The 121,896-nt window shown below is 38.7% G+C and overlaps 9 protein-coding genes and 1 long non-coding RNA gene across 17 annotated transcripts in view; 3 read left to right on the top strand and 7 right to left on the bottom strand.

Moving 5' to 3' along the window:
- Positions 1–5,499: 5,499 nt before the first annotated feature.
- LOC122653844 lies at positions 5,500–6,476 on the top strand. Its single transcript, XM_043847793.1, has one exon. The coding sequence runs from the start codon at positions 5,590–5,592 to the stop codon at positions 6,229–6,231; it is 642 nt and encodes a 213-aa protein (XP_043703728.1). The 5' UTR covers positions 5,500–5,589; the 3' UTR covers positions 6,232–6,476.
- Positions 6,477–17,015: 10,539 nt separating this feature from the next.
- On the top strand, positions 17,016–42,527 carry LOC122656971 (golgin-84). 3 transcript variants are annotated; one of them, XM_043851692.1, is made up of 21 exons: positions 17,016–17,335; positions 21,784–21,864; positions 21,993–22,042; positions 22,159–22,797; positions 22,916–22,978; positions 26,702–26,779; positions 26,894–27,097; positions 31,326–31,382; positions 31,690–31,764; positions 31,841–31,912; positions 33,815–33,877; positions 33,985–34,083; positions 34,632–34,703; positions 39,004–39,072; positions 39,667–39,714; positions 39,809–39,904; positions 40,021–40,097; positions 40,521–40,566; positions 40,674–40,772; positions 40,869–40,913; positions 42,140–42,527. In XM_043851692.1, exons 1-21 carry the CDS (start codon positions 17,308–17,310, stop codon positions 42,209–42,211), a joined length of 2,133 nt encoding a protein of 710 aa, XP_043707627.1. In that variant the 5' UTR covers positions 17,016–17,307; the 3' UTR covers positions 42,212–42,527. The 3 variants fall into 3 exon arrangements, 2 of the variants coding, with proteins under 2 accessions (XP_043707627.1, XP_043707626.1); XM_043851691.1 differs by having other exon boundaries at positions 34,626–34,703; XR_006332197.1 differs by lacking the exons at positions 40,674–40,772; positions 40,869–40,913; positions 42,140–42,527 and having other exon boundaries at positions 34,626–34,703; positions 40,008–40,097.
- LOC122656973 lies at positions 40,937–49,353 on the bottom strand. The gene is made up of 3 exons (XR_006332198.1): positions 49,343–49,353; positions 41,907–41,912; positions 40,937–41,088 (listed from the first exon to the last, which is right to left on the bottom strand). It is a non-coding gene; the product is annotated as an uncharacterized LOC122656973 (long non-coding RNA).
- LOC122656972 (casein kinase 1-like protein HD16) lies at positions 47,049–53,557 on the top strand. 3 transcript variants are annotated; one of them, XM_043851694.1, is made up of 17 exons: positions 47,050–47,246; positions 47,379–47,791; positions 49,417–49,542; positions 49,633–49,706; positions 50,272–50,341; positions 50,433–50,488; positions 50,595–50,666; positions 50,834–50,928; positions 51,025–51,088; positions 51,203–51,332; positions 51,414–51,632; positions 51,750–51,892; positions 51,985–52,159; positions 52,364–52,454; positions 52,540–52,697; positions 52,804–52,992; positions 53,089–53,557. In XM_043851694.1, the coding sequence occupies exons 2-17, from the start codon at positions 47,432–47,434 to the stop codon at positions 53,146–53,148; spliced, it is 2,082 nt and encodes a 693-aa protein (XP_043707629.1). In that variant the 5' UTR covers positions 47,050–47,246; positions 47,379–47,431; the 3' UTR covers positions 53,149–53,557. The 3 variants fall into 3 exon arrangements, with proteins under 3 accessions (XP_043707630.1, XP_043707629.1, XP_043707628.1); XM_043851695.1 differs by having other exon boundaries at positions 47,049–47,791; positions 51,762–51,892; XM_043851693.1 differs by having other exon boundaries at positions 47,050–47,791.
- Positions 53,558–65,459: 11,902 nt separating this feature from the next.
- On the bottom strand, positions 65,460–66,047 carry LOC122654898 (Werner Syndrome-like exonuclease). Its single transcript, XM_043849161.1, has one exon. It carries the CDS (start codon positions 66,045–66,047, stop codon positions 65,460–65,462), a length of 588 nt encoding a protein of 195 aa, XP_043705096.1.
- Positions 66,048–78,659: 12,612 nt separating this feature from the next.
- On the bottom strand, positions 78,660–83,660 carry LOC122657136 (probable glycosyltransferase At5g03795). Of its 2 annotated transcripts, XM_043851920.1 has the most exons (6): positions 83,497–83,659; positions 82,785–83,211; positions 81,975–82,616; positions 81,737–81,867; positions 79,606–79,954; positions 78,660–79,463 (listed from the first exon to the last, which is right to left on the bottom strand). In XM_043851920.1, the coding sequence occupies exons 2-6, from the start codon at positions 83,124–83,126 to the stop codon at positions 78,795–78,797; spliced, it is 2,133 nt and encodes a 710-aa protein (XP_043707855.1). In that variant the 5' UTR covers positions 83,127–83,211; positions 83,497–83,659; the 3' UTR covers positions 78,660–78,794. The 2 variants fall into 2 exon arrangements, with proteins under 2 accessions (XP_043707855.1, XP_043707854.1); XM_043851919.1 differs by having other exon boundaries at positions 81,975–83,211; positions 83,497–83,660.
- Positions 83,661–85,502: 1,842 nt separating this feature from the next.
- LOC122657137 (probable glycosyltransferase At5g03795) lies at positions 85,503–90,802 on the bottom strand. Its single transcript, XM_043851921.1, has 6 exons — positions 90,711–90,802; positions 88,987–89,586; positions 88,542–88,944; positions 88,318–88,448; positions 86,523–86,871; positions 85,503–86,415 (listed from the first exon to the last, which is right to left on the bottom strand). Exons 2-6 carry the CDS (start codon positions 89,496–89,498, stop codon positions 85,750–85,752), a joined length of 2,061 nt encoding a protein of 686 aa, XP_043707856.1. The 5' UTR covers positions 89,499–89,586; positions 90,711–90,802; the 3' UTR covers positions 85,503–85,749.
- Positions 90,803–94,613: 3,811 nt separating this feature from the next.
- Positions 94,614–97,060, bottom strand: LOC122657138 (sugar transport protein 14-like). The gene is made up of 3 exons (XM_043851922.1): positions 96,870–97,060; positions 95,233–96,185; positions 94,614–95,095 (listed from the first exon to the last, which is right to left on the bottom strand). Exons 1-3 carry the CDS (start codon positions 97,009–97,011, stop codon positions 94,652–94,654), a joined length of 1,539 nt encoding a protein of 512 aa, XP_043707857.1. The 5' UTR covers positions 97,012–97,060; the 3' UTR covers positions 94,614–94,651.
- Positions 97,061–102,644: 5,584 nt separating this feature from the next.
- On the bottom strand, positions 102,645–109,917 carry LOC122657139. Its single transcript, XM_043851923.1, has 2 exons — positions 109,802–109,917; positions 102,645–103,846 (listed from the first exon to the last, which is right to left on the bottom strand). Exon 2 carries the CDS (start codon positions 103,829–103,831, stop codon positions 103,034–103,036), a length of 798 nt encoding a protein of 265 aa, XP_043707858.1. The 5' UTR covers positions 103,832–103,846; positions 109,802–109,917; the 3' UTR covers positions 102,645–103,033.
- Positions 109,918–115,212: 5,295 nt separating this feature from the next.
- LOC122654260 (protein MODIFIED TRANSPORT TO THE VACUOLE 1-like) overlaps positions 115,213–121,896 on the bottom strand; it is a 15,418-nt gene continuing 8,734 nt past the window's right edge. The window contains exons 4-6 of one of the 3 annotated variants that reach the window (XR_006331887.1): positions 118,624–119,616; positions 116,457–116,561; positions 115,213–115,765 (exon numbers count right to left, since the gene is read on the bottom strand). Coding sequence is in view for 2 of the 3 variants with exons in the window: in XM_043848263.1 (XP_043704198.1) it covers positions 116,520–116,561; positions 118,624–119,616 (1,035 nt within the window). In the remaining variant the exon portion in view is untranslated. Of the gene's footprint in view, positions 115,766–116,266; positions 116,562–118,623; positions 119,617–121,896 lie in introns of those variants that run through there. The other 2 variants (XM_043848263.1, XM_043848262.1) reach the window with 2 other exon arrangements.

Below are 121,896 nucleotides of genomic sequence, written 5' to 3'. Positions count from 1 at the left end.
AATAGCAATTCCAAATTTCCAACAAAAAAGCTAGAAAATAATCAACCAAAATCAAGGGATCGAAAAAGAACAAAGTTAACCCTGATTCCTGTGTATGGAAAGAGACCAACAATGGTTAACACTGAATACTTCTCATTGATTTTCATTCACTTTGCAACTGATATAAATATACATGAGAAGCCCTAGTCGGCTGAGACTTGAATGGAAGATTTACAAGATTATATTGTGCAATTAAAATCCTACTAAGAAAGGTAATTGAATATTGAGTTCTCATGCAAATGGGGAAACTCAATATTTGGTCAATGTATCCCTCAAGTGAAAGGTACTAGAAAATGGATCTTCAACTTATCATGCATGAATTGAAATCGAGCAATGGGAAGAGTATTTGGCTCTCCCCCCGCCATGGCAGGAGCTGGATGATCCGGTCTAATAAAAATAGGGGTGTTCGGGTCCCATAGGCAAGGCCTCCTTTCAAACGTATCTTTTATCAATTGATTCAAGTATGTACGATTAATCTAAAGATTATTGATGTGCTAGTTCTTAAGCCAAATATCAAGAATGACATGGTTTATCAAATAATTGTGAAATGACTTCTTGAGCTAGTTTTACTGATTTAGATGGATTTTGCACTTCTTTCAAGAGCTAATTCCTCTTTTAATTTGTCATACCAAACTAAATCCCTTTCTAGGATAATCCACATACAAATAATGTCATAATTCATACACGGGTATAAAATTTTCGTTGTTATCTTTCAAGTGCCTTCTTTTAGGCTAATTAATCACCACTTAATTACGTGGGTGATTCGTACTGCCTTGTTCAAGTCATCAGGGTTGAATATATTGCATCCATAATGCCACATCACTTATTTTAGAAAATGTCCTTTCCAAAAAAAATATATACTTCACCCAATACCCCTGAAACGGTTCGAATAAAATTTTGGATTTAGTTGGTCGTGAAGTGAGGGAAAATTATCTCTTGCGATTCTCTGTCTGGTACAGTTCCCTAGTGACTCTAATAAGAAGGGGGTGGGCCCCACCCAAGCAGGGGGTAAGGTGATCATTTCTGCCCTTTATAAGAAGAATTGCAAGAACTGTACCGGACAGGAAACCACCACAAGGGATAAAGACCCGTGAAGTAAGGCATCTTTGAGAATGGATCATCTGCACGTACCAACACAAACAGGTGAACGTACATGTGAGAGCCAACCACCTGTCTTATTTTTGCCATTTACAAGGGGAAAAGGAGTTTTTATGGAAACAAAAGTAAAATGTGATTGACTCTCACATGTACGTTCACCTGTTGGTACATGTAGAGGAATTGAACTCGGCATCTTTCAGCTTCCACTGTCAGCTAGCAATGTAGGGTACGTTCTTTCACATGCCTTTTTTTTTTCCAAAAAATTTAATAGTGAAAAGGTTCTTGAGTCGGAAGGGGTAAGGTACGCCAGCACCTCTATGTCTATCTCTCTCCTCCTCATAAGGAATGACCTCGCTGCCCTTCAATGCAAGATATAATTTTGCTGTACCTCATAGCTAGGTGCCCTTGTCACACCCCCATCCCAGACAAGGAATATAATACAACACAAGGGGTGACTAGGACGATGCGTGTTATCCCATTAAACTGTCAGAATCACTGACACATTGTCCCAACGCATAGTCATAATCAATATTAAAACAATATAATATCAAAGTGCGAAAATGAAATATTACATTCCAAAAGATCAGTAATTTTACAGAAGCGTATAAAGTCAAATAGTTACAAAATGTTCAAAGGCTAAATGATAAATACTGTAATTAATACATTTTTCAAGACCATCTAATAACTATCAACAAGGGTATAACAGTAAATGTTTATACATGGGTTTCAGAGGCAGGGTGGTTTTATGGGTGGTCTCATGTCCAATTCCTAAATCTACATGTAAATCCTAACTAACCAGGGGCTTAGGAAGGTTTTTGCCAAGTGTGATTTTATAGGTGGTTTGTCTCAGAGCATGAAATCGCACCTAAAATCGACTTTAACAGGGACTTATTCAAGGGGTGGTTGCAAGGGTGGTTTCTTGTAGGTCTTGAAACCGCATGTAAAACCTCATACCTGTATGTCTGAGATTCAAAGGGTTTCTCACCAAGGATTCCATTTTCAAGTGGTTTGAAGGCAAGGGAATACCAAGGGAGCTTCCTCCTAGGTCCATTAGGGTTCTAAGACCTCATTAGGTCCATGTAATCCTAAGGATTCAAGAAGGGAAAGCAAGGAAAACCTAATCTAAGGCATAATAGGATAGAAACCCTAAGTCTTTCAATTGGAATGGGATTGTGAGTTTTAGGGCTAGCCATGGAGTGAAATAACTCCACAATAGCCTAGCATAGAGATTCCAATATGTCCTTGGGTTCTAAGTGGAACCCTAGGTCAAGTCTTTCTCATTTTTCAAACCCAAAATAGAAGAAGAGAGAAGGCTTTAATGGCTTACCTAACCCAAGGAAGTGGTGCTCCACGTTGAAGGCTTCAAGAAGTGAAATCTTCAAGCCTCCAATCAAGCCTTTCCACTCTCCTTCTTTCTTTTCCTCTCCTTTCTTCTTTCTTTCTCTTCTTTTCCTTCTTCCCACATTTTTTGTTGGAGGAGAAGTAATGAGAAATGAATACTCCCTCCCCCCTTTAGTCCTACTTATAGTAAGTGAGACTTGGGTCCCTTAAGTTAAATGGGTCACCCAAGTCAAATGGATCACCATAAGTTAAATAGGTTGCTCTAATTAAATGGGTCACTCTAAGTTAAATGGGTCAACTCATTAATTCTAAATAGGAAAGAAGTCTATCAAAGGGTGGGATCCACATAATATGGGGTCATAAGTCCATCACAAGTTTCACTAAGTAAGTGGGACCCATAAATAAAATATTTCCTACACAAATAAAAATAATCCGGATGGTCAAAACCTTGACCCGCACTTCGAGGACATCAAGGAAAAGATAAATAAATAAAATTAAAGGCTAGAACTTACTTCTCCATTGTCATGGTTTGTCCCCCATGACCCCGAATAGTTTCCTCCACAGGCAAATCCGTATTATGGTCAAAAATTTTGTAGCTGGATTTAACCACCAGTGAGAGTACAGCTCACCAGCATACATGGCAGTGGTAACTACACATCACGAAAAAAAATAATAATTAATTATAATCCCGGGTGCGGGTGTAACAACCTTCCTCTATGCAACTTGCTTAGAGAACCCTCTCCCAAAATAATAATAAGGGGAAAAAAATGCTGCCTAGTCCTATGCAACATGCAGCTCTTGCACCTGCATATAGGGTCGTGCGAAATGATGATCCACCGCATTAATAGGCAGAAATCCCTGAAGATGTGGCAATCATTTCGCATGGCCCTCTGTTTAGGCGGAGGAGTTGCATGTCGCACACAACCAAGTAGCGCTCTCTTTACCAATAATAATATGAGAAGAAAAACGTTGGCCGATTGCATGGTCCCTGCACTAGCACGGGCCAATGAAAGGATGTGCAAAGGCATCAAACAGGGGTAGGTGGTATGTCGTATTTTATATCTGTTTCATTTCTTGCCTACTCCATTTCCCCAAGTTCCTCTAATAAAGGGGAGGTGGATCCCACCCAGGCAATGTGTTCGGGTAGGGGTAGGGTGGTCATTTCCACTCTCCTCTATTAGAGGAAATTGAAGAAATGGAGCTGCCCAGGAAATGAAACAGATAAAGGTCTATGGTATATCTAGGCGTAAGCTGCACCCGAACAGGCATCATTCTTTTTCTCCAAAAATATACTTAAGGGCAAGAGATCACAACCTGATCGTGCAGACCTTGTACCAACATGGGGCCAATGAGAGGTTGCACAAGGGCATCTATTTGGACGAGATTTTTTAATTTCACTAAGGACTGAACGGTATCTTCATATACTCCGGTGTCTAGGTGCAGGAACCATGTGAGCAAGCAATTTTTTTTTCAAGTATATTAAACTATGAGAGGACGTAACCTACGCCACAAACTCATAGTCATAGATCATTTGTCCTTCAATAAAATGAATACTTGAAAGCCGGAGTGAACCTCATTTTCGGTTTTGGCGTTTTGGGCAGAGGTTTCCTACAACATCAAAATGCGGTTTCCCATTACTAGGCATCTTGGGAACATGGTTATAGGGATCGGTCGTGGATTGGATTGGTGAAATCGTCCTATCCAGATCGTATCGCCAATCTCCGATTCCAATTCTTCGTTGATCTCTTATTATTGGATCAGTACGGAACTTCAAATGAAAAATTAAAAAAAAAATCGCTATTTAAATGATAGATAAAGGGTAAATCTTCTCGATTAGAACGATATGGAACACTCCGGGTTGATATCGGTTGAAACTGATTTCCATATCTGATACCGATTCTTAAAATCCTGCTCGAAGCAATTTGTAAGCCAAAAAACATTTAATGTAGAGAGAATGTGGGATCCATGACAGAGAATGTAAGAGAGGGTGTGAGAAGAAATCTGCACTGGCATCATTGGAATCCCTTTGGTTTTACACCCGGTTTAGTTTTGAAAACTATAGATGGGAATATGGGACCGAATGGTAAATTGCATGCATAAAAGGCATCTACTTGCATTTTAGCTTTAGATTCGAACGGCGGATCGAATGAAAAAATTTATCCATCGATACAAGATCAGCTAGTAATCGATATTGATCTCTTGATCTCTATTGATATCGATATGAATTGGTCGTTTTGACCGATTTGATACTAATTCCTCAAACCAGTGGCATTTTCAACCGTACTGTGTAGGTGGGGATTAATTAACATCTTGGGACCGTGGATATAAATGGATAATCAAAATCCGAATCTGCATCCATATCCATTTAAGGACATCTGTATTCGTTTAGAGATATCTAAAAAAAAAAATTTGAATACTACAATAAAATCCATGTTCAAAAAAATAATCTGAATACTTAATAATAAAAAATTAAATAAATAATGATTTTGAGGGTTTTTGAAGATTCAACAGGTTCTAGAATTATGATCTAAGAAATATGGATTGAGAGTGAATTGAATCTACTAGAAGGAGGAAGGTACAGGTTATATAAGATCGAGATGTAAATAGATGATCGAAAATCCAAATCCGATCTGCATCTGAATCCATTTAGAGATATCCGTATTTGGCCAGAAAATATCCGAATCCGATTACATCCAATCTGAATCCGATCCGTTTACATCCCCATCGGTGGGTGAACCCTCCTCCACGGGTGGCCGAGAACTTTCCCTTTGGAATCAACACGATGTAAGCTTTTTTGCCACACTCGACAATCAAATCCCTTGCCGTTTCACAAAATATAAGGGCAATTTTGATATTTCTTACACTAAATATCTCTAATCATTCAAGCTTAAACAGTAGTAAATTTACAAAACCCAAAGGTGTTTCCAGTAACACAATAATTGCCTCTCTCTCTCTCTCTCTCTCGATCTCGATCTCGATCTATCTAGGCCTTTATATAGATACCCCTCACCCCTCTCCATTCAAGCAACCAAAACCTGCTTTGCAGATCTCTCTCTCTCTCTCTCTCACAGTCGCGATCGAGCCTGAACTGACAGTGGAAAAGAAGAAGACATGGAACCGAGTCCACCGGCGGCAATAGCGAAGAAACTCTGGAATATTGTACGGATAGTGTTCATCATGATGAGGAAAGGCGTCTCGAAGCGCAAGCTAATGATGGAGCTCCAATTGATGATGAAACGTGGCAAGATCGCAGGGAAGGCGATAGGGAACCTCATGTCTCACCATCACTCTAACTTCAGCTGTCGATCGATCGATGCGAATCTCTCCTTCGTCTCACCTCGTGAGTACGAGTTCAGCTGCAGCAATAGCCCCGCCTACCCTTACGCTTCTTCTTCTTCATCTTACTTCCCGTTCCCCGTCACCAAACGGAAGCACCACCACCACCACCGTTACTTCTCTTCATTGTACCCGACGGCCACCACCGACGACGACTTAACAACCGTCAATGCGGTCCAGAGAATGCTGGAGATGTTAAACGTCCACGACATAACGGAGGCGTCTCCTATACCGTCATCGTTCCCCGGTTTCGGAAAGAGTCCAATGGGGAGGCAGTTGAGGATAACGGACTCACCGTTTCCGTTAAGAAATGCTGACGAGGATAGCCACGTGGATAAGGCGGCCGAGGAATTCATTCAGAAGTTCTATAAAGACCTGAGGCGACAAAATAGAATGGCCGCCGCCATGGAAGCATAAGATATCATTAAGACTTGAAAGATCCGGCAACGGTAGTCTCTCGTCTGCCGCCGGAGCTTCAAGTTGGTGGCTAAGGTTTTCCGGCGAGATTGTTTTCGCCTCAGTCTCTCTTTCTTGTCTCTGATGTCATCGTTGTAAACAATAAAAATCCCGTTTTTCTCTCTTTGTTTTTTTTTTTTTTTGGTATGTAAGAATGGAGTCAGAAATGAGTGTATAGAGACTGGAGATTTGACCTTTGACAGAGATTTCAAGAAAGTGGTTAACTGTTATATTATGTTTTGGATCTAAAAATCGTTTATTTCTGTTCGAGAATCGGTCAAGTAAATAGAAGAGTAAAGTAGGTGAGCCATAGCTGGAGCTTTCCTTGGATTTATTCGCTCTTTTCTGAGGTACTGGAGAGGGTAACGTTTCAGTTGGTGGGTTTCATGGCTGGATTTCCAGTTCCGTAGGGGCAAGGTCACATGCCATGAACACATTATAGATTTTGGGTCGGTTTCAAGCATTGAAGAAGAAGAAAATGAGAATCGTGATTGGGTTGGGATACATGGGTGATCAGAGTTCATTCTTAGGTTCATAGTTAGTATCAAAGGGCATGGACTGAGTAGAAAGTCGCTTTAGCCAACCCCATTACTGTCTGGGTAAATGGAAGAAGCGATTTAAAGAAAGATTAGACAGGAAAAGCTGCTTCAATAAGTTTTTTGAGTGTTACCACCCGTAAACAGCTCTTTCGATCGTGAATGTCCTCCGCTATCTGTTGAGTCTTGACACCAAATTAATTAAATCCCCAAAAAGAATTCATGAATTAAATTGAAGAAGTTTAGGGTAAGATTTCCCATAACATGAGAGTGGAAAATCGCAACAATGAGAAGGCAGGGAGACAAATTTATTTCGTAGGGATTCATATATAAATTGAAAAAAGATCATTATGTGCAAAAGCGTGTGCATTCTTTTTCACTTCTGCTTATTGAATGGAGTATTGAAAAACGGGATTCACGTAGTTGATCCAATTAGTTTTGATGAATCTTTGTTGTTGAAGAAAAAAAATTAGTTCTAATCAGAAGGGTTGTTGATATTTGTCGATCACTAATGTAGGTGTAGCATATTAATTTTTCAAATTATTAGATTAAAGTTGGGTTTTCTATATATTGTCTTTTTTCTCTTTTTTTTAGGAGAAGGAAAATTAATTTATTCATAATCAATGTGTGAAACTCATGGCAAGAATAGAACACATCTCTTGAATCCATGGATCAAAATTGTTAATGACAGTCCTCCTTACCAAGGAATCGACTAAGCTATTAATCTCCCTTGGTACAAAACTGAAAGCACAAGAAACTAATCTAAAAGATAAATACAAGATGTTTTCTACAATGAAACGAATTATCAAATGCAAACTTGTAGCATTCCTCTAGAAATATGTCATCACATCCTTAGTATCCGATTCGATGATAATGTAATCACATCCTTTAGATGTCGACTCCAATAGTGCCATCTGAATGACCATAGCTTCACCTATCATAGAAGTATTGAAAGAGGTAAGGGGAAGAAATAGCAAATAAACATTGACCAAGATGATCACATCCAATATATCCAAGCCTTCCTTTGTCGGTGTTTGAAATGAAACTAACATCACAATTTATTTTACAGATATGATGTGATGGAGGAGACCGAATCCAAATCCTCTACTGCCGAGCTGCCCGGCAGGACCGTGTAGTTCCAGACACAGTGAGGCGTGTAGTGACCACCTTGCCCCTGCCCAAATGCCTTGCCCTAGTGGGGGTAAGGCAGTCATTGCGTGCCTCACTGTGTCTGGATTGCACGGTCCTGCCGGGCAACTCGGCAGTAGAGGATCCTTATCTGGAGGAGACCAACCATCAACATTAGAGTAACTATCTTGAATAGATATCAATGAAGAGTGGTTGTTATATGAAGTTGTAACTTGTAGCCTTTTGGAACTCCTGGTAAACATTTGTAGCAGCACCAATGACTTCTTCTGGCTGCCATGACCTTCGTCTAAAGACCACATCATTCCCAGATAACCACAAATACCAATAGATAAAACTTCACTTAGTGATGAACAATAGAAACTATTAGATAATTCACGTATTGGACTTAATCGTCAATTGCTTACCACATTGTCTCATCGTGGTTTTTAATGTTAGGAAAAAAAAGTTTTCTAAACTTACTGAGGAGAATATTTTCCTAAACAAACTGCGAATAACACACTATGGACTATGGAGAATACACTAGCACCCTCTCTCTCTCTCTCTCTCTCATATCTACCTCTCCTTTAATTTTATTCCACATTAACTTGGATACAAGGCTATTAGAGTCACGCATGGGTTGTAATAATTCACCACGTAGCTTAGGCTTAGGACCTACAGCTTGATCAATTTGATTATTTTTAGTCATCTGAACCAATTTTTTTCTCTTTCAAGTTTGTAAAGCTGTAATGGATTCCCCCCCCCCCCCTCCCTTGTAGTCATGAAAAGAAAAATAAAAAAAGTCATTTGTTTGAGCTGAGCTTGATTAACGGATTTGGGTACTTTATAATGCGACATGGTATGTAACGCACCATCCAACAGCCCTGCATGTTTGAGCACGCAACCCAACACACAGATGTTGTGCTACAGAGGAGTCCTATCCCTTGATTAACCCTAGCTTCTAAGGGGACCCATCTGAATTAATAAAGTGGAGCATAATTATTTTCAGACAAGACATGGGACAATTTATAAGATAGGTTTCTTGCTGCATCACGCATCAGATCCATGATTTATGTAGTGAGGATCTATTTTATTTGGTAACATTTTAAACATCTTGTCATGGACGAGAATGGCTAAATGAATCCAAAAGTTAAGGAGAAAATGAGGGTTTGGCGTTCAATATCAATTTCTAACAAATCTTTAAACTACTTTCCCGTTAGAACCTATGAGAAAAAGGAGGGTTTGGTTAACTCTTGTCAAGATCTTGAGGAGCTGCAGGTTAACAACAAGAGAAAGATGCTTTAGAGAAAGTAGCAATTATTTTGTTCATTGTCAACTTTCTCCCACTATGGAATCAAAAGCACCCTTTAAATGTCAAATCCATAATGCTATCTTTACATGCACTTGCCTGTATGCATAAGGCCATGGTTCTAAGTTTCGGTACCAGGTATCGTATCATTGTATTGGAATTCTATATTGATACAAATCAGGTGGTTCAGCCAGCCAAATCGTCCTGATACGATCGATTCTACTAGATCCATATAGATATCGATCGAGATCGGGCACCGATATTGATACTCATAACTATGATGGTCATGCATACTTCCTATCTCGACCTTGAACTACTTGTGTGCAGATATATATCCATCACTTTGTAAATCAGTTTTCACTGACCCTCCCCAGACCTCGCAGTGGTAGGAGCCTCGTACATTGGATATATACCGTTTACTGTGTAAATCAGTTTTCAAACGTAATTACTTGATGTTTAAGGAGTAAACTAATACATTTTGGGTGTTTAAATCTTAGAAGAGAAGAAAAGCTAGCAAATGAAGAAAGCGACCATAATAAAAGAGTAGGTGGTGGTAGATTGGTAGTGCCCCAATTATGCAAAGGTCTCTCTCATGCACTAAAGAAACCGAAGAACCAAAGAAGAAGTAAAACTCTCTCTTTCTCTCTCTCTTAATGATATATGAACCTAATTTTTTCCTCATGGTAAAGAGAGTATCTCTCAACCCTCGGAATCTAACTCTTTAATTAATTGAACTGAGAAAGGGTATATCAGACCTTCAATAAGAAACTATAGAGTTAATGATGACATTTACTATTCTAGGAGTTTAATCAAAATGCCAAATCACCATGGTTGAAGATAGATTCTCTCCTTACCTTAGGTGAAAGAAAACTTTTGCTAATAATTTATAGGGGGATCAGTGCAAGGGTCATGCAAGTGTGACAGCCAATGAGAACGCATACTGTGGCATCTCAGGGGTGGGGTGGTCATTTTGCCCCCATTGTGTCTAGGCATAGCCCACGTGTCCCCCACAGAGATCTTTTCTCCTAATTTATATAATTTATCTCAGCTAGGAATAGGCTTATGTGATTGATAAGGTTTTTTTTTTCTTTGTTTTTTTTTAATTTTTTCTTAGTTGGAATGTTGAGTTGTCTGAATATTAAAGAGGACAAGTGTCATGCATGATTGGTTTAATGGATAACATTCCAGTAGTGCCACAAGGATAATGGAACCTGCAGGCCTGAAAATAAGGAGCAAAAAATAAAAAAATAAAAATTAGTGGCTTTTGTGAGTTGCCTTCAGCTTTAAGTTCATTCATTTGTGCTTTATATGCTCTAGAAGAAGATTAAAGCCACTCAACAACTCTACAAGTGGCATTCTATAATTCAAGGATTTAATTAAGGATGGTCCCACATGTGGTCCAATTATATATGGACCATTGGATTCAAATCTAGTTAGTTATCTCATGTATAGAAACTCATGTTGGTTCAAATCCAACTGATAAGGTTGAAGAGGATATAATGGGAATCTTCATAAATATCCAATTAGAATACTTAGAAGGAATCCATGGTATCTTACTTTTAAGTACAATTTGATCATAAAGCTAGCTTTTGTTTAAGGGAGAAAATTAAATAAAATAAAAGGACCTTGCAGAGGAATAAAATCTAAAATCTTCACCTTCTTTTGCTTCAACTTTATATTGCACGCTAATGGGTAACTTTAGGATTGAGTGGGTTTTAATATTTAGAGCATTACCGGCAAAAGGACTTGTTCAAAACTTGAAATGTTGGATTAAAGTGAAAAAGGAAAAGGCACATGTTTTTTTTAATTTATTTTTTTCAACTAAGTCATGGTTAGTGGACAAAGGAAGAAAAGGGATTAGCTAACTTTAGATAAGAATCATCCATTTGGTGGTTAAGAGGGACTATAGGCTGCATCATGGTTGTGGAAAAGTGACACGTTAGTATCTCTTATGAAAGTCGTCTTCTTTCCTTCATTAACGGTGAAGAGAGAATCTCTTAATCTATGGATTTTAGTGATTGGATGAGATCCTGGAATAGTATCAAAAGTACTTCGAATTTTGTACAATAAAGGATGGAGGGAATAATAACACACTCTAATGGTTAGATTTTTTTAAGAGAGAGAGAGAGAGAGAGGGGTAGGTTTTTGTTACGGTGAGATCCGATCTTGTGTTCCTTTGTGCTGGTCTGAACCAGTTGGGACGATGCTTAAGTTAGACCTCTTGCAACAACTAATACTCAAATCCAGAAATAGAAAATGAGAGAGCCCCCATACATGGACTAGGTGCTGCTATTTATAGAGTTAAGATGGTAGATCGGTATGTAATTCTTTCGACAATGGATGTAATAGAAAGTCTTAAATCTGAATAAGTGGAGCTTTTCGAGCTAGACACCTGTCGGCTAGGAAGTCATGAAGAAAGCATGCTCCCAACTAGGTTAGGCTCTGGTCAGGTTGGTTTACCATAAGGATTTAGTTGCTTGTTGATTAAGCTAAGTGTTCGTCTGAGGTGTCTGTCGAGTGAGAGTGACGTGGGATTGTGTGTTGATTGGCAAACGAGTTTGAGTTGGACGGTTGATCCAGGTCGACTTAAATGGTCAGCCTCATGACCAATTAGAGGATGATATCTCAGGTGTTCGTTTTCTAAGGCGGTTTACTTAGGCACAATGTCTGATGTTTGACCCATAAGGTAAAGTCAATTTCCAGTTCATAGTAATGCATTTGTATGGTCTAATTCGATCGGGTGTCCGATCTGAACGCCCTCCTTACCCTACCATGCCTCGCCATCTTATTGATTAGTGATAATTTGGTTCATCAGTTTTTATATTTGATATGCAATAAAAAACAGCCTATCTATGGATGATTGACATGTTGCACAAGGTCTAGTCAAAGTGCAAGATTGAGGTGGAACTGTTGTCATCCATCGAGAGCTTGAACTCTCTCATCCCATAACCGTCGATGTGACAAGGGACCTTCAATGGGGGAACTTACCTTTCTTCTTCAACAAGATATTCAATTCTACCGCCATATATCCCACAACTAGGTGGGTATTGTGTAAGATAATGGGACCCCTTAATCACATTTATTACTCTCACCCAACTAGTCGTGCAGTCCACCTCTAAGTCCGCTCCAACCCTCTTTCTTGTTCAACTCTTAGTTTGTGGTGTGTAGATCTCCCCCATACGTGACTGTACAAGTTCATATTCTAGCAACAACAATATTAGAAGCAAACCTTCAATATTTAATATTGTTTTGTTGTGTTTTAAAGGGTATGGTGAAGGTGGCAGCAGGTTTTGTTGATGAAGTCTGAGGGCTACTGTTGCCCAGACATGGGATGAAGTCCACCTTTACTTGGCCATAGAGTCGCGATGTGGTTCTCATAGCTAGCCTAACTACCCCTTAAAAAGAAGTAAAATTTTGGGGTTTGGGGAGCTGAGGAAATGAGTTCTTTAGGCCTAGTTTGGTAGAGAGTTGGTGAGATAGGAATGAAGAATGATCAAAAGTTTGTCATAGAATTTGGCTTCATTGAGAAAGGCTCGATTAGTTAACAATAAAATCTCAATCTCTCCTTTGTTCCTGTCAACTTTTCTTTTAAAATTCAATCAAAATGGGTCTTATTTTGAATGAAAAATAGTAAGGAGAAGTTATAATGCAATGGTAAAAAAAAACACATAAGAAAGAAAAAATAAAAAAAGACAAAACGAAGAAAATGAGGAAATGGCCTACCGACCATCTGCAAGACTTGTCAAAACCAAAACCTCCGTAAACAAAGACGAAGAGAGTGAGAGACCCACAAAAATGCCCCAAGGAGTTCGATGTCTCTACTCTCTCCTGAGTAGGTATTTTGTCTCCACCACTTTTCTTCATTTCACCATCTTTGCTCTAAAACCCAACAACTTGTGGGGTACTCATTCTCCCAATTTTTTACTACCCGCCATCCCCACCAACCAAATTGGATCCCAACAATTTGTAGTCATTCTCCCAATTTTTCACTCCCTGCCTACCCCCACCAATCAAATTGGGCCTTAAGGTTGTGTTTGGATGGATGTTTGGGAACAATGAAGGGTATTTTAGATCTCCAACGTATAAAGGGAGTGACAAAATCAAGAAGGAAAAAATAAGGAATGATCATATTAGAGCTGATTTGGAAATAGCCCCGATTCAAGATAAGCTATGAGAAATTCATCTGAGGTGGCATGACCATGTTCAATAGAGACCTTCGAAAGCCCCAGTTCGGAAGAGTGACCCAATTCAAATTGAATGTACTAAAAGAGTTAGGGGCAACCCTAAAACGACACTAGAAGAAGTGGTGAGGAAAGACATGCATAGTTTAATTAGAGGCCTTGTTTCAAGTATGACAATGAATGATTTTTTTTTTGGTTAATTGGGAGCTTTTACATATAGAGTTGATAGAAGGTGGGGGATCGAACCGGGGAGGGGATAAGATACCAGCCAAGAGACTCGAACTCGAGACCTCTTGGTGAGCATGGGCATGAAGCGCACCACGGCTCACCAACTGAGCTAAGCAGTTGTTGGTATGACAATGAATGATTGGAGAGCTAGAATCCATGTAGCCAATCCCAATTAGTTGTATATGACTGACTTGTAATTGTTGTTGCTTGTGTCCCTTCACCGTGAGCAAAGGAAAACTTTCTCCGCCATCCTTTTTTTTATTTATTGGTATCTACTTTATAGGGGAGGGGAGGGGAGGGGAGGGGAAGGGACCTGCCGGTGAGCATGGGCTTACCGCACCATGCTACAGCAATTGCACTACGCAGTTTAATTTCCTCCTCTACATATGGTTTGATATTTGAGTTAAGCTGGCCTGGTTTATTTGAAAGTTTAATAAAATTGAGAAAATATGTCACAACTCTCCTGCCATTATTTTACATGGTCTGTCCCAAATTTGTGTACACATAATGATACCATGAATATTTACAAATTTCTGAACCAATAATGTGAATTATCAAGGATGATATCTAGGCTTTTGGGTTGGGCTGAACTCGGTCCTACCTAGGCTCATACCGAGTCCATCCTGCTTAGAAGACGCTTGAACTTCAAATCTAGGTCTTGCCTTGGTCAGGCCTTCCTCAGTTCCTGATATGTAGTAAGCCCTATTGGAAATTAATTTTGAAGCTGGCATAGGCATATTGGTTATACCACATTTAAAGCAGGTTCAGGCTACTAATTGATGGGCCAACATGATTCAGTGCTGGCTTGGTTCTTACGTTTGGATTATTTACTACTCCTGGGCCCATTCTTGGGCCCAACGATCTTTTTTGGAGTATAATGATCACTAATTTTATCCAGTCCTCGATCCTCGTCTGGTCCATGGCTTAAAGGCCCATGCCGCATTTTGTAATTCGTAATATGTAACCATGGTTCTAAGTATCGGTATCGTATTGATGTATTGGCCGATACATATCAATATTTCCGGTATTTGATGCCGATACAGATCAGAAGTATCAGTCAAAAAAGTGATTCTTTTTTATTAGTAATATGTACCATGGTTCTAAGTATCGGTATCCAGGTCCAATCATCAACGATGACCAATATGGCCACCGATACCGATATCGATAACCGAGGCTTAGACGTTGAATAGTGATAATAAAATTCTCCAATATATAAACAGCACTGACCCTTGGAACCCCTCCCCCTAAGGGTGCAAGTTTGACCAAATGAGCCCAAACCCGAACCTGACCTGAGCCCAACCAAGAAGGGAGATTGAGTAACAACCAACCAATGTGGGCTTCCCTAGTGGTTGAAGATATAAACGTTGCAGCTAAGTTTTGTGGTTTCTGAACATTAGACATTATATAGTAGCTTCTTCCTATATATATTTTGGGAAAATGTTCTCTATGTGGAGGGGGAGGCCACATCAAGACAAAGTGAGAGGTAAAATGATCATCCCATCCCCATAAAAGACGGAAAACCTACCCCCAAGGTGCCAGCGTGCATGCGTGACCCCTGTGCTCCCCCATATGTTTTTAACATGTTTGTTCATGACCCTCGCCACAAAAATGTCTGCAAGTTTTCATAATTGTGTGAACATGGGTGCATGGCGGACAACCATTACAAGTCTAGGACAAGAATGGGAACTATAGTAGAGGTGTGGTACACACGACTAATATCTCATTTGATCTTTTGGACTATTTAGGGCTATTCAGTAATATACATTTGTATTTTCGATAATCTATATAACTAAACAAAAGATTAGGTAAGTAATTTGATAAATTAAAACCGTTTTTAAATATCCTAGTTTTTTTTCTATTCCTGTTGGGAGAAAAACATTGGAATGGCCACAATCAATACGGCAAAAAAACCCGGGTGGGCAATTTTGTGAAGAGGTCTTATTTTTCACATTTATTTCCATGCATGAGGGTTCTAATCTAGTTTGTTTTTGGTCTGCAACTCCGGTGAGGTACTGAAATTGCAATCATCTTGACAAAAAAACCATCATGGCTGTGATGGATTATCAGATTATCCTATTTGGGAGATTGATCTCTGAGCTAGTGGGGTCCAGAGCAATCCAATGGGGAAGGCAAGAGACGATTCCTCAATACGAGGATGTGAGGAAAGAGTATGTCAAGAGTATAGTTGGAAAACCAGATTTTCTGATTTGATTCATCTTCCCAAAAACTACTAATGACTCGACCTTGTCAAACCCGGTCAATTTGACATGTTTTCTTCTTATTTTTATGTAATAAATATGTTTAAACTTTTTTTTTGGGTAGAAAAATATGTTTAAATGAAAAACAGAAAAAATATAGAAAACATAGGGAAAAAAAATAAGAATCACTTATTAATGCATTTTGAATTTATACCATTGAACAAGAGAAGGGAACCAAGGAAATGAGGTGGGGGGTTTACTATTTTAAAATAAGGATTTACTATTTATTCAACTCAGTTTCTAAAAGAACCGGTTTTATGGTTTTTAAAAAATGATTAAACTCGTTGAGTTTGTCATGACTCGAGTAAAAATATTGAATCGTATGTGACTCAGACGATTTATGATCAAGTCTCGTCATTTTTTATTCTGACGAAATTTACACGACTCTTGACTAGGTTTTCCAACATTTTGACTTGACTCGAGTAACTCACCCTAGTCAAAACCCGATTTTTCCAACTATGTTCATGAGAAGAGAGAGATAGAGAGGGAGCATAAGCTTATGCCGTCGATTCAGAGAAAATTTGTCAAAAAATCAGTTTTTTATTTAGGGGAATAGAACGCTACCAGTGAGGTATTTTTATCCGCTGCTGTACTCATCGTGCGGCGCTGTAGGTGCCATGTGGGGCCCACTGTGCACACATGGCACCTACAATGCCGCACGATAAGTACAGCAACGCTGCAGTTACAGCAGCAGATAATGATCCCCCGGTGCGCTAGGCACCTTGGAGTGCCTAGAATTTCCGCTTTTACATGGGGGCAAGCCGATTATGTGTCTAGGTGTGGTCGCCACGCTTACCGCATGACCAAGCAGCGTTCTATCGCCCTTTTATTAAAATTTTGAGGGCAAAATGGTTCGATCCGACTTGATACGGCCGGCCAACCCATTTCAATATAGCCCCGCTACCGATATAGATACCATGCGTACAGATCTACAATCAACACGGTAGGCGATACCAAGATTCTAATCGAATGAGTTATTACAGTGCATCTAAGGCACCCATTACGGAGTACGGACCATAGTCACATCTTGTCATGTCTTTGTTCCCAACAACACCACCTTAACTCACTATTTTTTTTTTCGTCGACCGCTCTGAGTTTACATATATCTGATCTGCTGAACTGCAGCCAAAGCACGCAACGTGAAGACGATTTCCCATTCCTTCTCTACCATTTCATTGAATTTCTTTGTTTCTTTCTTCTTGAATTGCAAGAAATAGAATAAGGATTCGAGAAAGAGTTTTTTTTATTTTTTGGAGCTCGACCAAATCTTCTCTGTTGTTGATTTCAGATTTATGCGCGAGAATGTCGGATTGTTTCCCACCTTATTCAGAGGAATCAATACTCCACTGATCTATCTACAGGCACCGGTTTCTTCTACGGATTGAAATTACATTTCCGCAATGAGTTCGTGGTTCAAAGTTGCAGAAGGTATTTGATTTTAGCTTCTCTTTTTGATATTCTTAACCGCTCTGTTTATCTGTCGACATGCATTTGGATTTCTGACGAGTTTAAATAATGATGTTATGCAGTATCATATTAGGTTTTACCAAAATTGGGAGAGGGAATAATGTGGATTGAAAGTGTTTATGCCACATGTTTGAAGCTTTTTGTTAGAATAATCTACTGTTTCTTAGAATTATTTCATTAGGTGATAATACTTAAGTGATCTGGCTTTTCTTGAGGAGGAGATGCCTAAATTTTCCATAGGTAATAGGAACTAAATATATTGTTTGTAGATTCTAAAACACAGCAGATTCTTAGCATATACAGGATCATGATTCATGAATAAGATTTTGGTTTATTTAATAGCCAAATCAAGTAATCAACATAAATCCTTGAAAATATATACCAACTTAGGAGGGTATGATGGAGTAAATGATAAACAATTACATAATCAACAACACCAACAACTCAGCCTTATCCCAATTAAATGGGGTTAGCTGCATGGATTCTTGCCCTCCAATCAGCTCTATTAAAGGTCATACTTGATACAAGGCCTTAACTATGCATTTCAACCAGATTCAAAGAATTATAAGTAATACCCAATTTAGATGTTAATTTGGAAAAATGGTAGTACCATGTATCAGCCTTAGAGTGCATATAGTAGAGAATTTTTTAAATCAACATTTTTGCCCCTTATTGTGTTAATTTCCTGTGAAAAAATCTTCATTCACCTGTTGCAACATGTCTACAAAACATCCTGATTTTTGTATTTAATGATACTACCCTTGTGGGTATGGGTGTCAAAGATCCAATAGGCTTAACGCTCTTCTGGACATGAACACTACCTTCCCTTGTTAAGGTTGATAAATAAATAGGGCTTGACAATTAAGGATAGGGAAAACATTAACTCACTAACTAGACGGGTTCAGACTTCCTCAGTTTCTACAAACTCTTAATGCTCTATTCATAGTCTCTATCACTGACCGGTCTGGATCCATTTAGTGTTGATGAAGCCGGGCTCCGTGGATCGTCAGTAGCCTCCCAAGTGCTCGTGTTTTTCACGGATTTCTCCCTGGAACTGTTGATCCCTTCCGCTTTGCTCATCCCGAGCGAAGTTTTGAGCTTACAGCATGACTTTACAGGTGTCTTTCAACTCTGCTTGGTGATCGCTCGGGTACATGAGGGGGCGTGTCAGGGCCACTTAGAATCCATCCATGAAGGGAAAAACAAATGAAAGAGAAAATTTAAATACGATGGAGACAATCAAATTTTTTTGAGAGGTAGGACTTTGTTAAATGTATATGGTGAGGGACCCTCACCTTGTTATGTCAGTTTAGTTATTAGCTAGAATTAGTTTTTTATGTTTGGGTTTAGTGTAGTAGAGTCTTGATGTGTTATGTATCTTTGGGTCTACTTGTATTTGTTTCCTAGTTGGACTCTAATCTTAATAACAATATAAGTCATTGCCCTGGGCCACAATAGGATTCTATTCTGAATCCTACTGTGGCTCTAGTGGTTCAGTTCTTCTCCATTGATCTTATCTTCTCTTTCTCTCTTCAAGATTGGTAAGTACTAGTGCTAAGTTTCTCTGCTGTTACATGGTATCAGAACAATTTTAAGTCAGTACCTCTTCTTCTATCTCTAGTTTGATAGTCTCTTAGAGACCTTTTCACATGGTTGCAGCAACCTATGCTGCTATACATACTATATGAGACTCTAATTAATGGCTACATGAAAATAAACTAGAGTCTCCTTGCTTATACTTCCTACTTCTGGGTTTTCCATGGAGGTATTCATCTACAGGATTTAAATTCATCAACAAAGGCATGCATCACCCTATTTTTTGAAGTTTCTGGGTGAAGTAATGGTTGCAATTTGGTGTGTACATATACCGATGGGGTATTAATATAGACCAGCAACAATTGATAACCAATCCACAAGAGGATCGCAAACTTCAGGTCCAGCAAGAGTAAATACTTCGATCAGTTCTTAGATTTGCTGGAAAATTTCAGAACAATAAAATAAAAAATGAAATCGAAGAAGGAAGAAGAAGATAGGGTAGTAATTTTCAGACTTGGCCCTCTCACCAATGGCATCTCACCAAACTCTCTCCCAGAGCAAAGCACAAAGCTATGTTATTTTTTCTCAATCTCATTAATCAAATTCGTGTACAAGGTTGTAGCCCCTTACTAACTTTTATAGAAGACTCAAAAACGGACTCAAACACTAAAAAAGAAATGCCTAACCTAATCCTTAACTAATAAGATAACATAAACTGACTAAGAAACTAAGATAATGAAAGAAACTGACTCAAAACATGACTCTAATTATATTAATGAAGTAAATCTCGTTTTCCCACTTTCTATCCATATTTTAAGCCCATTAAAGTAGACTGTTACTAAGAAAACCCATGGGATCAAAGGTCTCAACACCTATATAACCCAACCCAAAGGTTATTTCCAATAAAATAAGCCATTTACATGACTTATCTGAATCAGGTATGGTTGTTAAAAATCTCCTGCAGTATTCTATTACTATTAGGATTAGTTGATGATCACAATAAGGGGAGAGTCCCTGTCGTGATATGCTTTTGTCTCTTTGAGTTTCCTTGTTAGTTGGTAGTTAGTCTTAGTCTTGTCCAATGTATACTCCTGCTAAGAGTCTATTGTTTTGCTATTATAAATAAAGGAGTAGACCATGATAGACTGATACACTGAATCTGTCATGGTTCAGATTTTTCTCCTTCTCTCATCGTTCTCTTCTCTTCTTCTTCACAGGTTCTGGTTTATTGTATTTGGTTACATGGTAACAGAGCCATGAAGAAGAAGAAAATTCTGAAACTCTCGTTATTGAAACATGAAAACTAGGGTTTCTTGTGCCTGAATATGATGCTTTCTTTCTGGTTCTATCCTGCGGTTTGATTATCTTCTGTTATACTTCTTCTATTTCTGTTATTCCATTAAAAAAAGAAGTTTCGACCCTATTGAAAGGAGAGAAATCGAATCAATCGTACCTGGAAGATGCAACGCTTCTTGCTTAGCTCTTTCTAGGGTTTGCTGTTACAGTTTTTGAGATGAATCTGAAGGAGAGGGTTCCTCTATGGTAATGGTAGTGGCTGTGGTGGAAGAACCCAATACTGTGTTTTGAGTGTTTTGTTGCCCAAGGAGGTTTTTGGTAACAAAGCCATGGGTCTACGAGGTCCACTAGTAGAATGCTCAGAGCTTTTCCTTCTAAGGTTGTGTTGTCTCCACAGGATTCACCTTGATTGAATAGAGTACTGGCTTGGCTCTTGTCTCCGCCTGGTTTGTCACTGCTTCCATGTTTTCCACCTCTGGTTACGTAGCCGATGGAAGGTTAATGCCTTTAATTCGTTGCATCTGATTTCCCATATTAATTCTTGTATTTTATTTTAATTCAGTCCCTATCACTTAGTGTTATTGCCAACAATAATTTTTAATTCCCTTCATGTTCATTATTATTATTCGCTTCCAAGTGTACCCTTTGTGAATAATTACAAATCCCCTTTGTGTCCTCTCTTCTTTCACATATCAAGTACCCCTCTAATACCTTGGTTAATTAGCCTGTGGGTGTTATTAGTCAGGTCATGGAGAACCCTAAGCTGGCCCACTGGGATGCAGCATGTCGCATTTTGAGGTATCTTAAAAGTGCTCTCAGAAAAGGCCTTATTTATCAACGTTATGGTTATATTAGTATTACGGGTTACTCTGATGCTGATGATGATCGTAGATCTACTATTGGATATTGTACGTTTGTTGGTGGAAATCCTGTTACATGGAAGAGTAAGAATCAAACTATTGTAGCTCGATCAAGTGCAAAGGCTAACTACTGGGCTAATGGGCTATTACTCATACGGCAGCAGAAATGATGTGGCTGAAGTCTGTTATTCAGGAATTAGGGTTTTCAGTCATTAAACCTATGAAAGTGTATTGTGATAATTAAGTTGCGATTTACATGGCCAGTAATCCAGTTTTGAGAGACTCATGGCTGGAATCTTCTGCCCTTCTTTTTCTTGCCCTTGGCTGCTGCATAAATTTTTTATCCACTATTTATAATAATGGTAAGTAACAGCTTTAAGACCCTTTTTTGACTCTCTATAACTTGGACTTGAGTAAAACAGACCCCAAGTCTGAAAACCTTTGCTGTAAAGTTATTTTGAAATAGGAAAATACTAACCTGAACAACCAGTAGGCACAAATTAGTGAACACTTTGACTACTTCCATTTTATCTGCAATTATTTCTTATTCACTCATGTTTTTCGCTGTATATTTTATTGATTTCATGCTGTATTGTCATCCTTATGTGCATGTAAATTGAAGTTTATTCAGAAGTGTTCGCTGTTTAGGTTAAATCTTAGACCAAGACTGGATAGGATATTTGTTTGACTCTAAAACAACTTAATTTCTTGAATCAGATTTATTGGAAGTGGTAGATCGGAGAGCAAAGTTGGTCGTTGGTGAGTTGTCTGATGAGCAGTCTGATTCACAACCATCAGGTATAGGTCTTGATGTTTCTCTTGGTACATATTTTTATCATGTACTTGTAAATTATTGTCTTACCTTGGGTTTCCTTGAATCATAATTCCATGTTTGTTTCCCTGTTTTTCTTTTGGCAATTAATAAGCATCCAATAGAGGGGAATCTCAAGCTAGGAGAACAAAACCAAGAGAGAAGGTCTTTGTTGGCATTATCTCTTACCTCTATTTTCATTCTAAAATAAATTCATGCAGACTAACAACTTGAATTATGTTACACAATCCTACTAGCTGAGAAAATCAATTATTTTGCAGGCACAGAAAAGACTTTCCTCTAATGAACCCAATAAAACAAGGGATGCAGCACGGGAGCACATTAGCATACAAGAATCAGTGTCTAATGAGTTAAATGATAACAGTAAGGTGGTGCTGTCATCTGAAAATGTTGGGACCATGTCTACTACTTCAGACGTCCAGACGAGCAAAGAACTGCAGCCCAATATTAATAAAGACACTGCTTCATCAGACATATCATTACTGGAGACACCCATGAATGATGGGGGTAAAGATGAAGCTAATCATATGACTGAAGTTCCATCTACAATTAATGATGCAGAACCTGTTACTTCATCTATGAGTGGTGAGCTTGTTGTTGAGAAAACTTCTGAGGGGCATGAAGATTCCTCTTTGGCTCTGTCCACAGCCTCCGGAGTTGAGGCTGTTGATAGAGATCTTCCAGCTGATAGTGGCCAAGATATTAAGTTGACAGATGAAGATACTACAGTAAATACTGACCAGGAGAAAACTGAACCTGAAACTGCAGAGACCAACAGTAACAATGACACACAAAAGAAAGATGCAGATATCAAAGAACAATTGGTTTCTGAGCCGAAAAAGCAACAGGAGCATAAAAGTAATAGTTCTCCAATCATAGTGCAAGACCAACTTGAAGAGGTAAAGTATGAATTGTAATGAATAAGTGTTAGATTGTTTACTAACCTTAGCATTTTGTATCTTTTACATGCTTAGATTTTAGGTGTTACCTTGACTAGCTCCTTTAGTTGATTGGCAGGCTCAAGGACTGCTTAAGAGTGCAATTTCATCTGGTCAGTCAAAAGAGGCCAGGTTAGCCAGGGTAAGCTCTTGTTTTATCATGGAAACGTTACACTGTTACGTGCATGCATTGGGTTGGCGTGAGATGTGCAAGTATATAGGAAAGTTGTTTAATTTATTTAATGATTAGTTAGTGTAGTTAGATAAATAGACGTGCATGGTGTAGTTATCTATTAGTTTGTGGAGTTAAATGAGATAGTGTTAGTAGTGTTGTACATGGGTAGAAGGAGTTTTAACTGTTTTAAATCCTATTAAATAGGTAGATGGAATGGAAAGTAGACTTTGAATGTAATTGGTTCTTATGTTTTCTCTCTGAGAAAGGAGGTCCGGCTTCCTCAATAAAGCCAAGGCGTCATGGCTTCGCCCGTAAGGCCAACCCTATCATATTATCCTTCGTTATCTCTTCTTCCCGTATTTTATCTCTTCTCCCTCCTTTCCTATTTTCTCTCATCTCTCCTACCAAGCACGAATCATAGACACTATTTTCTGCTTCTCTTTTCTGGCTTTCTTAAAGTATCATTTGCACTCCTCTAGAAAGAAGCATAGCCTCGATCTTGTCTCCCCAGGGTAGGGCTTGAGGAGCAATTTGCATGCCATCCAGCAATTGATAATTCATGCAATGTTTTAGTTGGCAAAATGTGAGGATCTGCACAGTTGTTTCTTATGTGTTTGCTGGGAAACAGTTCCTAACAAAACTTCTGTGTAACGGAAAATATCCTTATTCTATATTTCATTGAATTCGCATTTTGTAGCTGCTGTTCAACTCCTTATTTATGTGGGAGCCATAAATGTCTTAGTCATATCTGCTGTGATGTTCATGAATGGTTCAGAATATTACGACTTCCGGATCGGAGAAGCGTTCGGAACTGGCTCCGTGTTCATTTCGTTGGCAGAAACGATCCAATCTATTTGGGGCTTTGGGGAACCCAAAAATGAACTCTTTTGATTTGATTCATAGATAGAATCAATGGATAGATAGGCAAGAGATAGATGAACGAGATATCTTTTTTGTTTTCCTCTATAAAATGGGTTTACTTCACTGGTTTGTACAAGTATTTTTGTTTCACTAATTACTACTATCCTAGACACATCATGGTACAGGGTTATTTGGACTACAAGATCAAACTAGATTATAGACTAGGACTTTATGAGTAATGGTCTACAAATTGGGATTCATTAATCCAAGGTACTAAAACTCTTCACTCGGTACCAACTCGGTCTCTTGAAAAACCGAGTTGAGTTGAGATCTCGCCAAGTTGGTGCATTTTTTTTTTCCGACTCGAAGCCTTAACTCGGTGGGTTTTAGATCTAGTTTGGGTCTGAAACTTGGTATTCAGCCTATTTTAGGCCATTTAAACACAATGGCACTATCAGATTTTGCAAAAACAAAGTCCAAAAAGGAGTTATGTACCGGTCAAACTTAATTTGGTGTACACTAATGCTGTCAAAATTGCTCTGAATTAAAATATTTTCTTGGACATCAAAACAAATGAATATTTTACCGCACTTTTGGTTTTTAGCAATGTTTTACCATATTAAGATTTATGGAATTTTTAGATTTGAGAAAAACCCCAGCATTAGAAAGTTGAAAATTGCACCTACCGTCGAAAATCTAGTTTTTGTTCTTGAATTGGGGGGTTGACTTTTTTTCCTTTTGGAATTTTATTTTTTAACTATTTTTGTTGGATTCAAATAGGGGGGTATTTGCTTATTTATGAATAATATCTTAAGTAAATGAAATATTATTTACTTTAATGAGATTAGGCATAAATAAGTGTCTGTCTTAGTTCCTGGCCTAAATAAGTGTCTATATACCAAGGTTTGCATAGATAGGTGTCTGTATACCAAGATTTTCCACCAAGATCTCGAGATCTGGCACTCATATAAAAGAGTTTGGGTCGAGATCTCGAGAACTCAACGAGATCTCGAGATCTCGGTCAAGTTGTTGCACTTTTGCAACTCGTATGCCAACTGGTCTCGGTTTCTCAAAAAACCGAGAAACTCACCGAGATCTCGGCGAGATCTCGCGAGTTCTCGGCGAGATCTCGCGAGTTCTCGAACTATGCATTTATCGCAATTTTTTTTTCTTCCATTTGAGCTCATTTCTATAATTCCTTTAGTTGTTTTAATAGGTGCAAAGATCTTTTTAAAAGGGAGAATTGCCTAGATCTACTAAATAGAAAAAAGTTTTACAAAATTAGTAGGTGTAAATTATGTTTTACAATAATAAGTTACAATGTTAAAAAGATTTACCAACTCCTCATAATAGGAAAAAAAGTTTAAGGAACAACCTAAAATACCCCCAATACCAATATCGTTCTCTCTCCCCTTCTTTTTTCCTTGGACGAATGAACACCACTCCCACCTCCCTGCAAAGCTACCCCGCACCACCGCCACCACCATCCACCTCCTCCTTCCCCTGCAAACTTGCCCCCCGCGCCCACCATGCTCCCCTGTAACGACTTCACTACCTTGATCACCCAACCACCAGAGGAACCTAAAGGAGAGTCAAAAGCTCACCCTAGTCTTCAATGGATGTATGGGGGTGAACCTGCTCTAGCGGAGGTTTTCATAGTGATTAGTCAAAGCACCACTAAAATGCATGTCGATCATGAATTGCTGGAAGGGTTTTGTTTCATACCAATCCACCTCTGTCGGAGAAGACACATAACTTCCTCCATCAAGAACATCTGCAGTCATCTCCTCTGTTTCCTGATAACAAATTACCCCAAAATTTACAATAAATTTCCAAATGATAATAGGGTATTGGTGAAATTATGTAAGAGAGTAGTTCTGCGAAGTGTGAACGTACAAGAGAATTGTGATTGGACGACATTGGGCTTTTAGGCATTACGGAGTGGGAGAAAGTGGATCGTTTCTCGGGCTATCCCTTCTTCTTCCTCCATTTTAGCAAAGTCATTAAAAAAATTATTTTGTTTACTTCTTTGAGAGAGGGACACACATACAAGATAGAGAGAGAGAGAGAGAGATCCCATGTGTGAATGGATTTTTTGGATTTGACGGAGAACTTATGGAAACCAGGTGGACGAGCCCTCTTTAGAAATTTCACTTTTGTTTGCTCTCTTCCTCTTATCTTCTTCTTCTTCTTCTTATCTTTTCCCTTAAAATTCTTGTTTGATAGATTGTGCGCTGGTGAATATCTTCTTTTTTTTTGCCCTAAAATTTCATGGACACTAGGAGGGAGTGGTGTTCCTTCGTCGAGGAAGAAGATGATAGGAAAAAAAAAAAGGGGGAGAAGGATGTGTTAGGGGTATTTTAGGTTGTTTGTTTAGCTTTTTTAACTCACATGGGAATTTGGTAAATTTTTTTAACATTGTAACTTATAATTGTAAAACATAATTTATACCTACCAGTTTTATAATTCTTTTTTCTATTTAGTAGATCTAGGCAATTCCCCCTTTTTAAAACTACTGGTAATAATATATCTCCAGTTTTCTAAAATCTATTTAAGTCCTGGTCCATAGATCTTGCTCCACCACTCAAAGGCATAGTCCTGAGGATTGCAAATGATTACACTTTCTAGATGAGTTAATAATATGAGCAACTTTAATGCTGATAGACTAAAGTATTTACTGATGACATGAAGATAAACAAGCTTTCTGGCATAATTTGTTTTATTTTAATTTTCAAAATGGGTAGAGAATGTTTCAGATTTGGATTTCCTTGCAGGTTAGGTTTTCTACTTACTGGTTGCTTTATGAATTTATGCTCTTTCAACATTTAGGTTTGTGCTGGGCTTTCATCCCGCCTTCAAGAATATAAATCTGAAAATGCGCAGCTGGAGGAACTTCTCATTGCAGAGGTACTTATTTTCCATCTGTGGATCTAGTGAAATTCTAATTTATTCATACTGGCCCAAACTATATTGTATTCTTTAAAGAAGAGTATGTTTACTAGTCCATTGCTACCTTAACAGAGAGAACATTGCAAGTCATATGAGGCTCAGACCAGGCAGCTACAGCAAGATCTGTCCACATCAAAGATGGAAGTGACTAGAGTTGAATCAAATATGTTGGAAGCTCTGGCTGCAAAAAATTCAGAAATTGAAGCCCTTGTCAGTTCAATGGAGGCATTTAAGAAACAAGCTGCTGTTTCTGAAGGAAAGCTGGCTTCTCTGCAGGTATCTTTCACATATCGATAATCACAGCCCTATGTTGGGTTATTGGTGATTGACTCTTCATTTTTTTATTTTAGAGTGTTATTAGATGATGTAAATTAGCCAGCTCCCTTTTTTAATAATCACAAGATCATATTTATGAAGCAGTGTCAACACTTTAACCAATTAAAAATGGGCTTGCTGGCCTTAGTCTTGGCTGGAGTTGGGTTTTAGATCTATTGTTTATGGGCCTTCTGGTGGACTAAGGTAAGGTTGTTTGGCTGCTTCTGAAACTTCTAGATGTCTTGGGTTGTATGCAATAGTTGGGCAGTTTTTTTTAGCTAGTACTTTCTGCCCTAGCAAGAAACTTGGGTGTGTCCTTCTAATATGACCTTGAGCAATAAGCCTTGTTCTTTTTGGCCTTCCCCTTTCGCTCTATTATGAGTTGTCGTGCTTTGTTGATACTATAAGGTGTATTCTTATTTCTTAGGCCCTTGTCTTCTCCTTTTCAGTTACTTTCCATTTTCTGAGTTCTACACCCTTTCAGCCCCATGGTCAGCCCTTCTCTTCCTACCAATGTCTTCAGGACCATTGGACCCAGTGATTGGACCACTTGGAATGTTGACTGCGATGCCACAACAATCTGTAATGATCTCAGGACCACACATTATCCAAGAAACAACAGTGAACCATTCAGTTATGACTGTTGAACAATTCTGACCCTTGGACCGCTGGCCAAGGCACTTAGAGATTTAAGCTGGGACGTAAAAGTCTCAACACACAGCTATAAAAGTTACAAACCTTTGCAATTGTTACTATTGCTTGAGTATATTGCAAGTGTGATTCATACCCAGCACTCATGCACAGGACTACTGGATAGGTGAGCAATGCCAAGTTGCCAACACAACACAAACAATCACTAAGTTAACACAGACATTATCATGTTTAAATTTTATTATATTTCAACCTGCACTGTTTGAACTGACAGACAGCTGAGCTCCAAGTAAGAATGTCCCAACTTCTGGTCCAGTTATGAAGACACTGCTTCCTACCATTTAGGGCTGCAAATGGGGACGATAGGGTCAAGTAATGACCTTACCTATATTGTCCTAGTCAAAATGAAATTCTTACCCTATCGGGTGCGTGTGTAATCCCATTAATTGGCGAGTAAACAGGTGAAGAAGGTAAGACTAATGTGTTCAATAAAATTCCCACCTATTTTTCCAACAAACAGTATAGATATTTACCTATATGCACAGAACACTACATTATTCCTTTTATAAAGCCTAACAAACAATCACAAAAACCTGCCCATGAAACCCTAACCAGCTCCTTCCATCCCCCCTTTAAACCCTAGCCAGTTGGTACTGTTTTCACAGTCTTATTTGTTTGCTGCTATCCTGTGGCAGAGCCCGTACCCCAGCCGAATAAGGGTCGGATCGGCTACTGACGATCCTGTCCAATCCAAACCAATTCTATGTGTGATCCATGAGAAGTAGGGATCGGTCATAAAAATTTCCCAGAATTGTAGAAATTTTGTATGGATCTGTAAAATCATAACTGACATGTAAAATCTGAATGTTCTCTTGATATTCCCCAATGTTTCTCCCTTTTGCCCCAAAAAAAAAAATGAAAACCAAAAATTTGGAGGTGTTTTGAATGTAAATGCAGTTCATGATTTGCAGGAGAAGAAACATCATGCCAATCTAAAATACATTGCAGAAATCCATAGATCTCTGACCTAAATACGCTTCATCTACATGTTTAATAAGAAATACTTGAAGAAAAAATGAATCTGGGTCTAAAATACCTATCAATAACACCTCAGGAAACGAGGTTAGATCTGATTCTTCTCGCCCAAAACTAGTTCTTTTGTTGATTGGATCAATCTACGCCATAGATATTTGAAAAACAGCATTTTCCCTATGTTTTCTGGTCTTGAGATTGTGGGATTTAAGAACTACAATAAAAAAATCGCAGGGTTGTAGACTGGCTTTGTTTTCTTCTCTGTAACTGATGGCCAATCCAACCGATCCCATCGATTCTTGAGTTACCAAAGGAACTAAGCCAAAAAAATCAGATTGATTACTGCCAATCACGACACAGATCGGTTGTTCTGATCTCGAATCTTAAAACCATGGAATCAACATAGCTATCCTGTGATCATATCAATCAACTACTCTCTTACTAAACCCCAACCGTAATTTTACCATAAACCTTAATTTTCTCTCTTCTTGCAATTCTTTTCTAGATCTACCTAGCAGGCATCCTTTCTCGTAATTAACCCTATCATAGGGTTCAGTTCACCCTTCATGGGATTGTTGAGGAACAAGACTTCTACATCATAAACCCTGAACGCAACCCCTTATTATTTTCATTAGTGGTAGCCCATAGGCTGCACCCTAAGCTACCCCCACATGAAAGTTGCCCCATCTGGAAGTTCACCAAAATCAAAAGCAATCAAATCCGCCCCAACTGCAGGCTGTATTTGTAACTTCTTCACAATCCTATTTGGCCATTCAACTTTTTTCCCCTAAATCTCTCAGCTGTAGCTTAAGATTCTTTTGCAACCACCAAAATTTAAAAACAGAATCCCCTATAAATTTTTGAAAGTCTAGTGTCATTCTTCAATCTGCATCACTTCCACTTAATTAAAATCAAGTTCTCAATGTCCTCTTACGTTCAACAGTTTACTCTTTTTCTTTAAAACCTTCTCAGTTCTGCCCTGCAATTGTTAGATGTTTGCTTCACCTAAAAGCTTGTACTGCTAGGGAAGGGCAGCATCAATATATACATCAACTCTCCCCCGCACCTGCAGGCCAAGATCCCATGGTCCTTGCAAGTGGAACTCACGCGGAATTTCCTTTGCGCAGCACCGAGGGAGAAGAAATGTCGGGAAAACTCTTCCGATGCACTTCCCAGGAGTCGAACACTTGACCTCCCTTCTCTGAAACCATGTTCGCTACCGTTTCACCAAAAAGCTTGAACTGTTAGGGAAGGGCAATGTCAATGTATACATCAACATTAGATAATATTCTTTTATTATTTGGCTATCTCCATTGTGGTAGGATCTGCCATAAACAGTGACTAATCCCACAAATATGGGTGGAGATTTCAACATTTGTAGTCATTAGATTTGGATAAAAGAGATAACACATACAGTTTTCTTTTTTTGTTTCATTCTCATCTAATTCATCACAAAAGTGGCCCATTCCTGGCAGTTTGGATTCTGAAGATACCAACTGTGCATAAAGGAATGCTGAACTTATATTCTAGCTACTCAAGTTGTGAGCATGGTTTTCCATAAGAAAGTGAACTTGCGAAAGAAATTTCTAACAATAGGGAGTAGCTTCCTAAAGAAGCAATAAGCTAACAGCCTAACACAGGGTATAAGGCTTCTGTAGCCAGGTATATGGTCCTGGAAACATCTTATGGCCTGGTATAGGTTCTAGTCATGAGTTGGGCTTGATCATGGGCTTAGGCTTATTTATTGGTTTTGTTCCATATTTTTCCCATTTCTTGGATCCTCTGTTGTAGATTTTGTAGGTGGTAGGCCCATCACCGTGGGACCTACTGAGTGCCACTTTTATTGGCCTTTAAAATTGTGGAATCTTCATGAAGCCTTATTGACCATAAAATTCTGAAAATGGTGTTGTTAGGAGTTTAAATAGACTCTTCTCTATTGGTTTGTTCTGCTAATATTCAATTATTTGAAATTTCACCCTTGGGGCCAGGGTGTGATTTCAATCCCTGGTGTAACTGAAATATCTACCCATAATTTTGCCAATTTTGACTCTTGTCGAAACCAAAATATTTTGGCCCAATCTTGCCACTTTTGCTTTAAATTTTGAACCTTTCTAACATTTTTTACTTTTAAACAAAGTGATGATGCTTGAGTGCCTTATCTTCTTTTGGCTATTTTGGATGTTTATGGGTTATAGGGTTCCTTTTAGCAGTCCTATTGATTTAGAGACTCAATTTTTGTAAAAAATTGGATATTTAGAAAGTAGTATCCTCAGGGCCGTCTCTTTTCTACCAAATACATGGAACATGAAGAATGGAGAATAAAACAACAAGAAGCCAATTGTGTCATTTTTTTTTCTTTTGCATCTGTGAGCATCCCCTTAAAAAACTAAGCTTTAATAATTTTTGTCGGAGGGAAAACCTGTAAAAGCTTTTGACTTGTCTTTCTTACTTGGACTTTTTAAGACATCTGTGAATATAATGATGGTCTTCTCATATTTCTAATCAGGCAGACTTAGATTATATTATGAGGAACCGGGAACTTACAGAGACACGGATGATGCAGGTATGGAGGTTATTTCTTTTTGTCAATTTACATAGATGACTTAGTTTTTCTGGATCTTCATGTGTCTCTAGGATTTTTCTTGGTGTTTATGGAGTGAAGGTCTTTGGTTACGTTGTGGTGCCTGAAGTTTTTCCAGTTTCTCAGTTGTTGGTTGTTTGTATTTTGGGCTGTCGGGTTTGGTGGGTCTTTTTTGGCTTCCTTTATCCTCTCTCTGTCTCTCTGATATTCTTTGGCAAACTTATTTTGTTTACCACCATGAAAAAAAAAAAAGGAAATTCTGAGATTGGAGCTTGTGTACATTCACTAGGCTTTAAGGGAGGAGATTGCATCTGCAGAACGGAGGGCAGAAGAAGAGCGTGCAGCACATAATGCTACCAAAAAGGTTAATCACTGAATATGTCTAAATAACTTCTTCTTTTTTGGTTTCCCTGCACTGTAATAATGTGTTTAATGAACAGGCTTCTATGGAAAGGGAAGTAGAATTAGAACATAGATCTGCTGAGGCATCGACAGCCCTCGCAAGGATACAGGTATTGTAAGGACCAATGATGTTGATCAGATGCCTAAAACTAGTTGGAAATGTGTACTAAGTACTGACTGAATTGGTCCATTGTGATTATATTTTGAACATGTTGGTCTTTGCTTGGAACTTTACATAAATGTTGATGTGTTTGATTGAGAGGAATGATTGGGCTGCTAGTGCGACAGCCCTATTCTATTTATAATAAGTGGCATACAGGTACAAGTGCATTAATGCCCCTATGGACAGATTTACCCTTATACCCATATTACATCCGATATTACAACACTCCCCCTCAAGTTGGTGCATGGATATCACACATGCCCAACTTGCATACAATAGGATGAAGCAACTTACTACTTAACCCCTTTGTAAAAGCTGGGTTTACCTCTGTATCTCCTCTCCCCACTTTTCTGGCCTTATCAATGGTAGTCCAGCAGGTTACTTCCCCTCCTCTACTGGTATAAGCCAAGGTTGTCCCCTATCCTCTTACCTCTTCACCTTATCCCTTGAGGTCCATTCTTGTTGCGTCCAATCCTTCACTGACCTGCAACTCATCACTCCCCTTCCCAAGGGTAAAGCCCTAAACCTTACCCACCTTGCCTTTGCTGATGATCTCATGCTCTTTTTTAAAGCTGACCCCCCCCCCTTCTCCAATCCATCCAGTCTTGTCTGAACCTTTTCGAGGCTATCTCAGGCCTTAAAGTTAACTTCTCAAAGTCCCTCCTCTTCCTTTCAGGAATCTCTGAGGACCTCAAAGCCTCCCTTCTGCAGATATCGGGGTTCAAATCCTACTGAGAGGTCCATTAGAGATCAGAAATTGTTGAAGAAAGAACAAGATGTTTCTTTTGTCCCTTCCAGGTGATTGGAAATAAAGAAATGGTTGATATGTTCAAGATAATTGTGTATTTACAAAATACCATCTCAATTCATCCTATTTCACCAGATCCGGGGTGTGATATGGTTCCGAAGGGTGAACCGGATATGGACAGCTCCAATAAGATTTCAGTCTTGAACAAAATTCTTTTTTATTTTTTATTTTTTATTATTTATTTCATCTATTCCATGACCGGAATAGGGGGGAAATCCATTACACCACAATTTTGAATCAGAAGAGAGATTTCAAGAAATGGTAGATCTATTCACTCTATCAATAACCGAGTCGGGTCTGTTGTATCATAAGGGATTTGCCGTTTCTATTAATTTCCTACAGATTGGATCCAAAAAAATCTTGAATGAGGTATTCAACTCTAGGGATGAATCGGGGAAAAAATTCTTTATTGGTTCTACCTCTCTAAATTGTTATGAAGAGAACGAATCTTTTTAGCGAAGGATCAGAAAAAAATCGGTCTGGATCTCGTGTGGGAATGATTTGGAAGGTCCAAAACTAAAAACAGTGGTATTTGCTAACAATAACATAATGGAGGCAGTCAATCAATATAGATTGATCTGAATCTAATTCAAATCCAATATAGCATCTAGGATACATAAGAAATGTATCGAATCAATTATTCTTAATGAATAAATCTGATTGCAACCTTTAATATGGAATTTAAAATGATCAAATAGGAATTGATACTTTGAATCATGGAACTATAATGAAATATACGATCAACCAACATTTCTTGAATTTGAAAAAGAGGAAAAAAAAAGTGGTTTAATCCTCTTATTTCTCGAACTGAGAGATCCATGAATCAGATCCTGATGCTACAGATACAAATGGTCCAATGGAAGCAATAATTTTCTGTTCTTTAGAAGATTCTAGTTACTCTCTCAAAAATGCAGTATCATAGAAATAAATTGTTTTTTTTTCTTTTCTTATTCTTTAAAGACCATGAAGAAGTCACATCTATTAAGTGCCATTAGCATCTATGATTTCATTGCAATCTTTGACGATAGCCTCGTTATTCAGAGAACAGTGGATGAGAGGACAGCAAGGGCAGCAGAACTAGAGCAGAAGTTGGCATTGCTTGAGGTAGAATATTTGTGTTTTGCAAATGAGATGGAAGCTTTTGTTTCTCATTCCTAAAATGTGAATACTCTCTTAATCTCTTCAGATTGATCATCATTACATTTTATCAGGTTGAATGTGCATCACTAAATCAAGAGCTGCAAGATATGGAAGCTCGTGCTCGCCGTGAACAGAAGAGGTCACCCGAAGAAGCAAATCAAGCACTTCAGGTAGAAAGAATAAACCTTTAGCATATTGGGACTGATCAGATCTTTATTATCCAATTCTAGTATGGTGAACCATATGCAGAAGCTAAAAGTTTGATGTCTTTATTCGTGTCTTTGAAGCGATAAATACTCAAGATGGCGCATTTCCCTTTTTTCTAATCTTCATGATAGTTTTGTTTTTAGGCATATGTAATACTGTTAATATTCAGGATATCTTTCGATGATTAGGCAAGCAGTGATTAAAGCTTGAGATACAATAATCCACTTACTTTTTTTCTGCTTTAATATTTCACGAAAAACTGTACCTCAGTTAAAGGTAATTTTGCAAGTTCAACGTCAGGGTTATTCTCTCTCAAAACAAAAACTCTCTCTCTCTAGTTTTGTTCTATTCGCTGATAGGAGCATTAGTGCTTACCAAAGAAATTCCTTGATTTGACTACCATCTTTAAGTTTTTCTCTCACTTGTTTCAGACAAATGTTCAAGTTATAACAATATTTTAAAGCTCCCATTTCCGGTCATTTACTTTAGATCTTCAAATTTAAAGATGCAGGCATGGCAAGAAGAAGTGGAGCGTGCTCGCCAAGGTCAAAGAGACGCAGAGGGCAAGCTTTTTTCTTTGGAGGCAAGTGTCTTTTGGTTATTACTTGACAGTATTGTTGTTAATGAAACCTATATTGTATATTGTTATAGCTAATGGTTGATAGTGCAATGGTTTATGTGAACCATGATGCTTTTATGATATTTCCATTGACTACGCAACTCTCCCAAGAATTGAAGTGTTAGGTGATGATTTCGATTATAAATGACTCTTCTGAGTCAAATACTTGGTTCCATTGACTCCTTGTGACTTCTACCTAGTCACTTTTTGCAACTGAATCTTGCATACCTCAAGAAAGTTAAAAAAGTTCACCTAGATGAAGCTAATAGTTAATTTATTCTATTTCTGTTTTTTAATAATTTTTTATATTTTGCTATCATAATGTCCCCTTTAAAGGAGGCATATACTGCAACTGACTAAAGTCGAAATTGAGTATTTGTTTGCATTTTCATCATTATTTTTAGGTTAAATATAAAATATTGAATTCATTTCATTTTTTGAAATATGCAAATCATTTATTTATATCCTTACCGTATCTTATTCATGATTTAAAGGCTTCACTCCGTAGTTTAAAATCCTGCAATTGACTTCTCAATGTTTCAATTTATACATGATTTTAAAACCTAAAAGAAAAACATCTGGATCTTAAGAAACTTCTTACGCTATCAAATGGGTTAATTTTATGGTCTCTTCGTAATTTTATGGTGATTCACTTTTTTTTTTTTTGGATGAATAAAAAATTCATTACCAAAAGGATTGAGAATGGGGGGAGGAGGGAGATGGGCACTGATCTGGGGTTCAGGGTAGACCAGCCCAGGGGTAAGTTAGAAATTAGGTATGGACTGATTCTAGCAAGTAAGAAGGTGTAAGGGTTTGGAAAGGAAGAAGAAGAAGAAGAGATGAGAAGGAAAATCGTGGGTGTTTAGAGAATAGTCTCCTAACAGCTATTTACTTCATTAACAACTATTTAGGAATTACAAAGGGCCTCCCTAGGGAGGTAAAAGGTAAAAAGATATAAAATTACAACTCTATGACTAATAATAAGAACAGTGACTAATGTACCCCTAACACAAACACTAACACTCCCCCTGATGCAGAATGATCACCAAATAGGGCTTATTTCTTTAGAAATAGGCCTAGGGTTGGGTTATATACATGTTGGGCCTTTGTTCCCAAGGGTTTTTTATGTATTAGGCCACTTTAATGAGCCTAAACTAGGGGCATATAGGTTGCATACGGGATTAGCCCAATACTTAGTTTATTTTCCTATTTTTAGATTGAACCGGTTTAGAATTGGTTGCATCCAATTGGTTCAATTAGTCTAATTTAAGTGAAGTGATCCTATTGGCTAAGAGGTTCTTATATCCTATTGGCTAGTAGGGAATCTTCTTTATTTTAAGTAGTTTAAGTTGTTTTTAAGTCATTAGGATTCTATTTTGAGTCTATTTTAGTTTCCTAATCAGTTTAAGTTATCTAATAGGTTAGGGATTGGGTTAGGCCTTTCCTTTTTAGAGTAGAAGTCTATTTTTGAGTCTTTTATATAAGGTTGTAAGGGGGCAAAGCCTGGAACACGAATTTGATTAATGAAAAAGCTTTTGCTTGTTGGCTGCCATTGTTGCTCTCCAAGAGTGTGTGCATCCTTGTGGGCTTATCAAGGTGGAAGGGTGGGTGGAATCCTGCGACTCCTTACGCCGTGGCGGCTGGGAGGATCCCTATTTCGAAGGTGGTTTCATCCTTCAACAATCCAAGCTGCTGCCGGAGGAATCCAGTGTAAGTTTGGGTTTTAATTTTCTGTTTTATCCTTTCTTTCCTTCCCCAATCGATCCTCTTTCTTTTCTGTCCTATTTTTCATAAACCCTAGAAGACTCTAAACTCTGATTCAGATCTGCTCCTCCATTGGAATCTGATCAGATTTGGACCATAACTTCCCCTCATCACCATCTCCACTCGACCCTAGCTGCTGCCCATTCTGTCCATCCAAACCCTAAGATCCCTCTTCTCCATTGACCCTAAAAACCCTAATTTTCTGCTGGGACACATTCAGCCATCAGAAACCTTCCATATTGCAACCGAATCTTCCCCCTAGTCCCTCTAACAGTCGACCTTAACCCCTGCCCCTAAATCCTACTTTAAACCATAATTTTAGTTGTTTTTCCTCATTACAAAACCCGAAACCCTAACCCTAAATCTGCAGAATTTTGAAACCTAACCAAACCAAGATATTTTTATATCATAATGATCCTCTAAACCTGCAGATTAAAACCCTATAAACCCCATTCCCAAATTCCCATCCTAAACCCTAATTTTGCCCTAAAACAGCCCCAAATCAGCCCTAAACAGCAGGCTTGACCAAAGCTTGATTCCAATTGCCTTCTAGTAGGATTATCACCTATTCTAGGACTACATTACCCCCTCAAGCTGAAGAATAAATGTCATACATTCCCAGCTTGCAAAGAAGAGTACTAAATTGGTTCAGAATGAGACCCTTGGTGAAAATGTCTGCCAGTTGATCACCGGTCTTCACAAATGGAGTACAAATGCAACTTGAATCCATGTTCTCTTTGATGAAGTGTCTATCAACTTCAATATGCTTTGTTCGGTCATGTTGCATAGGGTTATGAGCAATGCTTATAGCCGCCTTGTTATCACAGTAGAGCCACATAGGTCCCTCATGATCAAATCCCAATTCTTGAACCAATCGCCTCAACCATATGAGTTCATACACCCCATGAGCCATGGCTCTAAATTCAGACTTCGCGCTGGATCTAGCAACAACTGGTTGTTTCTTACTTCTCCATGTAACAAAATTATCACCCACAAGGGTACAGTAACCAGATGTAGATCGTTTTTCAGAAATAGAACCAGCCCAATCTGCATTAGTGTAGCCCTCTGTCCTCATATGATTGTCTGGCATATAGAAGGCCTTTTCCTGGAGAGGATTTCAAGTACCTGATGATGCGATAGACAGCATACATGTGTCCACTTTTGGGAGCATGTATGAACTGACTCACCACTCCAACTGCATAACTGATGTATGGCCGAGTCAAGGAGAGAGAGATCAATTTCCCAACCAACCTTTGATATTTCCCTGCATCTACAAGAGGAGAACCACAGTCTTCACTTAGTTTGTGATTCTGATCAATTGGGGAGTTGGCTGGCTTACATCCCAACATTCCTGTCTCTTTCAATAGGTTCAGAACAAACTTCCGCTGGCAAATATTTATACCCTTCTTTGACCTTGATACTTCAATCCCCAAGAAATACTTCAAAAGTCCAAGATCCTTAATTTCAAACTGTTCAGCCAAGTAAGATTTTAATCTCTTTATCTCATCTCATGGATCTTCTTTCCCAATTCATAGACTTGTGCATTGTTGCCAACCTGAGAATAGGTGTCCTTGGCAGCCTTTCAGATTTTGCCTGCCCTATCCAACAAAAGATAACCCCGTGTAATATTAGGGTTCATATAATTGATAAGATGGGACATCACAAGGGAGTTATCTGAACTCCATTTCTTCTGAGATGAACCAGCACTGATAGGCTTCTCAGATGCCCCTGTAAGGTAGCCAGAAAAGTCACGGGAATCAATAGAAAGGAAGCAAGAGGGCGACCACATCAAATAGTTGCTCCCATCTAACTTGATAGAGCTTGTAGGGAATGAAGGAAAGTCACGATCACTGCCTCCATCCGGCACAGTTGATGCTGTGGTAACGTCTGACATGACTGATGATAAAACAATTCCTAAAACATATAGAGTATAGCCGGAATCTTCACACCCAGGTAAACAGATTCTGGAGACAAATCTTCAATAGCATATAAAAGACTGATGGATGACTTCAAGTCATAGCAGAAAAGTCAAACAAAGGAAAAAGACCCTCGGTGGGAAAGAATATCGCCATTGAGGGTTCTAAGTGAGCTTCCAATAAAAATTTTGTGGAACCTTCTGGTTATTCAGACCATTGAACTGTTTGGATGGATCTTCGGTTTGACCAGAGGATCCGAACAGTTTCAACTTTTCAATGGTATTTTGCTATGGGACGATACTGTGTTGAAACAAACTGTGAGCTTTGATATTCAATGGTAGTAGACCAGCTACAGGCTCTTGCGTAGCTTTAAAATAATTGCTGTTAGATCCTTTATCTAATTGTTTAGATTTTTTATGACAGAAAATTTAATGTTTATGAGGCCATTCATTGATAACTTAGTCTGTTTTGTATGATATTTTGAGGCAACCCATTCATATTTGGTTTTTCTGCTACATTAGTGTAGGATTTATGAACAACAATTTCAGCTTGCTGCTTAGTCTCTTCATTGTTTCTTCTGGCAGGCTGAAGTTCAAAAAATGAGAGTGGAAATTGCAGCCATGAAAAGGGATGCTGAGCATTATTCCCGGCAGGTCCGCAGCTTCTGTGTTTATGATCATAGATTGTGCTCCCTTCAGTTACTAAATGCACTACATTCAGATACCCTTGTTTTCAACTTTCATGCTGGTGTCGTCTTATTGAGATAGGGTTGACAAAGTCGATGGTGCAGTTCAACGCTGTCATGTTTGTTCAAACTTTAGATATTCCAAAACCTGGTCTATCCACTGATCCATAAACAAAGCTTGGTCTCTGGTTCAGTTATGGATCAGACATTTGATTCAAATGTTTTCTTTCTACTTCAACTGGACAAGTGCTAGCTCAAAATAAAGTGTACCAAACCCTCTATTTAGCAGTAAACCTACATTATACAATTTTTTTGAGTTCTATTAACTTTTAGATGAAAAGGTAAGCATTCTTTATTGGTTAGCCTACTAATATATTTGGGATATGGCCTGGCCACATATTCAAGTTACTTGTCTTTTCATTATAAATAATGACTCAGTGTAATAGATACTGTCACCTACTGATCTGTTGGCATACCGAAATTGGGATGTCCAGAATAATATGTATGAGCTCATATAAAGCTATATTTATTGGATTCCTATTTCTTGCCAATGATTTGCCAGGAGCATATGGAACTCGAAAAAAGATATCGTGAACTAACTGATCTATTGGTATGTCAGACTTTGGAATTTCTTCAGAATAAATGTTTTTATTGATGAGTTCTGCTGGATTCTTACATCGTAAAATTGGAAAACTATGACTCAGTACTACAAGCAAACGCAACTTGAAACCATGGCTAGTGAAAAGGCTGCAGCAGAGTTCCAATTGGAGAAAGAAATAAAGCGTCTTCAAGAAGTACAAGTATGTCTTTTGGCTGGTTCAACGATGGCCGCTTAATTTATCTTAATTCATCTCTACCAGTGTTTCTATTTACCTTCTGTTTGTTGTATATAGAATTCACTAGTTCACTCAAACAGGTTGAAGCAGAAAGAAGTAGGGTCTCCCGTCGTGCATCATCATCTTGGGTAGAAGACACCGACTTGAAAGCACTTGAGTATGTTACATCTTCTCATGTCAGCTGCATTTGTCTCCATCCTCCCTCCAACGTTTAGGATACTCTTCACAGAAATGAGATATCTTTTGTCTCTTTTGTATAATGTGCTATTTTCGTTAATCCATGACATGCTTCAAAATTGCTGTCCACCGAAGTGCGATATATTTTGTCTCAGTTGATATACAATTTGGGTAGTTCATAACATGCTTTTAACTGCTGTGTAAGCTCAAAATTAATGGGATGTTTTATGCTATAGATTGTGCATCTTATCCAAGCTTTTATTTCTATCAAAATTCCAAATTATGGTGTGGTAGACAAACATTGAAGATGTACCAATGTTTCTATGTTGTCTCTCAGAACAAAATATATCCCTCTATTTTTGGCAAGTACTTATCATTTTTTTGCATGGAATAAAACCTGTAGGCCTCTCCCCTTGCATCACCGACATATGGTTGGGGCAAGCATACAGGTATGCTAAATCCTTGCGCCTTTTTTTTTAAACTCCTTCGCATCTCATGTGCACCCTTATTTCCATTCTTTTTTTTCATAATCTTATGGTTAAATTATTTCTTGTAGTTTCAAAAAGCAGCAAAACTCTTGGATTCTGGAGCTGTCCGTGCTACTAAATTTCTCTGGCAATACCCCGTTGCTCGAGTGATCCTACTCTTCTATCTTGTAAAAACCGACCACACTTTAATTGGAAATTAGTTGCAAAGCAATATTATATAGGAGGCTTAGAAATGGATACTGACTGAACGAACTCATTTGCAGGTTTTTGTACATCTCTTCCTGATGTATCTGCTCCATCGCCTTCAGGTATGTATGCTTGTTCCCACATCACAGGAGGCTGATCATAAAGAGATGTTGAGTTAAAGAAACACTTTCCTCTATGGCTGAATGATTCTGAATTCAGCTTAAAATGATCACCTGATGCCCAATAATCAATTGAGAAATGCATTAATTTCTTTACTTGACTAATAAGTCACAATATCTTCTGTGTGGTTGGAAATAAAGTGAAGGGAAGGGAGATGAGACAAAAACAAAAATAAAATGAAAACTTTTTTATTTATTACCAACAATGATAATGTAACTAATTCGAACACTTAATAAATTTAGTAATTAAAATTTATTTCAATTTTCATCCAAATTCCTTGGTTTTTGATAAGATAATAAGTATGATTAATAATCCATTTGCAAAGGTAAATTATGTTATCCGGAAAGATTTTAAGTTAGTTACAAGATCATGGTTACAAAAGTTTCCATTCTCTTTTTAAATTAGCTTCACTACCCTTCAATTTTTTTAACTTGTAACTAGAAGGAGCCTAAACAAAACTGAGAACTCAACGTATGCATTTGTATCACTGCAACAGTGCAACGTGTGCCACAAAATACTCAAAAGCACTTTTATAACAACTGTAAGAATTGCTGGTATCAAAGAAGAGCGCCTCTATCATAGCCATCATTTCCATCTTTGTGAAAGAAAAACTTAAATGCATTCTGTGTGTAGCACAGTTGCATTGCACTGATGTGAAGGCAAGACAATGGATTATGATGAAAGAGCGAGAGACTCTCAAACCTGCAAGGGAAGAGAGGAGAGAGGAGAGAGGAGAGAGAGAGATAGAGAGAGGAAGAGACACGTGAGAAGGAGAGAAAGGGAGATTGCATGAATAATTCAATTAGACCACCATGCCTCTTATATATTCAATTGATTCAAAAATATAAAGAGGACATAAATACCTTTGAACATAAGTCATTACATATTGAGAAACCTTAATTCTCTGAAAGTACAAAAATGTCCCTATGATTTACAAACATCTTCAAAAAATTTTGGTCCTCTGCTAATAGCACCAACAGATTGATAAACCAGTGCTTGATCATTTTCCGCAACCTTACATGCACTTAATCTTACAGGAATATAATAGTACTTGTATTGAACTAATATTCACATCCATATGTGGATAGGACCACTGGTATGATATTCAAGTATCTGATGTGCAATTTGGTTATTATCGGCTAACTCTGATGTTCTGCGCAATCTGTAGGAACAAGCAGACAGTTTCAGCCCTAGAGAAGTTGCAGAGTCTATGGGACTTGCCAACCCAACCTTGCCATGAGACTGCAGATGCTGCAGGGTCAGAAGCTAGCCTTTTGGAGTTACCCACAAATTCTGCTAATTTCTTGTAGGGATACATCAACATTACTTTCTCCCTTCCCTTGCATTTCCTCTTCTACATCTAGCATATGTAATTTTTGCCCCTGGCAATGGGGATTGTGACATATCAATTCATTTTATACTGGTATATGGTAAACTAGAGGCTGGTGCCCAAATGTTACTGAATAGAAACTTGGATATATTTGTGTCAGAAGTATGTATATACTCATCCATATATTATGGCAAGCAATTGGATTGATTTTTTTTCCCCCAAGAAATATCTCCACTGTTGTGTTATTGTCCTAATCTCTTATATGTGCACCATGAATATTGCATTTTAGTTTGGGAAAATGGGGTTACCTTCAGTCACTATAGATTAATGAATACGACTTACTCTCCCAAGTCTCCTAACATTGTGCATCATTAAAGTGTGAACTGAAATTTTTTTTCTGTAGGTGACAAATTATTCTCATGTGGGTGTGTTTTCTAAAGGGGGCAGGTTCTCTAAACAAGTGAGTATAGAAGCTAACTCTACACCAGCACCTCAAGTTATGCCACGTGACAAAGTGACAAAATATAACATTGAAAAATTCAAGACTATTCTTAAAATGTTTTGTGATGAGAGGGTGTACCGACAGTGCATGGGTGGATATGCCATCACATGGAAGGGTATGTGATTGAATTTACAGCATTACTCATTTATCCATCTAGTTGAAATAGCCACATCACATTCCAAGTGTTAAAACTTTAGATATTGAAAGGCTTTATACCCGCTGGCGTAGATAAATTTGTTCACTTTTGTAAATACTTAACCTACACAAGCAATGATCTTCAGTATTCACACTAATATGAATCTCATAAATAACTGATGAGTCTGTGGTAATTTACATAAACAAATTTACCAACTATATTAGTGTAGAAATTACTTTATTTTCTGCAGCCTCAGTAGCTTCACATTGTCAAGAAAGGGAACCCAGGAAAGGTAAGGGAGGGTTGGGGGACCTGAAATACTCGTAAAAGGAATCTCATCCTGGCATTTGTACCGTATATACTTAATCTAGTATCCTTGTTCTGGTCTTCAATTGTATATTGATTTTTTGCATGGAATGTTGGATTTTGTTATGTAGATTGTTGGTTACTGCCCTTAATCTTTGGATATCAAGTAGTGGTCTAGGATTGTCACTTATCAATATTTGTATTCTTTGTGGCAAGTGCCTAGTGCACTTGGTAGCTAGTGGTGCGTAAAGGCCCATTGCTATCAGGAGGTCTTGAGTTCAAGTCTCCTGGTTCACATCCTACATCCCCCCCCCTATCTATCAAAAAAAATAAAAAAAAAAATATATATATATATATATATATATTTGTGTTCTTTCTCAAATTATATGGTTCATTATGTATTGAATTTTTTCTTTCTATTTTCAATCAGAAAGTTTCTACTACAATTTAATTTCACATTAATAATATAATATATGTTACCTAGTATGGATGCTTGACCAGTAAAGTGCACAAAATGTCCGATAATTAGGTACTTATTGCCAATAGTTACAGCGAAAATAGAACAAAGTAATATCAAACAATGTGAAAATCCCATCTACAGCTATCACATGGCACATGCTACTACTAGTAAAGAAACTGGCAATACAATAAGGGGGCTAGATGTTTCTTTTTGGCAAAAACTTTCCTTCACGCCTAGAGAAGGAAAAATCCTTTCATCACTGGTGAGTTGACCGTGAGATTAGACCTTTGTGCCATCATAAACTCTCGTAAACACTTTCCTTAATCCAATCAAACAAGATCAATGACAATGGTAAGGGGATTCCGCCCTCTTTCGCCGAAGGTGAACAAAAACTCGGTCTCTTTCTATTTTTTTTCCTCTCGTCAACAAATTTGGTTTTCATGTAAATCATAGAAAACCTTGAAGGCTTGAACACTATAGGCCAAGAGTGAAGTCGGATTCGATTTCAAAAGCTTATAAACAAAAAAACCTAATGATACCCCATTTCCACAAATTGCACAAGACGGTGCCCTCTTCAAGACATATCTTGGTGATTAAAGAGATCATGGATTATTTGTATTATTAGATACTAGGAAAGAAAGAAAGAGAGAGAAGGAGAGAGAGAGAGAGAGAGAGAGAGAGAGAGAGATGACCTGCATTACTACCATAGTTTTCAGTTCTCCTCTTTCAGCAATGGTGCATGAGAGTAGATAATTTGGCCTCCAAATCGAATCCTTCAGTAGAAGCCACTTAACTATGGAATCCAAAACCATTATTTTGGATTTCATCCCATTTTATTTGAATAATCCTACTAAAGTCCTTCCATCTCTATACCTTTATATAAAAGATTCCAATTTAATGGATTATGTAAAGTTTGGTTCAGTTGCAGACAACCCCAAAACCAATGATCGTATCGAATGAAAACACTGTCTAGCAACGTCACTTCCAAGCCCAAGCATAGCTCAAGGTGAAAATGCAAAAATCCCATCCCTATTGATGCTCTTCCGTGCGCTGTGATTAGCCCCTATATTGATGTAGGGCCATGTTGCTGCGCAGAGAATCCTTTCCCTTTTACATTGTTATAAGTAAAGTGAAATATTGAAGCGACGTGAAATTAAAGCAAGAATAAAATAGAAAATTGTAAGGATAAGATTTCCTTATAAGTCCATTTAAGAAGCCATACAAATCTACCATTTGGTAAAGCCAATGAAACTTAAATTTGTCGATTGGTAGATCCATACGTCTTTTGTTCGCATGCCAAGTTTCTGTTCAATCAAAGCTTGTCAACTAACAAAATATTGTTTTAAAAAAGCAAGAGGATTCACTACGATGCTAGAGTGTAGTTTCCCACCAATGAAGGGATGGGAAAAGCAAATTGCTAAGAAGGTGGTTTGACAAGGAGAGAGTGTGTGAGGTCCATAGAGGATGTGAGATAACATGCGTAGGAATCTACACACTAACATCGTTGTAATTTTGTTCCCTTTTACTAAAGAATCTAAGATTATCTTTTAGCGCATAGTAAAAGCAAAAGCACTAAAGCAAGCATACATAGGAGTGCATCTAATAAATTTTTGAATTAAAAAATTTAATCCATGGATATCGAGATTATATCGTTTTTAAACAATAGTCGGAATTACCACATCATTTTTCCATATTGCTCAATAATGATGAACCTTTGAGAAAGGGTAGGTTGTACAACTGAGTTTTTCCTTTTTTTAAATCATCAATGTAATTTAGTTAAGGAAAAGTCTTGTTGTAACTAATATTGGTGACAATAATTTGTAACCTTAAATCTTGTTATTAATTATACAACATATATTTTTTAATGATAGTAAAATCCAATCATTTCATTGTATAGTTGAAAAAATATGTGGAACAATGATAGTTTTTTTTTTTATATGAAAGTGGAACAATGATAGTTATTGAAAATGATACGATGATAAGTCATTTTCAAATTATTTTGAAAACTCTTCTTTACTATTCATGTAAGAAAACATTCTAAAATACGACAAGGGTCAATAAAAAAATGCTATGTTCTAAATACGTCAATAAACGTGTCAAAATCCTTTAATTTAATACTTTACAAAATACAACAACTAAATCTCTCACACATTTTTAAATGGATCATTTAATCCTCTACCATTTTTCTATTCGAGTCTAGATAATTTGCGTAAATTAAATAAATTTTGATTACTTTTATAGATACATCATTCATAACTTGTTTAACTTTCCATGCATGCACTAAATTCAATTCAATTGGACATTGGCATATAAAAGCAATGGTTTAAAGACTATGATAAATTTGGTTTTATTAATTTTTTTAAACCCTTAAAGGTGTAGAGGGAAAAGTCAATTACATTATTAAGCATACAAATATGATGGACCACCAAATTTAATGTATAATTAATCTAAAACACAATCTCTATATTTTTGGATAATCTAGATTATATTGCAATGACACACATATTTTAATTGTCAACAACTGCCACGTGGCATATGAAATGAGATCTAAATTTTGTGAGCAGATAAACCAGTAGATCCTAGTTTATATGTAAAGTTTAAACCCTATTGAAATTTGCCAAATGGCAAAATAAAGTTTTGAAAAAATTGATTCTTGTTTTTTTTTCTCAACAAAAAAAAAATAGAAATAATTTTTGCTTAAAAAAAAAAAAAAAAAAAAAAGTAAAAAAGAAAAAGGAAAGCTCTACTCCATCATGAAAATGTGTAGGACCAGCGGGAATTATTTTTAGGAATAAAAAAAGGGCAAAAGAAAGACACCGGTGGGGATAGTGATCCAGTGTATCTAAGATCAGATTGTACAAAAAAATCAATGCTCCAGATTAGTCAATCCAAAATCATCTTATGCGATGAAACATCTACGGTGATTATGCTACTGCCAAAGCATTTAGCTTTGCATCTCACATTCTCAGCCCAAGGCCCAAGCCCAACAAATCCATATTCCATGAGAGGATAGCTTTGTCAACTTATAAAAAATGGAGGACTGTTTTGTAATTCGAATGTTCGTTTCTCTCATAGCTCGCTTTATTCCTCACTTGAAGAAAGTTTTTCTTGTTTACAAAAAAAAAAGAAGAAAGTATTTCTTCACAAAAATAAGCCCAAAATAAAATGAAAAATCACTTTCTTGGAAATCAAATCGGACCGTCCATTACCTCATGTCGAAGGCTGGCACACATTTAAGAGGTTATATTATTTCTGTTTTTTGGTAATAATTAAGAGGTTATATTCACCCCAATATATATATAGACATGTCTCCTCTTTGTGAAAATTAAAAAAATAAAGCAATTTACGCTTCGGCCGAGGGCCTCAATGAGCAAATTTCGCTCATTTTTTTCTGAATGTAGTGGAAGCGTTACCTCCACAGATCCCCAAAATCATATCGTTCAAAACCCTAATCTTCTCTAAATCGATCTTTTATATCTTTCGATTATTTGTTGCTTCTTTGGTTTTGTTGGTCTCCCCTTTCCGGAATCTGTTGGAGAAAGTTTGAGTTTTCAATCCTTTTTTCTCTCTCTTTGGTATTTGTTTGTTTGTTTGTTTGTTTTGATCCATTTCTGCTTTAGTTCTCTACTAGTCGGACCGACTCTGTGGTTCTAGAATGAGTTTGTGAAACAAGAGTTGTGGAGGAGAAGCTAAGGGGTTTCAAGAATGAGATTTGATGGGTGAACGATGCCGGAACTGCGTAGTGGAGTGCGCAGGGGCCGGGCAGCACAGCCGAAACCGATCGGAGAGGAAAAGGTGATTACAAAGACGAGAAGAAGACGAACAACGAAGAACAAGCAACCGGTCGATGAGAACATCGTGAGGGGCTCTGTTCCGACGACGTCTCAGCAGGCTAAGGAGGAAGCAAGGATTTTAGAGGAAGGCGGCGTTGGCAGAGGAGTTGAGGCTGGTTTTGGTGGATTGGTTGCGGCTGGTGGGGAGGAGGTTGGAGAGAAGCAGATGGACGATTACGATAGCGGAGCGAGGAGCGCTGATAAGGCTCCTGGGGCGGAAGATGAAGGAAGCACTGCTCCCATTCCTGAAAAGGTTTGGAATTTTTTTCTCCTTCTCTGTTCTCTTTTTGGTCATTGCCTTGTGCTCTTGGGTTTGTATGGGAGCGTTTTGACGGAGATTGTGGTGTTTAAGTTTTGGTGCTAGAAAAATTAAATTAACTGGGTTTGTCTTCTTTTTCTAATGTTACGAGAGACGACAGCTTTTATCTGGTTATCTGGGAGATTGAGAACTTATTCCGTTGGAGATCCTTATGGGCTTTCTGTGTCACTGTTTAGAGCTGAAGTTTTAGTATTGTTGAAAACTCTTTCGTCACTGCGTCTCCCTTTTGGGAGTGAAGCATCGGATGATTTATCATATTAGGTGGGGAAATTTGGTACAGTAGGAGTCGGGAGAGTGTCATGCAGGTTATGCATTCTACTCTTTCGACCGCTTTTGGAATTCTAACTTTCGGATTAACTGCCTTTCCATTCCATTATATTCGGGGGTGGGCAAAAATAGGGACATTTGTTTTTCATCTGATCATCTCCCCAGACACTAACGTGTTGGTGGTGCAATAAGTTTTGGTCTTTTTATTTCCTCTTCCATTTCACTTTCTTTCCCCTCTATCTCAAGTCAAGTTTTCTTTTACTGCACAGGAAATGCACCCCGTGCGTTTCAAAGCTAGCCAATGCAAGTTTTCTCAGAATATGTCTTGGTTCACTGTTTCGTCACTACTGAATGCTTTTCTTCTTTAAATCTGTCTACTGATGTAATGGTTCACATATCTAAACCCCAGTTTCTGTACTATCTGAATTGAACTCTCTGGGATCTTGATGATATTGGTTTCTTTACCTCTGATCCAATGTGCTTTAGAAATTTAGTTTTGATCTTTATATCTACCTGGCTTTCAGCTTGCACTTCTTGGTTTTTGTGGAGCTTTGAGGTTCCATTTGAGAAGTGAGAGAGTGAAATATGACATACCCTTTCCGTAATCATTTACAATCTTCCTACTTAATCTCTAGGTTTAGGAGGTACCCGTTCTATAATCATTTACAATCTTCCTACTTAATCTCTAGGTCTAGGAGTCTGCTAGCACAATGCCTATTAAGTGCGCATGGCAGGTCACACTCTGTTGGAATTCTAGCTGTGCAGAGGACCCCGTTCTGACCTAGGGTGGGTTTGCACTGTAGCGGGCCTTATGGTCGGACGAATATGTAGACTTATTTTTTTAATTTTTAATTTATTATTTAGTTTTTAGATTCTGATTTTTTCAAATATCTTTATTATTATTATTATTATATTTGTAGTTTCCTAAATCCAAAAATAGCAGTATTATTTTTCTTTTCTTGATATGTATTCATCCCAGATACGGTCAAATGAGAATGGAATCCCAAAATATTTTAATTTCATCAGGTGCAAATTCCTGTTGTGACTTTCAATTTACTTGTCTTTCTGTTATCTTGGATAATGTTAGAGGTTATGTGCTTTCTTCATGTTTATTTTTTCACTCGTGTTCTAGGAATTGTGGTACTAATTGTGATCAATGAGTTAAGGGCAAAAATGCAATTAAAAGAGGAAAGGACTTATGAGCGATGTCTTTATTACATTCACTTGTACTTAGTAGTTCCTGCTTTTAATTGTTTGGGCATGTGTTTAATTCTATGGTTCCTTTGCTACAGGTCCAAGTGGGTAATTCTCCAATGTATAAAATAGAAAGAAAGCTGGGCAAAGGAGGCTTCGGACAAGTGTATGTTGGACGCCGTATGTCTACTACAATTGCTACTACTGGCCCAGGAGCTAATGAGGTGTGACATTTATTCTGTACTGTGGGATTGCTTAATATGGTGTTTATTGGATCTCGTCTTTTAATGTGTTCTCTGATCTCTGTACTTCAGGTTGCCTTAAAATTTGAGCATAGAAGTAGCAAGGGGTGTAATTATGGACCGCCTTATGAGTGGCAAGTTTACAAGTATAACTCCTTATATTCTCCTTATTGTATGCTTTAGTTATCTTCTGCTTAATCTAACATGGTTCAAGGTCTCGGCTTCGGACCTGGTTTCGGCCAGACAGAAAACCGAGTTGGGCTGAGATCTTGGCAAGTTGGTGCATTTTTTTTTTTTGAACTCGAAGCCATTTTTCGGTGGGTCTTTGACCTAGTTAGGTCATGACTTGGTATGCAGCCTATTTTAGGCCATTAAAACACAATGACACTATCAGATTTTGATTTTTGAAACATCAAAGTCCAAATAGGAGTTTGACATTGGACTCTAGGTTGGTAAGCTACGACGTACTAATAGGCCCTATTCTACACATAATTTAGTGGTATATACATACAAGTAATGTAAAATACAGAGATAATTCCGAGATCTTGAGTCGATGCTGTTTCCTTAACTCATCCTCTGTCTCGTCTCGGACCTTCAAAATACCGAGATATCTTATAGATCTCAGCGAGATCTCGTTCCATGCTCTGTAAATAGTATTGTATCTTGTCAAGCATGAAACAATGTATACTTATCTTCTGTATTGCATTGCAGCACTCTTGGTGGCAGTCATGGTGTGCCAAGAGTCCATTACAAGGGCCGCCAAGGTGACTATTATGTCATGGTATGTTTTTATTTACACTTGCTTTATGATCCTCATTTGATGACATGTGTGTGTTTTTAGGATGACTGCTGGTAATTTTTAATTCCTACAGGTTATGGATATGCTGGGACCAAGTCTATGGGATGTTTGGAATAACAATTCCCACACGTGAGTTTCTTGAGGAGCTTAATATATTATTTTCAGTTTTTTGTTTTTAATTTATTTAAATTGACCTATTTTTCTCCAATTTTTAATTTCATCTTACTAACTGCAGAATGTCTATTGAGATGGTTGCTTGTATTGCAATTGAAGCTATCTCTATTCTGGAAAAGATGCATTCTAAAGGGTGAGATTTTTTTTGGGGGAAGATATGCCACTAACTTAGATTTTCAATAAACTTTCCCCATTACACAATGGATGTCCATGCAAGAATTTTGGTTGTTTCACTGTATTTTTAAAGTGCTTGTCTTACTGTTCGCTAAATATAATTAAGATTGCCTCAATTTTTGGCAGGTATGTTCATGGGGATGTCAAGCCCGAGAACTTTTTGCTTGGTACCCCAGGGACTCCAGATGAGAAAAAACTGTTCCTTGTTGATCTTGGTTTGGGTTAGTTTTATCTTATTTTCAATTTGCCTTGTTCTCGTTCTGCATCATATAGAATGCTGAGTTTCTTATTATTGTATAACCTGTATTGGATGGCAGCCACTAGGTGGCGAGACACAAGTGGTCAGCATGTTGAGTATGACCAGCGGCCTGATGTTTTCAGGTACTGTCAATCTATCATGAGTATTTTGTTGATCTTGCTTTGGGCTTCCTTGTATGAGAGGTTAAAAAATGAAAAATAATTGCCATTTGGCTCACCACCCTTTTGGCTTTTCAGGGGAACAGTGCGTTATGCTAGTGTGCACGCTCATCTTGGGAGAACTGGAAGCAGGAGAGATGATTTGGAATCCCTTGCATATACATTAATTTTTCTTCTTCGTGGTCGCCTACCTTGGCAAGGCTACCAGGTATTCCCTTCCCAAAGTCTACATTAATGTTAATATTGTCTTGTTTAAATTTTTTCTCATGCTTCATTGCTCTTGTTATAGGGGGAAAATAAAGGCTTCCTTGTATGCAAAAAGAAGATGGCAACAGCTCCAGAAAATCTTTGTTGCTTTTGTCCACAACCTTTCAGACAGTTTGTTGAATTTGTTGTGAATTTGAAGTTTGACGAGGAACCAAATTACGCAAGATACATATCACTATTTGATGGAATTGTCGGTCCAAATCCTGATATTCGACCAATTAACACTGATGGAGCACAGAAGGTACTTCTTCTTCTTCTTCTTATTATTATTGTTGTTGTTGTTGTTTTCCAACCTTCTTTTATTGACTGACCATTGGCTACTTGGAACACATCTAATGTATGGTTACATGTTGTAAAGCTTATCTATCAGGTTGGCCATAAGAGAGGCCGGTTGACCATGGAGGATGAGGAAGATGAGCAGCCTAAGAAAAAGGTCAGGATGGGTATGCCTGCGACTCAATGGATTAGTGTCTATAATGCTCGCCGGCCTATGAAGCAAAGGTATTTATTGCTCAGATGACACGAAATGTTGAATTTGTGCTATGATAACATAGTGATAAGCTGATAGCTCATGGAGCCATGGTTTTTTCTAGGTATCACTATAATGTTGCAGATGGAAGACTTGCCCAACATATTGCGAAGGGAAATGAAGATGGTCTATTTATTAGCAGTGTGGCATCTAGTTCAAATCTATGGGCCCTTATCATGGATGCAGGAACTGGTTTCACTGCTCAAGTTTATGAACTATCACCTTTATTTCTTCATAAAGTGAGTAATTGCTTGCATCTCCTTTTTACCCAAGGCAATTTGCCATGTGGTTGCCATTGTGTTCAACTATTTGTTCCTGGCTGAATTCAACACTTATAGTACTTCAGTGTGTGCGTATAAGTGAAGCTGCTTATATGTTATGTTTATGTATGCCCAAGGTTAAAAAAAAATACTTGCTTATTTTTAGTTTTGTTTAATTTGTAGGAATGGATTATGGAGCAGTGGGAGAAGAGCTACTATATTAGTTCCATAGCTGGAGCTACTAATGGAAGCTCATTGGTTGTAATGTCTAAAGGTAAGTTTCCTTTTAACTTGTTTGTAGTTGAGTTTGTGATTTTTATTGTCAGTTCTCTGAGCTGCTGTTAATTCATTGGTTCCAGGTACACAGTATGCACAGCAGTCGTACAAAGTTAGTGATTCATTTCCATTCAAGTGGATCAACAAAAAGTGGAGGGAGGGTTTCTATGTTACCTCCATGGCCACAGCAGGAAGTAGATGGGGAGTTGTTATGTCCCGTAGTGCAGGATTTTCAGACCAGGTTTTGTTGACTCCTGTGAAGCTTTTTTCTATTTCAATATGATGCTACTTTTGGTACTTTAATGATGCTTGTCAGATTGATCTCATTGTTCATATTTTTTTTTCAGGTTGTTGAATTAGATTTTCTGTATCCCAGTGAAGGTATCCACCGGAGATGGGATAGTGGTTATCGCATCACAGCCACAGCAGCAACTTGGGACCAGGCTGCTTTTGTTCTTAGTGTGCCTAGAAGAAAACCAGGAGATGAAACACAAGAGACTCTTCGAACGTCTGCTTTTCCTAGTACACATGTCAAGGTTGCTTTTTTGTTTTCATTTCATTCCCCCCCCCCCCTACTATTTCGCAATATTTATTTTTTGACACTGAAATTATTACATAATGGTTGCTTGCAGGAAAAATGGGCTAAAAATCTATATATTGCATCTATCTGCTATGGTCGAACAGTCTCATGACCTCCCAATTTTTTGTTGGGGTTGCTTCCAGATTTTATATTGAAGATACTGGTCACATATGGGTGCCGGTTCATACCTCTTGCCATCTGATTGGGAAGCTACAAACCCCTCATTTCTGAAGCTAAATTGCTCATTGTGACACCTGGCCTGGAGAAATTTTGATGTGTGCAACTATTAATTGTTCAAAGTCTGATATCAGCTATTCCTAACACCTTGTGCTGTGTCTTTGTCAAGAGTGTGGAAATGTCCTTCCAGTAACATCCATGATCTATCAGGTCCAAAGGCATGATGACATCTTATTGTCATAAAGTTTGTATAGTCCTGAATAATGATCGCTTGATACAAGGCATATGCACAGGTCATGTTCTGATTGCTGTTAATGTTTGATGGTGTTATGAAAAGTTTTCTTATTGCTGTTGCACCAGCTCTCTCTCTCTTTTTTGTCACTCTCTGGTTATTTGGTTTGCTTCTGAGTTACAATATCCAAGTTATTTAACTTCAGCCTTGTAATTTTGTTCAAGTCTAAGCAAAGAGCAGGAATCTTCTTGCGTGTCATTCCCTAGTTTTTGTAGTTGATGTATTAATATTTTATTTGTATTCCCTTTGTGCTTCCAGTTAGGCATATGGTGAGTGCTTTCCTTACCTGCTGGATGTTCCGATAAGTTCAGTGCGTGTAAACATGTCTCACCTTCTGCTTGAATATTTTCCTCGCCAATAGGCCCTTTCATTGTTACTTCTATTGTGTGCTGTGTAACACGATTTGATGGGTAACTCAGATATCTATTCGACTCTTTCATGTTAATCATTGTAATTGCGGTTGTGTTTCAGATTACTGCACAATTTTTATACATTGAGCTGCATGGATTCTAATGTTCGGTTCAGTGTGATGATCAGCCTGTCGTCGTGGAGCTTACTAATGTTCCCTGCTCCCCTCTTATATTTTTAATCTGAAAGAAAGATGACCTTGCAATATGTGAACTTCCACCGACTGGTGGTTTTAACACCTGCAGGCTCTTTATTTTATTGGATAATTGTGGGAAAATTGCCATTTGGTCTTTTGCTTGCAGCTTGTGAATTTGGCGAATCTGGGAATGAAACTGAATTGAAGAATCATTAACAAAAGGTAACTGTGAGATGTATAGTTGGTCTGTTGTATTTAATGGTACCATGAAGCCTGAAAAAGTGCAAGTGGTATTAGTTTAATTCGGAGGACCATGTCGCCATGATGGTGTTAGTACCACTACTAGTTAAACCTCGATATCCACTTTTTGGCCTTACACTGGCACACCACCACATTCTCAGCCAGCTGTTTATTACCATTACTTAGTTCAAGCTGGCTGGTTTTTGGGTCGGTTGGTTTGACATTCCAGCTAATATATTGTCTCATGATGTTCATTTACTGGATCTCTATGGCCTAGCTTTAAAATCAGATCAGATGTTGGACAGGACCTTGGTAGCAGAAAGGGTGGCAGTAGACAGTTCCGCAACGGATCATGCTGAAGTTTCATGGATTGTTCATCTAACTAAGTTGTCAGTATGGTAAGTCCAAGGAATATCATTGGGAACTCATCTTGTAAGCAATGAACTTGTGTTTCCATTACTGCATGTGATATGATCTAATATTCTATGTTTTGTGATTTTATGTAGTATATTGCTGCGTTGAATGTTTTAATTGTCAAACCTTTCCAGCCTTTTCTTGAAGTACCATTAGTGGATCATTTGACTTCATAAAAATCATCTCTGTTTTGACTTTATACTTTGAATCTTCTTATCTTCAGTTCATGGTCTTCAATCTGTCATCTACATGTATTTTTGTCAGCATGGATACTTTGAGCTGTTTTAAGCATCCCTCACAAGAAACATCAAATGATACTACTTCAGTAAATTAGGGACGACTATGGTATTAAGGATACAGCTTGCAAGTTGCAGTTTCATTCCTCCACAACTGATACTTTTCCTTTTAAATCCCCCTCTGCCATATGCCCAAGCTGCTTATTTATTCTCTATTTTCATTTCCTGTTGTTTGCCCTATCATGTTCTCCATTGTTCCAGCACATTCCCCCCCCTCCTCTTTTTTTGGCAATGGTCTTGTTAGGAAACTTTCTTGATCAGGACAAGCCATTTGCCTCCATATGCTACAATCCTCAACTTGGTTGCCATTATTTTGGAAGGAAAATAAAGATGTGTGATCTTCAATCTCATCGATATCACTAATCCTTGCTGAATGATCATTGAAAGTAGCTTATCCATTATGTTCTAATCACCCCATTATTTGCCCGAACGCCACCCAAACGATCCCATTTGGGTTTTTGCTCACCTCAGTCAAAGGTTAAGCATCTTTTGCACTGTCATCCCTTAAATTTGATGCAAAGCTTTGTTTCATTAATTTCACTTTTCTTTACAACTCTTTTACTAAATGTTAATGTAGGAAGTTCTCTGGTAACAAGAGGAACTAGCTTAATCACTGGGAAGGTAAAATAAAAACCAATTACTATATTTTATGTGCTGACACTTGTAAATAAAGCAGGTCTTGCTCTAGATCATATTTTACGCAAGTGAAACGTCTATTCCCAAGCCCAGGTGCTTCATACAAACTGTTAAGAGATGGAAAGATTTCGAACCTAAGCATCCTTGTAAACTTCATAGAATCTCCACAAGTAAAATTGCGTAGGGCGAGGGTTGGGCAAGCCACTTGCTTACCGCAAGCTAGTGGCATCCACCAATGGGGAGCATGCCATGCTGCCCAGCCTTTTCCCAGTTGCTTAATGGTATCTGAACTGGGCCCCAGCATTGTTACTGTTATATCCAAAACCCAGAAGTTGGGAATCAATATTTTACTGTTGCAATCTGAGGGTGGCTAGGGGTAAAAGATTTCAGGCAAAAGGCATCTGTTGCAGTTAAGAGGGCTTTGTTGATCTGATATTGATCGACACATTGTTATCCGTTGTCAGTCACATTGTCTAGGCCACCCTAATTGTTGAAGGGAGAAAATCCAAGGCGCCTAGTTGACTGAGGCACCCTTCCAGCAAAGGGCGGCAGGATGCAATGCCCAGCTGACACCTTGACAACTATGTTGTTTTTCTTTTACAACAATAGATCCAGTGTGCTTCTAGCCAGCTCAGCTGTTCAACTGTCATTGTGAATCAGTTAGCAGATGTACAGAAAAACTTGATTACAACTATAATGTTGGTGTGCATGGTAGAAACACTTTTCATTGGTTGCTAACCTGCAAAACCAAAACTATTCCAACATTAAGTGAGCACTCAATGGAGGTGAGTGTTATATAAATATTTGGTCGTAAAAACCCCTTGCGTCTGTTCTCACTCTGCTCTCGCTAACATCTTAAGCCGTAAAAGTCATGTCATATAAGATATTCTTTTCTCGTAATGCATGTTGGTTGGTTCGAATCTGTCTTGGTTGAAGTGTTTGACAGTAGTTTCTTTAAACCATGTGGTTGGTTAGTTGGTATGGCAATTTCTGTCTTTTTCCATCTATGGTGGATGTGTTTTCTTTTGACTCTTAAATAGGTGTAAAGATTATGCGCCTAATGTGCCAATCTCTCTCGTTGCAGGTTTGTTGTGTAACTAGGAATTGGGATTATTTATGAATCTGCTGGATGGCTCTCAAGCAGTTTCCTTAATCTTGCTTACATTTCAGCATTTATTGTTAACCAAGTCATGGTGCCATTAAACAGCCGCTTTATTAAATTGGTTTAGTTTTAGTTGGTGCAAATAATAAATCATGATAGTTAATAACTCCCTGATTAATTTAGATGACAAAGTGGAACTGAGACGAATTTTTATGGTATGCGGTTCCCTGACCGGTGCAGTTCCCTAGTGCCTCTCACAAGAGGGTGGACTCCACTTCGGTAGAGTGTTCGGTCAGGTGCCCCGGGTGGGTCCCACCCCCCTCTTGTGAGAGGCACTAGGGAACCGTGGAACCGTAGATGGTAACAATTTGAACTGAGACTCCATCCAGAGTTTAATAGAGGAATAGGTGTAGGTTAGCTCCCCTGTTTTCCATGCAATTCTGGATAGAAAAAATGACGGACAAAAAATAGGGATTTGGGAATGGTAAATGGAGGTATTGCTGTTCTGTCCGACCTGGCTTCTCGTTGGAATGGTTCTTCCCTTGGAAAGAGGTCTCCATCGCACCAACCCCTCCGGTGCTGGCTTGAGGCACCCGGGTGCTCCCAGCCGTCAGATATGCTGGCTGGAGAGGATCAGGTCCCCCATGCTCTGGAGGTGAAGTACAACCAAGGAACAGTGGTTAGTTGTTTTTTTCTTGTTACCAATCTGTATGTAACCAAGCAGCCTCTCATACCCCTCCCAAAAAATAAAAAATTGAAAAGCAGTCTTTCTTTTTTGTTCTCGTAATAAAACCTATGCTCACTTAGATTGAGGGTAAAATAATGTTATTTTGCAATAGAATTGCTCACATAACCTAGTCTTTTCCGCCTTTTTGATGGATGTCAAGTACTCTTATTACCTACAGCTCGGTTTGTAGAGTACCGTCTCTCTCTCCTGGTTTGTGTGGCTTAGCTTATGTCGATCATAACTCATAAGGGGGGAGGACAGAGCCATGTGTTCTATCCAATATACTTTGACTCCGTTAACAGGTTCCTGATTATGAGGTTGTGTTCCGACAATGATCCTATTCTATCTTGGTAATCTCATCTGATTGTTTCGTGATCTTCAATTCACCGGGTTCAGTGTCTGTACAATAGAATTCCCTGAAGTAGCTGTGTTCTTCGTTTCCATTATTGTTTGATATGTTGAAATTTAAGGTTTGAATATACGTTTTAATGTCTTTTCCTTTTGAAGATGTACGGAGATGTATCCCTACATATGGATATCTTCTAAAAATGCCTTTTTATGTGAACATCCTCTAAAGATATATCTCTACATATAAAGGGTGTTTACGTTTTTGTATTCAGAGAGGATTAAAGACGTAACCATACCAAGTGCACCTCTACGTAAGGATATGGCTTTGCAATATGATGTATTTTTAAACAATTAATTATAATTATGTGGAAGTGTATCTAGGATGTAAGGATAACTGGATGGTCAGGATCGACGTAAGATTCCGAAAATAATCAATCAAAAATCTCAAAAATCAATCTTAAAAAAAATTAGTAAATAATGATTTTAGGATTTTAAGATAACAAGTTCTGAATATGATAAAGAGAATCATGATAAGAGAATGATTGAGAGAATTGACCGCAGAAAGGTCGTAAGGATATGTAACGGAGGTAAAATCAACGATCCGCATACGTAGAGGTATCCGCCCATCCGATCGAATCGATCCGTACACCTAAGTGATGGCCCTAGGCCGAGAAGATCCGGACTCGCAACAGGAGCCTTTTTATTCACTCGTCAGTGACATGTGGAAAAGCTTTGGGAAGGGTTAAGGTTACTAAAGAAACTAAAATGCCATCGGGGAAGTCTTGGGATCAGGATCATCTGCAGGGAGCAAGGAACGCTCAGGGCGCTATCAGCCGTTGGGTTGTGCTATAGATATCCCTAGACGTGCACTGAGATGTGTACGACACAGTTCAACCGCTGGATGTCCCCTAACAGCACCTGGCGCACGCCTCCCTAGAGATGAGCTAAATTCGAAGTCTTGATTGTTATAACATAACAGATCCATAAAAGGTCAACCGCCCACACCCTCGCGGCGTTGCGATCGATGCTGTATCAGAACTTGAAAGATCTCGCAAATTTGCACTCGGTTACTCCTGGAGAAGCCTGTGCAAAATTAGGTCGTGATCAATAGGCATAGGGTTCTTCAATCCTTATTGATCTTATAATTATAGGGTTTTTTACAATTATCACCCCAAAAACTTTGATTTCTACTATTATCCCCTAAAAATTTTCAAACAACTATTACCCTCTCCTGTTGCATACTAATAACTAACTGACCCCCACCGTTACATACCCGTAACGGAGAGGATTAATCGCTACAATGTACCGTTGTTATGGATTTTTTAAGACCAAAATGCTCTTTTGGGGTGGTAATTGTAAAAAACCCCCCACCCGATCACCGTCCCTTCTCCTGCTCCTCCTTCTCCTTATTCTTCTTCATACGCACTGGATATTACTACATCGTCACCGTCACCGTCACATCATCAAAAAGAAAAAACCAAAAAAAGGTAAAGGTTTGAATGCCGGAGAAGTTTCGACTATGGCGGGCAAAACCTGAGAGAGGATGAAACCTCGCAACCCCAGAGTCAAAAGGCAAGAACGCAACTCTCAAATCTCTATAGATTTGGTTGGACCCCATCGAGCTTGGCAGCTTGCAGCGCACGTAAGAGAAAACAACGTAAATCTTTCTCTTCTGTGCCAATCCATGTTCGGTGTTAAATGGAATGAGCCGGAGGTGGTCGAGCTCGGTGGCGAGAATGGCGGAGGAGTTCAGCAAGGCTGACGTGCAGTCTACCGTATCATCATCATCATCATCGAAATCCAAGGAGAATTGGGCCTGGCCTTCTGTTCTTCGTTGGATCCCAACCTCGACAGACCATATTATCGCTGCTGAGAAACGTCTCCTCTCGTTAGTCAAGTATGGCATACCTTAAAACCCTAGCTTTGAAGTTTCCTCCGATTCTCTCGTTTTTTTTTAATTCTCCATGTAGCCAGATTTTTTCAACGTTTTAGGAATAGTTGGGATTCGATCAGATTGAATTCCGAGACGTTCTGGATTTAAATCAATTTTGTCTCATCTAAAGGTGTTTCACCCGAGAGCATGAAAGAGCTTGCGGCGGTTGGGGTTGCAGAGGAGGAAGAAGAAGAAGGAGAAGAAGGAGGAGGAGGAGGAGAAGGGACGGTGATGGGGTGGGGTTTTTTTAACAATTACCACCCCAAAAGGGCATTTTGGCCTTAAAAAATCCGTGACAACAGCACACTGTCACGATTAACCCTCCCCGTTATAGGTATGTAACGGTGGGGTAGTTAGTTATTAGTATGCAACAGGAGAGGGTAATGGTTGTTTGAAAGATTTTAGGGGGATAATAGTAGATATCAAAGTTTTTAGGGTGGTAATTATAAAAAACCCTATATTATATGTATATGTTAATGGTAAAAGTAAGAGGTTTTTTCAAATGCCCCCCTCAAATTATTCATAAGTGCAAATATACCTTTGAACTTTCATTATTTTCAAATGTACCTTTACTTTCTAAATTTTGTAATACTCTAGTCTAATCCATTAGTCTCAACGTTATGTTCAAACGTCTGGCCTTTTTTGCACGTGGTTAGACCATTATACCCTTGATAAGGTAGAATGATCAAGTTGCCTTCATTAACATTGTTATTTTTTGGGAAATTTATACATACCACCCCTAAGGTTTGACGAAAGGATATTTTCACTCCCCAGTTTTGAAAAATTCTACATATCCCCCTGAGGTTTGCAAACGGTAACAAATAAGCCAATTCCGTCAGTTCATGACTAACACTGTTAAAAATTATACTTGAACTGACGGAATTGCCCTTCTAAGAAGAACCCAAAAAAAAAAAAACAAAAAAAAAACCAAACCTGCAACTCATCTTCCCCAAATTCTATTGGGGAAGATGAGTTGCAACCATCCCAGTGAATCATCACCATCTTCACCATCACTCTCTGCTCCACCCACAAACCCTAACCCTAATCTCTGATTTGTTCACCATCACTCCTAGAAATGGGCATCTGACCATATCCAATTCTGTTAAGAGCAGCAACTATTGACAGTGGTTCCAACCTCTCTACTGCGACCCTCCTTTCAACCCTTTTAAAAAAAATAAATTTTGCAACTTGCTGCCCACTTTGTGGTAGCGGACAAAACAGGAATCCTGAAAAACCCTACTGCAGGTCTCCGGCCACCATTAATTCGGTAACGTGTATAGTTACCGGCATCTCAGGCCAAGGTTTTAATCGTCGGACAGAAGGCTGTGACTCTGTCGCTGCAGCTCCAACTTGCTGCGCACTAACAGTACCCTTGACAGTTCGAACCCCAGATCTCAAAGCCCTAGAAGAAGCCTCAATATCTGATTTATGGAAAATAATGCAACTTTTTGCAAAATTAAGCCAAGACATTTCGATCTATAGTATAAGGATTGAAAATCCAGAGTTCTCCTTAATTAGCTTTCATCTCTCTTTTATGGTTCTTCAAATCATATTAGTCTGTGCATTTTCAACTAATCTGAATGAAACTACAGAAAGCAAGCACGATTGTGGCAATCTGGTCCCATTAGCGGCCTTGAGAGAATAAAACTGTCCATTTGGGAAGCAGGATGGAAAACGGCGAAAGATGTCCCTCTCCGACATCCTTACCCAGGTACGAATCTTCCTCTCTGAACTGACGGAATGGGCTTATTTGTTACCGTTTGCAAATATCCTTACGTACCTGGGTAAGGATGTCGGAGAGGACATCTTTCGCCATTTTCCATCTTGCTTCCCAAATGGACAGTTTTATTCTCTCAAGGCCGCTAATGAGACCAAATTGCCACAATCGTGCTTGCTTTCTGTAGTTTCATTCAGATTAGTTGAAAATGCACAGACTAATCTGATTTGAAGAACCATAAAAGAGAGATGAAAGTTAATTAAGGAGAACTTTGGATTTTCAATCCATATACTATAGATCGAAATGTCTTGGCTTAATTTTGCAGAAAGTTGCATTATTTTCCATAAATCAGATATTGGGGCTTCTTCTGGGCCTTTGAGATCTGGGGTTCGAATTGTCGAGGGTACTGTTAATGTGGAGCAAGTTGGAGCTACAGCGACAGAGTCACAGCCTTCTGTCCGACGATTAAAACCTTGGCCTGAGATGCCGGTAACTATACATGTTACCGAATTAATGGTGACTGGAGACCTGCAGTAGGGTTTTTCAGGATTCCTGTTTTGGCCGCTGCCACAAAGTGGGCAGCAAGTTGCAGAATTTTTTTTTTTTTAAAAGGGTTGAAAGGAGGGTCGCGGCAGAGAGATTGGAACCACTGTCAATAGTTGCTGCTCTTAACAGAATTGAATATGGTCAGATGCCCATTTCCAGGAGTGATGGTGAACAAATCAGAGTTTAGGGTTAGGGTTTGTAGGTGGAGCAGAGAGTGATGGTGAAGATGGTGATGATTCGCTGGGATGGTTGCAACTCATCTTCCCCAATCGATTTTGGGGAAGATGAGTTGCAGGTTTTTTTTTTTTTTTTTTTTTTTTTTTGGGGTTCTTAGAAGGGTAATTCCGTTAGTTCAAGTCTAATTTTTAACAGTGTTAGTCATGATCTGATGGAATGGACTTATTTGTTACCGTTTGCAAACCTCAGGGAGGTACGCAGAAATTTTCAAAATTGGGAGGTGAAAATATCCTTTCGTCAAACCTCAAGGGTAGTATGTGTAAATTTTCCTTATTTTTTCATGGTACAATTAGGAGGAATCAGAGGAATACTCTCCTTTCTTCCCCAAATACTCGAAATAAAGAACCCTGATTAGGGTTCAGCCTTGAAGACAAATGCATGCGGCGACCAAAGAAATGATCAGCGGCTCCCAAAAATACAGACGAACGACGGTAAGATACCAACTAATTGAAGGCCGCATCAAACATCTTGGCCCATGTCCAGATCCACTCTTGTTTCCCAACAAATTAAAAACTTCAACTTTTTATAAGTACAAATCCCAAACGCCCAAACCCTATAAAGCTTGCTCTAAACCTTGGCAATGGCGATTCCAACAACTGATGTCGACGATTTCTCATTCGCAACTTTAATTTCTTACGATCGTCCACTTCCTTTACTGAGAGGTCCCATACCGACTGGTTTATCAGACCACCCCTCAAAAGTTCCTTTCGTTCTCACCTTCAGACCCATCGTGCTGCAAGTCTGCTTTTCAAATCGGTAAATCTAAAGTCATTGAGGAGTGCGAGGTACTCTCGATTTACTCTCTTTTCTCTGTTCTTTGTTCTCTTTTTGGATGATGAAATCTTTGTTTTCAGTTCCTTTCTCTCGTCCATGTTTTTTCTTTTCTTTCTCTTACATGGATGGCTGACATTATTGAAATGATGTTTAGTCTACAGTGGTTTACAATTTTGTTTTAATGTAGTTCTTTTTATGTTATGCTATATCATGTAATTAAACCTCTGCAAATGCTTCATTTAGAGATGGTTTCTGTTCTCACTTCTCGGATTGGACAACAATACAATACAAGAATACCTGCAACTCATCTTCCCCAATCGATTTGGGGAAGATGAGTTGCAGGTTTTTTTTTTATTTTGTTGCAAAGGCATTTAGGAGGAATAAAGAGGTTTATAAAATAGCAATTTGGTAATTAGATTTTTTTGAATCTAACGTCTAACATCCCAGACCAACGGATTGGACTAGAGTTTTACAAAGTTTGGAAATTAAAGATGTATTTAGAAATAATGAAAGTTTAGGAGTGTATTTATACTTATGGGCAATTTGAGGGGGCATTTGAAAATTGAACGGTCAGTTTTAAAATTTTCAAATGTTGTTTGAGAAATTTGGTTGATCCCAGCAAACCAAGCCGGACTGGTCGCAAACTGAAACTGATCAAACCCACTAGGGTTTTGTTTTGAAGAGAAGGGAAAATCGTTCGAGAAACCAGCTCGTCCTCTTCCTCTCACGCATCTGGTTCCATTTGAGTAGCAGAAAAAAGGGGATTTTGAAGCCTTCCTCTCCAATGGCCGTTTTCTGCAAATCGTAATTGTTCAAGAACATTTATCAACTTCTCTAATTCAAGAAACACTATTTTCAATGTTTGATTCCATTATTTTCATTGCCACTAAAAAGGGAAAACAAATAGGAAAGAAGAATTGAGAGACCTAAAAATTACAAACGAAAAGAACAAAGGGGAAAAAGAAGAACCCAATTACGGATTTCTTAATTCCTGTATCAGAGCTCCTTCCAACAAACTCTCTGACTCCTTCATCAATTCATGGCTCAATCTAAACATCAAAATTCAAAATTCCATCTGATTAAGAGCACCATCACCATCCAAATCACCTTCTCTCAACATAGACAACAATTCATCATCTTTCAAACCCTGTAATCCTAGTAAATCAACGTTCCTCTTCAAGCTTTCACACATCATGACTTCCTTGTTAGGGCCCATCAATAAATGAAACCCATTACAAAGCTCTCCAATCAATCCTTCCCCATCCAATTTCTCAGCCATAGTCGGCAAGAAATCTTCAAAATCAACTGCCTTTCGTCCTGCCATTCCTGAATCTTCAAGTTCTTGAATGAAATCAAAGAAGAGAAGATAAGAGAGAATTCAAACTGAATTAGGAATGAGGAGAAGTGAGAGGAGGTAAGAGAGCTAAATAATGGAGAAAACGAAAGGGGTTCGTGAAAAGAGAGTCCATGGATGCCAATGAAGAGTCTGCAAAGTTGGGTGGTTTATTTGGATTCAGAAGCGTGAGAGGAAGAAGACGAGCTTCCATACCCATGTATCACCCGATGAAGTCGGCGAGGTTGGGTGGTTTCGGTTTGACTGGCCGGTCCGATTGGTTTGCTGGGATCAACCGAGTTTTACGAACAATATTTGAAAATTTTAAAATGGACCGTTCGATTTTCATAAGGACACGTGTCGAGCCCAGAAACCAGGGCAGGACTATGGCTGCTACTCTCAAGGCCGTAGAAGATTTGAATCCATGAATGAATCACTATGAATAATGGTAGTGTCAGTACGAGTGAGCAAAGCAAGTTTCAGATGGCTTTTCATCTCTCCATGCGCTTAGAAGGCAGTGCCACATTTCCTGATCTACTTGCAGATTATTCTTCTTGGCTTCGTGTTTAATGTATACATGCCTGGGTTTTAGTAATTGGTATCGGCATTAGTATCGGTCTATGCCAATACTAATCTGGATCAGTTCGTTTCAGATATGGTCGGTCAGGTTTACTTTTGTTTTCTTAAAAAAATTAGATTTTTTTTCTTTTATTTATACCCTTGTCCGTACTGATCCACCGATGCAGAGATAGGCAGGAATTGATATTGGTCTCCATCGATATCGATACAAATAACCAACAAAAAAAAAATGGTTTTGAGAGGGAGAATTCTGCAATGCATGAGAAATAAAACTGAGAGAGAGAGAGAGAGAGAACTAAAAAACCCATTTCATAACTTTGAAATCTCAAAACAAGAAAACCTTTCAAAAGAAAGGCATGAAGTACATACATAGGGAGCAGCACTGATACTGATGACTCAAATAACGGACTATTAACAAGACAATCAGTAATACTTAAAGAGTACTGATAAGTAGAAGAACCCACCCATATTATAATAACGACAAACAGTAGTAGCTAGTTGGAATATTAAGAGATGGATCAAAAGAAATCACATTTCTATGATTAACTTATGACCAATTCTGTAAGAAGCATAAGCATCAATGCAACCATATTCAATTTGTGCAGGAGTAAGTTCCCTATTTTCCCAATTACTCATAGTAACATTCCTAGGCTTAGCCATACGAAGCCCAACCACTTCAAAGGCAAGATCCTTTAATCCCGGCCTTCGAAATCGACTGGGCCAACGGTTCTTCGCCAATTGTCGTATGTCAGCAGTGCTACTGCAGTTGAGTCCATACTCATTCCTAAGCTTTGCAGCATCATCTGCAACCTCAATTCCTACAAAGGTGAAAGTAGGATCATTAAGAAAATCCTTGATGGATTGAGGAATGTAATCCATGTAGAATAGCTGGAGAATGAGACACTTGTCATTGATACACAGCTGCAACGTAGCAGTTTTGTTGCTCATAAAACTGATTGCGTGGGGCCTCCATTCGCAGTCCAAACCAACGTTGATGCGTTGAACTCCATTGTAGCTCGAACGTATTTGACTCACCCAATCTTCGGCAACAGAAGCCTTATCAGTGACTGTTGTCTCAATGATCTTCCCTGCAAATGAGACCCTTTGTGTTGTCATGGCTATTGTTGAATGCTTAGTGTAATAGCAAAGCTGATGGACTCTTTACCTATTTATCAGTTCCATCTCTCTTTCTTCCCCCCCCCCCCTCCCCCTCTACTTTCTTTCTTATATCAAATGCTTTTGTGCTTTTTTATTTTTTTAAGCTTTTCTTTGTTTTATTGGCTTTCCGTATTCATTGTCAATTTTCTTTTTCCCTTATCAATCAGCGTAATAGCAAAGGTGATGGACTCTTTACGTATTTATCATTTCATCTCTCTTTCTCCCCCCTCGACTGTCATTACCATATGAGTTTTCATACTAATCTAGTGATTAGGATAATTGAGATAATTGATTCTCTCTTATCTATAACATAATCCTTGGAATTAATTTTGGGTAAGGCAGTCTTTATCGCCTTGCCCGAGCGGGGGTAAGGCAATCTTTATTGCCTTGCTGTGTCTGGGGCACACGATAGTAGGGGCAGCTCGAAAGTAAAGGATCTGAATCCTTCTTTTTCCGTACCAATTAGTGGTAATAGTGGTAATATCAAAGGTGATGGACTCTTTACCTATTTATCATTCCATCTCTCTTTCTCCCCCCCCCCTCTACTTTCTTATATCAATTGCTTTTGTGGGGCTTTTTTTTTTAGGTTTTCCCTAGCCATTGTCATCTTTCTTTTTCGCGTCGGGGTCCTCTACTGCCGAGCTGCCCCTACCACTGTGTGTGCCCCAGACACAGCAAGGCAGCTAAAAGACCACCCTACCCCTGCCCGAGCACCCTGTCCGAGCGGGGTTAAGGCAGTCTTTACCACCTTGCTATGTCTGGGGCACACTATAGTATGGGCAGCTCGGAAGTAGAGGATCCGAATCCTTCTTTTTCCCATACCAATTAGTGTAATAGCAAAGGTGATGGACTCTTTACCTGTTTATCAGTTCCATTCCTCTTTCTCCCTCTTCTACTTTCTTATATCAAATGCTTTTGTGTTTTTTTTTGGGGGGTTAAATACGCATGCACCGCCCAAGTCGTCCAAATATTCTACTAGCACCCCCTGTTCTTTTGACAATTTCATACGTACCCCTTGATAATTCTCACACGCACCCCCTGCTTTTCAAAGTAATCCATATTTAAGTCCTGCCGTTAATATTAGACTATATTAACGTTAAATGCTAACGAATCTGAAATTGAAGAATATAATGTACAATCATACCCTTCATTAGAACATAATTTCGTTTCTTCTTTAAGGACTTCCTTCTTATCAACATAAGTACTCTTCTTCTTCAGAATCAAATCCTCTACGTAATGTTTCCTCACCTGTGGGTCTCAAAGGCAAATCAATCGAAATTTGGCCATTCGAAGCCAACTCTTCTTCTCGTTTTGCTGAGAGAATTCAACTGCATCTTGATAACCACTTGCTTGAGAATTTTGTCTTTTTGAGTCCGAAGATGGATTTTGTTCCACTTCCCCTGTACCAAGATTGGAAATCGAGTTAGGGTTTCAGAACGAAAATGAAAGGGAGAGAGTCACTCAATCGAGTTAGAGTCACTCAGTCGCACACCTGTGTCGCAAGAATCACCTCTGTCGCCGGATCCCTTGCAAAAGATGAGGAACAGGAACACTGAGGAGTGAGGACGCTGGTCTTCTCGCCTTGAAGGAGATGAGGAACATGAACACTGATCCGTGGGTTAGTTCGGGTAAGGAAGAGACCCGCATTTACAATGGGTTAATACCCTTTAAAATACCCTTTTGCTTTTAGACCCTTGGATTCGGCTCAGTCCACATGTCATCATCTAAAAGTGGTGCTGGACCGTCCAGCTCCCGTCACGGTTGGACAGGAGCTGGATCCCTAGGGGGTGCAAGTTTGGTCCTATCGGACTGAACCCACCCTGATTCGCCTTAAGCCCGAACACGTGTTCACATTGACTGAAGAGATAATTCTAAGTGGAAAGAGATATGGTGAGGGCATGCACGTCGGACAATGAAAATGTCTCGAGATGTGTTTTAAAAACCAAACCACCAAACCATAGGGACCAAGGAACCACCGGTCTCCTCAAGCATATCAATTCCCATGCTGAGGAGTATGAGAACCTACCAGAAGAGGTGGCCTCCCAAATAACCAAGTCCCCACTACCATGAGGCCTTCTCCTACTAGGAGGCAATGCTGCCAACACAAGTTGAAGCAAGGAGGAAGCGGCATAATTTGAAAGTAATTTGTAATTATGTCATTAGCAAAAATTGTCAACGTTATGCACATTTTTAGCATACATATGAAATGATGACATTTACTTCATTGGGAAAGGCTGTGTTATACTAAAAAGGTAAAAAAATAAGTAAGACTAAAAATTATTTTACACCTTTTTTTGGTAGAAAAATTATTTTGCAGCTTAAGAGTTGTCGAACTGCCTATTAGAAAATACTATAAACAATAGAACATTATTAAATACTAATATCTTTTTACAGAAAACATAAAATATAAAACAAGAAATTGAACTGAATGTGATATTTTTAAAGAAGATTTATATTTAGTATCTATACCCTTGAGCTTCAAACCCTTTTCGCATACTAGAAATCTTGAGGAAGTTGATGAGTCAAGCCTTTCAAAAGCTATCCCTTAAAGGAGATAACACAAATTTTGAGAGAAAACAGAATCAATCAAAAAACACCCCATCCGAAATTGAGGCAAGGGAAGCAGAAGTTAGGTCCAGTTTCCACAAATATCTACACATTTACCATCAAATATTCTCCCAACAAAATTAACAAGTTTTTTAAAATTTGTATTTTCAGGTTGATCATAACAAATTTTAAAGTTGTTATTGAAAATCTGTGTGTTAAGAGTATGAGGGTGAGGGAGGAGGGATTTATATATAAAAAAAAATGTGTAGAGAAAAGAGAGCAACAAATTTTGGATGTAGAAGAATATATAAGAACAAATTTGCCAAATTACCCAACTTTGAATCACCACATCACATTTCTAGATAAGAGAGAGAGAGAGAGAGTTCTGATAAAACCATTTAAAGCCCATTTAGACAGTTCTAATAAAACCATTTAAAAAGCCCATTAATGACACAGCAACAAAACACAAAACAAGAAAAACTTGGCAAAGCAAATCAAGCCCTCAAAGTACTAGTAACTAAACAACCCATTTATAACAAGGACAAACAGTAATTCCATTAGACATCTCAGATTTCCATGAGTAACTTATGACCAAGTCTATAAGAGGCAGAAGCATCAATGCAACAATATTGAATTTTGTGAGGAGTAAGTTCTGTATTTTCCCAATTACTCTTGCAAACATGCATTGGTTTTTCCATATTAATTAAGTCCCACCACTTCTTTGGCAAGAATCTTCAATCCTGGTTTTCGGCCGGAGTGGGTTGGGCCAACGATCAGGCATATATGCCTCAGCCAATTCCAGTAAGTCAGCTGTGCTACTGCACTTAAGTCCATACTCATTCCTAAGCTTTGCAACATCACCTTCAACCTCCACACGATGCAGTAGCACAAGTAGGAGAGGCAAGGGAAAGTAAGGGGAAGCGAATGGCCTCTGCTGCGTCGCACGATGCAGTACTGCACCGTGCAATTACAAGAGAGGATAACGATTCTTGTACAATTACCCATTTGGAATGCAACTAGGCGATCTGGGCTGGGACCAGCCCGAGGCTGGGCTGGAATATTGCATACTAGGCCCAGCCTTACCAGGCTCAACCTAGCCCAGTTTTTTGTCATTTCAAGGCCTAGACTAGCCCTATCACTGGCTTGAGCGGACTCGGGCTTGCCTGGCCAAACTATTGCACCCTTAGTTACTATCCAGATCCACACTCATACTAGATTCAACTAAGCTATGCCCAATTAAACCAATGTAAAGACTCAAACCCGTTTAATCAAAGGGAAAATATTGGTGTAACTAAAATTGGTGAAAAAGAAATTATAACTTTTTTTTTTTTCTTCTTTTAATATAATATAGATATTTTTTTTTTCAATGAGAATCAATCCTATTGTCTCGCATAGATATCGACAGCTCTTGAAAAATTATATAACGATAAGTCACTTTCAAATGAGTTAAAAATTTTTTTTTTTTTAATCTTAAATTTAATAACTTTTGGAAATAAGACGAGACAATAAAAAAAAGATTACAACTTCTCACTTCATCACCTTGATGACGACAAGGTGCACACTAGGGGTGCAAGTTTGGCCTTGATCGCCCGAGCCCACCCTGAACCCGAACAAGGATTGGGTTGAGATACCTTGGCCATGAGGAGGGGTTAGGATTGGAAATTTTTGGTACTGAGTCAAGGTTGGGCCGGGTCAGGGTTGAGGCCTCAGGATGAGCTGAACCCGACCCTGTCTTCTTCTTCATTTTTTTTTTTGTTCTTTGTCCTCTTCTTCCCAGACAAACAACCCATGCTTCTCCCTTTCCTAGGCTGGGCAGCCTTTGCATCTCCTTTCCCCCCCATGGTCAGGGCTTCCCCCCCATGGTCAGGGCCAATCAGGGTCAGTCCAACCCAACCATGAGGGTGCATCAGAGATGGAATTTTTTGACCCCAGGTCAGGGTCGGATCGGACCTTGGCCCAGCTAAGGGGACTTAGATTGGATTGAGGTTTTACAAAGCCTGGCCCAATCCGACCTTGTTGCAGCCCTAGTGCACACCCTTTATCAATTGATTGGGGAATAGAAATATATGCACCCGGTTGGATTAATTTCCAACCCGATTCAGACACAGTTATGGATCACATGCATGTAGTCACACAAACTCCATGTAAAGACAAATATTCCTGTTTCTTTAGGTAGAAAGCTTTTACTTTGGGTTCTTATAATTAGTGATATCTCTTGCCACGCTTAGGAAAACCTATGTCCATTTTGATTGAGTAGCTACAGTAAATGGGTTGAGTAGCTGTTCATAGTAACTCTTGATATGGGTTGAGTCGTGTCAAATGGTCAATCTCATTAAAGTTGTAGAATCTTCTATTGGTACAACCAGGATTAATTGTAAATCAATCCTCAAGATAAAACAATCCCCAAAATGAGGCTATCTAGTAATGATGCACTCACTCAGTAGGCTAACTAAGAACACCAAAGGTTGTAGGTCAATTGAAAATTAACAAAACCATGAATGATGAAAGCCAAAATAAAAGAGATTGGGATGGTCTCCAAAATTGTTAGAAGAATGGTGAAGGGCACCTCGTTATACATAGGAGAAAAAAAGACACCACCAGGAGTTGTCTCTAAAAGATATGCCCAAAATTAAATCACGTGTTTTTCCACAAAACATGTTTGCTGACGATTTATTCAAACATGTCTTCTAATAGTCATAAGTTGCCTATTAGGAAAAGACACAATCCTATAACAAACCTTTTACAAAATAAAATAATATTTTGAATAATCTATTTAAAATTCCGATAATATTTGATTTGTATTCTCTATAGAGAAAAGACCAAGTGCAGGATGAGAAGGAAGAAAGAATGTAATTTTAGGTTGATCAGAACAAATTTGAAGGATTTATATGCCCTAGAAGATTTACAACAAAATTTTGTGTTGCTTCCAATTAGGCCCGTAAACAGATCGGATTCGGCTCGGATACGGATCGGATGCAGTCAGATTCGGATATTTTCTGATCGAATACAGATACCTCTAAACGGATTCGGATGCGGATCGAATTTGGATTTTCGGTCATCCGTTTACACCTCTGCCTTGTGTAACCCGAACCTTCCTCCCCTTAGTGGATACAATTCACTCTCAATCCATAGTTTTAGATCATGATTCTCTTTTTCTCATATTCTAGAACCTGTTGAATCTTAAAAAACCCCAAAGATCGTTATTTACTTAATTTTTTATAATTAAGTATTTGGATTCGGATTTTTATCCGAGTATTAGGATTTTTGTCCGGATATCTCTAAACGAATACGGATGCCCCTAAACGGATATGGATGCGGATCGAATTCGGATTTTCGGTTACCCATTTACAACCCTACTTCCAATTACCCAAATGAGCATCCATGCATGTACTACAGTCTACACAACACAATTAGAGAGAGAGAGAGAGAGAGTCTTGCAATATATCAGACAATAAAACTATAGAAGAGTACGTAACAAGAAAACTTTTCAAGAGCAACAAAAGCCCATTTCACACCCACAAATCCTAAAACAAGAAAATTAACCTTCCTAAAGCAAAGAATGAAACTTCAATCCCTCATCATACTGACGACCAAACAACCAATAAAAATAACAAAAACTAGTTTCATTAATGACCACAAACAAAAAGCAACTAGTTTCATTAACGACCACAAAGAAAAAGCATTAGTAGGCATGCGTAACTTGTGACCAATTCTATAAGAGATATAAGCATCTATGCAACCGTATAGAATTTGCTCCGGATCAAGTTCCCTATTTTCCCAATTACTCTTCCAAAACTGATCATCCTTTACCATATGAAGGCCCAGTACTTCTTTGGCAAGAATCACCAATCCCGGATTTGGGAATCGGCCGGGCCATCGCTTATTTGCCAATTCTCGTAGATCAGCGGTGTTACTGCAATTGAGTCCATAGAAATTCCTAAGCTTTGCAACATCTTCTCCAACCTTCACACCCACGAAGGTGAAATTAGGATCATTGAGGAAACCCTGTGAGGACAGGGGAATGTAGTCGATGTAGAATAGCTGGATCATAAGACACTTATCATTGACACAGAGCTGTAAGATAGCAGGTTTGTGCTCCATGCCTTTAAACGGGGGGAATGCCTTCCATTCGCAGTCCAACCCAACAATGATGATGCGTTCTCCATTAATGTACCTTGACCGAATGTCACTCACCCAATCTTCGACAACAGAAGCCTTGTCCGTGACTGTGGTCTTTATGTTCTTGCCCGCAAAGGACACCTTTGTCATCATCATAGCTCTCTAATTCGATTTGGGAATTAATTAATTAGACCTGTTTCAATCTTAAAAATGATAATTAATGTTCAATTGAAATGTAAGATCTTTTCTCTTGCTAGTAATCAGAGAAAAACTAAACAACTATATCTGGAAATTAACAAGCAAACAAATAAAAAACTTAAAACTTAGAATAACAGGGGGGAATTGAATGAGAAAATAAATACCTTATGCTTTAGATCTTCCTACCTCCCAACTCTTTCAAAAATCTGTTCCTAAGCGAATGGAGAGGAAGTAGAAATAACTCCTCAGTTCCTTCTCTCTTTCTCCCCCTCTCCTTTCTTATATCAATTATCAAATGCTTTTGTGCTTGGTTTTTTTAAGCTTTTCTTTGTTGGTTTTTTGGGCTTTCCGTACTCATTTTCTATCTTTCTTTTTCCCTCATCTCTCTTAGGAACTTTGAATCTGGTTCCCTCTTGCAAGGGACTGGAGTCTATCAAATACTTTTTCCTTTCGACCTTTTGACTTTACAGGTTTTTTTTGTTAAAGCTTTTAACTGTACAGTTGGGGTGTGGTCGTGTAGATTCATAATTTTCATTTTATATATATATATATATATATATATATATATATATTTTGGGAAAATTTTATGGACACCCCTATAAGTATTCAATATGTCACGGATTTATCAAACTTTAGAAAAATATCACAGACTACCCTTCCTTTATGTTTTTATTTCAACTTACTCCACTGTGCCTTTAAGTTGCTGTTAATTTTTTTATAATGACGAAATTACCCTTACCACTGGGTTATCGATGTGAGCGATCGGAGGACTCTCCACGGCTTCTGGCGGAGGCGGCGGCGCCGCTGCTGGAGTTTCCGCAGGTTTTGCATTCTCCTGTGGTTTTTCTTCTGTCGCCACCGCTGGTTTTTCCTCCTCCTTTTTCTCTTCATTTTTCTTCTCCTCCTTCGTTTCCTCTTCTTTCTCTACCGGTGGTGCGGCTTCAGCTTCCGCTGGAGCTTCCGATTTCTGCTCCGGTGGTGCGGCAGTGTCGAGAGCTGGCAGATCTTCGTCGACATAATAGACCTTCAAGCCCATCTCTCCTTTGATCTGCGAAAAGACGCTTCTTTTCTCCAGAGGATAACGGAATCACAACAACCAGATCAGCTAGATCAGCCAAACCAGCAAGAGTCCCAAGTCTCTTCCACTTCTATTCCCGCTCAGCAAGAGACCTAAGTCTCTTCCACTTCTATTACCACTCAAACTCTGTTACACTACAAAGGATAAAGATAAGACCTTAGCCTTAGCCTTAGCCTTAGCCGTGATCCGTTTCAAACACGAAACAACTCATTATTTATACTAACTCTCAATTGAGAGAAATATAGAACTGAAAATATTCAAAATCTCTGAGTTTGTTTAATCCGCAACTGAAACCAAACCACCCCCTCCACCCCCAAAACTTCATTCAAAGCCAGTTCCACAACATGAAGCTATTATTCTCGACCTCATCCGTCCCAGATGGTCACCAACCGAAACCCTTGCACTTCAATCTCCCATCGCTCAAGCCTCTAATTCCACAAGCCAGTGAAGCCACACTTTCTGAGCTCAAACCGGAGCTCCTAGGGTTTCCCCCCACAACAAAACAAGCAGAACACACAAATCAAGCTGCAGAAAACGACGAAACCACTAGATCTCAGCCACTTCAAGCAAGAAACCCCCCCACTTTTTCCAAATAAAAACTAGCCTTTCAGATCCCAATTTCACAAAACCACCACCGGAGATCTTGACTTTACCGAGGAAATTACTTCGCCTCATTGTCTTCTTATCGTTGTAGATGTTGAGCTCAAGGATTTCAGAGGCCATGGTGTCCAGATCATTAACTAGAAACTCGAGCTTCTCGTCCCACTGTGGATTCAGATCTCTGAACTTCGTCTTCGTCTGTCGCCTCTGACCATCGAAATCGACGATCACATAAGCACTGGCGGTTCCTTGCCCGTCCTTGGGCATTAGATTTCTCGCGTTGCAGACCTCAACAATGAGCTTCCGACTGCAATTATCTGCCATTCTTACAAGGCAAAGAACCAAACTTTCTGCTATTGGAATGAATTTCAGACATCTAATGGATGATTACTACGATGGGTAAAATGGAATCAACGTGGCTGAGGAAGGCCGCTGGTAATGGTGCCGGAGTTGGAATTGCCGCTGCTAATAATCGCCGGAGCCGGAGAGGGAAGAAGATGAAATGACACTTTTTTTATTTAAATATCTAAGGGGTAAAATGGATATTTCACCTTTGGGTACTAACTGTGCTTAACGGCAGGGGAAAGGTTACCATTTTGACCAAGTTTGGTAAGTTCATGACATATTGAATACTTATAGGGAGTGTTCGTGATATTTACCCTTTTTTTTTTTGTAGAAAAATATTGAGACAATGTCGGATCAAACATGAAATTGCACATCCCCTCACAAATTAGTGTTCATGTGAGAGGGTGATATGTCACAAATGTCTCTCTCACTATTGTTAGATTTCAAAGGGGATTCTCTCATTCGCTTGAAACTGCACTTGGGCAGTGTAGGAAACTCCTCTGTTTTTTTTTTTTTTTTAAATGAAAAGTAGTGTTGAAAAATTAAAAGGATAATATGCAATTTGTAGAAAACAAAACCTATAATGATGCAGAAAAGAATGGAAATCACAAACAATCATATAATGCACACAAGGATTTACGTGGTTCTAGATGTGCAAGTTTGGCCATGTCGAACCTAACTCACCCTAGCCCGCCAGGGACTAGCCAGGCCAAGGTTGAGGCTTTGGGTTGAGCCTGGCCTGGCCTGCTGTCTTCTTCATCTTCTTGGCTTGGTCCAACTCCTACATCTCCCTTCCCTCTTCCCTGAAAGAGTTGGACCAGAAATTCATATTTCATCTTCCACCTGTGCCATGGATAATGCTAAAAGCTGATATGGACGAGGAATTATATCGTAGGCGCCCACTGTTTAGTGACTTTTAATTTCAATCTCAATGCTTCCTGTTGAATAATTCTGATATGATATTTCAATTCCTATGTTGTTTTATACCTATTTCTAGTTCAAAGCGTGGACATAAGGTGCGTAGATCTTTTTAATAGATGTTTGAGTGCCAATATTTTTCAATTGTAATTGATAGATCCTTTATTTGAGTTAGCGAGTTCTAATTAACCAATCAATCTGGTGGCCTAGCCAGTTTAGAAGACCAAGATCAGTACTCTTCGTGCCTAAGATTGTTCACTATCAGGGCCAATAAGGGTTAGCCCGGTCAGGCCCAACCTGAGCCTGTTGCAACCATACATGGTTTGGCAAGATTGCCTACATCCACGATGAGATGAGATATGTTTCCCTATCAATAGAGAATATAGAGTTCTAGTCACTTGTTCTCACAACTCTCTCAGATTGCATTAAAGAGAAAGATCTCTTGCAACAAATTTATAGTGAAACCCTATATAAGGAATTTACTAAAATACCCATAGTCCTTAAAAAAAATTTCTCGGGGACTGCCGCTCCCGGACACCCCACATGGACCTATTGATTCATCGAGGCCTCACCAGTAACATAAAGTAACATAAGGTGGGTTGATTCCTCTGAGCCTCAAGATCTTCAGCCCTTTGGAATCAACCCACTAATGCAAAATGACGGAATACAAGACATCGTACCCGCAAACCAGATAGTCAGTTCACATATGGAGAGGTTACCAAGTTAAGGGACTCTAATATCGCTTTCTGAGCCAAAATATGCATTCCAAAGATTTGGTCCCGAGAGGAATGTAACAAACCACATAACCTTCTCACAAGGTATTTGATACCTTGAACAAAGTTAAAAATATTCCAAGATCATCCATCATAATCAACCATTGTGAGTAACTGAACTGATTCTAAGCTATCGGTTGCAACGAGCATGTCTTCTTAATCTCCATTCTGAGCCACCTGTGGTGCTGCTAATATATTCTACGAAAATATATCAGATTCTAATGCTGATTAATGATTATCACGTTCCAGATAAAAGCAACATTTGTTAGTACTGCAGTCCAAGCATTTTTCCTTCTTACTTAGTGTTATGTGTGTCTCGAATTCATGCATCCATTTCAAAGATTGACTTGTTCCGACATATTTTGGTGACGATCCAAATGAGATTTTTTTTCTGAGATCTATCATGTTAGCGGAGGGGTTAGGCCGATAGATCGACCTGATGGAGGAATAATTATATTATTTACCCGTCTTGTTGTAAAAAAGTTGATTTTGGGGTTTTCTTGTTAGGGTTTTGAGAAGAGAGAAGCAACGCCGTTTTGGGTATTCTTGAGAGATTTCCATTGTAATTTTTTTCCATTACATAGTGCATCTTCAGCTTCGCTTATGGACGTAGCACATTGTATTGATGTGTGAACCATGTTAAATCTCTATGTCATCTCGCTCTCTTTTTTTGTTTTCTATTCGTGTTTCTTTGGTGTTTGATATCAAAGCTTCCATCAGTAACAATTACTATAGAATCAACAATATGTGCCATTCTTATAACTTGTTTGTTTAACCATTGTCATGGTATGATATACTAGGCGTTGAGCTCCTCGGTAGCGCGACATGATGTGTAGTACACATTCAACAGCCCACAATGCTTGGACACACAGCCCAACACCCCACATGTGTGTTGGGCTGCGTGCCCGAGCACGATGGGCCGTCGAATGGTGCGCTACACACCATGTCGCACTACAGAGGACCCAAATCCATCTACTAGTGTGCAGCATGGACGGACCAAGTATGAGATGAATTGACAAGACTCTCCCAGTCATAAATACCCATAATAGTCTACATCAGCTTGGTTAGTATTCACACCACCATAACCTACGGACCTTTATCCCCTGAGGTTCGCTGACCTGTACGATTGTGCGGTTCCTCTCATAGGGGGGCTGAGATGACCATTCCACCCCCTGACCGAACACACTACCCGGGTGGAGTCCACCCCCTTTTTATTAGAGGCATTAGGGAACCGTACCGGGCAGAGGAACCGCAGGTGACAAAAATTCCATAACCTACACTCAGGAAAACCCATAAGTCAATCAATGAACAAATGAGCATTCTAATATTATCTTAGGCATATATAGGTAAGATTTTTGATGAGTCATTGTACAAATGAGGAGAGAGATTAGATACACTTCAAAGTTTACAGTATAAATACTTTTATTTTTCATTAAACAAGACAGACACATATAATATAAATTTTCTGTTGGCAAAGAAAGCCCATTAAGGCCACTGAGACCCATTGAACCGACTGAAAATGATCAAATCGAACCAAAATCAAACGACCAAACTCCTTATGGTTTGGTATTGATTTTGGTTTTTAGAGACCAAACTCCTTTGCGTCTAGCAGAGCTGAAACTTACCAAGACTTAGCAGAAACTTATCTAGACTTGGAACTGAAAGTTACCTTATCTGGGCCAGGTTCCGCCATCAGTTCTATTGATCCTCTGGAAGGTTTGAGTTTGGGTCTGGGTCAATGGAGAGGCTCATTCATCTTTTTCTACTTAAAAAATATGCAATGAAAATGGACAGATCAACAACAGATAACCACAACCTTATTGCAAACCTTTTCTAGAGCTGGTTGGGGATTTTCTGCAGACCTGATAATCTTGAATAGAGAACAAATAATGTACATGAAATGAAGGAACACATTACAATGTCACCCAACCTCACTACCACAGCAATTTACATGTTGGTGCATTTATTTTAAAAGCCAAGATAGACGACTATGAAAGCCAGTTGGTTTGGTACTTTGATGTCCTCTCATCTTTAGTCCCTTCTTGTTTCTGATCTCCTTGTGTGCTTGTTTTTCCTTGCTGCAGTATTGGAACCATTAACACACAATCTGAAACTTTAATCACAATCTCATCTGGTCTTTAGCTGGAAAACTCTATTGAACCATATCGAGTGGAGGGTCATGTGAAAGAGATCATACTTAACAGGCTTGTTGTGCCAAAGGAAATGCTTTTGCACCTTCTTCACCCTCATCTGCATTTCAGTATAATTCTTCTCAGGTATAGAGAGGAGTATGCCCTTCAAGTTGGGAATATCTTTCTCAGGGACAATGACAGAGAATGCATTCCAGTCCAAAACCTCAAAAAATGGAGGCACAAAATTGTCAGATATAATCACAGGGACACACTCATAAAAGATGGCCTCAACCACGCGTGGACTGTTGACCTCATAGCCCTTGGCACATATACAGTACTTGCTGCTCTTCATGTGCTGGATGTAACTCATTTTGCTCGCAACATCACGAGGCATTGGACCATAGATCTTCATATCTGGATCTTTGTTCTCCCAGTACTTTAGTAGGATTGGGCGTAGATACCCATGCATGCTTCCAGCGAAGAATGCAAGAGTCGGCCTCTCGGACGGAGATTTTCCACCAACATCTCTGAGAGGATTCCTTGAAGAGCGTACATATGATTGTGGAAGAGACACATCCCTCCCTATTTTGAACCCTGCAGTAACATCAGCATTGCAGAGGGCTTTGATGCAACGCTCCATATGGTGCCTTGTTTCATATGGTGCCTGAAAAATTCCAGCACATCATTTAGAAAAGAAAAATTATATGAAGTGCATTAGTTGAAGCATTAGATTCAAGGAATAATCTGTTTAAACATGGTTCAAGCTTGATTAGATGGGATGAAACTTAAACGCATGGAAAGCATACCCAATCATGGCAACCAGCAAGAAAATGATCTGTTCCACCAGTTCTGTTCCAGAAAGGATATTTTGCAGCTATCAAGTCTGTATAGCTCTTCAAATACTCAGCTAGGTTCTTTCGACCATGTGAATTACGTACATACAATGCATATTGTAGCATTCGAGAACTAAAAGGCATGTAAAACAAATGAGCTTTTCTGGGGTCCCTCACAACAAATTGTTTATTTCCCTCCATCAATTTCATAAACCATCCCTCAGAAGCATATATTCCCTTGAGTATTGGCTGATGAAAAATGGGTTTTTTTCCATCCTTGTAGACATATACTTTGAGCATGCGTTCCATCAGTTCATAGCTCCTGCAAAGGTAATGAGATAGAAGTTTTGAAATAAAATACTCTAAATTGAAAGATTAACAATTTTTGGATATTTATTTATATTCAGATTATGAGGGCAATGATGAAGGTTGCTCCATTGTGACCAAGTGATCAGGGGTTCGAGTCTGGAAACAGCCTCTCTGTGAAAAAAGGGGTAAAGCTGCGTACATTATAACCCTCCCTAGACCCTGCAGTGGCGGGAGCCTCGTGCACTGGGTACGCCTTTTTATTTACATTCAGATTATGGAATGAAGATCCAGACAAGGAGTAGAACCCATGTAGCATTATAGTTTTTTCCTACACACTGCAAAACTAATCTTCAGATAAGAGGGAATCAGATGCAACAACATTAATATACACAGCATTAGAATCCAATAGGACCAAGAGACTTGGTGGCAACAACCAGAATGAAATATTATTTGATCATGGAAATGCCATGTCAAGTGCACCTATCAGAATCAGAACAGACCAATTACCAGATCCACCTATCATCGCAGGCATAACCATAAAAAGATCATTAAAGAAGTGTGAGCCATTATTAAAACATTATACAGTTGGTGGTTGGTGGTCAGTGTCATTGGATATTATTTGTTCTCGGATCCTGCCCCAGCCTACTTAGGACAGTGGGTATCGTACCTACTCAGACACATCAGAATCTTTCACACAAAAGTAACTATGAATTGTTAATCATATATATTCATTTTCTGGAGAAACAGAATATCAGGATCAAGTAAGCCAAGAACTTGACCCAATCAACATCCAACCACATAACTGGATAACATGCATTCCTGTAACACTTCATGTAGTACAATAAATTGTCATATATGGAAGATTAGTTAGGAACTGTATAAGTTTGTAATTTCATATTCTCTATGTTCAAAGTAGGAGGTCATAGATTTTTTTTATAGGCGTTAATATTTGACAGTTTAAGTTCATGATAAACCAATGCATCAAATGTGCAAGAACAAATATCACAAAATGCTAGGGCAAGTACCTCTGCCCATAAGAAAGAGTGAAGATTCACAACAGAAGTGAAAAAGGATGGAATAATGCAACTATGATCTACCTAACTGAATCATCTCAGAGAATGCTCACAAGAAGCATCCTTCAATCTCCAAAAGGTTTAATACTTAGAAAATGCATCTCAGTAAACAGCGAATGAGCAGAGTATTTCAGAGGCTTATACAGCCCTTTGGCCTCTAGAGAATCCTGCTTCTTCTACTTAAATTTCTTTACTCTTCTCCAACTGGAATCCTTAGAAAAGGCGCATCCAATGTTTAAATTGAAATAATGCTGGAAGAAATCACATGCAAGTTGATAATAGAAATAATGACTACCACATGGCAAGGCACTAGAATATAATATGAACTGTAACTACTTGTCACCGTGGGCGTGTGGGATTTAGGGAGGAGAGTTGTGAGGCCGTGACAATCTCCTCCACTCAATCCCTGGTGCCCTCGCCAAGGAGACCCACACTGCACTGCACTACACAGCTCAATCCTGATGCTCTCACCAGGGGGACCCACACTGCAGTGTCCTGAAGCCACATCCCCAACATCTCTAGGTTTGGCTCTGTTACCATATGTCACGGTCTGGCCCAACCACCCCAAAAGATGCATCTATTAGGGGCACGAACCATACCACTTTATAAGCCCAAGACCTTTCCCAAGGGTGGGCGATGTGGGATTTGGGGAGGGGAGTTGTGAGGCCGTGACATACTGCTCACCTAGCAGCTTGTTTAACTCCAAAAATAAATAAGTTCACCTTTTGAACATTGAAATATTCCGAAAAAGAGGAGCATGAAGTTCTCGGTCATTCATAACAGCAGGAGCATTCAGGATTTGCAATTTGGCAGATACAAGTTCCTTGTCACGCACTGAAGACCACCGTGGCCTCTACAATCCAAAAAAAAAAAAAAAGAAAGATTAAAAAAAATTCCAGCATATAACTCAATCTTCAGTGAACAAGTCAAAGTTTTAAAAACCAAAGCCCAAACCCATACCATTGAACGGGGAGAAGCACGGCTATAAAGCAATAAACGATTCATTTCAGATATCGAGGTTACTGATTTTGGTGGCATCATACACCTCATCTTCTTCCTTACAGGATTACTAGTCACTATAGGATTACTGTTAGAAGTGGCAGGAGCATTTTGCAATTCCCCAGAAGTATGATCTTTTGATGGCATTTCTGTTGCCTGCTTTTGCAATGTAGATATGCTGGAGGTGACAGAATGAATGGAAGTGTTTGAAGTCACATCTGAGGTTCTCTGAAAGCTTGCATTAGTTAAGGAAGCTACAGGTGGCAACACAAGCGGAGGCAATGTGGAACTAGTGACTGATCTTTCCATTTTTGCTATCATCAAACCTGTACCAGCTTTTCCAACAATGGGTGATGACAATCCATTATCTGAATTGAGTGATTTTGCAAAGTGCTCAAGGGAAAGGTTGTGTTCTTCTCTACCCTTTTCTAGTGTAAGACCATTTTCTGGATTGTTGACAACCTTCAATTCGAAATTAATATCCAGGTCAACAACTTTCTTGGGTGAAAGTTGTTCATCTGGGTTTGTGTCCTCATCTAGTTCAAAAGCATCATCTGGGCCTCTATCCTTTTCCATTGCAGAATCACTGTCTAAGCCTCCAGCCTTCCCTTCTATTTCATTATCATTTGCTGGATCTTTGACACTCTCTAATTTGAAATCCATATCCAGGTCTACGGATTTGTTGGTTGGAAATTCTTCATCCAGGTTCATATCCTCATCTAGTTCAAAAGCATCTTCTTGGCCTGCAGAATCAATCTCTCTGTCTCTAGCCTTCCCTTCTGTTTCATTATCATTAGCAGTACCATTTCCAATGTCGGAAGCATCATTATTTTTCATGGTCCCATGGGTAACAGATGAATCAATCATGTTTATGTCGTTGAGAAAAGAGGACCGATCCACCATGGCAGATTTAGGAGCAGAATCTTCCACTGGAAAATTGTTTTTTCTAAGTTCAGTAACCTTGCCATCAGGACATACAGATAAAAGAACCTTTTTATAGGGAAGGATCAAGGACTGGAACTGTATAATAATTATAGCAATGACCCCCGCAACAAAAAGTACTCTCCTTGTTTCAACCAGACAAATCTTTTGAATTTGAAGGACATTCTCCATTTCACTAAGTGGCAATTTCTAACCAAAGAGGTAAGAAAATCATGGAATTAGCTTGGGGCAACAAATTTCACAACCTCATTCAACTCTGCAAATTTAAAGAAGCCTTAAAAATTAGTTGAGGAAGATTAAGGAAGGAAAAGGAAACTAAAAGAAAAGCAGAAGTGAGCACTGGTAACATAACAAATTTATCACAAACAATCCAGAAACACATGAGCAGACATCGATATATAAACAGTTTAAGCAGATAAACCGAGGAAATGATGCAAGTGCAGCAATGATTCAAGGTCTAAGAAAAGCAACTCAGTAAATACTTTTCCATAGTAACTCCAATAAAATGCACAAGATATTAGAGTACTCATTTCAGTGTTACCATTTTCCTTTGGGGGTTTACTTGGAGAGAGAATCTACACTACTGGGTTTCAGAAATTTCAGTGTTTCCCGAAAAACCAGAAAGAAGAAGAGTAAAAGATCTTAACTTTCTGAATCTAGTAGCTGCTGGAGCTATAAGAATGACAACGTACTGCATTAATTCTGAATTGATAAGCAAAAATAGCTTCAAAGGAGAACATGAGAGAAGATCTAAGGCTTTTCATGCAGATAAATCCATATTTAAAAGGAAGTTCAAACCACATTTCCTTTTTGGAGAGGGTTCGTAGGCAATAAACATCTGTAACTTCACAGTGAGAACGTGGCAAAGAGTAAATAAATGTAACCTTTAATGTGCTTCAAGAAATTTGAACAACTATTCTTCTGCTGAACCAATGAGTGCATGACCGTTCAAGAAATCCTAATTCCTCCAGAGCCCCTCGTAACTGCTAATGGAGCTGAGTTTAAGCTTAAGAAGTTAAAATGGAAGATGAAAGGAGCAAATCCTAACAAAAGTTTTTTAGAGTTGTTTATCAGATTAATTTAAACGAGAGAGAGAGAGGGAGGAGGGACACTGGGAAAGGGACAATAATTGCGGATTACATTTAGGGATGTATATCATCATATCTTTATTCTTTTTATGTCATTATTTTATCGTATCTTCCTCTTCCTGTTTTCTTTATTCTCTCTCTCTGTCTCTCTCTCTCTCTGTGTGTGTGCTTCACTGCTTCAACAAATCTATTCGGGCGGCTGTGTTTGGACTTTGGATACTGTTCCACCAGATGCAATTTTTGCCCTTAATAGTACAACACCCGGGATAGTGTGGTAATTCCATGCTATCCTATGTCTAGGCACAGACTACACACAATCAGGTGCGTTATTTTTCCCATTTAGGGCAAGAAGAGTTGGGAATTGGGAACACTACCCCCTTGCTTCCGTACTAGTACCCTCCATTATCCGAGAGAGGTAACGAATATCCAATCTTGAGGCAAGATAGGGTAGGATAAAGACAGAGAGGAGGAGTTGGTGGCACACCGACACCAATCACCCTTCTTCCCGCACGAAATGACATTTTTGTCCCTTATATACAAAACCGTTTTGTCATTCTTTCATTGGTGAAGAACGAATCTTTATCCTCTCAAGTTTCCTGTCGGTACAATTGTTCGGTTCCTCTCATAAGAGGTGGAAATGAAGACTTAACCTCTTGTCCAAATACACTGTTCAGATAGGGTCTACCCCCTCTTAGTAGAGGCACCGGACAACTGTATCAGGCAGAGAACCTAAGAGGATAAAAATTCGTGAAGAACTCCGTATGCCAATTGCTCAAAAAACCATTTCCCTTGCTGAACTACTCGAACGGATAGGCCACAATGAGAAGGCTGCAATACGACTCAAAAATAAGTAGTAGGAACTAGGAATTAAGGAGGAGAGAGAATGTCATGAAGTGGAAAGAGAGAGCTTTCCAACTATTTGGGTGTCCAACTCTTCTCCAACCACACATTCGACGGCTGGAAGGACTTAGACATATATCCCAATACCATCCCAATACTTCTTACCAACACCTGGGGTTGGGATACGTTTCCAAATCCTCCCCTTCGTTGGATGGATGGTTGGAGAACATCTTTTTCCGACAAAGAAATGCTGCTAACCTTTTCTAATATTTATAAGGACTAAGTTTTTATTTGCCTATAATTGGTGATGTGATCCATTGGAGTCTTGTGTCTCCCTATTTACGAAATCTAAATTACCCCCTAATACAATCCAACAGTACTAGTGGCCATCGTCTTGAAGGAAAAGTTTGGTCTTCTGCTGCAACAAGGCCAAACAGGGGAACACAATGGATTTGAACTTGGAAGGTTCTTCTGCCACATTTTACTTAATTCTCATGAAAACCACCACTATACCACCAGTTTGAGTATGACCAGAATTGACCTGTTGATTTTTATCATAGTAATCTCATACTTGTATGAATCAAATTTTCTGCTCCATGTAAAGTGGGAACTCTTTTTCCTTTCATCAGTGGAAACTTGGGAAGTGGAAAATGTACAAAAATGCTGTACACTGTACAGGCACTTCATTCTTCCACTGGTCTCCCCTCTGGTTTACTTGTGTCGTGCTTACCACAAAAAATGTACAGACTAAAAAGACACCTCACAGTGTTCAGTGATTCCCATGACTGATGTCTCTGGTTGTTGCAGTACCCATCTGTTTTCTTTTCCGACTTCCCATTCTTTCAGTTCCTAATCAAGTCTCCGTATCACACTCTTATTTGAAAAACTCTGTTGTACCAAATGGAGTGAAGGGTCATGTGAAAGAGATCATACTTCACAGGCTTACTGTGCCAAAGAAAATGCTGTTGCACTTTTTTTACTCTCAGCTGCAGTTGCCGGAGCCGGGTCTCCGGGATTGAAAGCAGTATTTCCTTCAAATTGGGAATATCTTTCTCTTGGACAAAAACTGCAAATGACTCCCAGTTTAAAACCTCAAAGAAAGGAGGCACAAAATTGTCAGACAAAATCACAGGGATGCATTCGTAGAAGATGGCCTCCACCACCCTAGGACTGTTGACCTCATAACCCTTGGCACATATACAATACTTGCTGCTCTTCATGTACTTGACGTAATTCATTTTGTTCTTGGATCCGTGGTCCAACGGACCAAAAATTTTCATGTCAGGGTCTTTGTTCTCCCAGTATTGCAACAGGATAGGACGGACATATCCATGCATGCTCCCAGCAAAGAAGGCAAGGATCTGCCGCTTGGAAGGAGGATTGCCTCCCACGCCTCTCATAGGATCCTTTGGGTACCGTACATATGTTTCTGGAAGTGACACGTCCTTGCCTATTTTAAAGCCTTCCGTTACATCAGCATTGCAAAGAGCTCTGATGCAACCATCCATATGGTGCTTTGTTTCATAGGGTGCCTGCAAGAAATGTATTCATCAAAAAACAGGTCAAAATATTTCGAAATTTAACTTTTCAGCGGAATTTGAGCCTTGTTGACTAAAACCAAAGGCATGAGAAAGTATACCCAGTCATGGCAAGCAGCAAGAAAATGATCATCGCCACCGGTTCTGTTCCAGAAAGGATACTTTGCCGCAATCACGTCCAGATAAATTTTCAGATATTCGACTAGGTTCTTCTGACTGTGTGAATTTGGTACATACAAGGTCTCCTCTAGCAATCGGGCACTAAAAGGCAAGTAAAACAGGTGAGCTTTTTTCGGATTTTTAACTACAAAATGTTTGTTTGCCTCCATATGTTTCATAAACCATCCTTCAGAAGCATAAATTCCATTCAGTACTGGCCGGTGGAAGACTGGCTTTTCTCCTTCCCTGTAGACATAGACTTTGGCTATGCGTTCCATCAGTTCATAACTCCTGCAGAAGTTTTCAAATGCAACATCACTTACATAGGACACATGAATAACTAGAATATAACTCTCCACAAGCCACGTCTAATAACTGCATGAGCAACTCAAAAGTGCTTCATCCACAAAAAGTAACGTCGTCCAGATTGAAGGTAATGCATCGCCTTCAAATCCCTCAATATACCATCAAAATGGAAAGACACTAACATGTATATGGGCCCCAGGCCAATTTGAGGATCAACCAAGTATGACACCTAGATATATATACTCATGTCCAACTCCTTTTCTCATAGCTAGGTTAAGTAGACACTGTTAGCATGTTAAAGCATTCATCAACCTATGTTGATTTTGAAGTCAAGAATCGAAGACTAGTGTAAATTAGGTTTGAATATTTTCAGTTTCCAAGTACATCACAATACATATTTTCAGCAAGCATCGACTTATACTGGCATTCAAGCAAATTGAACCACAACCACATACCAAATCTCCTCTTTCAACGACTCCAATTTTCAATGGTAGGGGAAAAAGTCATATATTAGTTAACTGAATGCATATATTGCAAACCCCCCTCCCCCCGCCCCAACATAAACAATAAGGAAAAAATAAATTTATTCAACCCTACGAGTTTCTTAAAACGTTTCATTAAAACATGAAAAATTCTCATTGCATTAACCTTCTTTTTCACATTTTCAGCATACAATAGTCACCATTATATTGTTGAAACTCCAGCAGAAATTTCTCATCACAGACCAACCACATCAACAGTTCTCTAAAAAATGTCTCAAAATCATCTTGTTACACTGTTGATTTGCGCTTGTGTGGGTATTTTCCATCCTTGGCTAAAAAGATACACTGCAATTCTGCTTAACCTTTTTACATACACATGAAACTTAAAACAGAACATTATCATCAATCCTTAATTACGTTTTGTATAATTAAACTTAATGCATGCTTTTTTTTATTAGTATTCTATTCAACTATGTAGAAAGCATAATGTGCAGAAGGACAGAGTCAATGGTGATACATCATGCAGCACTAACTTCTGATATAGATCTTAGGGATGCAATATAATAGAGAAACCTTACTTCTCCCAGAAGTGAGACCTTCAAGCAAGAACTACGTAATCTGCTGTATAAACACCAATAGCAGGTTTACTGAATTACTCACCTTATTCTGATACCAAAAACTTACATGAGAGATATAGAAATCCATACGGATTTTTCTTTCTTTCTTTTTTTTTTTTTTTTCTACGCCACTAGGGGGTGATGTTGGGGTTGGGGTTGATGATAGTTTGAAACATTGATCTTTGAACATAAAAGTGAAAGCAAAATGAGTATCCAAAGTTGAATTTGCTCATAAGTTGGTCAAACAATAGCACTTTGCATGAGCTAAGACAAGTATGGCACAAGGAAACATTGTACAAAATAAGTATGTGAATTCATTATGATAGCCTTACCTTTTAAACATAGAAATGTTCCGGAAAAGAGGAGCATAGAGTTTTTGATCGTTCCGGATGATCGGAGCATTCTCAATTTGTACTCTTGCAGAAAAAAGTTCTCGGTCTCGTACTGAAGACCATCGTGGTCTCTGCAGCACAATCCAAAAAGGATAAAGAGTTAAGTTCATGCAGTGGGGACCAAATTCCACCTAGCAAATTAAAATGTTGAGGTGCAATAATACCATGGCAAAGGAAGTGGTACGGCTCTGAGACAATAAACGGTTCATTTCAGATATTGATGTTACTGAAGTTGGTGACTCCTTGTGCTTTGGCACCTTTGCTACAGGATTTTTTATTGGTGTAGAATTACTGAGTAAATTAGATCGACTATCTTGCGACAACTCAGGTTTTTCACTCTTGGAAAGTGTTTCCGTCTCTTGTTTGACAACTGAAGGCGTGGAGTTAACAGATGTGATATTATTTGTCGAATTTGATTCCAATCTCTTTGGCATGGCTGTGTTAGCTGAAGGAACTACTTGTGGTGACACAGGCGATGGGGATGCAAAATCTGTATCTGTGCTTCCACTTTTCTCTGATACAAAAGTTTTATCCTCTTTGCGACCATCATCACCTGATGAATTTTCATTCTCTGGTTTCATGATATGGTCCTGGGAAAATCCTTGTTCAGGTTCCCTTGTCTTTGTTAGTGTAGAATCATTGCCTGTACCATTGACATGCTGCAATGTGATATTTTTATCCGAATTTAAAGCTCCCCCAGATGAAGATTCATTATGTGTGATTTGGTATACATCTAAGTGAGAAGCTTTATCTAGCTCCATATCTTTCTGTGGGCCGTCATCCTTTTCTTTTGTTACATTTTGATGCTCAGTTTGTCCCCTCTTACCCAAAGCCTCAGTATTATTAGCCACCTGGAAAACTGTGGTTATATCAGCTGGATTGGATTCATTTAGGGTCGTGTCCCCAATTTGAGCAGGCTTAGGGGAAAAGTCTTGGGATGGAAAGCTGCTGTTCCCAAATACTGAATTCTTACCAACAGGAAATAGAGACCACAAGACATTACCATAGGGAAGGCCAAAAGATTGAATCACTATGACAACAAAAGCTAGTATTGCCATCACCAAAACCAATCTCCTTGTTTCGACCTGGCATAGCTTCTGAAATTGAATCTTGTTCTCCATAACACAATAATAGCACCACCAATGCAAGAAACTAAGAGATCGCTTGATCAACTATGAGGAATCGCCACAATCCTGGAACTTTCAAGCCCTGTGTTTCAGTCAAAAGTTAAATACTTTGCCTTAATGACTATAAAATTTCAAATCCATCAGTGCACAAAAATTAACAAAGCATACCAAGTAGTAATGGAGTCAGGAGCCAGAACACACCATTCACTCATACCAAGTAGAATGAATATGCAAATAAAGATAATGACCAACAGAAGAGTTTTGTTTCAACGACTTTCTACCCAATGAATGTGTAGTGGGTCTTGAATAATTCATAATGAAAAGAACAGCTAGATGAACTGTGTCAAATAAATTCTAGAAGAAACCTCACAACTATACATGAGCTAATAGTGTTACAGGAATAGCTTCAGGTACAACCATCATACTTGCCAACCATCGATAGAAAACTGCAGATATATGCATTCCATAAATAACAAGAAAACTCCAAAGAAATCTCACAATTTTACATGTGCTAGAAGTGTCCAGGACGAAAACAATTTACAAGCAAACTGTCGAACCTTCACAATAGAAAACTTATAAAGAGATGCATTCCATAAATAATAACTTTGCTACTGCTAGTCCTAGACAGTACAGACAGATGCAGTTCATAGATAAAAGGATAATTACTAAAACAAAATCTTCCATTAACAACATAAGCGCATTTTAATTTCAGTCCAAAATATATGTACTGCAGGGCATACACTTGTACATTACAAAAGGCAGAATCTAATAACGAATGCCAGGAGAAAAGAAAATAACAGCTAAATTAAAAGAAAATGCGATGAACAGACAAAAAGAATCTACTCTGAAGCATTTCAATAAAAAATTTTGGTCCGTTTTGAGTATTTACGCTATGAGTTTAAAAAAAAAAAAAAACGCGCTCGAACTTTCTCAATTGATTAGCTCTGTATTAATGTTGTGAAAAATGAAACAACTATCCATCAAATTAAGAAAACTTAGAACAGAGAAATCAATTTTTCTTTGATTGCAATGAACGAAAAACAATTGTAGCCAAATAAAAGAGAAGCCGAACTCTGTGCAAGAAAACCAGAAAGAGCTACTAAAAAAGAACCTTGAAATGAAAAGAAAAATAACAATAAACAGATAGATCAATTTTCATTGATCTCAAACATGCAAAGGACAACTTGATGCTAGATCTCAACATACCTGTTAACAATCCAATAATGCAGATCAACACCAAAGAATGTCAGGAAATAACTCCAGATGTTTGAAGAGTACATCAAACCCTAAGTATCTGACACATCTGATGGAAGAAACAAAGAGCTCCAGATATGTATCTCAATTTCAAGGAAGATACACTTGGAACAATTCTTAGAAATACTTTTTGAAGCTTCCACTATTACCGAGACCTCAAAACTGAAATCATTAACCGAGAATAAGCTCCACAGGTGGAAATCAATGACGACGAGGGCGAGAAAAAACGAAGGAAGAAGGAACTGAAACGAGATAGAAAACGAATATCATTTAATAGACAGTAATCTCCTTGTGCCTTGAAGTTTGAATTTCGGATCTCAACATAGCTGACAAAAGGAGAAAGAAAAGATTCGATACTCAAATAGAACTTTAATTTCAGCTTCAAGTCTTTAACTAACTGGTTCATCGCCGTATTGCCGCCTCTGCAAAGTGGAAACTACCAATTTAGCTTTAAACTTCAAACGTTAAAAAGGCAAAGGAAAAAAGAAAAGAAACTAGCAGTTACGATTCTTCCGAAGTCCAAACGAGATCGGTTGTTCAAGTAAATATATTACACGAATGCCACTGTTCATGGTTTTGGGAGTACTGGAGCAACGCTACTCTACTATTAAAGTACGTACTCCTTATGGACCATTCTCTGGTCGTGACCTTCTAACCGTTAGATACTTAGAATTGTAACAAATAAACACATGGAATGGATTAAAAGTCAACAGTTTTGATGGGTAAAATCAGTTTGTTAAAAATCTGATGGATTTGTATGAAATAAGGTGCCTCATCAGATATTTTCCTTTTACGTGGTCCTTGGTCAGAAATGGACTAATGGCGACCTTTCCAACGAAGAAATTAAAAAATTGAAAACGAAATGAAAGGAAAGGAAAAGAATTATTAGGGTGGGAAACTGGGAATTAGATGGACAACTGGCAAGACCTTCAGACAGAAAATTCGACTGTTGTCCGTCACGTATACATGAGATAAACGGCTCATGGCTGTTATTGTGTCTCTAGGCCAGGGAGCGAACAGAACGGTGCGCTTGCTACAAAACGATGAGCTTAGAGCACGAGAACTCCAAAGCCGACACTTCCATGGTTTTAGCCTTTTACGTATATGCTATCGGTATTGACACCCTATACCTAAAAAAAAAGGTTTTAGGTATAGGGTATCGATATTGATATCGTATCAGATATGGGGTTAGTATCAGTCTATATCGATCGTATCGGATGATTTTACCCTCAAAGATATCGATATCTGATCATATTTTGACAAGTATATTCTCCGTCTATACTGTATTCATGTTGTTCACCAATCCATTATCGTTGTCGATTATCAATTAACCTCTGATTGGTCAACACCGATACCAATAACTGGCCAATATTGGATCGATATACAGTACAGACACATTTAGTATGATTGTCAAAATGCCCTATGGTATTGGTATATTTTGGGTCAAAGATAAATTTATCGAAAAGGAGGGCAAAGAGAAGAACACGAAACTTCTTGATTACATAATTCTAGAAACTAGTAGTTGGAATTTGGTTAGACCATCTTGTTTGTCAAAGGTAGGACCTTCCTTGCTAGAAAATGGACAACCTTAATTCTATTTTTAAGAATAAATAGGAACGACCAATTATCAAACTTCAAGACATGTAGGAAAGGTTCCAATAACGAATGTGTAAAGAACCAAGCCATATATTTGTATTGTGTTTGAGTCGGATGTAATGAATTTTATGTTTCAATTCAGGTTTTCTTAGTTTTTCACTTTTTCCATAAAAAATGTAAGAACCTATTTTTCACCAAAAAGGGTCAATTTCATAAAAAAACTTAGGTTTAAATCCTTTTTACATATATTAAAAGTTTGCTAAAATAGACCAAGGGAGATTATAACCTACACTTGCCATCCAAATTGCTGCAACATATGTAAACTTTCAAACTCCAACCACAAAAAAGTGGTGGTGGGTAAAAAGATCCCCACGTCAACAGTGTGAAGATATTTCTCCATGTTCTCTCACATCCAGCATGTAAATCCCGCATTGACACTCTTTCTCCCTTCTATTCATGTGGTCTCCCTATTGGATGAAAGTGTCTCCCACATCATGATTGGTGTAGGGTAAAAGATTCCTCTCACATTGTCACCATGGAAAACCTTTTTAAAATACAAACTATCATTTTTTAGTATGGAATTTGGACATCTTTTGAACCCAAAATTCAACAAATAGGATTTGCCCACACATGAAATGGGGTCTGAAGTATATCTCTTATACAAACATCCATGTTGTTGAGTAGGGTGTCAATTTGGGTCTAGAATCGAGAACCATCCCAGAATTGACCTGCTTCTGGGAGTTGGTTTGGAATCGATTGTTAAATGGGATGAGATAGTTCTAGGATGGGTTTGTCAGTGGGTCCATAACCAAAAGTGTGTTGGGGATGTACCCAAAATACCATGCCCAGATCCTGGTTCGGACTGAGCGATACGCGCTGGCTGGTGTGCAATAAGAAAATAAAGTTGTACCTTCTCTCACAAGACGTTTTTTGGGAATTGACAAGCGCTTAATTCTACAATTGGTATCAAAGCAGATGATCGTAAATTTGATCCTACAAATTGCAATAAAGAACCATCTAGAAATGGAACCGCTAAACCTATTTAACATGCTTAAATTACTTATTTTGGATTAATTAATATATATTAGTTATGACTTATATAAAGTTATGTTGTAATTATAAGAAAAAATTAAGGATTATCAGTTATATTGTTAATTGTTATTAAAAAATGCCAATCAGATTGTCACATACTTAAGAATTGTTGTATGACTATTTGTATGCTTGGGAATATATAGACAATTATTTGTCCACTTGGAAAGGTTTTGCGTATTTTGAAATATTTGACCGTCCAATTATTAAATGGAACCGGATCCTAAAATTTTGGGAATAATTTAGTAAATGGAATGGTTCTAGGATTGGCCCCTTGGGATTGGAATTGATAAGGAGCTTTCTAAATTACCCAAAACTTTAGTTGAGTATTGGCTGAAATGAGTGATTTAGAGGTTCAATTACCTTTTTCTCCCCTCAAAAGGTGATTTAAAGATGCCAAATTATGGTTAGTCAAGTTGTGGCAAATTAAAGAGTAAAGATTAATTGCTATTTTACCAGTAAGTGAATAGAATCTTTAAAGTTCTAAAAAAAGGATTTTCTTATTGACACGTGTTTTTTTTTTTTGGGTAGGATATTGACACGCTTTATTATGTCAAATAAGTTTTACCCTTTTGGTATAACACACTTATTTCAGCGAGGGTCAAATCTTGTAATTTGCCGCATGTATTCAAATAAGCCTACAAGAAAATGATGAACTTTTTGTAGATGACAGATTTGTAAAGACGCTTCTATTATAGAGCCATTTTTGAGAGAGAGATTAACGTGCTGCCCATTTATATCAGCATCTTACATCATGAAAGGGAAAAGAAAGGAAACAAAACAATAGGTTTAATAAGAAGAGAAAAAAGGGGAAGAACACCAACACACTAAGAGCGTGTACTTCCTTTCCCAACTCTTTTTTAAACCTAATTTGAAGAAGATTTGAGGAAGAGAATACGATTCATTGAGCGGAGCAGGGTATGCTGGCACCTCTATGTCTATCTTTCTTCAACTTACATAAAGCGATCTGGCTGCCTTCCAAAGCATGATACTGTTTTATTCCACCGCATAAGTATGCTCCCCCATGCCGCTTGCTTAGAGAAACCTCTCTCAAAAAACACAAAAATTGTAAAAAAGGGTTTATTTTTTGAGAATCAAAAAAGGTTTACATGGTCTAGAAAGGGAACAAAAACTTCACATCAATCATCAATGATGAGATACGGGTGAATTCAAATGCAAGATAGAAATCTCTTGGACCAAGTGGAGATTTATTTAAAGTTCTCCGGCACGATGTTCTGATCTGATGGTTCAACATATCGTCTCCAGAACCAGTGGTTCTGAAAAAGAAAGACTATCTCCTCTATAGGGACTTGCTTTGTTTCTGGCAAGAGGAAGTAAATGAAGCAGGTCATGACCATAATCAAGGCTGCGAATAGTATGAAGATTCCATACTGGAGGTGACAGAGAGATACTAAGAAACACTGTGCAACCAGTGCTGTAAAGAAGAGGTTATTGCATACAACTATGCTCTGCCCAGCTGATCTTGTTTCCAGAGGGAAGAGCTCACTTGGTACTAACCATCCCAGAGGACCCCATGACCAACCAAAAGCAAGAACAAAAGAACAAACCATTACAACTAGGATTGCTGCGTATACTTTAGGAATTTCCGATCCATGTCCAAACTCGAGGGCAAGAATAATGGCCACCACCAGCTGCAGAAACACAGGAAGGAAATTAAGCATTTGGGTAAGCTCTCTTGATTAATTAGTCTTAAAAATTTGCAGGAAACAGAGAGTCTAATTAAGGGGAGAAAGATGGGAGAAGGGAAATTAATTAATTAATTAATTACCATGGCGATGATCATTTGGCAACCACCTTCCAAGAAGAGGAATCTCCTACCTTTCCGATCAACAATATACATGGAAACGAAAGTCGCAAGCACAAGCATACTATTGGTTATAATGGATGAGTAAAGAGAGGAGTCTGAGCTGAAACCCACTGTCTGAAAGATGACTGGAGAATAGAAAAGTATGGAATTCATGCCGGTGAGTTGCTGGAATGCTGGGATACCCAAAGCTGCTATAACCAATTGTGGGCGATTCTTTCTTGCGAAAATGTTCCTGAAGGGATGTTTAATGGCACGAGCTGCTTCGCTTGCATTTTGGAGATCCTGAAACTCTGCATCTACATTAGGGGTGCCTCTAATTCTTTCCAAGTTGGTTCTTGCTTCTTCTAATTTACCTTGCTCAACAAGGCTATTGGGAGTTTCAGGAAGGAAAATACCCCCAATAAACATAAGAGCAGCAGGGACCATGGCTAGACCGAGAGACAATCTCCAACCCCATGGATGGATTTTGTCTGTGAAGAAGTTGATAATATTCGCCACAAAAATGCCGAGACAGGTAGTTAGCTGGAAAAGTTGGTTAATCATGCCTCGGATCTTGGGAGGTGCTGTTTCTGAGAGATAGAGAGGGACGGCTTGATTTCCAAATCCAATGCCGAAACCCAGAAGAACTCGGCCAATAATGAGCATGGTGATGTTGACAGCGCAGGCGTTGAGGAGCCCTCCAAGGAAGAAGCTGACAGAGCCAAAGAGAATGCTTGCTCTCCTTCCCTTTATTCTGCTCAAATATGAGGCCCCAAATGTGGAAACAAGGCCGGCGAAGTAGAGAGAGGAAGTGAAGAGCGTGAGGATCTGGTCATCGTACTTGCAATAATCTGTCTCATTGAGATGTTTGTGTTTCCTTGCTAAAATGTCGGGGAAGAAAATTTTCAAGAAGTCATCCATGGAAGTCACACCACCTGAAAGTGAGACAACACCAAGTAATTAGATAGGAGTAGCTCTCTTGCTCACTTCTTGAATTCATACTCAGAAGGAACATACCTAGCAGAGCCTTTGTTGCATTCAGTATTACAATAGCATACTGAAAACACATATGATTGAATTTGGCTCTGAAATTTAAAAATTTTTCGAACAAGATCGATCATATCTTATATATCCAATAGTTGGCTGTAATTAGCATAAAGTATAAGAGTTTGGAACAGGTTTGCGGCTAGATTCAAGAGACCGAATTTTCCTCAAGCCATAGTGAAGGAGGAATTCCTTCACCTCTCTAAGTCTCAGCTCTCACTGGGCACTAATTGCACTCTTGGTGGGTAACAGGGACACTGTAGGACACTTGCACAATTTTTCCTGTTATATTCGTAGTTTCATGTGAGTGATTTTGACTTGTGTTCTTCCGTTGTCCATCCAAACCACTCTTAAGGGTCCCTCAGTAAGATAAGCCAGACTTGTAAGCGTTAACTTGAAGTGACCACTGGGTCGAATTATTGGAAATATGCAGAAATGAGAATCCAAAATAAATTCACAGACCCAGAAGGAATTACTAAACTTATAACACAACCCAGATCACAAATTGCCGAACAGAGAGATGAGCAGGAAGAGGGAAGATCAAACAATTGAGATCATAGAGAGAGAATGCTTACCAGAAACACCCAGATCATATCCGAAAAGAGAACCTCCAAGCGCAGCAACGCAGCAGGCAAAGATAAAAGCATTTGTGATTCTATACTCATAGAGGTGAGCCCTCTTTGCAGCCTCTGGGTCCAGAAATCCTCCCCCTGCCATTGATGATCAATAAACCCCCCCTTCTCTTTCAAACTTCCTCTCTCTTAGTCTCTTTTTTATCTGGCTTTTTCCAGTTTCATCAAGATAAACAGAAGAACAAATCAATCCCACACAGGAAAAGGAAGAGGAACTAGGGAAATAATAAACAAGTAAATCCTCTCAAAGGAAGCGGAGGAGACATATCACAAGAACTACTTCCAAGGCAACATATATAAGAGCTTGACCAGACTCCAGTGTCAATTAGTAAGGAAAGTGAAAGGCTACACGAAATAAACGATAAATCTAAAATGGGAAAGCCACCTAATTTCCAGTTATTATCTTAGGAACTGGACAACCCTTAATCCTCTTTACACGGCCCATTAATCTGGTTACTAAATTTGAATTCTTCTTTTATTTTAGCCAACTATGTAAGAAACTTTGATTGGTATTGGATAAGAAAATTAAAAAGAAGTACATCCATCCACATATTTTTTTTATCCAACAAATTATCTCATTCATTTTCTCTCTCACCGCAAAAGTCGCTCTTTATAACACTTCATGGCCACATGGTTCATCTTTAATCAATAATTATGTATTAAATGACTTGGTTTGTACAATTCTTAATCAATCCGGAGTTCTGAGAATCTGGGTCATTGATCTTTGCTTTGTTTTCTGTTTTAAACTTCCAAAAAGGGCCTCGAATTTTGGTTGTTTCTGCAACAAATTGGGAAGTTATGAACTAAAAGAGGTTTCTTCTACACGTGACGAAGAAAACCCCAATTCGTTCGGTCTAACGTACATGGAAGTAGACCCGGCTTGAGGTCACTGTTTACAGTTTTGGTTTCTCATCTTCTTCCCTGGACTTGACTGCAATTTCTAGTTTTCCCAATATAAATCTGTCTCCATCAAAACGATGAGATGATCTCAGATACAATAATCACGTCTACTGCTGATATAAAACGAAATTATACAAAAAAAATTTAGGCAAAGGGGCTTGCTTAACTTATCAGCTGTGTTCATGATTCAAGGACTATTTCCACAAATTTAAAAACAAGTAGTACGCCATTAAAATATTCGAGTTTCTTAATGAAAATAAGGCGATAATGAGGAAGTCTTTATCTTATCCATAATTAAGCTTTTACTTGGTCTCCTGTCTTGATCCATCCCTGTTTTACCTTCCCAATCATTCATAGCCCAACCTATTTGTTACGAGAGGCTTTGAGTATGAGAACTCCAAAATCTGTATTTGCAAGTCTTTGTTCCACCTATTTATCTTCGCTTTTTGAGCTAATAAGCGAGTAAACACTATCACTGAATTATTTGAGTAATTGAGAAAACAGTTAGTAGTTTTTAACCAAACCATATATTTTAATGATAATATTAAAATACTCCCAAGGCCATTTTTATTTGTTATGTTCCCTGTCCGGTACTATGGTCCAATTCTTTTCATAGGGAGGCAAAAATGACATGCGCAGTGTGTTTGGGAAGGGGGTTCGGTCGTCATTTTTCACCCCCTATAAGAGGAACTAGACCACTGTACTGAGCAGGGAACAGGAGACGATAATGATCCCACACCACACCCTTAGCTTTTGGATTCATCGAACTCAGTTTTTAAGAATCTTTCCATAACTCTAGTGAATGGTATCCCATCTTCGCACTTGCTTTGACTCCTAACCTTAGTTAGTAAGTTCGGGAACGGCAATTGAACGAGAACGGATACGTACGGCAATTAAACAGACTAGACGGTAATAATACTTTTATAAAATCCGGCTTCATAAAATGCATACGGTAATAATACGGTACGCATTTAATACGAGTATAATACGGCATAGACGGCAATAATACTTTCAAAAAAATGGACATATATTCATTATATAACATGCATTCACCACCTAATAAACAAAATAATATCATGATTTTATTAACTAAAATAAACACAATAATATAATATGCTATATAACATCTCTAAGATTATCATTTAACATACCAAAATATCAATAATCTACAAGAAATGAATGTAGATTGTCTGAAAATGACACGAGCAAGTTGATTACCTTATCATTAAATCATTCTTCCAACATTACATTTCTTTCTATCTACAATGAGATAACCATATATTTTTAACCAGATGTGTTCTTGTGAAGGGGGATGAGTTCCCACTAATTAACCAACACAAGACAAGAGGGAGAGTTCCAGATATGGATCTTCACTGTACACATTAGCTACAAGAGACAGAAAAACAAGAATAAAATAGAATAGAGATTGAGCCATTCTCGCCAATATCACACCAGATTCATTTGCTTCACTATCACCATCAAAGTTCAAAGACCAGAGAAACAAGAGGAGAGTACAAGACTTAAGTGCCGCTTTGTTGAAGGGAGATGGCGAGGATGATTGGAGATGGAGGGCGGCTACTGTTGCTTGCTGCGGTTGGATGTTCAACGCAAATCGAAAGAGACGAAAGGGAAAGTGAAATCGTTTCCCTAAATTCTAATCTTTTGGGTAATTTTTTTTTAAAAAATATATATATATAATATGCGTATTATACGAGTATAATACTCGATCGATTAAAAAACACGTTTTTTTATAAAAATATGGGAAAATATGAAAACGGAAGTATTATACGTTTAAAAATACGGGGACGCATATAATACGCGTATGATACGCGAATTTACTAACTAAGCTCCTAACTATAGTCTCGACTTCATCTCTTGTCAAACCATAATCAAATCTCGTGAAAATAGACTTGTTTTGAAACATTATAAAAGTCACCTAACTAGTTGGTTGAGGAGTTAAAATTACTAGCAAAGCTAATCATTGGACAATTTGAGGTTTGTAAGTCAATGATACCAAATACATTACAAGAAATAAGAAGAGTAGGAAAGCAAATCAAAGGGGGAGCAAAATAAGAGATAATCGAAGATCACTAATCCAATGAGAAACATTTTACATTATGACATTAAGATTGGGTTCAATTAGAACTTTGAAACACTACTTGGTTCCTATGAATCTAAATAAAATAGATAATAACGGCCATCACACACAAAAAACATTGAAGCTCGAAGAAAAACCACTACTAGTGAGGATTAACATACACATCCCCAAGATGAAATCATCAACTACGTAGTCAGTCCTTAAACCAAGATCCTCTACAACCCAAAGCCGTTTGGAAAAGTCACAAGAAAAAAAATATGCCAACATCTTTCTCTATTTTGGTTACAAAAAAACATATTACTCATCCCTATTATCCATTCAACTAGTTTCGAAATTTACAAGGCAAACCCTCCATCGACACCCTCCAAATTTTAAATTTACATTGTAATTTTAATTTTCATAAAAACTTCCACCACCTAATAGTAACAACATTGCATCTATTCACTGGCAACATACTTGAGTTCTTCTTAATGAATATCTTAGAAGCCACGTGAAACCAATATTCAAAGCATGGAGCATTAGTTAAGTCAATATCAAGAATAATAGAGATTAAGGATAAAGACAATAAACTACTTAAACAGAGGGACAATATTTCATTCATTGTTCAAAATAAAATCTCTTAACTCTATTAATAAAGGGTGCCTACTACATTAAGAGGTTAATCCATGGATCCCTCAAAAAGTTAGAATATGCCGCATCCCCAATACGAATACACACCATTTGTCTCTCGTATAATTTTAGTTGAAAAACACATTAATTGGGCCTTGTATCCATGTTGGCTGCAAATCGTCAAGATGGTACAAAAGAAGATAAATAAAGAATTTACTAAAAAAATAAAAATAGAAGAATTTTTTTTTAATCCAATAGGTTTCAGAAGTTTTTTTAATATAACATTATTATCTCTCACATGCAAAGGAGAGGGCTGAAATTTTGTGAACAGCCAGATCCCAAGGTCTTGCTAACATATAAAGTTTTCACAAACAATGGAGTTAATCAAGTGGCATAATAAAAATTCAAAAAAAATAAAAATTTATGGGAAGAATAGAAAAAACGATAGGCTAAAAATCTGAAGGAATATGTAGAAGTTATATGATTGAAATGATGAATCTGAGTCTAAATTTCAACATGTGGCCAATCAAAACTATTTTCTAAATCACTTTGATTCTAGTTTATCCAATTTGTCACTGGTCACCTCTCATGATGCCAGAGTGGGGGGAACTCCTTTGCCACACCAAATACAATGCGGGAAATTGTTTTATGCAGTAGGAGACCCACATGGCGTCTTCGGGGAGAGTGTCAATGCGAGTCGTAGTTCATATTTGAAGTAGTGTGGAAAAGAATCTCCACTTTGGCATCTTGGGGATCATTTTACCATCGAATATGATGTGTATTGTGTCATATTAGAGAATCTGATTGCCAGGAAAAGGCTGGGCTCCCCACTAGGGTGCCCGTGTATCATCCTCACTCCTCCCCCTTGGAAAAGACCCCCCTGCCCTTGTATGTCCAGCCCCCTTTAATTGGTGCATACTGCTAGTTTACAGAAAACGGGCAGCGTGCCCAATCCTCTCCCTTATTGCCTATGCGAACTTCAAATTAGTTTTGGAGCTTTGGCTCAGGAATTAAGTTTGTTATAACATATAAATTCAAACAAATGATTGTCCTCCAATCTAAATTCAATCTCGTCTTGTTCTTCTACTGGAGCTAGCTCCGATTCTAACCTACCCAATCATACTGCCTTTTGATATGATGAAGAGAGAATCAAGGTTTAAAAAACGGAATCAGGAATCAACCAATTGGATTCGGCTGATTCCAATCCAAACCATCTGATTCACCGATCCAATTCCTGATTTTTAAAACCCGGGAAACGAATCTCTTCCAAAACCATTGGTTCTGTCTTACGAGAACTCTAAAACTAAGGAAATAAATGACGATCAAGTTTGCTTTTCTCACAAAAATTGTGAGGGATGCCGCATGCCAGTCACATACAATACAAACATGCCATATAGAATCTTTAAGCATCGAAAGGCCATAAAATACGGAGAAAGAGAATCATGTCACAGCTATATTTGAAGAGTTTGGAATCTACAGTAAACTTGAAATTAAGGTTGTGTTTGGTATGATTTCTTGTAATGCATTATCAACATATAATGCATACCAAACACAGCATTAGTATCAGTTTTTTGAGCCAGTTGTAGTGCCACTTTCAAGGGTTGCCTTGACAACGCATACAATCAAAAGATATCCCAGATTGCAGAGATCTTAGAATTGCTCATTTGAAATCACTGTCCATCAAAGGCAACACTGTAGGCTGAGGCAAACCAAATAGCAAAGTTAAGCTTTTGAAACTACCAGCCTTCTCTATACTCTCCCACCCTTGGGCAGATCCACTCGGTAGTGTCCCTCAATGTTCCAATTCTCCTGCTAAGTAAAATTGGCTTACAACCAGAGTAGAAACCAAAAAAATTGGAATTGGGGTTTTGTGAGTGTGGGTGTTGGGGGGGGGCGGAGGGGGAGCCTGCATAAATGCTATCAAAATAAGAATTGTAATATCATAATTGTTAAGAATAGCTGCTTAAGAAGCAAAACCAACCAATGAACAAAAATATCTAATATGCATATCCTTGTAAAAGTATAGCAAACACAGGTCCAACACGGGTGCATGAGCACATGCTACAAAAGGTAGAACAGGAATTTTTTAGTGTCCATACAATACGTAGATCATCAATTATCATCACAACAATCACTTTTCAACCAGGCACATTGTTTACAAGAGCTCCATTTACAAATTTAAGCAAGCCCTTCACCGGCAAAGAGAAGTTTGATCCTAATCTGTCGCTGACACCAATATTCCAAACCACAAGAAGCCAGCCTCAAATATTCTCGGGTTGTTGGGACTTCAATACCATCACAAATGCCACATGCCATGAGATTGGACCTGATCTTCGACAAAGTTTGCATTAAAGGATTTGGGTTTTAACGTTAAAAACGACAGTCAGGCCAACCTTGAAAACAGGGAAGTCGTCAAATTACATCATCACTTCAAATGGTAAGACTACCATGTTGGGGTCGTAAACCTCCCATTCACAAAACTCACAATATCAGCAGCATCTCAAGCGATGATTTCTCTCACCAACCAATCCAAACTAGGGTAAGCAAAGTACAATATAAGAAAAGAAGGAAGTGCAAACAGAACTGTGATAAGTATGTACAGGGCCAAGATAGCCGCACTGGCTGGTACGGCATACAACACTATCAGAAGAAATATGATGACCAGTGGGAACTTAGCTGTCATGTGAACAAAGAAAACAAGAGACTTGCGTATGGATGCATGTAACCTTTCCACATTGAGGTAATGACCAAAACTAACATGATCACGATCTCGCTCCGACTGCTCCAGACGGTTCCCATGTGGAGCCCTCCGGAGATTTCGATGGTTAACTTGACCTCCAAGGGCTAAATTGTTGTTAGGAGACCAAACTGGTTGATCCCCACAAAAAGTTGAATGAGATTTCCCCCTATCACCATTCATGCTCTCAACCATCCAGAGAAGAAAGAAGTTCTTGCGAGGGAACTTGAGAACCCCCTTGTAGACCAGCCGGAAGGATAATAGGTTGCACCATGGACAGGAAATGAAAAGTGGGAGTTGAACTGGTAGAGTGGGAAACTTCACCACAGCCCATTGGAGCCCCAGAACACAGTTCTTGCAGAGGGTGTGGCCACACCATAAAACATAGGGCACATTCTCAACAATATTGAAGGATTCCCAACATATTGGGCATTCTAGCCCTTCCTCTCTGCTGGCATTCGAAGAAACCTCATCATCCGAGCAGTCTGAACCAGTTCGACCCGATTTACAGTCCTTCAATCCAACGCTCCCACCAATGGCATTTGAGGCGAAAGTCCACATGGTGACAGCAAATGTCTATTAAAAAGACATTAGTAGCTGACCATGTACAATCTAACCAAAAAACGCAGACACTAGTCCATTAATTTGAGCAATAAAGTTTTTCTGTTTCCAATGACAGCCCTCAACAGTACTTGCACTTAAAACCAACTCTTTTTTTTTTTTTTTTGGGGGGGGGGGGGACGATGTACAAAAGGTAAGTGAATGGATCTAATTCTCATTCAACCAGGAAAAATATAAATTAAAAAAAAAAAAAAAAAACAATGACATCTTTCACAGCAAGATCGAGTCAACTACACTTGCAAATAAAAGTATTTTACCATTTAGCTTAGAATAATTTGGAGGCCTCACATACCTTGCCTGTTCCCAAGGTATTGGACTCATTAGCATTACTAAGCATACCGCAATTCAAAGAGTAATTCACTAGAATTTATGAAGGCTGGAATCACAAGACAGTGTCACAGTGACAATTTGGCTAACTATGGTCTAAGAATTTAATGGCAAGGATACCCAGATGACATCTCTTATGCCCAGATGTGGATATGGATACAAATACAGGTCCAGAATCTTCTCAAGACCAAGATGTGGAAGTGGGTTTGGATATCCTATCCAAGCCAAGGATATCAGAATACTATGCAAGACAATAGAGAGAACATTCTCCATTGATATTTAAATGAATTCCAGAATTGCATCAAAATATTGAAAAAATATCCAGTAAATTTCAGTAATTATCACAATCAGATGATACTCATATATTCAGAACATCAGAATAATGGGACATCAGTTCAAAATATAAACTAAAGACATTCCCAAGCACAACTTTGGATTTTGATTTGGCAACATGACAGTGTGGATCAAACACCTGATTCCAAAATTCATCTACATAAAGAACTAACGGATCATACACAAACAGTTCTCTATATACCCCTGTCTAAGTAAAAGTTCAACTGGTTGGAGTTTTCTAGAACATGGATGATCACAATATCTTGGTTGAACAACTTCATACCAGTGTCATACCCAAAAGCTGCAAATTGCAGAATCTAAGGGCACTTTAATGGACAATTTCATCATTCAAAAGAATCACAACCAAAATAATAACAAAACTAGATACAATTTCGTATCTAGTTCTTATCATCTTGTGTTAGTTCCATTTAAATAAACCACCCTGTAAATATTTCTTCTTTTTTTTGAGAAAATTACATCTGCCTCCCCTGTACTTTGGCCTAATTACACGTTTCTCCCCTTGATTTTCCCACCTTACATTTTGACCCCTTATGGCTGACGGTGTTAGAGTGCTGTTAGTTAATAGTTTGAAAAGACAGTATTACCCTTTACTAACAAATTAAAACTGCATTTCCTATTCTACCCTTTTCATCATCTTCAACCTAAAACACCTCTTTCTTTCCTCCTCCACCGCCAGCACCACCAATACCACCTCCACCACTATTGCCGCTGCCTCCTCTTCCTCCTCCACCGCCAACATCATCACCACCGTCACCGTGGATGGTGATATACGAGGGTCTAACCTGCCAATGAAACTCAAATTTGATATTAACTAATTAATGGCCAAACAGAAAGCTCATATTTAAGGATCCCAAAAACATGGTTTCATGAGAGCTTGCACCAGAAACCGGAAACACCTTCTATAGATCAAACTCATTCCATTGTTTTAGATTGGTTGCAGAATGTGGTCCAAAGGGGAAAAATAGAGGGCACAAGCAAGTTGCTCCGATTTGCATATGGCTTTGGAAGACCGCCACCTCCACCACCGTTTAATTTCTTAAATATAGGCGATTTTTCTCATCCGCCGTTCTCCTCTGGTATCATTGTAGTAGTCTGATAAAAACAGAGGTTGGAGAACATGGGCATGAACCTTCACCGTCTGAGGTTGGACCCAGCTGCTGCTGATTTCCAGGCTTCTGTTGGTGCTGGGGTCCAGAGTGATTCCGACTCGTCTTCAGTCGTCGATTTCAGCCACCACCCACAGAGTTCTCCTAGGAGTTTCGATTTTGACCTGAATCTCCCGCTTGCGCCGAAAGTTGTTTGATACCTCAATTTGGGCGTCGCCGGTTCAGATGGGACTTTTTTTCCCCAAAAAAAAATTTTTATTTCTCGCTTCTTTAGTTTTGAACAAAAAATCGAGAGCGGAATTGTATGTAAATGTTTTTTTTTTTTTAATCCAACACTGGTTCTTTTGCAACTGAAAAATCAAAAGTTTCTCCATGTTGTTCGTTACTACAGCCATTGTAACCTTTTCACTGAAGAGATAGAAAACGCAGAGATGGGTTTCTCCATGTTGAAATTGCCCTTTGTTTTTTTGCAGGTTGAATGGTTTTAGATGAAGAGATAGAAAACGTAGAGATGGGTTTTGAGTCGCAAGAGTGATTTTTTCTTTTTTTTCTTTATATTGATTCTCTCTGGGTTTGCGGAGAATTGGTTTACAGGAGAACTGAAAACCTAATTCCATAGTGGAGTGTTAAAATCGATAACGCTATCAAGGAGAAAATTTCCAAAAGATATGTGAAGAAGAAGAGAGGGGGAGGGGGGGAACAGTAGAAAAATTAGGGCTTTGTGATCTGGAATCGTAGAATAAGAAACCAGAAGAACCAGCTATCGCGATGACGAAACGATGTTCCCTGATGGATCATATGATTCGAAACCTACGAAACAACGATTCTAACTCTCCATGGGAGCCTCAGTAGGGTTTCTGGTTTATAACACCACAAGCTCGAAGGATATATCGGTTGGTGGAAGGAAGAAGAAGATGATGGAGAAGAAAAGAAAAAGAAGATCAACAGTGGAGGAGAAGGTTCAGCTAGGTTACCTACCGTTAGGGTTTAGTGAAGTGGAGAGGAAGAGATGGAGGTACTCCATTTTTGTTCTCGCCGGAGTTTGCAGGAGAAGGTCAGGATTGGAGGAGCAGGAAGAGGAGGAAGAAGAAGAAGGGTAAAAGGGTCTATTTACATGGATCAAAGGTTAGTGTGGGGATTAAATCAAAAGGGTAACTGAGTCATCTCACAAGGATCAGGGTTAGTTTGGGGATTATGAAAATTTTTACTATGCCACATCAGCATTTAACAGACGGACAGTAACGACAGGGGTGATCAAAGGTTAGTGTGGGGATTAAATCAAAAGGGTAACTGAGTCATCTCACAAGGATCAGGGTTAGTTTGGGGATTATGAAAATTTTTACTATGCCACATCAGCATTTAACAGACGGACAGTAACGACAGGGGTGTAATAGTAGTTATTTTCAAAGTAGAGGGGAGGGATATGTAAGGTGGGAAAATCAAGGGGAAGAACGTATAATTAGGTCAAAGTACAGGGGAGGCGGATGTAATTTTCCCTTTTTTTTTTAATATATCCGGGGCCAAAAAAAAATATTTCTGTTAGGTACCTGCAAGAGAAGAAGCAGCAGACGAAGTAACAGAGGCTAGGAAGAATAATTGAAAAAATTGTATCATTGTAAGGCTTTGGCTATTGGGTATGTCCATCTCCAATTGCTGGGCTACAGCAACTGTGTTTCTTAATCACCTCACTGGTTCCAACAAATAAAGAGATAAAAAAAATCGCCTAGAGGCTAACGAGGTTCACACCCATTCAATCATGAAACTTTATTATATTTCAATAAAAAATTCCTGCTCCTACATGATTTTTGCTCATGTTGTTGAAGAATTAGGAATCAAATGGTGCTCAGTCTCCCATCAGCCCCTAATTTGGATGGCTTTCTTTTCCTGTCCAGTTGACTCTATTATTGAGTAGGAAAAAAAAACTATTATTCAGTAGCAGTCAAAATCATAGTTTTTCATGGTATCTAGGCGACTCTAGGCACTGGGAATCTGCTTGGATGCCTAGGCATTGCTCAGGTAGGGGTTATGCGAGCAAGGCAGACACTTTAATTTAGGACATTACCGGTAAATAGTTTGAAGAATGTGGGTATTTACATATTACGATAAAGAAATTGATTAATACGTAATGAAACAAAACTTTAAGGGAAGAATGATAAAAGCATATATCATCCCTTATATGTGTTTTATTTTTTCTGGGTAAATTATCCCTTATATGTGTTTGAAAGAGACAACTTTCATTGTCAAGATTTGGTGGGACGAGAGGATCCTGGCTTCAGCATCAACTTGCAGTAGTGAGGCCCCGGCATCAACCAAGTAGGTAGCTCCGCCTCATCTTCCTTCTTCTCTGCCTCCTCCCTGTTTCTTCTTCTTCTTCCTCCACCTCTTTCACCTCATCTTCCCTCTTCTCCTTCAGTCTTCTCCCACTTCTTCTTCTTCTGCTGCTGCTGCTGCTGTGGCAGTGTCAGTGCTACTGCTTCCTCCTCCTCCTCCTCCTCCTCCTTCCCTATTTTTCCATTTCCCTCTATTTATCCCCTTTTCCTCCCTTCCCATTTCCTCCTTTTCTCCTGCACTTCCCCCCTTTCCATCTGAGCACCTTGACCAGCTTGGCAATGGGTACCCTAGTGATTTGGAAAAAGCTTTGCTGCCTAGGGGACGCTTAAGAGAAACCTCAACTACTATGGTCAAAAGGCAGACTTCATCTTCTTCTAGCTCATCCCTCTGCTGCCAACAGAACACAATTTGAATGGGTGATCGTTTATTATTAAGAGAGATCTCAAGAATAGTTCAAGTTCAATGGTTCAAGTCGTTTCAGGTCCTGTTGGTGTTCATGCACAAGCAATGTCCAAAACCAAAGCAGTGGTACCCGAATTTGAATGCGAATTTTTCATTAGGAATCAGCATCTAGTGATTTGGTAATTGGGTATATCATTTAGCCCATAAAGATACTCCAATGCTATGTGTTTTCATAATTGAAGCCTGACACTGAGCAGCTTCTATAAAAACATTGTGATACTATCAGGTTAGATTCTTAATTATGATACGTAGTTGACAATGACTTCAGAGAAGTGTTTGTAGATCCTTTACTAACTCACTTATACGAAAAATCCTAGCACCTCCTTTATCCCATGCTGTATAAGAAAAAGCACCAAAATTATGGCTTCTTGTCCCCCAACACACACACACACACACACACACACAGAAATGCTAAGCCAGCATATCTGTGTCCATCCAAACACGTCTTGTACAACAGATGGGTTCCCATAGGGATGTTGTCACCTCAAAATGGTAGATATGTTTATTGTTACAATCATATCAACAAGCTGATATTTGATTCAGATAACAACTGAAGGGCCACCCATTGGTTAGTAGGTCCAAAATATGAATGTAGAGAGCTGCTTTTTGTGGATCAGTGTAACAAACACCTAAGGCTCAGTCATAGAAGCCATGTACCCAATATCCCTACAAACCCAAACATTTGATTTCCCCAAAAAAAAAAAATTAAAAAACAAAAGGAGGTCAGGATCCTGTCCTATACAGTGCATATTACTTTCCTTTTCCCAGCTTCACTCATTAATATAACTAGAACTGTCCACAAAGCAGTAAATGGTCCCCCGTATCATCCTCACTAATCCATAAGCAATACTTGGCAAAATAAAAACAAAAGATCACCGTGTATAGTATAGCTCCACTATAGGCGTATTCCCTACAAAAGACCATCTACCCGTCTTCATTTTTCTCTCCCAAATCATCCCAACTCCGTTAGAACGATATAGGGCAGCAATTGCCGGAGATGAAGAAAAATAACAAGTCTTGAGGAACAATAGATGATTGAAGAAATTACCGGATCACACTGATCTCTTCGATAAAAGAGGAAAGAATTTGGAACACCGGGTTCCGCCCATCCAAACCAACCCTCACCCTAACCCAATAACTCTGAAACCCCAATTTCATTTCTCAGTATACCTGGTGATGATGGTAGAAAGAAGAAAGAAATAACAGGAGAATCATACAATTTAAAAAAAAAAAACCATTTTCCTCTTGAACAGACAACCCAAGAGGGGAAATACAAAAGAAAAACCATAACAGAAGATATGAATAATTCAAAGAGAGAGAGGGGAATTACCTTGATTTGGATTTCGTTTCGACTGACCAAAAAAATAATTGGAGACAGAATATGCCGGATCTGCGATTTGAAAGAAGCTTTCAAATCATTCAAATGCAGTGAGATACGCAGCAGCTCGCCGGACGAAGTGCCAGCCGTAGTGTTGAAGGAGGATTCGTGAAGGAGATGCGCCAAGAGAGAGCACCGCTCCGAGTTCAAACCTTAGGGGGGTTGGGGATCGGGAATTGGGGATTGGGTTTCTCCCGTTCAGAACTCCCTCACACTACCCCCGATGACAATTTGACAACAGCTAAGGGAGTTATGGGACCTCATAGAAAGAAAACCCCAGGGCTTACATCCAACGACCCAAGAAGGCCTGCTTTTGAAAAATTTTTAATAGTGGGAAGTGATACAATAAATACAATAAAGTCTTTTCTGGACGGATTATGACATATCTATGTCTATGCCACACAAAAAGATCATTAGAAGTTTTGTTTTTTTAAAAATTCTCTCTTTTTTAATTTTTAATTTTTAATTTAAAAATGTTTAGGGCAATGTTCTCTGTTCGGAAGCGTAACCTAGACATAGGATTCGGGGATCCTCTCCAAGGAGACCAGTACTCAAGGGTGCATGCAAGGACTAGGCTATGCTGCACACATCCCAGTGTTCGTTTAGTCAGCCATCGGGATATATGTAGTACAACCCAACTGTTGGATGCTCCCTGGCACTCCCTGAGCATTGGGCTCCCTAGAGTTAGAGAGGAGCTCAATCTCTACACACATGGGGTGGGACAGACACGTCATTTCAGTCATTCAAGGGGACAAGCCAGTCATTTCGACTACTCCCAATGTGTGGTCGCATCCTGTGCCCCCAATGCAAAAAACATTTTCCCAAATTTTTATAACTTTATGGTAAGATTAAAGGTTTTCTTAAAAGCTATGTTCAACATGGAATTCATCTATGATTCACCAATTTGTTCATGTATGGTTCACCAATTTGTGTCATATATATCGAAAAAGATTTCATAGATGGTCCACCTATTCATGTCATGTTCAAAAAAGATGTGGCAAATCCAATCACTAGAATGGTTTAAAATTACAAATTCATTCCTACCAAAAAAGAGAGAAATTCATTCCCACCTTGCTCTGTACTGGCATTTTTTCCTTAAATTATAAACTCTGGCACATTTTGATCGATTTTTTCTAACTTATTCCTAATTGATACAGACCAATTGGGACCTACCTGAACCATGATTCCGTTCTTTTAAACCCTAGTCCATTTCTTTCAATAAGTTCACATTTTCACCGATGATACTCTCCCTTTTTCGGAAGTGGTACTACAGGAAATTTATAATTTAAAATTTTACTTGATCTTTATTGTCAACTAGTGGGCAGCGGATTAATCTTCAAAAGTCCATCCTAATTTTTAGCCCAAATGCAATTCCATGGTTCAAATTAGGGGTGTCAATAAAGCCCGGCTGGCCCGAACCCGTCCTGAGCCCGGCCCGGGCCCGACCCTGATTTTTTGACCCTGAGGGCGGGTTTGGGTTTAGTTATAGTCTGACCCTGCGGTCGGGTCGGGTCAGTGTTTAGATCCTGGGCCTAGCCTGCCCGGCCCGGCCCGACCCGACCTCAGATTAATTATAGGTATATAATATTACATATATATATATATATATATTATATACTTAATATAAGTATTTTCTTGACAAAAAAAAAAAACAGAAGAGAATTGTACATAGATAACTACTAGCTTTGTCATCATCATGAAGTAGGAACCCATAAAAAGAGTAGATCATCTACTATTTTGATCAGGACCATAAAAAGAGTCACTGACATGATTGTTATTTAGTTGTAGCCCCTATAAGCTTCCAGGCCTATTAAGGGGACATCGTTACAATTGTAGAGAGAGAGTTTATACACACGCCATTTTTTTCAACATATTTATTAGCTGTCCCATAGGTTGAGATCCTATGTTACAAAAACATGGTCTAATGAGACACGTGGATGGTGCCATAAATCAGGACCAACCCGACCCGACCTTGGCAGGGTCGGGTCAGGGTTGAGAGTTTCTTGACCCTGACAGGGTCAGGGTTAAGGCCTCTAGGGTCGGGTCAGGGTTTAGGCAGGCCCGGCCCAACCCGACCCATTGACACCCCTAGTTCAAATGTTGGTTTTCAAAGATTCTTAAAATCTCATATGGTGAACCTCCCCCACCCCTACCCTACCTTTTTTTGCCAAATAAAATATCTTGGTTTACCCACCCAATTTGGCATCTCAAAGCTGGAGTTATTCAAGGAATTAGTGAGAAGACAGAGAATAAACTATAGAGATGGAAACAAAAATTGCTTTCTCATACGGGGAAGGAAGTGATGTTAAAATCGGTGATTTTTGTCTATGAACACCTTTGTAGCATCACACCTTAAGTTACGAGTCTCTTATCATTCCAAACTCTTGCAAGCTGCAACCATTTTATTTTTTTTTTAGAAATAAAAGATGATAAAAAGAATATTTGTTGGATCTCTTGGAACAAATTATGAAGATCAAAGGAAAAAAGGCAGACTGAGTTTTCGAGACTCACTATTCAAAATCGGGCTTTGTTGGGGAAGCTTGCTTGGCGACTGTGGAAGTTTACATCGTCTAACTGGGCTTGCTTTATGAAGCAAATCTACTACCCAAACACTGATTTCCTCAAGCTCCATTAGGCTCAAATCCTTCATAGGCTTAGCAAAACATCATTGAAGGCTGGAAAATGAGTCAAGTTGGCTTCTTATGAATCAATGACACCGGTGAAGGTGAAAGTATTCACATCTAGAAAGACTGGGGGACTCTTCCCTCCACCAATTTCAAGCTCCATCATCCACATTATAAGAAGCAAAAGGAATGAAGTTTGGAGGGTGGAGCTGCTGGAAAGCCTTTTTCATTCGAACGATGTTGCAACAATTAAGAGTATCGAACTGAGCTTGTTCCCACGTCTAGATTGTCAGGTTTAGGGTACAATCAAGAATGGGTTTTTTCGGTGAAATCGGCTTATCATCCCATTTGTAATCAAATTGACGGTAGAAGATCCACCTCACCATTTACCACTACTCATTGAAGTCGTCGAAGCATTCCCGACATTGATTGGAAAAGATTCTGGTCAAGTAAAAGATTAGAAGTTTTCTATGGCGTGCATGCTTGGATGGATTGGCAATTGCTAAAGGTCTAGTGCAAAAACAAACTCCAATCAAACCCCAATGTCCCTGCTATAGTGGAGGAATAGAATCAGCAGATCACATTCTATTTGATTGCCCCTTTGCTCGCGCATTTTTGTATGGATAGCTTATCTTTCATCTCTCCTGAAATCGACCTCAATTTCCTAAAATTATACAGAGTTGGGGATCGATTTCTCAATTGGAAAGCATATAGGAGGTCATTCACCAAGCTGAAAGTGAGTACGAGTAATTCTGTAATGCTTCTTCCCCTCACTCCCTCCCCCCATGTCAAGGAATCCAGCATCAGGCCGCATCCTCAGCCGTGTGTTCCACAAGACCTATCACTTCATGGACTCCTCCAACTCCTTTCTATCACAATCTCAACTCAGATGCGTCTCTTTGCAGCGATAAAGGAGATCTTGGATATGCTATTCGTGACTCTAATGGGATACCTATTGCAGCTATATCTGAATCTGTCTTCCTTTTCATCCATCCTTTAGGGTGAAGCATTAGTTGTGAGAAACGGAATGTTGTAACGTATTTCAGGACAGTCAGGAACTTGTGTTCCCATTTGTAAGCAAGCATCTTCCTTAGCTTGAGGTTATTAGTACAGTTCAGGATATAAAACATCTTACCACTTATTTGAGATCCTGTTATTTTCACCATATTCCGAGGGAGATAAACAGTGTGGCAAACTCCCTGGCCCGAAAGGCATTGTCCTTTGTGTGTAGGACACTATGACTCATCTCCACATTTTGGTTATTTGAATTATGAAAATCAAATATCTTACGCTGGTGGCTGGTCACGCCTTAATTAATAAACTTTCACCCATAAAAATAAACAAAAAATGACCATCTCCATTGTGATGGAACTTGACATATGATCATGGGACCTTGATTTATCTATCCACACTGCCAACCTCATGAAGGTGCCATCAACAGAGTTTATCAAACCCTTGGATGGTTGCAGCCAAGTCTTAGAACCGAAGACCAATTAAGTGTTAAAATTGGAAGGAACTCTTTTCTCCAACAAACCACAAGAAGAAAAATCCAACCGTATTTTTTTTCATGCATGGGACACATGTCCCCCCTTTTTGGCAGAAGGGAGAGGAACAGTCCTTTAAAACTGGTCCAAGAATCAACTTAGCCCCACACAATTCATCATAGGAAGAAAAAAATCTTCAATTTGTCGGCCGACCATGATCCAAACTCCTTCGACATTGGCATACATTCACTCTTCTTTTCTTATCTCATAGATCTAGGACATTATCCCTTTCTGGTATACCCTTAACTCTACTTTCGTCCTTTGTGCAAATTAAGGGGACCATTCTTGGATCGACTTTGCTAATTTCGATTTTGATTCAACCGAAATTGATCAGAGAATAAGCCTAAAACCCTATTAAATCCGGTATGAATCAATTGATTCAAATCAGGATTGGGAGATTTCGATTCAATTTGACTGGAATCAGATTATTTATCAAACTATAGATGGGGCTTCTAGGACTAAGTTTTCCTTCACCTGTTCCTTCTCTTACTGGTGTTGTGACCTTGGACTCCTGTGTTAAAGATCAACTCCCACCACTTATTATAGTACAGGATTCGAAGCTATTCCTTCCCATGGCAATCTCACGACACCAGTGGCCATGGTGATGCCTATGTTGATTGCTGAACGTTTGAACTGTTGAAGGATGGATTTCTTGAAGAATTAAAAAAAAAGGGTTCCACTTACAAGTGGTCGGGAATGGATTGATAGAAAATGGTTCTCCCCTGCCCTCATTCATCTTTGCAACCACAAACAGAATTATATTCTGGTTTTTGGCATTTCTCTGATTGATCAATCAAAATGATGTAGCTTTTTCCAACCTTAATGAGAATCTGTTGTGATGGGTGTAGACTGTGGAGGGACACAACATTGCTTATAAGACGACTAGCTAATTAAGCCAGAGCTTGTTTAGTCCAGACGGATTATCTTCACATAAGCTCCACGGATTTCGGAGCAAGGCCCAACAGATTTTGATTTTGATCCATTCTCCAATGGCAGTGAGCGTGCCTGCCATGACCATCCATGAAAACTGGAATAATGAAGAACGAGTTCCAAAAAGAACAATACAACATGATGAGATGCATGGACAAGTACAAGAGAAAGGAAGAGAGTTTCAGAGGAGGAATTCATTTCAGCATAGAAAATTGAAAACAAACCAAGACTCGATATTGAGAAGAAAAAGGGAGGGGATTCCACCATCTCAATTCTCAACTCTATTTATACAATTAATAAGCAAGAAGAGCAACCTCTTATAACCCCCTTCCACGGTATCTAAGATGCAAATGAAGGTTTTTTTTTAGCTCTGTTGGACTCCAATACCGAAATAACAAGAGATCCAGTTTCCAAGTGTCCTAGAATTTTTACTGGTGCCAATGTGTTTTTATTTATATCTTCTGCGTTGATCAAATGTTAATATCGGTATCAAAGGGATTCACAAGAATGCGGCTGCCAGTTAAAAAGGTTCCGTGGACATGCAAGTCTCTTGCAAAAAATACTATCCTCTGTTAAAACAGCATGCCAGTCTCCCATCATCGCTCTATAAAGCGGCCATTAGGTGTTGTGGCATGTAACTTTTGACTCATCTTCCTCGATGCAGTTTACTTATAGGCTGTGGCAATTATAAAAAAAATTTGACTAGAAAAGGGATTAAGCAAAGGTTCATACATGTTAGCTGACTTGAGTCCCGAGACTGGGAGTTGTGGCAGTGAGCCAGCAGATGAGGGTTACTGCCATGATCCCATCGTGTATTCCTGGCATAAATATCATTGTAAAACAAAAGAATTTTCAATTGGTCAAGAGGAAGAAATGCAAACTGCATCTGTACAAACAAAATCTGCTAATTAAGAAAGGGTGCATCTTTTGTAAGAAAGTGGTGAATTGAGAAATCGTAAACTTCTTTTGATTACCCTTTATCTTATTCCTAGAAGTCTTTTAAGTTGGGGGTGAAAAAGAATGTTCAAAATAATTTGAAAATAACTTACCATTATGTCATTTTCAAGAACTATCATTGTCTCACATGCTTTACAAATACACATGTGAAATGACAGAATCATACCCTCACTAAAAGAAAATTGTGTTATATTATAGGGCAAAAAAAGTAAGGTCACAACTTTTCCACCAACTTTAGTTACAAGAAGATTTTCCCATAAAGAAAAGCTACATGCACATCTTAAACCTTCTGTTTTATCATATGAATCTCGCCTTCCCCCACCCCCCCCCCCTCCCTCTCCCTCTCCCTCTCCCTCTCCCTCTCCCCCCCAAAACCCAAACAATTTATGTATATGTGATTTGCTTCCTTAAAATGATGGTGCAAATTTCATGAAAATTAACAGAAGGAACCTGCAAGATCATGCATCATGGTAAAAGTTGAGGCTCAAAAACTGATTTATTGCAAAAGAATAGTTAACCATCTCTATTGAAAGTTGAAACAAGACAGCTTGCTCCAATCTGCTGACCATGTGGTATATAAGGCTGTTCACTGTCAAGCATTGGTTGCATAGAGCTTTAAATTACCCTCTTTGCACCACGAGCTTCTGACAAATGATCCTGCATTTTAAACAGCACCAGAAACATGAGGCACGATATCTACAAACAAATTTCATTAAGTGAAAAATAAAGAGCATGATCAATTTATTTCTTATGAGCCACAATCAGTTGGGGTTATGGAATTTTAAATCCCTAATTAATGTCATCCCAACTATATGGGATACAATCTTAATCCCTTTGAGAGATTGAACATAAAACTGCATTGATCCTCTTCAAGTAAAACAAAGCCCAGGTCTATGACATGGTCAGGCACAGAAAAATTCTTAGCCCCAAATGTCTCATCATGTTTGCCATCTTCTAAAAACATGGATACAGAAATAATTCCATTTTGGGCTCATCAAGAAGTACTGAAATAAATTTTGAAATAGATTTGGTTAGAAATAATTCCATTTTTTAATCCTTAGTTGTTTCTAGTAGTTATAGTTGAAGTTTATCAGTCTTCTAATACCCCAAGGACAGAAGACTAGAAGAGTCTTCTAGTCCATGCAGTATTGTACTGGTATTGTACTTTGATAGCTATATATAAAATAGGGAGGGGACTGCCGCTGGACCATGGACTGTCTCTCTCTCATGCAGCAGTCTACTCTCTTCTCCTTTAGACTTACACCTCTCCCTTACACGATTTTGTGAAGGAGAGGTATTTAATTTGTAGTAGGAATTGGCCTATGGCCTTATTATAAATAAACAAAATCGTGGAGGGCTCCCCACAATTGAATTTTAGAAAAAAAAGACTGTTACTGGCTGCCGATTGCTGCTGCTGCTCCTTGGAGTGTTGCCTTGTGGATCTATCAAGGAAGAAGGACAGGTGGACTTCCTGTGACTCCTTACGCCGTGACGGCTGGGAGGTTCTCTCTTTGTGAAGGTGGTTTCATCCTTCATTGATCAAGCTGCTGCCGGTGGAATCCTGTGGTAAGTCTGAATTTTAATTCTGTTTTCCATTCCTTCTCCTTCCCCATTCGATCCCCCTTTAATTTCTGTTTTAATTTCATAAACCCTAGTTCAATCTAAGTTCTGTCCAGCCCTATCCCCTCACCCAATTCCTCTAAGATGTCAGGCATATCATCCCTATCCCAGCCCCTATACTCGATCCTAGTTTGAACTCAATCTGATCATCTAAAACTCAACTTCAAACCCCCATCCAAAACCCTAAGTTTCACCCTAGAACCTAAAACCTAACACCCAAACCCTAACCCTAATTCTGCAGGAATTTTAAACTCATTCAAATCTCAATATTTTTATAGCAAAATCATCCCCTAGACCTGCTGATCATTATCATATATCACATTCACCCCTAACCGTAGCCTAAACCCTAAATTAGCCCTAAACAGCCCCAAATCTGCCCCAAACAGCAGACTCGACCAGAACCTGATTTTAATCTGGCTCCTAGTAGGTCTCCTACCTATCTAAGACTACATTAGTTCTCCTTTTCTGGTATTGTTTCACACTTCAATTTGTTAAAAAAATTTACACATCGCTGGGGATTCAAACCTCTTCCAAACTAATCTAAGCTCCCACAACAAGATTGCAAAGAGTTATTTGGAGATTCAAACCTCTTCCATACTCATCTAAGCTCCCACAACAAGATTGCAAAGAGATATTTGAGTTGAAACTACAAGAAAGAGGGTGTCTTTAAATCTAATCTTGATTATTTTTTTATTTTTTGTTAGATTTGAGCAATGTTTGAATGCTTACACTAACAAAATAGGATGTGAAACCAAACTACCACTGAGTTTTTTTTTTCACATAATAATTCATGCATGCATATTTATGCTTAAATAAGCATCCACTAAAATTTCACTTCAAAATTATTAGCATTTCCCTTATTTCCCCTCATTTCTCAAAATTTTACAAAATTTTGACCATTTCGATGAAATATTTCAATTTCAACACTGGTTGAAATGACCTACCCTGTTGAAATCTCAAACCTTTCCGTTGAGATGGTTTCGACAAAAGAACTGTTCACATCAACTAAGCCAAGTTTTAATGGACAACAAGGCTTTTCAACCAAAAAAATTACACTAACTTTCTGATCCTTGTTATTTAACCCAAAAAAAAATCTTACCGAGATGAAATCGAAGGCTTTAGAATCTTCTTTCTTTGAGTTGTTCACCAATGTACTCTGAACTTGAGTTGGAACATTCGGATGGAAAATATCTGGGAGGGGTGAAGAATACCCTCCATCCCCACTGTTGCCTGTAGCACGCCCTAGAGTAACATTTCCTTGCGCACTCAAATTTTCAAGCTGTTGGAAGTTAGTCATTGTTGCTAAAAGCTGCTGTTGTGCAATATAATTTCCCATCACACCATAATTCATTGGTTGTGAAGCAAAAGCTGGGTTGAACATGACATTTGGAGACAAACCACACTGCATAGGACCCAGTGAAAACACAGCATTTGGGTTCATCCCAACCATTTGAGACCCAATTAAACCATTTAAAGCATCATTTGGCACTGGATGGCTTGATTGGATGTGTGGACTTAAACGGGTAGCATGAGAAAATGCCTCAGAAAAACTATGTTGCTGTCCGTTATCTGGGATCTTTCCATTACTAGTAGACAAATCAGACATTATATCATTGACACCCTTTTTATGGCTTATTGGTTCCACCAGAACTTCAGTGTTGGGACCAAAAATATCCAATAGTTCTGATCCACTTTTATTTACTGTCAAATGGATATCATTAGTAACCTGGTTTTCATCAACCGTCAACCCTGAAAATAAGTCGGTGACATTTTCTCCATCCTCAGGTGTGTGAAACAAGACACCTGCAAATAGGTCGTTGTCATCATTTTTTCGTTGGTTGGAGGTTACGTCCATCAGACTATCTCCAAACAGATCATCAGTTAAAGAGGTGGTTGGTGTCATAAGATCTGCAACACTTTGATCACTTTGCATTTCTGTATAATCGTCCTTCCTGTAAGAATCATCTGCGTCACTAGTGTCTATTAAGTCGGGCATCTGAACAACAGTAGCAGCTTTGTCTTTCAGGCTTGAGGTCTTTTCTGAAAGATGATTAACTCCGACATTCTGCTCTCCATCCAGAAGGCTTAAGACCTATTAAATACATATCAGTAAATAATTCATGTTAAGTACATAAATTGAATAGATAAATAGATAAACAATTTACATTTGAGAGATAAAGATAAGTGGCTATTTGTATGGAAATACCCGGGTCGGGGGGAGAGAGGATCATTCCCAAGGGAGGAAGGAAGGATGGGTTAGGTCCTCGAGTGGGGGTTGTGGAGTTGGAGGGTGGTAGCCTTGGCAGGCCAAGGGTGGATTATTTGGCATTTGGTCTTTTGCCCAGTCAATCTCCCTGTTGACAGGAGGAGTGTGGGTTGTTGTCCTCGATCTCTATCTGAGAGAGTACGGAGGGTTTTTGACTCCATCATGGTGTAGGCCTGGTTCGGAGATACTAGGGAAGTGTCAGGTCACTGACACGGGAAGGTTTTGCGCACCCAGTCTGCCCAGCAAGAAGCTGGTCTTCTTATGCCTTAGACTTATTTATTTTTTCTATTGCTTGAATGAAAGACCTACTAACTAGTACTGCTTACTAATCCTACTAACTAACATGCTTGAACTTGGAAAGGAAATCTAAATTATTGCTCAAGTTAATTTTACCCTAATGAAAGTAAGTAATAGACATGCTAAGGTACATGAAATGAAACTATTTATACAAATAAATTAAATTAGCTTCTAATGATAACAGAGCACATAATGGAAGCATGCAATCACAACGTTGAATTGAATATATGTATGCTACTGGAAGTCCCAAAAAGGTGAAACTACTTCAAATGGAGGTCTACAGTGAAAGATTCCATTTCAACGGCCCCCGTTGGACAAGAAGAATTCATTGGGGATTTGGGGAAACTAAGGGTTAGAATCTCTAAGGGCAGGCCTTGGTGCAACGATAAGGTTGCTCCATTGTGTCCAAGTGGTCACAGGTTGGAGTCTGGAAACAGCCTCTCTGCGAAAGAAGGGGTAAGGCTGCGTATATTATGACCCTCCCCAGACCCCGCAGTGGCGGGAGCCTCGTGCACTGGGTATGCCCTTAAGGGTTAGAAACTTTGTTAGCAAAAACGTGTTTAAGACAGCATTCCCATTTTTTACCATTTTAAACGCATTTTGCCGTTTGTTTCCCAATAATACAGGAAAAAGGGCAAACGGTCAGCATTTCCATTTTAAACGTATATAAAACACGTTCTTCTTTTATTTTTATTTTTATTTTTTTGTGTGTTTTAAGACCTTGGTGATGTAGATAAGTCACTTGGGGCTTATTTTAGTGGAAATAAACTTTGGGTTGGGTCAAATATGGGTTTATTTTGTAATTGGCCAATTTAATGAGCCTAAAATATGGGTAGAAAGTAGAAAAAACGGGATTTTACTTCATTAGTTTAGTTAGAGTCCTATTTTGAGTCTATTTTCTTTATTATTTCACTTAGTCAATTTAAGTTACCTTGTTAGTTAAAGATAGGGTTAGGCCTTTACTTTTTAAGCTCTCTTTGGTATAGTTTAAATTTATGTTTATCTGACACAAATCATAAATAGATGTGTTTGATATGATTTATGACCCCCTAATAAATCAATATAAGCATAAATTCATAAATAGCTCGCGAGTTGTTTATGATTTATCATCATAAACTGTTAAAGTTTGTTTATGCCGGTATCATTAATGAACATGTGCAGAATTGCTATTTAAGTGGGGGTAAATTGGTAAAATTAACGAAAATTAGAACAAAGCCTCTCTTTTACCTCCCTCTCTCTCTCCAACCCCCACCATAATACATAATGATGCAGGTCCAAGCACTAGGAAGAAGAAGAAGCCATGACTTGGCTGTTTTTGTGTTTTCGTTGGAGCCTTTCTTTTTCCCATACTAGTTTTTTTTTAGTGTTTTAGTTATTAGGGGTAAACCAGTCTTTTCCCCTTTTAATTATTTAAGTTGCTGCTTAGTTTATTTCCCCTCCACGATTTTATTAGAGGGATGATTTGTTATTTGTTTTGTTTAAACTTGTACTCATATTTAGAGCACAAGTCTGCTGTTTTGTAATTAGGATTCAGATTAGGAATTATCGGTCCTAAGAATTATCGGTCCTAATCTGACTAGGATTTGGGGCTCAGCCCTGGCTATAAATAAAACCCAACGTGGGAGGCTCCCCCACAGTTCATTATTACAATTTTGATGCTTCTTAGCTTTACTGCTACTGCTGCTGCTCTTTGTGAGTGTATATCCTTGTGGGTCTCAAGGTGGTATAGGGTAGGTGGACTCCTGCGACTCCTTGCATCGTGAAGATCGGGAGGTTCCTTCAAGATATCAAGCTGCTGCCATTGTTTCT

This window comes from Telopea speciosissima, chromosome 3 (assembly GCF_018873765.1).
Source record: "Telopea speciosissima isolate NSW1024214 ecotype Mountain lineage chromosome 3, Tspe_v1, whole genome shotgun sequence".
NCBI lineage: Eukaryota > Viridiplantae > Streptophyta > Magnoliopsida > Proteales > Proteaceae > Telopea > Telopea speciosissima.
Note: the sequence above shows the minus strand (reverse complement) of the source record. Positions and strands in the feature narration are given on the sequence as shown.

What these genes read in the sequence shown, in the direction of transcription:
- LOC122653844 (XM_043847793.1), top strand. Translation starts at nt 5,590, where the DNA reads ATGGAACCGAGTCCACCGGCGGCAATAGCGAAGAAACTCTGGAATATT.
- LOC122656971 (XM_043851691.1), top strand. Translation starts at nt 17,308, where the DNA reads ATGAGTTCGTGGTTCAAAGTTGCAGAAG. An exon ending in AAGAGGCCAGGTTAGCCAGG is followed by an intron (nt 22,979 to 26,701) that starts GTAAGCTCTTGT and finishes TTCAACATTTAG; the next exon opens with GTTTGTGCTGGGCTTTCATC. An exon ending in AGGAACTTCTCATTGCAGAG is followed by an intron (nt 26,780 to 26,893) that starts GTACTTATTTTC and finishes CTACCTTAACAG; the next exon opens with AGAGAACATTGCAAGTCATA.
- LOC122656972 (XM_043851694.1), top strand. Translation starts at nt 47,432, where the DNA reads ATGCCGGAACTGCGTAGTGGAGTGCGCAGGGGCCGGGCAGCACAGCCG. An exon ending in ACACTGATGGAGCACAGAAG is followed by an intron (nt 51,633 to 51,749) that starts GTACTTCTTCTT and finishes CATGTTGTAAAG; the next exon opens with CTTATCTATCAGGTTGGCCA. An exon ending in ATTGGTTGTAATGTCTAAAG is followed by an intron (nt 52,455 to 52,539) that starts GTAAGTTTCCTT and finishes CATTGGTTCCAG; the next exon opens with GTACACAGTATGCACAGCAG.
- LOC122654898 (XM_043849161.1), bottom strand. Translation starts at nt 66,047, where the DNA reads ATGACAACACAAAGGGTCTCATTTGCAGGGAAGATCATTGAGACAACA.
- LOC122657136 (XM_043851919.1), bottom strand. Translation starts at nt 83,126, where the DNA reads ATGGAGAATGTCCTTCAAATTCAAAAGATTTGTCTGGTTGAAACAAGG. An exon ending in GTGCTTCTCCCCGTTCAATG is followed by an intron (nt 81,868 to 81,974) that starts GTATGGGTTTGG and finishes TTTGGATTGTAG; the next exon opens with AGGCCACGGTGGTCTTCAGT. An exon ending in AATATTTCAATGTTCAAAAG is followed by an intron (nt 79,955 to 81,736) that starts GTGAACTTATTT and finishes TTACCTTTGCAG; the next exon opens with GAGCTATGAACTGATGGAAC.
- LOC122657137 (XM_043851921.1), bottom strand. Translation starts at nt 89,498, where the DNA reads ATGGAGAACAAGATTCAATTTCAGAAGCTATGCCAGGTCGAAACAAGG. An exon ending in CTAACAAAGACAAGGGAACC is followed by an intron (nt 88,945 to 88,986) that starts TGAACAAGGATT and finishes GAAACCAGAGAA; the next exon opens with TGAAAATTCATCAGGTGATG. An exon ending in AACATTTCTATGTTTAAAAG is followed by an intron (nt 86,872 to 88,317) that starts GTAAGGCTATCA and finishes AAACTTCTGCAG; the next exon opens with GAGTTATGAACTGATGGAAC.
- LOC122657138 (XM_043851922.1), bottom strand. Translation starts at nt 97,011, where the DNA reads ATGGCAGGGGGAGGATTTCTGGACCCAGAGGCTGCAAAGAGGGCTCAC. An exon ending in ATATGATCTGGGTGTTTCTG is followed by an intron (nt 96,186 to 96,869) that starts GTAAGCATTCTC and finishes TCTCACTTTCAG; the next exon opens with GTGGTGTGACTTCCATGGAT. An exon ending in GCCAAATGATCATCGCCATG is followed by an intron (nt 95,096 to 95,232) that starts GTAATTAATTAA and finishes GTGTTTCTGCAG; the next exon opens with CTGGTGGTGGCCATTATTCT.
- LOC122657139 (XM_043851923.1), bottom strand. Translation starts at nt 103,831, where the DNA reads ATGTGGACTTTCGCCTCAAATGCCATTGGTGGGAGCGTTGGATTGAAG.